At 33.4% G+C, this 119,727-nt stretch overlaps 13 protein-coding genes and 1 long non-coding RNA gene across 23 annotated transcripts; 8 read left to right on the top strand and 6 right to left on the bottom strand.

Annotated features, from left to right (window-relative positions):
• Positions 1 to 29,234: 29,234 nt before the first annotated feature.
• Positions 29,235 to 32,231, bottom strand: LOC132804524 (uncharacterized). Its single transcript, XR_009639713.1, has 2 exons — positions 31,907 to 32,231; positions 29,235 to 29,765 (listed from the first exon to the last, which is right to left on the bottom strand). It is a non-coding gene; the product is annotated as an uncharacterized LOC132804524 (long non-coding RNA).
• A 632-nt stretch (positions 32,232 to 32,863) lies between these two features.
• On the bottom strand, positions 32,864 to 35,866 carry LOC107423635 (uncharacterized). The gene is made up of 2 exons (XM_016033220.4): positions 35,047 to 35,866; positions 32,864 to 33,589 (listed from the first exon to the last, which is right to left on the bottom strand). Exons 1-2 carry the CDS (start codon positions 35,755 to 35,757, stop codon positions 33,428 to 33,430), a joined length of 873 nt encoding a protein of 290 aa, XP_015888706.2. The 5' UTR covers positions 35,758 to 35,866; the 3' UTR covers positions 32,864 to 33,427.
• A 2,118-nt stretch (positions 35,867 to 37,984) lies between these two features.
• Positions 37,985 to 44,037, top strand: LOC107423639 (phragmoplastin DRP1B). Its single transcript, XM_016033225.4, has 16 exons — positions 37,985 to 38,264; positions 38,917 to 38,980; positions 39,091 to 39,195; positions 39,411 to 39,515; positions 39,631 to 39,681; positions 39,781 to 39,842; positions 40,147 to 40,237; positions 40,823 to 40,887; positions 41,364 to 41,558; positions 41,735 to 41,854; positions 41,975 to 42,045; positions 42,137 to 42,362; positions 42,559 to 42,609; positions 42,949 to 43,177; positions 43,391 to 43,530; positions 43,640 to 44,037. Exons 1-16 carry the CDS (start codon positions 38,136 to 38,138, stop codon positions 43,769 to 43,771), a joined length of 1,836 nt encoding a protein of 611 aa, XP_015888711.2. The 5' UTR covers positions 37,985 to 38,135; the 3' UTR covers positions 43,772 to 44,037.
• A 575-nt stretch (positions 44,038 to 44,612) lies between these two features.
• Positions 44,613 to 47,184, top strand: LOC107423618 (wax ester synthase/diacylglycerol acyltransferase 11). 2 transcript variants are annotated; one of them, XM_025076801.3, is made up of 7 exons: positions 44,625 to 44,954; positions 45,025 to 45,612; positions 45,915 to 45,981; positions 46,066 to 46,178; positions 46,275 to 46,490; positions 46,588 to 46,725; positions 46,800 to 47,184. In XM_025076801.3, the coding sequence occupies exons 1-7, from the start codon at positions 44,661 to 44,663 to the stop codon at positions 46,944 to 46,946; spliced, it is 1,563 nt and encodes a 520-aa protein (XP_024932569.3). In that variant the 5' UTR covers positions 44,625 to 44,660; the 3' UTR covers positions 46,947 to 47,184. The 2 variants fall into 2 exon arrangements, with proteins under 2 accessions (XP_048335645.2, XP_024932569.3); XM_048479688.2 differs by lacking the exon at positions 46,275 to 46,490 and having other exon boundaries at positions 44,613 to 44,954.
• A 955-nt stretch (positions 47,185 to 48,139) lies between these two features.
• On the top strand, positions 48,140 to 49,772 carry LOC107423617 (uncharacterized). The gene is made up of 2 exons (XM_016033200.4): positions 48,140 to 48,417; positions 48,540 to 49,772. Exons 1-2 carry the CDS (start codon positions 48,346 to 48,348, stop codon positions 49,230 to 49,232), a joined length of 765 nt encoding a protein of 254 aa, XP_015888686.3. The 5' UTR covers positions 48,140 to 48,345; the 3' UTR covers positions 49,233 to 49,772.
• A 1,789-nt stretch (positions 49,773 to 51,561) lies between these two features.
• Positions 51,562 to 54,569, top strand: LOC107423627 (cytochrome b561 and DOMON domain-containing protein At3g61750). Its single transcript, XM_016033211.4, has 5 exons — positions 51,562 to 51,990; positions 52,597 to 52,996; positions 53,212 to 53,513; positions 53,703 to 54,007; positions 54,099 to 54,569. Exons 1-4 carry the CDS (start codon positions 51,748 to 51,750, stop codon positions 53,982 to 53,984), a joined length of 1,227 nt encoding a protein of 408 aa, XP_015888697.2. The 5' UTR covers positions 51,562 to 51,747; the 3' UTR covers positions 53,985 to 54,007; positions 54,099 to 54,569.
• Positions 54,570 to 55,417: 848 nt separating this feature from the next.
• On the bottom strand, positions 55,418 to 66,281 carry LOC107423660 (protein REDUCED CHLOROPLAST COVERAGE 1). 2 transcript variants are annotated; one of them, XM_060819107.1, is made up of 25 exons: positions 65,889 to 66,281; positions 65,464 to 65,581; positions 65,271 to 65,332; positions 64,610 to 64,702; positions 63,977 to 64,049; positions 63,524 to 63,841; positions 63,292 to 63,359; positions 63,025 to 63,156; positions 62,852 to 62,893; positions 62,221 to 62,745; positions 61,910 to 62,067; positions 61,293 to 61,821; positions 61,115 to 61,177; positions 60,922 to 61,023; positions 60,449 to 60,766; positions 60,142 to 60,234; positions 59,937 to 60,038; positions 59,761 to 59,865; positions 59,459 to 59,592; positions 59,195 to 59,378; positions 58,954 to 59,085; positions 58,700 to 58,812; positions 58,515 to 58,602; positions 55,842 to 58,199; positions 55,418 to 55,717 (listed from the first exon to the last, which is right to left on the bottom strand). In XM_060819107.1, exons 2-24 carry the CDS (start codon positions 65,522 to 65,524, stop codon positions 56,010 to 56,012), a joined length of 5,685 nt encoding a protein of 1,894 aa, XP_060675090.1. In that variant the 5' UTR covers positions 65,525 to 65,581; positions 65,889 to 66,281; the 3' UTR covers positions 55,418 to 55,717; positions 55,842 to 56,009. The 2 variants fall into 2 exon arrangements, with proteins under 2 accessions (XP_060675090.1, XP_060675089.1); XM_060819106.1 differs by having other exon boundaries at positions 65,798 to 66,281.
• Positions 66,282 to 73,995: 7,714 nt separating this feature from the next.
• On the top strand, positions 73,996 to 82,102 carry LOC107423676 (histone-lysine N-methyltransferase ATX3). Of its 3 annotated transcripts, none has more exons than XM_025076802.3 (23): positions 73,998 to 75,376; positions 75,445 to 75,500; positions 75,593 to 75,791; positions 76,676 to 76,798; positions 76,898 to 76,966; positions 77,062 to 77,130; positions 77,224 to 77,327; positions 77,440 to 77,547; positions 77,670 to 77,808; positions 78,079 to 78,151; positions 78,262 to 78,361; positions 78,511 to 78,635; positions 78,854 to 78,999; positions 79,205 to 79,309; positions 79,547 to 79,611; positions 79,748 to 79,958; positions 80,134 to 80,220; positions 80,355 to 80,411; positions 80,523 to 80,612; positions 80,806 to 80,892; positions 81,382 to 81,456; positions 81,551 to 81,651; positions 81,801 to 82,102. In XM_025076802.3, the coding sequence occupies exons 1-23, from the start codon at positions 74,498 to 74,500 to the stop codon at positions 81,889 to 81,891; spliced, it is 3,159 nt and encodes a 1,052-aa protein (XP_024932570.2). In that variant the 5' UTR covers positions 73,998 to 74,497; the 3' UTR covers positions 81,892 to 82,102. The 3 variants fall into 3 exon arrangements, with proteins under 3 accessions (XP_024932571.2, XP_024932570.2, XP_015888771.2); XM_016033285.4 differs by having other exon boundaries at positions 73,999 to 75,376; positions 77,224 to 77,315; XM_025076803.3 differs by lacking the exons at positions 80,806 to 80,892; positions 81,382 to 81,456; positions 81,551 to 81,651; positions 81,801 to 82,102 and having other exon boundaries at positions 73,996 to 75,376; positions 80,134 to 80,215; positions 80,523 to 80,617.
• A 382-nt stretch (positions 82,103 to 82,484) lies between these two features.
• Positions 82,485 to 86,203, top strand: LOC107423678 (probable F-box protein At3g61730). Its single transcript, XM_016033286.4, has 8 exons — positions 82,485 to 82,901; positions 83,697 to 83,896; positions 84,013 to 84,057; positions 84,257 to 84,421; positions 84,560 to 84,607; positions 84,916 to 85,086; positions 85,554 to 85,661; positions 85,875 to 86,203. The coding sequence occupies exons 1-8, from the start codon at positions 82,765 to 82,767 to the stop codon at positions 85,955 to 85,957; spliced, it is 957 nt and encodes a 318-aa protein (XP_015888772.1). The 5' UTR covers positions 82,485 to 82,764; the 3' UTR covers positions 85,958 to 86,203.
• A 262-nt stretch (positions 86,204 to 86,465) lies between these two features.
• Positions 86,466 to 89,246, top strand: LOC107423675 (putative RING-H2 finger protein ATL21A). The gene is made up of 2 exons (XM_016033284.4): positions 86,466 to 87,332; positions 88,272 to 89,246. Exons 1-2 carry the CDS (start codon positions 86,645 to 86,647, stop codon positions 88,706 to 88,708), a joined length of 1,125 nt encoding a protein of 374 aa, XP_015888770.1. The 5' UTR covers positions 86,466 to 86,644; the 3' UTR covers positions 88,709 to 89,246.
• On the bottom strand, positions 89,066 to 91,358 carry LOC107423674 (uncharacterized). The gene is made up of 3 exons (XM_016033283.4): positions 90,624 to 91,358; positions 89,768 to 90,368; positions 89,066 to 89,290 (listed from the first exon to the last, which is right to left on the bottom strand). Exons 1-3 carry the CDS (start codon positions 91,268 to 91,270, stop codon positions 89,144 to 89,146), a joined length of 1,395 nt encoding a protein of 464 aa, XP_015888769.2. The 5' UTR covers positions 91,271 to 91,358; the 3' UTR covers positions 89,066 to 89,143.
• Positions 91,359 to 91,853: 495 nt separating this feature from the next.
• Positions 91,854 to 96,693, top strand: LOC107423622 (beclin-1-like protein). Its single transcript, XM_016033206.4, has 10 exons — positions 91,854 to 92,201; positions 93,093 to 93,436; positions 93,562 to 93,732; positions 94,201 to 94,325; positions 94,498 to 94,546; positions 94,861 to 95,019; positions 95,308 to 95,393; positions 95,485 to 95,556; positions 95,831 to 95,980; positions 96,219 to 96,693. The coding sequence occupies exons 1-10, from the start codon at positions 92,066 to 92,068 to the stop codon at positions 96,457 to 96,459; spliced, it is 1,533 nt and encodes a 510-aa protein (XP_015888692.1). The 5' UTR covers positions 91,854 to 92,065; the 3' UTR covers positions 96,460 to 96,693.
• A 1,402-nt stretch (positions 96,694 to 98,095) lies between these two features.
• LOC107423657 (cyclic nucleotide-gated ion channel 1) lies at positions 98,096 to 102,662 on the bottom strand. 4 transcript variants are annotated; one of them, XM_016033251.4, is made up of 10 exons: positions 102,247 to 102,662; positions 101,750 to 101,800; positions 101,500 to 101,556; positions 100,801 to 101,386; positions 100,480 to 100,692; positions 100,051 to 100,358; positions 99,724 to 99,835; positions 99,232 to 99,468; positions 98,739 to 99,133; positions 98,096 to 98,545 (listed from the first exon to the last, which is right to left on the bottom strand). In XM_016033251.4, the coding sequence occupies exons 3-10, from the start codon at positions 101,526 to 101,528 to the stop codon at positions 98,242 to 98,244; spliced, it is 2,184 nt and encodes a 727-aa protein (XP_015888737.3). In that variant the 5' UTR covers positions 101,529 to 101,556; positions 101,750 to 101,800; positions 102,247 to 102,662; the 3' UTR covers positions 98,096 to 98,241. The 4 variants fall into 4 exon arrangements, with proteins under 4 accessions (XP_015888737.3, XP_015888739.3, XP_015888738.3 ...); XM_016033253.4 differs by having other exon boundaries at positions 101,746 to 101,800; XM_016033252.4 differs by lacking the exon at positions 101,750 to 101,800 and having other exon boundaries at positions 102,247 to 102,661.
• Positions 102,663 to 105,267: 2,605 nt separating this feature from the next.
• Positions 105,268 to 110,931, bottom strand: LOC107423658 (uncharacterized). Of its 3 annotated transcripts, XM_016033255.4 has the most exons (10): positions 110,819 to 110,931; positions 110,391 to 110,642; positions 109,374 to 109,504; positions 108,762 to 108,917; positions 108,531 to 108,636; positions 108,026 to 108,208; positions 107,129 to 107,294; positions 106,528 to 106,853; positions 105,991 to 106,080; positions 105,268 to 105,617 (listed from the first exon to the last, which is right to left on the bottom strand). In XM_016033255.4, the coding sequence occupies exons 3-10, from the start codon at positions 109,380 to 109,382 to the stop codon at positions 105,550 to 105,552; spliced, it is 1,104 nt and encodes a 367-aa protein (XP_015888741.2). In that variant the 5' UTR covers positions 109,383 to 109,504; positions 110,391 to 110,642; positions 110,819 to 110,931; the 3' UTR covers positions 105,268 to 105,549. The 3 variants fall into 3 exon arrangements, with proteins under 3 accessions (XP_015888741.2, XP_015888743.2, XP_015888742.2); XM_016033257.4 differs by lacking the exon at positions 110,819 to 110,931 and having other exon boundaries at positions 106,528 to 106,835; positions 110,391 to 110,812; XM_016033256.4 differs by lacking the exon at positions 110,819 to 110,931 and having other exon boundaries at positions 105,268 to 105,614; positions 110,391 to 110,812.
• Between the last annotated feature and the right edge of the window lie 8,796 nt (positions 110,932 to 119,727).

Genomic DNA, 119,727 nt, shown 5'->3' on the forward strand with positions numbered 1-119,727 from the left:
TTTGACCCCCTTCGGTCAACGATCAACGGTCAACCTCGGTCAACGTGCACGGATTCCGATGCGATTTGGGACGGGGTGTTACAGCACATACGTGGAACTCTTTTTTCCCTTTTCAAGAAAAAAAATAATATTAATAAAGTCTCTAGATTTGAAAGCGTTTTACAGATCTTTTAAATTAATAAACCAAATTTCAGGCTTATTTTGTATATCCCATCCCTTTTAAATAACGTCCTAATCAAATTTCTAATAAGAACAATATTCGAAACTGTAATTATCAGGACTAGCTGATAAAAAAACTTTAATTAGTTGAATCGTTCCAAAAATAAAAGTAATTAAAAAAACAAAAAAGTCAAATTGGACTGTTAGAATCCACCCTCTCATTTTTTACCACAATTATTACCGCAAGCATCATCGTACGTATAAATTTAACCGCAGGGAATGGGGCGAATTCATCAGAGATGGGGGTCTCCAAGTTGGGAACAAGATACTTTTTTGGAAACACGTGACGAATGGAAAATTCTACATTCAAGTTGTTGATCCCATTCCAGTTTATATATAGAAGCCTAATTCAGGCTAGAGGGAGTTATAGTATATATTTCTAATTTCGTTATTGCATGCGCCACATGCATGCACAATAAAACTGTATAATAAAGTTGTATTATTTTAACATTTAATATATTTCTAATGATATTTATATACATTTTCTAATCAATAATATTGTTGTCATAAGCAACATATATAAATGTTGCAACAATCGTGCGGAACAAACTGACATGATCAAGCTTGATTTTTCCAGTGCACATACATGGAACTTTTTTTCCCCTTTTCTACAAAAAAAAATAATATTAATAAAGTCTCTAGATTTGAAAGCGTTTTACGGATCTTTTAAATTAATAAACCAAATTTCAGGCTAATTTTGTATATCCCATCCCCTTTAAATAACGTCCTAATCAAATTTCTAATAAAAACAATATTCGAAACTGTAATTATCAGGACTAGCTGATAAAAAAACTTTAATTAGTTGAATCGTTCCAATAAAAGTAATGAAAAAAACAAAAAGGTCAAATTGGACTGTTAGAATCTACATCTCATTTTTTACCACAATCATTATCGCAAGCATCATCTTACGTATAAATTTAACTGCAGGGAATGGGGCGAATTCATCAGGGATGAGGGTCTCCAAGCTGGGAACAAGATACTTTTTTGGAAACACGCGAGGAATGAAAAATTCTACATTCAAGTTGTTGATCCCATTCCAGTTAATATATAGCAGCCTAATTCAGGCTAGGGGGAGTTATAATATATATTTCTAATTTCGTTATTGCATGCGCGACATGCATGCACAATAAAACTTTCTAATAAAGTTGTAGTATTTTAACGTTTCATATATTTCTAATGATATTTATATACATTTTCTAATCGTTAATATTGTTGTGATAAGCAACATATATAAATGTTGCAACAATCGTGCGGTACAAACTGACATCATCAAGCTTGATTATTCCAGCGCACATACTTGAAACTCTTTTTTCCCTTTTCTAGAAAATAATAATAATAATAATAATAAAGTCTCTAGATTTGAAAGCGTTTTGCGGATTTTTTAAATTAATAAACTAAATTTCATACCTATTTTGTATATCCCATCCCCTTTGAATATCGTCGTAATCAAATTTCTCAAAAGAGCAATATTTGAAACTGTAATTATCAGGATTAGCTGATAAAAAAACTTTAATTAGTTGAATCGTTCCAAATATAAAAGAAATGAAAAAAACAAAAAAGTCAAATTGGACATTTAGAAACCACCCTCTTATTTTTTTACCACAATCATTACCTCAAGTATCATCTTACGTACAAATTTAACCGCAGGGAATGGGGCGAATTCGTCAGGGACAAGGGTCTACAAGTTGGGAACAGGATACTTTTTTTGAAACACGCGAGAAATGGAAAATTCTATATTCAAGTTGTTGATCCCATTCCAGTTTATATATAGCAGCCTAATTCAGGATAGAGGGAGTTATAACATATATTTGTAATTTCGTTATTGCATGCGCCACATGCATGCATCATGCAACTTTCTAATAAAGTTGTAGTATTTTAACATTTTATATATTTCAAATGATATTTATTATATATTTATATACATTTTCTAATCGATAATATTGTTATGATAAGTAACATGTAGAAATGTTGCAGCAATCGTGCAGCACAAACTGACATGATCAAGCTTGATTATTCCAGCGTACATAGTTGGAACTCTGTTTTTCCTTTTCTAGAAAAAAAATAATAACAATAAAGTCTCTAGATTTGAAAGCGTTTTGCGGATCTTTGAAATTAATAAACCAAATTTCAGACTTATTTTGTATATCCCATCCCCTTTGAATAACGTCCTAATCAAATTTCTAATAAGAACAATATTCGAAACTGTAATTATCAGGACTAGCTGATAAAAAAACTTTAATTAGTTGAATCGTTCCAAAAATAAAAGTAATTAAAAAAACAAAAAAGTCAAATTGGACTGTTAGAATCCACCCTCTCATTTTTTACCACAATTATTACCGCAAGCATCATCGTACGTATAAATTTAACCGCAGGGAATGGGGCGAATTCATCAGAGATGGGGGTCTCCAAGTTGGGAACAAGATACTTTTTTGGAAACACGTGACGAATGGAAAATTCTACATTCAAGTTGTTGATCCCATTCCAGTTTATATATAGAAGCCTAATTCAGGCTAGAGGGAGTTATAGTATATATTTCTAATTTCGTTATTGCATGCGCCACATGCATGCACAATAAAACTGTATAATAAAGTTGTATTATTTTAACATTTAATATATTTCTAATGATATTTATATACATTTTCTAATCAATAATATTGTTGTCATAAGCAACATATATAAATGTTGCAACAATCGTGCGGAACAAACTGACATGATCAAGCTTGATTTTTCCAGTGCACATACATGGAACTTTTTTTCCCCTTTTCTACAAAAAAAAATAATATTAATAAAGTCTCTAGATTTGAAAGCGTTTTACGGATCTTTTAAATTAATAAACCAAATTTCAGGCTAATTTTGTATATCCCATCCCCTTTAAATAACGTCCTAATCAAATTTCTAATAAAAACAATATTCGAAACTGTAATTATCAGGACTAGCTGATAAAAAAACTTTAATTAGTTGAATCGTTCCAATAAAAGTAATGAAAAAAACAAAAAGGTCAAATTGGACTGTTAGAATCTACATCTCATTTTTTACCACAATCATTATCGCAAGCATCATCTTACGTATAAATTTAACTGCAGGGAATGGGGCGAATTCATCAGGGATGAGGGTCTCCAAGCTGGGAACAAGATACTTTTTTGGAAACACGCGAGGAATGAAAAATTCTACATTCAAGTTGTTGATCCCATTCCAGTTAATATATAGCAGCCTAATTCAGGCTAGGGGGAGTTATAATATATATTTCTAATTTCGTTATTGCATGCGCGACATGCATGCACAATAAAACTTTCTAATAAAGTTGTAGTATTTTAACGTTTCATATATTTCTAATGATATTTATATACATTTTCTAATCGTTAATATTGTTGTGATAAGCAACATATATAAATGTTGCAACAATCGTGCGGTACAAACTGACATCATCAAGCTTGATTATTCCAGCGCACATACTTGAAACTCTTTTTTCCCTTTTCTAGAAAATAATAATAATAATAATAATAAAGTCTCTAGATTTGAAAGCGTTTTGCGGATTTTTTAAATTAATAAACTAAATTTCATACCTATTTTGTATATCCCATCCCCTTTGAATATCGTCGTAATCAAATTTCTCAAAAGAGCAATATTTGAAACTGTAATTATCAGGATTAGCTGATAAAAAAACTTTAATTAGTTGAATCGTTCCAAATATAAAAGAAATGAAAAAAACAAAAAAGTCAAATTGGACATTTAGAAACCACCCTCTTATTTTTTTACCACAATCATTACCTCAAGTATCATCTTACGTACAAATTTAACCGCAGGGAATGGGGCGAATTCGTCAGGGACAAGGGTCTACAAGTTGGGAACAGGATACTTTTTTTGAAACACGCGAGAAATGGAAAATTCTATATTCAAGTTGTTGATCCCATTCCAGTTTATATATAGCAGCCTAATTCAGGATAGAGGGAGTTATAACATATATTTGTAATTTCGTTATTGCATGCGCCACATGCATGCATCATGCAACTTTCTAATAAAGTTGTAGTATTTTAACATTTTATATATTTCAAATGATATTTATTATATATTTATATACATTTTCTAATCGATAATATTGTTATGATAAGTAACATGTAGAAATGTTGCAGCAATCGTGCAGCACAAACTGACATGATCAAGCTTGATTATTCCAGCGTACATAGTTGGAACTCTGTTTTTCCTTTTCTAGAAAAAAAATAATAACAATAAAGTCTCTAGATTTGAAAGCGTTTTGCGGATCTTTGAAATTAATAAACCAAATTTCAGACTTATTTTGTATATCCCATCCCCTTTGAATAACGTCCTAATCAAATTTCTAATAAGAACAATATTCGAAACTGTAATTATCAGGACTAGCTGATAAAAAAACTTTAATTAGTTGAATCGTTCCAAAAATAAAAGTAATTAAAAAAACAAAAAAGTCAAATTGGACTGTTAGAATCCACCCTCTCATTTTTTACCACAATTATTACCGCAAGCATCATCGTACGTATAAATTTAACCGCAGGGAATGGGGCGAATTCATCAGAGATGGGGGTCTCCAAGTTGGGAACAAGATACTTTTTTGGAAACACGTGACGAATGGAAAATTCTACATTCAAGTTGTTGATCCCATTCCAGTTTATATATAGAAGCCTAATTCAGGCTAGAGGGAGTTATAGTATATATTTCTAATTTCGTTATTGCATGCGCCACATGCATGCACAATAAAACTGTATAATAAAGTTGTATTATTTTAACATTTAATATATTTCTAATGATATTTATATACATTTTCTAATCAATAATATTGTTGTCATAAGCAACATATATAAATGTTGCAACAATCGTGCGGAACAAACTGACATGATCAAGCTTGATTTTTCCAGTGCACATACATGGAACTTTTTTTCCCCTTTTCTACAAAAAAAAATAATATTAATAAAGTCTCTAGATTTGAAAGCGTTTTACGGATCTTTTAAATTAATAAACCAAATTTCAGGCTAATTTTGTATATCCCATCCCCTTTAAATAACGTCCTAATCAAATTTCTAATAAAAACAATATTCGAAACTGTAATTATCAGGACTAGCTGATAAAAAAACTTTAATTAGTTGAATCGTTCCAATAAAAGTAATGAAAAAAACAAAAAGGTCAAATTGGACTGTTAGAATCTACATCTCATTTTTTACCACAATCATTATCGCAAGCATCATCTTACGTATAAATTTAACTGCAGGGAATGGGGCGAATTCATCAGGGATGAGGGTCTCCAAGCTGGGAACAAGATACTTTTTTGGAAACACGCGAGGAATGAAAAATTCTACATTCAAGTTGTTGATCCCATTCCAGTTAATATATAGCAGCCTAATTCAGGCTAGGGGGAGTTATAATATATATTTCTAATTTCGTTATTGCATGCGCGACATGCATGCACAATAAAACTTTCTAATAAAGTTGTAGTATTTTAACGTTTCATATATTTCTAATGATATTTATATACATTTTCTAATCGTTAATATTGTTGTGATAAGCAACATATATAAATGTTGCAACAATCGTGCGGTACAAACTGACATCATCAAGCTTGATTATTCCAGCGCACATACTTGAAACTCTTTTTTCCCTTTTCTAGAAAATAATAATAATAATAATAATAAAGTCTCTAGATTTGAAAGCGTTTTGCGGATTTTTTAAATTAATAAACTAAATTTCATACCTATTTTGTATATCCCATCCCCTTTGAATATCGTCGTAATCAAATTTCTCAAAAGAGCAATATTTGAAACTGTAATTATCAGGATTAGCTGATAAAAAAACTTTAATTAGTTGAATCGTTCCAAATATAAAAGAAATGAAAAAAACAAAAAAGTCAAATTGGACATTTAGAAACCACCCTCTTATTTTTTTACCACAATCATTACCTCAAGTATCATCTTACGTACAAATTTAACCGCAGGGAATGGGGCGAATTCGTCAGGGACAAGGGTCTACAAGTTGGGAACAGGATACTTTTTTTGAAACACGCGAGAAATGGAAAATTCTATATTCAAGTTGTTGATCCCATTCCAGTTTATATATAGCAGCCTAATTCAGGATAGAGGGAGTTATAACATATATTTGTAATTTCGTTATTGCATGCGCCACATGCATGCATCATGCAACTTTCTAATAAAGTTGTAGTATTTTAACATTTTATATATTTCAAATGATATTTATTATATATTTATATACATTTTCTAATCGATAATATTGTTATGATAAGTAACATGTAGAAATGTTGCAGCAATCGTGCAGCACAAACTGACATGATCAAGCTTGATTATTCCAGCGTACATAGTTGGAACTCTGTTTTTCCTTTTCTAGAAAAAAAATAATAACAATAAAGTCTCTAGATTTGAAAGCGTTTTGCGGATCTTTGAAATTAATAAACCAAATTTCAGACTTATTTTGTATATCCCATCCCCTTTGAATAACGTCCTAATCAAATTTCTAATAAGAACAATATTCGAAACTGTAATTATCAGGACTAGCTGATAAAAAAACTTTAATTAGTTGAATCGTTCCAAAAATAAAAGTAATTAAAAAAACAAAAAAGTCAAATTGGACTGTTAGAATCCACCCTCTCATTTTTTACCACAATTATTACCGCAAGCATCATCGTACGTATAAATTTAACCGCAGGGAATGGGGCGAATTCATCAGAGATGGGGGTCTCCAAGTTGGGAACAAGATACTTTTTTGGAAACACGTGACGAATGGAAAATTCTACATTCAAGTTGTTGATCCCATTCCAGTTTATATATAGAAGCCTAATTCAGGCTAGAGGGAGTTATAGTATATATTTCTAATTTCGTTATTGCATGCGCCACATGCATGCACAATAAAACTGTATAATAAAGTTGTATTATTTTAACATTTAATATATTTCTAATGATATTTATATACATTTTCTAATCAATAATATTGTTGTCATAAGCAACATATATAAATGTTGCAACAATCGTGCGGAACAAACTGACATGATCAAGCTTGATTTTTCCAGTGCACATACATGGAACTTTTTTTCCCCTTTTCTACAAAAAAAAATAATATTAATAAAGTCTCTAGATTTGAAAGCGTTTTACGGATCTTTTAAATTAATAAACCAAATTTCAGGCTAATTTTGTATATCCCATCCCCTTTAAATAACGTCCTAATCAAATTTCTAATAAAAACAATATTCGAAACTGTAATTATCAGGACTAGCTGATAAAAAAACTTTAATTAGTTGAATCGTTCCAATAAAAGTAATGAAAAAAACAAAAAGGTCAAATTGGACTGTTAGAATCTACATCTCATTTTTTACCACAATCATTATCGCAAGCATCATCTTACGTATAAATTTAACTGCAGGGAATGGGGCGAATTCATCAGGGATGAGGGTCTCCAAGCTGGGAACAAGATACTTTTTTGGAAACACGCGAGGAATGAAAAATTCTACATTCAAGTTGTTGATCCCATTCCAGTTAATATATAGCAGCCTAATTCAGGCTAGGGGGAGTTATAATATATATTTCTAATTTCGTTATTGCATGCGCGACATGCATGCACAATAAAACTTTCTAATAAAGTTGTAGTATTTTAACGTTTCATATATTTCTAATGATATTTATATACATTTTCTAATCGTTAATATTGTTGTGATAAGCAACATATATAAATGTTGCAACAATCGTGCGGTACAAACTGACATCATCAAGCTTGATTATTCCAGCGCACATACTTGAAACTCTTTTTTCCCTTTTCTAGAAAATAATAATAATAATAATAATAAAGTCTCTAGATTTGAAAGCGTTTTGCGGATTTTTTAAATTAATAAACTAAATTTCATACCTATTTTGTATATCCCATCCCCTTTGAATATCGTCGTAATCAAATTTCTCAAAAGAGCAATATTTGAAACTGTAATTATCAGGATTAGCTGATAAAAAAACTTTAATTAGTTGAATCGTTCCAAATATAAAAGAAATGAAAAAAACAAAAAAGTCAAATTGGACATTTAGAAACCACCCTCTTATTTTTTTACCACAATCATTACCTCAAGTATCATCTTACGTACAAATTTAACCGCAGGGAATGGGGCGAATTCGTCAGGGACAAGGGTCTACAAGTTGGGAACAGGATACTTTTTTTGAAACACGCGAGAAATGGAAAATTCTATATTCAAGTTGTTGATCCCATTCCAGTTTATATATAGCAGCCTAATTCAGGATAGAGGGAGTTATAACATATATTTGTAATTTCGTTATTGCATGCGCCACATGCATGCATCATGCAACTTTCTAATAAAGTTGTAGTATTTTAACATTTTATATATTTCAAATGATATTTATTATATATTTATATACATTTTCTAATCGATAATATTGTTATGATAAGTAACATGTAGAAATGTTGCAGCAATCGTGCAGCACAAACTGACATGATCAAGCTTGATTATTCCAGCGTACATAGTTGGAACTCTGTTTTTCCTTTTCTAGAAAAAAAATAATAACAATAAAGTCTCTAGATTTGAAAGCGTTTTGCGGATCTTTGAAATTAATAAACCAAATTTCAGACTTATTTTGTATATCCCATCCCCTTTGAATAACGTCCTAATCAAATTTCTAATAAGAACAATATTCGAAACTGTAATTATCAGGACTAGCTGATAAAAAAACTTTAATTAGTTGAATCGTTCCAAAAATAAAAGTAATTAAAAAAACAAAAAAGTCAAATTGGACTGTTAGAATCCACCCTCTCATTTTTTACCACAATTATTACCGCAAGCATCATCGTACGTATAAATTTAACCGCAGGGAATGGGGCGAATTCATCAGAGATGGGGGTCTCCAAGTTGGGAACAAGATACTTTTTTGGAAACACGTGACGAATGGAAAATTCTACATTCAAGTTGTTGATCCCATTCCAGTTTATATATAGAAGCCTAATTCAGGCTAGAGGGAGTTATAGTATATATTTCTAATTTCGTTATTGCATGCGCCACATGCATGCACAATAAAACTGTATAATAAAGTTGTATTATTTTAACATTTAATATATTTCTAATGATATTTATATACATTTTCTAATCAATAATATTGTTGTCATAAGCAACATATATAAATGTTGCAACAATCGTGCGGAACAAACTGACATGATCAAGCTTGATTTTTCCAGTGCACATACATGGAACTTTTTTTCCCCTTTTCTACAAAAAAAAATAATATTAATAAAGTCTCTAGATTTGAAAGCGTTTTACGGATCTTTTAAATTAATAAACCAAATTTCAGGCTAATTTTGTATATCCCATCCCCTTTAAATAACGTCCTAATCAAATTTCTAATAAAAACAATATTCGAAACTGTAATTATCAGGACTAGCTGATAAAAAAACTTTAATTAGTTGAATCGTTCCAATAAAAGTAATGAAAAAAACAAAAAGGTCAAATTGGACTGTTAGAATCTACATCTCATTTTTTACCACAATCATTATCGCAAGCATCATCTTACGTATAAATTTAACTGCAGGGAATGGGGCGAATTCATCAGGGATGAGGGTCTCCAAGCTGGGAACAAGATACTTTTTTGGAAACACGCGAGGAATGAAAAATTCTACATTCAAGTTGTTGATCCCATTCCAGTTAATATATAGCAGCCTAATTCAGGCTAGGGGGAGTTATAATATATATTTCTAATTTCGTTATTGCATGCGCGACATGCATGCACAATAAAACTTTCTAATAAAGTTGTAGTATTTTAACGTTTCATATATTTCTAATGATATTTATATACATTTTCTAATCGTTAATATTGTTGTGATAAGCAACATATATAAATGTTGCAACAATCGTGCGGTACAAACTGACATCATCAAGCTTGATTATTCCAGCGCACATACTTGAAACTCTTTTTTCCCTTTTCTAGAAAATAATAATAATAATAATAATAAAGTCTCTAGATTTGAAAGCGTTTTGCGGATTTTTTAAATTAATAAACTAAATTTCATACCTATTTTGTATATCCCATCCCCTTTGAATATCGTCGTAATCAAATTTCTCAAAAGAGCAATATTTGAAACTGTAATTATCAGGATTAGCTGATAAAAAAACTTTAATTAGTTGAATCGTTCCAAATATAAAAGAAATGAAAAAAACAAAAAAGTCAAATTGGACATTTAGAAACCACCCTCTTATTTTTTTACCACAATCATTACCTCAAGTATCATCTTACGTACAAATTTAACCGCAGGGAATGGGGCGAATTCGTCAGGGACAAGGGTCTACAAGTTGGGAACAGGATACTTTTTTTGAAACACGCGAGAAATGGAAAATTCTATATTCAAGTTGTTGATCCCATTCCAGTTTATATATAGCAGCCTAATTCAGGATAGAGGGAGTTATAACATATATTTGTAATTTCGTTATTGCATGCGCCACATGCATGCATCATGCAACTTTCTAATAAAGTTGTAGTATTTTAACATTTTATATATTTCAAATGATATTTATTATATATTTATATACATTTTCTAATCGATAATATTGTTATGATAAGTAACATGTAGAAATGTTGCAGCAATCGTGCAGCACAAACTGACATGATCAAGCTTGATTATTCCAGCGTACATAGTTGGAACTCTGTTTTTCCTTTTCTAGAAAAAAAATAATAACAATAAAGTCTCTAGATTTGAAAGCGTTTTGCGGATCTTTGAAATTAATAAACCAAATTTCAGACTTATTTTGTATATCCCATCCCCTTTGAATAACGTCCTAATCAAATTTCTAATAAGAACAATATTCGAAACTGTAATTATCAGGACTAGCTGATAAAAAAACTTTAATTAGTTGAATCGTTCCAAAAATAAAAGTAATTAAAAAAACAAAAAAGTCAAATTGGACTGTTAGAATCCACCCTCTCATTTTTTACCACAATTATTACCGCAAGCATCATCGTACGTATAAATTTAACCGCAGGGAATGGGGCGAATTCATCAGAGATGGGGGTCTCCAAGTTGGGAACAAGATACTTTTTTGGAAACACGTGACGAATGGAAAATTCTACATTCAAGTTGTTGATCCCATTCCAGTTTATATATAGAAGCCTAATTCAGGCTAGAGGGAGTTATAGTATATATTTCTAATTTCGTTATTGCATGCGCCACATGCATGCACAATAAAACTGTATAATAAAGTTGTATTATTTTAACATTTAATATATTTCTAATGATATTTATATACATTTTCTAATCAATAATATTGTTGTCATAAGCAACATATATAAATGTTGCAACAATCGTGCGGAACAAACTGACATGATCAAGCTTGATTTTTCCAGTGCACATACATGGAACTTTTTTTCCCCTTTTCTACAAAAAAAAATAATATTAATAAAGTCTCTAGATTTGAAAGCGTTTTACGGATCTTTTAAATTAATAAACCAAATTTCAGGCTAATTTTGTATATCCCATCCCCTTTAAATAACGTCCTAATCAAATTTCTAATAAAAACAATATTCGAAACTGTAATTATCAGGACTAGCTGATAAAAAAACTTTAATTAGTTGAATCGTTCCAATAAAAGTAATGAAAAAAACAAAAAGGTCAAATTGGACTGTTAGAATCTACATCTCATTTTTTACCACAATCATTATCGCAAGCATCATCTTACGTATAAATTTAACTGCAGGGAATGGGGCGAATTCATCAGGGATGAGGGTCTCCAAGCTGGGAACAAGATACTTTTTTGGAAACACGCGAGGAATGAAAAATTCTACATTCAAGTTGTTGATCCCATTCCAGTTAATATATAGCAGCCTAATTCAGGCTAGGGGGAGTTATAATATATATTTCTAATTTCGTTATTGCATGCGCGACATGCATGCACAATAAAACTTTCTAATAAAGTTGTAGTATTTTAACGTTTCATATATTTCTAATGATATTTATATACATTTTCTAATCGTTAATATTGTTGTGATAAGCAACATATATAAATGTTGCAACAATCGTGCGGTACAAACTGACATCATCAAGCTTGATTATTCCAGCGCACATACTTGAAACTCTTTTTTCCCTTTTCTAGAAAATAATAATAATAATAATAATAAAGTCTCTAGATTTGAAAGCGTTTTGCGGATTTTTTAAATTAATAAACTAAATTTCATACCTATTTTGTATATCCCATCCCCTTTGAATATCGTCGTAATCAAATTTCTCAAAAGAGCAATATTTGAAACTGTAATTATCAGGATTAGCTGATAAAAAAACTTTAATTAGTTGAATCGTTCCAAATATAAAAGAAATGAAAAAAACAAAAAAGTCAAATTGGACATTTAGAAACCACCCTCTTATTTTTTTACCACAATCATTACCTCAAGTATCATCTTACGTACAAATTTAACCGCAGGGAATGGGGCGAATTCGTCAGGGACAAGGGTCTACAAGTTGGGAACAGGATACTTTTTTTGAAACACGCGAGAAATGGAAAATTCTATATTCAAGTTGTTGATCCCATTCCAGTTTATATATAGCAGCCTAATTCAGGATAGAGGGAGTTATAACATATATTTGTAATTTCGTTATTGCATGCGCCACATGCATGCATCATGCAACTTTCTAATAAAGTTGTAGTATTTTAACATTTTATATATTTCAAATGATATTTATTATATATTTATATACATTTTCTAATCGATAATATTGTTATGATAAGTAACATGTAGAAATGTTGCAGCAATCGTGCAGCACAAACTGACATGATCAAGCTTGATTATTCCAGCGTACATAGTTGGAACTCTGTTTTTCCTTTTCTAGAAAAAAAATAATAACAATAAAGTCTCTAGATTTGAAAGCGTTTTGCGGATCTTTGAAATTAATAAACCAAATTTCAGACTTATTTTGTATATCCCATCCCCTTTGAATAACGTCCTAATCAAATTTCTAATAAGAACAATATTCGAAACTGTAATTATCAGGACTAGCTGATAAAAAAACTTTAATTAGTTGAATCGTTCCAAAAATAAAAGTAATTAAAAAAACAAAAAAGTCAAATTGGACTGTTAGAATCCACCCTCTCATTTTTTACCACAATTATTACCGCAAGCATCATCGTACGTATAAATTTAACCGCAGGGAATGGGGCGAATTCATCAGAGATGGGGGTCTCCAAGTTGGGAACAAGATACTTTTTTGGAAACACGTGACGAATGGAAAATTCTACATTCAAGTTGTTGATCCCATTCCAGTTTATATATAGAAGCCTAATTCAGGCTAGAGGGAGTTATAGTATATATTTCTAATTTCGTTATTGCATGCGCCACATGCATGCACAATAAAACTGTATAATAAAGTTGTATTATTTTAACATTTAATATATTTCTAATGATATTTATATACATTTTCTAATCAATAATATTGTTGTCATAAGCAACATATATAAATGTTGCAACAATCGTGCGGAACAAACTGACATGATCAAGCTTGATTTTTCCAGTGCACATACATGGAACTTTTTTTCCCCTTTTCTACAAAAAAAAATAATATTAATAAAGTCTCTAGATTTGAAAGCGTTTTACGGATCTTTTAAATTAATAAACCAAATTTCAGGCTAATTTTGTATATCCCATCCCCTTTAAATAACGTCCTAATCAAATTTCTAATAAAAACAATATTCGAAACTGTAATTATCAGGACTAGCTGATAAAAAAACTTTAATTAGTTGAATCGTTCCAATAAAAGTAATGAAAAAAACAAAAAGGTCAAATTGGACTGTTAGAATCTACATCTCATTTTTTACCACAATCATTATCGCAAGCATCATCTTACGTATAAATTTAACTGCAGGGAATGGGGCGAATTCATCAGGGATGAGGGTCTCCAAGCTGGGAACAAGATACTTTTTTGGAAACACGCGAGGAATGAAAAATTCTACATTCAAGTTGTTGATCCCATTCCAGTTAATATATAGCAGCCTAATTCAGGCTAGGGGGAGTTATAATATATATTTCTAATTTCGTTATTGCATGCGCGACATGCATGCACAATAAAACTTTCTAATAAAGTTGTAGTATTTTAACGTTTCATATATTTCTAATGATATTTATATACATTTTCTAATCGTTAATATTGTTGTGATAAGCAACATATATAAATGTTGCAACAATCGTGCGGTACAAACTGACATCATCAAGCTTGATTATTCCAGCGCACATACTTGAAACTCTTTTTTCCCTTTTCTAGAAAATAATAATAATAATAATAATAAAGTCTCTAGATTTGAAAGCGTTTTGCGGATTTTTTAAATTAATAAACTAAATTTCATACCTATTTTGTATATCCCATCCCCTTTGAATATCGTCGTAATCAAATTTCTCAAAAGAGCAATATTTGAAACTGTAATTATCAGGATTAGCTGATAAAAAAACTTTAATTAGTTGAATCGTTCCAAATATAAAAGAAATGAAAAAAACAAAAAAGTCAAATTGGACATTTAGAAACCACCCTCTTATTTTTTTACCACAATCATTACCTCAAGTATCATCTTACGTACAAATTTAACCGCAGGGAATGGGGCGAATTCGTCAGGGACAAGGGTCTACAAGTTGGGAACAGGATACTTTTTTTGAAACACGCGAGAAATGGAAAATTCTATATTCAAGTTGTTGATCCCATTCCAGTTTATATATAGCAGCCTAATTCAGGATAGAGGGAGTTATAACATATATTTGTAATTTCGTTATTGCATGCGCCACATGCATGCATCATGCAACTTTCTAATAAAGTTGTAGTATTTTAACATTTTATATATTTCAAATGATATTTATTATATATTTATATACATTTTCTAATCGATAATATTGTTATGATAAGTAACATGTAGAAATGTTGCAGCAATCGTGCAGCACAAACTGACATGATCAAGCTTGATTATTCCAGCGTACATAGTTGGAACTCTGTTTTTCCTTTTCTAGAAAAAAAATAATAACAATAAAGTCTCTAGATTTGAAAGCGTTTTGCGGATCTTTGAAATTAATAAACCAAATTTCAGACTTATTTTGTATATCCCATCCCCTTTGAATAACGTCCTAATCAAATTTCTAATAAGAACAATATTCGAAACTGTAATTATCAGGACTAGCTGATAAAAAAACTTTAATTAGTTGAATCGTTCCAAAAATAAAAGTAATTAAAAAAACAAAAAAGTCAAATTGGACTGTTAGAATCCACCCTCTCATTTTTTACCACAATTATTACCGCAAGCATCATCGTACGTATAAATTTAACCGCAGGGAATGGGGCGAATTCATCAGAGATGGGGGTCTCCAAGTTGGGAACAAGATACTTTTTTGGAAACACGTGACGAATGGAAAATTCTACATTCAAGTTGTTGATCCCATTCCAGTTTATATATAGAAGCCTAATTCAGGCTAGAGGGAGTTATAGTATATATTTCTAATTTCGTTATTGCATGCGCCACATGCATGCACAATAAAACTGTATAATAAAGTTGTATTATTTTAACATTTAATATATTTCTAATGATATTTATATACATTTTCTAATCAATAATATTGTTGTCATAAGCAACATATATAAATGTTGCAACAATCGTGCGGAACAAACTGACATGATCAAGCTTGATTTTTCCAGTGCACATACATGGAACTTTTTTTCCCCTTTTCTACAAAAAAAAATAATATTAATAAAGTCTCTAGATTTGAAAGCGTTTTACGGATCTTTTAAATTAATAAACCAAATTTCAGGCTAATTTTGTATATCCCATCCCCTTTAAATAACGTCCTAATCAAATTTCTAATAAAAACAATATTCGAAACTGTAATTATCAGGACTAGCTGATAAAAAAACTTTAATTAGTTGAATCGTTCCAATAAAAGTAATGAAAAAAACAAAAAGGTCAAATTGGACTGTTAGAATCTACATCTCATTTTTTACCACAATCATTATCGCAAGCATCATCTTACGTATAAATTTAACTGCAGGGAATGGGGCGAATTCATCAGGGATGAGGGTCTCCAAGCTGGGAACAAGATACTTTTTTGGAAACACGCGAGGAATGAAAAATTCTACATTCAAGTTGTTGATCCCATTCCAGTTAATATATAGCAGCCTAATTCAGGCTAGGGGGAGTTATAATATATATTTCTAATTTCGTTATTGCATGCGCGACATGCATGCACAATAAAACTTTCTAATAAAGTTGTAGTATTTTAACGTTTCATATATTTCTAATGATATTTATATACATTTTCTAATCGTTAATATTGTTGTGATAAGCAACATATATAAATGTTGCAACAATCGTGCGGTACAAACTGACATCATCAAGCTTGATTATTCCAGCGCACATACTTGAAACTCTTTTTTCCCTTTTCTAGAAAATAATAATAATAATAATAATAAAGTCTCTAGATTTGAAAGCGTTTTGCGGATTTTTTAAATTAATAAACTAAATTTCATACCTATTTTGTATATCCCATCCCCTTTGAATATCGTCGTAATCAAATTTCTCAAAAGAGCAATATTTGAAACTGTAATTATCAGGATTAGCTGATAAAAAAACTTTAATTAGTTGAATCGTTCCAAATATAAAAGAAATGAAAAAAACAAAAAAGTCAAATTGGACATTTAGAAACCACCCTCTTATTTTTTTACCACAATCATTACCTCAAGTATCATCTTACGTACAAATTTAACCGCAGGGAATGGGGCGAATTCGTCAGGGACAAGGGTCTACAAGTTGGGAACAGGATACTTTTTTTGAAACACGCGAGAAATGGAAAATTCTATATTCAAGTTGTTGATCCCATTCCAGTTTATATATAGCAGCCTAATTCAGGATAGAGGGAGTTATAACATATATTTGTAATTTCGTTATTGCATGCGCCACATGCATGCATCATGCAACTTTCTAATAAAGTTGTAGTATTTTAACATTTTATATATTTCAAATGATATTTATTATATATTTATATACATTTTCTAATCGATAATATTGTTATGATAAGTAACATGTAGAAATGTTGCAGCAATCGTGCAGCACAAACTGACATGATCAAGCTTGATTATTCCAGCGTACATAGTTGGAACTCTGTTTTTCCTTTTCTAGAAAAAAAATAATAACAATAAAGTCTCTAGATTTGAAAGCGTTTTGCGGATCTTTGAAATTAATAAACCAAATTTCAGACTTATTTTGTATATCCCATCCCCTTTGAATAACGTCCTAATCAAATTTCTAATAAGAACAATATTCGAAACTGTAATTATCAGGACTAGCTGATAAAAAAACTTTAATTAGTTGAATCGTTCCAAAAATAAAAGTAATTAAAAAAACAAAAAAGTCAAATTGGACTGTTAGAATCCACCCTCTCATTTTTTACCACAATTATTACCGCAAGCATCATCGTACGTATAAATTTAACCGCAGGGAATGGGGCGAATTCATCAGAGATGGGGGTCTCCAAGTTGGGAACAAGATACTTTTTTGGAAACACGTGACGAATGGAAAATTCTACATTCAAGTTGTTGATCCCATTCCAGTTTATATATAGAAGCCTAATTCAGGCTAGAGGGAGTTATAGTATATATTTCTAATTTCGTTATTGCATGCGCCACATGCATGCACAATAAAACTGTATAATAAAGTTGTATTATTTTAACATTTAATATATTTCTAATGATATTTATATACATTTTCTAATCAATAATATTGTTGTCATAAGCAACATATATAAATGTTGCAACAATCGTGCGGAACAAACTGACATGATCAAGCTTGATTTTTCCAGTGCACATACATGGAACTTTTTTTCCCCTTTTCTACAAAAAAAAATAATATTAATAAAGTCTCTAGATTTGAAAGCGTTTTACGGATCTTTTAAATTAATAAACCAAATTTCAGGCTAATTTTGTATATCCCATCCCCTTTAAATAACGTCCTAATCAAATTTCTAATAAAAACAATATTCGAAACTGTAATTATCAGGACTAGCTGATAAAAAAACTTTAATTAGTTGAATCGTTCCAATAAAAGTAATGAAAAAAACAAAAAGGTCAAATTGGACTGTTAGAATCTACATCTCATTTTTTACCACAATCATTATCGCAAGCATCATCTTACGTATAAATTTAACTGCAGGGAATGGGGCGAATTCATCAGGGATGAGGGTCTCCAAGCTGGGAACAAGATACTTTTTTGGAAACACGCGAGGAATGAAAAATTCTACATTCAAGTTGTTGATCCCATTCCAGTTAATATATAGCAGCCTAATTCAGGCTAGGGGGAGTTATAATATATATTTCTAATTTCGTTATTGCATGCGCGACATGCATGCACAATAAAACTTTCTAATAAAGTTGTAGTATTTTAACGTTTCATATATTTCTAATGATATTTATATACATTTTCTAATCGTTAATATTGTTGTGATAAGCAACATATATAAATGTTGCAACAATCGTGCGGTACAAACTGACATCATCAAGCTTGATTATTCCAGCGCACATACTTGAAACTCTTTTTTCCCTTTTCTAGAAAATAATAATAATAATAATAATAAAGTCTCTAGATTTGAAAGCGTTTTGCGGATTTTTTAAATTAATAAACTAAATTTCATACCTATTTTGTATATCCCATCCCCTTTGAATATCGTCGTAATCAAATTTCTCAAAAGAGCAATATTTGAAACTGTAATTATCAGGATTAGCTGATAAAAAAACTTTAATTAGTTGAATCGTTCCAAATATAAAAGAAATGAAAAAAACAAAAAAGTCAAATTGGACATTTAGAAACCACCCTCTTATTTTTTTACCACAATCATTACCTCAAGTATCATCTTACGTACAAATTTAACCGCAGGGAATGGGGCGAATTCGTCAGGGACAAGGGTCTACAAGTTGGGAACAGGATACTTTTTTTGAAACACGCGAGAAATGGAAAATTCTATATTCAAGTTGTTGATCCCATTCCAGTTTATATATAGCAGCCTAATTCAGGATAGAGGGAGTTATAACATATATTTGTAATTTCGTTATTGCATGCGCCACATGCATGCATCATGCAACTTTCTAATAAAGTTGTAGTATTTTAACATTTTATATATTTCAAATGATATTTATTATATATTTATATACATTTTCTAATCGATAATATTGTTATGATAAGTAACATGTAGAAATGTTGCAGCAATCGTGCAGCACAAACTGACATGATCAAGCTTGATTATTCCAGCGTACATAGTTGGAACTCTGTTTTTCCTTTTCTAGAAAAAAAATAATAACAATAAAGTCTCTAGATTTGAAAGCGTTTTGCGGATCTTTGAAATTAATAAACCAAATTTCAGACTTATTTTGTATATCCCATCCCCTTTGAATAACGTCCTAATCAAATTTCTAATAAGAACAATATTCGAAACTGTAATTATCAGGACTAGCTGATAAAAAAACTTTAATTAGTTGAATCGTTCCAAAAATAAAAGTAATTAAAAAAACAAAAAAGTCAAATTGGACTGTTAGAATCCACCCTCTCATTTTTTACCACAATTATTACCGCAAGCATCATCGTACGTATAAATTTAACCGCAGGGAATGGGGCGAATTCATCAGAGATGGGGGTCTCCAAGTTGGGAACAAGATACTTTTTTGGAAACACGTGACGAATGGAAAATTCTACATTCAAGTTGTTGATCCCATTCCAGTTTATATATAGAAGCCTAATTCAGGCTAGAGGGAGTTATAGTATATATTTCTAATTTCGTTATTGCATGCGCCACATGCATGCACAATAAAACTGTATAATAAAGTTGTATTATTTTAACATTTAATATATTTCTAATGATATTTATATACATTTTCTAATCAATAATATTGTTGTCATAAGCAACATATATAAATGTTGCAACAATCGTGCGGAACAAACTGACATGATCAAGCTTGATTTTTCCAGTGCACATACATGGAACTTTTTTTCCCCTTTTCTACAAAAAAAAATAATATTAATAAAGTCTCTAGATTTGAAAGCGTTTTACGGATCTTTTAAATTAATAAACCAAATTTCAGGCTAATTTTGTATATCCCATCCCCTTTAAATAACGTCCTAATCAAATTTCTAATAAAAACAATATTCGAAACTGTAATTATCAGGACTAGCTGATAAAAAAACTTTAATTAGTTGAATCGTTCCAATAAAAGTAATGAAAAAAACAAAAAGGTCAAATTGGACTGTTAGAATCTACATCTCATTTTTTACCACAATCATTATCGCAAGCATCATCTTACGTATAAATTTAACTGCAGGGAATGGGGCGAATTCATCAGGGATGAGGGTCTCCAAGCTGGGAACAAGATACTTTTTTGGAAACACGCGAGGAATGAAAAATTCTACATTCAAGTTGTTGATCCCATTCCAGTTAATATATAGCAGCCTAATTCAGGCTAGGGGGAGTTATAATATATATTTCTAATTTCGTTATTGCATGCGCGACATGCATGCACAATAAAACTTTCTAATAAAGTTGTAGTATTTTAACGTTTCATATATTTCTAATGATATTTATATACATTTTCTAATCGTTAATATTGTTGTGATAAGCAACATATATAAATGTTGCAACAATCGTGCGGTACAAACTGACATCATCAAGCTTGATTATTCCAGCGCACATACTTGAAACTCTTTTTTCCCTTTTCTAGAAAATAATAATAATAATAATAATAAAGTCTCTAGATTTGAAAGCGTTTTGCGGATTTTTTAAATTAATAAACTAAATTTCATACCTATTTTGTATATCCCATCCCCTTTGAATATCGTCGTAATCAAATTTCTCAAAAGAGCAATATTTGAAACTGTAATTATCAGGATTAGCTGATAAAAAAACTTTAATTAGTTGAATCGTTCCAAATATAAAAGAAATGAAAAAAACAAAAAAGTCAAATTGGACATTTAGAAACCACCCTCTTATTTTTTTACCACAATCATTACCTCAAGTATCATCTTACGTACAAATTTAACCGCAGGGAATGGGGCGAATTCGTCAGGGACAAGGGTCTACAAGTTGGGAACAGGATACTTTTTTTGAAACACGCGAGAAATGGAAAATTCTATATTCAAGTTGTTGATCCCATTCCAGTTTATATATAGCAGCCTAATTCAGGATAGAGGGAGTTATAACATATATTTGTAATTTCGTTATTGCATGCGCCACATGCATGCATCATGCAACTTTCTAATAAAGTTGTAGTATTTTAACATTTTATATATTTCAAATGATATTTATTATATATTTATATACATTTTCTAATCGATAATATTGTTATGATAAGTAACATGTAGAAATGTTGCAGCAATCGTGCAGCACAAACTGACATGATCAAGCTTGATTATTCCAGCGTACATAGTTGGAACTCTGTTTTTCCTTTTCTAGAAAAAAAATAATAACAATAAAGTCTCTAGATTTGAAAGCGTTTTGCGGATCTTTGAAATTAATAAACCAAATTTCAGACTTATTTTGTATATCCCATCCCCTTTGAATAACGTCCTAATCAAATTTCTAATAAGAACAATATTCGAAACTGTAATTATCAGGACTAGCTGATAAAAAAACTTTAATTAGTTGAATCGTTCCAAAAATAAAAGTAATTAAAAAAACAAAAAAGTCAAATTGGACTGTTAGAATCCACCCTCTCATTTTTTACCACAATTATTACCGCAAGCATCATCGTACGTATAAATTTAACCGCAGGGAATGGGGCGAATTCATCAGAGATGGGGGTCTCCAAGTTGGGAACAAGATACTTTTTTGGAAACACGTGACGAATGGAAAATTCTACATTCAAGTTGTTGATCCCATTCCAGTTTATATATAGAAGCCTAATTCAGGCTAGAGGGAGTTATAGTATATATTTCTAATTTCGTTATTGCATGCGCCACATGCATGCACAATAAAACTGTATAATAAAGTTGTATTATTTTAACATTTAATATATTTCTAATGATATTTATATACATTTTCTAATCAATAATATTGTTGTCATAAGCAACATATATAAATGTTGCAACAATCGTGCGGAACAAACTGACATGATCAAGCTTGATTTTTCCAGTGCACATACATGGAACTTTTTTTCCCCTTTTCTACAAAAAAAAATAATATTAATAAAGTCTCTAGATTTGAAAGCGTTTTACGGATCTTTTAAATTAATAAACCAAATTTCAGGCTAATTTTGTATATCCCATCCCCTTTAAATAACGTCCTAATCAAATTTCTAATAAAAACAATATTCGAAACTGTAATTATCAGGACTAGCTGATAAAAAAACTTTAATTAGTTGAATCGTTCCAATAAAAGTAATGAAAAAAACAAAAAGGTCAAATTGGACTGTTAGAATCTACATCTCATTTTTTACCACAATCATTATCGCAAGCATCATCTTACGTATAAATTTAACTGCAGGGAATGGGGCGAATTCATCAGGGATGAGGGTCTCCAAGCTGGGAACAAGATACTTTTTTGGAAACACGCGAGGAATGAAAAATTCTACATTCAAGTTGTTGATCCCATTCCAGTTAATATATAGCAGCCTAATTCAGGCTAGGGGGAGTTATAATATATATTTCTAATTTCGTTATTGCATGCGCGACATGCATGCACAATAAAACTTTCTAATAAAGTTGTAGTATTTTAACGTTTCATATATTTCTAATGATATTTATATACATTTTCTAATCGTTAATATTGTTGTGATAAGCAACATATATAAATGTTGCAACAATCGTGCGGTACAAACTGACATCATCAAGCTTGATTATTCCAGCGCACATACTTGAAACTCTTTTTTCCCTTTTCTAGAAAATAATAATAATAATAATAATAAAGTCTCTAGATTTGAAAGCGTTTTGCGGATTTTTTAAATTAATAAACTAAATTTCATACCTATTTTGTATATCCCATCCCCTTTGAATATCGTCGTAATCAAATTTCTCAAAAGAGCAATATTTGAAACTGTAATTATCAGGATTAGCTGATAAAAAAACTTTAATTAGTTGAATCGTTCCAAATATAAAAGAAATGAAAAAAACAAAAAAGTCAAATTGGACATTTAGAAACCACCCTCTTATTTTTTTACCACAATCATTACCTCAAGTATCATCTTACGTACAAATTTAACCGCAGGGAATGGGGCGAATTCGTCAGGGACAAGGGTCTACAAGTTGGGAACAGGATACTTTTTTTGAAACACGCGAGAAATGGAAAATTCTATATTCAAGTTGTTGATCCCATTCCAGTTTATATATAGCAGCCTAATTCAGGATAGAGGGAGTTATAACATATATTTGTAATTTCGTTATTGCATGCGCCACATGCATGCATCATGCAACTTTCTAATAAAGTTGTAGTATTTTAACATTTTATATATTTCAAATGATATTTATTATATATTTATATACATTTTCTAATCGATAATATTGTTATGATAAGTAACATGTAGAAATGTTGCAGCAATCGTGCAGCACAAACTGACATGATCAAGCTTGATTATTCCAGCGTACATAGTTGGAACTCTGTTTTTCCTTTTCTAGAAAAAAAATAATAACAATAAAGTCTCTAGATTTGAAAGCGTTTTGCGGATCTTTGAAATTAATAAACCAAATTTCAGACTTATTTTGTATATCCCATCCCCTTTGAATAACGTCCTAATCAAATTTCTAATAAGAACAATATTCGAAACTGTAATTATCAGGACTAGCTGATAAAAAAACTTTAATTAGTTGAATCGTTCAAAAAATAAAAGAAATAAAAAAAAAAAAACAAAAACCTCTCTTTTATTTACCACAATCATTACCTCAAGCATCATCTTACGTTCAAAGGTAACTACAAGGAATGTGGCGAATTAGTCAGGGACAGGGGTCTCCAAGCTGGAAACAAGATACTTTTTGGGAAATACACGAGGAATGGAAAATTCTACATTCAAGTTGTTGATCCCATTCCAGTTTATATATGGCAGCTTAATTCAGGCTGGAGGGAGTTATAATATATATTTCTGATTTCGTTATTGCATGCGCCACATGCATGCACAATAAAACTTTCTAATAATGTTGTAGTATTTTCACATTTTATATATTTCTAATGATATTTATTATATATTTATATACATTTTCTAATCGATAATATTGTCGTGATAAGCAACATATATAAATGTTGCAACAATTGTGCGGCATAAACTGACATCATCAAGCTTGATTACTCCAGCGCACATACTTAGAACTCTTTTTTCCGTTTTCTAGAAAAAAAAAATAATAATAAGTCTCTAGATTTGAAAGCGTTTTGCCGATCTTTTAAATTAATAAACCAAATTTCAGACCTATTGTGTATATCCCATCCCCTTTGAATAACGTCCTAATCAAATTTCTAATAAGAACAATATTCGAAACTGTAATTATCAGGGTTTAATTATTTGAATCGTTCCAAAAATGAAAAAAAAAACAAAAAAACAAAAAAGTCAAATTGGACTGTTAGAAACCACCCTCTCATTTTTTTACCACAATCATTACCTCAAGCATCATCTTATGTACAAATTTAACCGCAGGGAATGGGGCGAATTCGTCAGGGACAGGGGTCTCTAAGCTGGGAACAAGATACTTTTTTGGAAACACGCGAGGAATGAAAAATTCTACATTGAAGTTGTTGATCCCATTCCAGTTTCTATATAGCAGCCTAATTCAGACTAGAGGGAGTTATAATATGTATTTCTAATTTCGTTATTGCATGCACCACATGCATGCACAATAAAACTTCCTAATAAAGTTGTAGTATTTTTACATTTTATATATTTCTAATGATATTTATTATGTATTTATATACATTTTCTAATCGATAATATTGTTATGGTAAACAACATATATAAATGTTTCAACAATAGTGTGGAACAAACTGACATGATCAGGCTTGATTTTTCCAGTGCACATACATGGAACTCTTTTTTCCCTTTTCTAGAAAAAAAATAATATTAATAAAGTCTCAAGATTTGAAAGCGTTTTATGGATCTTTGAAATTAATAAACCAAATTTCTGGCTTATTTTGTATATCTCATTCCCTTTAAATAACGTTCTAATTAAATTTCTAATAAGAACAATATTCGAAATTGTAATTATCAGGACTAGCTGATAAAAAAACTTTAATTAGTGGCATCATTCCAAAAATTAAAAAAAAAAAAACAGAAAAGTCAAATTGGATTGTTAGAAACCACCCTCTCATTTTTTTTACCACACTCATTATCTCAAGCATCTTCTTTCGTACAAATGGCTTCGAACCGTATATACACATACATACGACTCACGCATATATTTCCAGTTTGAACTCATACGGTCGAAAATACAATTTTTATAATTTATTAGTTCACAAATTACATGGTCATGATCTTGTAATATTTGATACGAAAGTGAAAGAAAATGAATTATTCTCTGATTTCTTTGTTTGCGAAATCTTGATTATAGTGACCTGTAACTTCTCTCTAATTACATATATATAATTACATATATATATATATATATATATATAGAGAGAGAGAGAGAGAGAGAGAGAGAGAGGGTACGGTAATTGTAGAGCTTTTGCTGATGCAGTTTCAACTAAACTAACAGCTGTACGACGTAACACAACTGGAAATAACTATATGCAGCTGGCATTTCTATGCTGATGTGGCGGTTATATAGCTCCAACCGTGTTTTAATTCAAAGTTCAAATAGAATTAAAAAAAAAAAAAAAAAAAAGCTTTTGCTATCATTATATTTGATAGCTCTATAACCGAGAATTCAAGATTTTCTTATAAATAATTTAAAAAAAAAATGTAACAAACAAAAGCTTATGTTTGAATTCAATCTATTAAACAGCCTGTAAAAAAATAATAATTATAAAAATAATAAAAAAAATAAAAATTTGAATCAAGAAAGATAACAAAAGTTAAAAGTTTGATACATTTTATAAGCTTTCTATTAATGTTTAATTTAGGTTTCTTAATTAGTTCATAAAACTTACAATTGAAACTCTTAATGACCTACACATTTAGTGATCAATTTAAGTCATTAAGAATACTCATATGTTATCATTTGACCATCTTGTTTTTGTTTTTATGTTTTCAGCGCTTTTTTTTTTTTTTTTTTTTCACTTGACCTCTTTCTTTTTCCGTGGATGTGGATCTTTCTTATTGTACTTGTTGCAATACATTTTGTATGGTGGTGGGTTCACGAAACAGCCAAACCCTCCCTTGCTGGATTTTTGTCAACTGAATTTCACATTAATGCTCATAGTTTTTATTAGAACATTCACACCATCAACATTATCGATAATATCTAATTTGTTTGTCTGCCAAAATAATTGGTTGATTGTCTGATGAATAAGATGTTTAGGTGTGTTAGGTTGCCGCTGTCCAAAAAGACTTATAGGAAACAAATCCAACGACGTATATAAAATATATTTTCAAACACATCCTCTAAAAGGGTCCATTAAAACAAGAAAAAATTCCCAATTACGTGTCAAACAATGTAAACAACATTTCAAATAAAATAAAAATAAAATAATTTGAAATGCTTTAGGAAAAAAATAATTAAGGAAAAAGGTTTCAGGACGATAGTTAACTTTCTAAAATTATTTGAATTGTAACTTATAGACATTGTTTGATTATAACTTACAGGCATAGTTTAGCTTAATTATACTTAATCTTCTATGAGGAACAATGATGGCATCATTATTTTTTTCTTCTCTGATAATAATCATTATTTTTTTCATATAAAATAATAATTTTTTTTCATTATTTCTTCGTATAAAGGATTATTAGGTCAAATAAATATTTAATATTGTTAATTTCGTACTAAAAGTAAAATATGTGGAAAATTGTAATTAATCACATTGGTAATTTGATCTCATAAGTTTACCACTGTTTTTCTTCCTTGAAACATAAGTTTGCTACTAATCAATAATCAATGTTAAAATAGTTTTATATAGTTTGAAGTGAATAATTTTTTTTTTTTCGATGTGAATATAAGTTGTAAATATCATGATTTTTAATTTAATTATATTAAGTTCAGGTTTCATGAAAATAGTAATTAAGGAAAAGATTTTACTAATGCCTATTCTAAAATCGATGCAAGCGCCTTCATTACCTACTGTTTATTCAATCATTCATTTATTATTCAAATTTTTTTTTAAAAAATTATTTTTTTCTAAGAATAAAAAACTAATAAATATATAATTAATTAATTGTCAATAAAAATCATTACTATGATTTTTTTTTTTTATAATGACATTGGGAAACAATTTTTTATTTGATTATGCTTTTGTACAATCTACATATCAATATTGTTAATTTTTCTGTTACATATATAATAATCTAAATTGATCATTGGAAGTGGTTAGAATTAAACCAAATCGTTTTACTCAAAAAAAAAAAAAAAAACAATTCTAATAACTTTTAGTGAGATTAATTTTCTTTTATTTTTTAAAAAGTTATTATTAAAAATATGCATAATATTATTGAACACTTTTCCAAATCTAAATAGTTGTGACTATTATGAAATTTAAGTTAATTTTTTTAAAAAAAGTAATGCAAATAAATTAAACATTATAGAAAAAATAAATAAAAAGAAATTTATATAACTAATATTATTGCTAGCTATTAAAGTTGAAACAATATGAACTATAGCAATCAAAAATTGATGATTTATCAACTAAATAATAAGAGAACTCCATAATTGTTTTTTAATTATTATTATTCTTTTTTCAAAATCATCATCAAAATATTTTGATTTCTATTTTTTTTTCTATATTTGAAATTTATCCATATATATAAAAAAAAAATTTGTATTTTATATTTGTTTTATATTAATCCATAGCACTAAAAGAAAAAAATATATAAATATAGAAAATCCAATATAAGTCTTATTTCCTAAAGCGTTTAACTTATCAATTTATGATTATGATTTATTTTAGACAAGTAAAAAGATGTAATGGTTTAAATTTGTTCAAAAGTCTCCTCTATTTCCATACAAATGGTGAGGATACTTTTCCCAACTACTAAATTAATTTTCGCATAAAATTTTGAATCAATAAGAAAATTTCAAATTTTTTTTTTTTTGTTTTTGAGAAAAAAATTTCAAAGTTTAAAAAATAAAAACTGGAAAAAGAATACGAGAAAATAATATAGACGTTTTATTTTTTGGACGTTAAAAATATAGACGTTTGAAAATTCCAAAATCAACCAACCGACCTATTCTCATTTCCCGGTTCATTCGCCAACCTCTTTTTTCTCTGATTCACCACTCTTCCTTCCCTCCACCTCTCTCTCTCTCTCTCTCTCTCCCCCCTCCTGAATCGCTTAGAGTCAACTCACTAACCATAACTACAAACACCGAGTCGACTCGCCGATTGGAACCGGGCCTCCGCGTAGATGGAGAACCTGATAACGCTGGTGAACAAACTACCTAGGGCTTGCACAGCCCTAGGTGATCATGGCAAGGAGAGCGCATTGCCTACTTTCTGGGACGCCTTGCCTTCAATTGCTGTCGTAGGAGGCCAGGTCCCACCCTCGATCGTCATTTCTCTCTCTTTATCTCAATTTTTTAATCTCTTTCATTTATATCGTATCTTATTTCTCTTTTCTTCCACCTCATCTTTCTCTGAACCATGTTTTTGCCATTTTTTGGATTGTCTTTCTTTGAGTTTGATCGTATCTTTTTTGTTTCATATGTCTGATTCACTGTCTCCCTGTGTTTTTTCCTCTCTTTATTTTATTTATTTATTTTTATTTCCATTTGTTTTTTCTTTTGGACTGCTTTCCATTTGTTTGGATTCTGCTTTCCATTTCACACAGGTTCACAACCTGGTTGTGAACAAAACCTACAAACACAAGTGGCTTTCCATGCTTGACAAACGCAAATTTCTATTCTCTAATCAATTCAGTAACTTGGAGTTTGTCATGCTGCATAACAATTGAAAAGGTCAATAGCCTTATTCACCAAAGAAAGAAAGAAAAAGTCAGAGCCTTACAAGCTAACCCTTTCTTCTTCCCCATCTTTGTCCTCTTGATGTTTAAGCAAAAGCACAAACCAAAAATACAATATATCCACCGGGCGAACTTGAACTTCAATATACCCTCAAGGAATCCCTTCCTTTCCTCTTTTTTGCAAAAGAAAAAAACAAAAGCCCCTTAACACTAATCAATATGAGTAGGCAATTAATCCCTTTCAAATCGGGAAACTTGAACAAAAAAGGCAGAGAGACAAACATTCTACTTAGAACCAATCATAGACTAGGTTCCATAATGGAGAATGTTGAAGATACCCACTTATACACATCGCTTGCTGCTTGCTTGATATATGGATGCTGATTGCTGAGAAATCTCAGGTTGTCACAGTGAAAACTGGGCTGTTTTCGATCTTGTCAGCTTCAATAAAAGTATGCATTATACACTGGTATACTACGTGGCCTATCATCTGTGTGTAGGATCCATCTTCTCTGGCACTGTTCATCACAAATTAAACTAGGAAATTATGCAAGACATGGCAAAAGGTAGAAATTTTTATCAAACACAAGAAAAGAATGATTAGTGTCATGCGACAATGCAAGGAAGGCTAGGGAAAGTAGACTTGGGACATATATTAACTAGGAAGAGTCATTTTTTTCAGTAAAGAAAGATTCTTTGCTAGGTATAGATTCTTTGCTAGGTATTCTTCCCACTCTTCAGAGTCAATCCTGCCATCTCCTTTTGTATCTGCTTCCGTGAATGTCTGTATAACATACAAGGAAGCACCAGCATGTGAAAATCAGAACACTGAAAATGTTTTGGATCCAAGGGTATAGAGCCATTTCTGTACCTACCATGTCTACAATCATTCCTACAACATCATCAGATCATATTCTAGCAAAAGAGCCAGCACCATCTCCTTCAACTGCTTACAGTTGCAGAAAGGAAAGTTTTATTGTGATTACCAGGATAGTTATGATTTTCATGTGTAATTCTAATAAACTAAAACAGGATAGTTCTTTTAATCATTGCTTTACCAGTACCAGCAAGCTATAAGCCAATTACTGAGAAGGTGGTTTCCTCTTTATTTTACAAATTTGATCACATGGAAGACTTAAAAGGTGATCAACTGGTAGAGCAGATATATACCATAAACTGAAAGATATTTAAGTCATTGAAGAACCAATTGATAAAAGAACAGTCACAGGGGAAATTTACCTCCTCACCCTCAATGTAACCGGTCTGCCTTTGATCATATAATTTTAAATGCATCTGCCTCAGATCATATATACCGTTTTTAGTGACTAGATGTATCTGAAAACTTGCCTTAAAAAAATACACTTCATATGTACCATTTGGAAATCAAAATTCTCCCACATGGAAAAGAGAACAAAAGAAGTGGTCAATGTAGATATTAGTACTACAACCAAGACACAAATTTCTTAGATGTAAATTTAATTGCTTAAGGAGTTTTTGAGTAACAACACTCAAGTATTGAACAAATTATCCAAACTAAATGTGCCCATCGATATGAAACATCTGCAAAATTTAGTAGAACAAAAGGTTGTGAAAGTGTATAGATTAATGAGTAGCATAAGGAACAGCAGATCACAGAAGTTTCTTCTTTAAATCCTAAAAGTGAATATTATGGAATCATGACTCTACAAAATCAGTGTAGCATATACTTTCTAAAAAGAGATTTCGCTCATTGCTATTTTGGAAAAGTGCAAGCTGTAGTTTTCCTATCAATTAAACAGAGCAAAATTAGCCCAACAACAATTAGATCACATAATTCAGAACAAAAAATAATCCTTATAATGGTTTCGTCGGCAGTAAACTACAGTCTACTAATTTGGAGAATATCTATGATGCCTATCTTTGACAACAGAACTGCTTTGTCTCTTAACAGCTCATACAAGTACTCAATCTTACTCACAGAAACTGCAAATCAGATAGGGATTGTCAGATTCCACCCACTTTAACAAATGTGGTTTTTTTTTTTTTTTAAACAGCAGTTTTGAAAATGCAAGTAAACGTACAATCATATTACTAAAAAAATAAGTTTGATATACATTGTTTGATTGTTGGACTTGTTTTTTATCAGCTTAAACTTTTGTAGTATATGACAATTTAAAAAGATATCTTGATATCCTATTTATATTTGTATTTGTGTTGAGTTATTATTGGGTTGATTGAAATGTTGTTTACATTGTTTGGTACGTAATTGGGAATTTCTTCTCTTTTTAATGGACCCTTTTAGAGGATGTGTTAAAAAATATATTTTATATACGTTGTAGGATTTGTTTCCTATAAGTCTTTTTGGACAGCGGCAACTTAACACACCTAAACATCTTATTCATCAGACAATCAACCAATTATTTTTGGCAGACAAACAAATTAGATATTATAGATAATGTTGATGGTGTGAATGATCTAATAAAAATATAAGTATTAATGTCAAATTCGGCTGAGGAAAATCCAGCAAGGGAGGGTTTGGCTGTTTCGTGAACCCACCACCATACAAAATGCATTGCAACAAGTACAATCAGAAAGACACACATCCACAGAAAAAGAGAGAGGTCAAGTGAGAAACAAAGAAAAAAAATGTAATAGGAAAAAGATGGTTTCTAAAGCTCACATGATCATAGGAGTTTTAGAAGCAAGAACAACATGATCCTCCAACAAGCCAGATTTTAATACTTGGGTTCTTTCTTTGAGGTACGGCAACCCATTTCATAAGAATTTTGAATTAATCCGTCAAACTAATGGGATGTTGAATTAATCCATCAACCTATGTATCAGTCACCAGACTTCACTTCCCCAGGATTTGTTTGCGTCTTGAATCTTCTTCCTATGCAACTTTCACAAAGTTTGATGTTAAGTCTTTGCTCTGTTTAGCTGATAAGCTCTGAGTGGCCCGAACCAAGAAGGAAAATAGAGTTTACATACTGTTGGAAGTTGGAGGTCACCACTTTCAAATGAAAACAACTTCGACAACAGTCCAACCTAACATTAAATAAGCGTCCTTTGACCAGGAACAAATTTTTTTCTGTTTAAAGGATAAGGCACCACCTATCTCTTACTTTCTTGTTTCATAATATGTTCTTTTACTATTAATTAGAAAATAGAAGTTTTATTTTTAATTAAAAACAAGAATAAATAGAAATCTTGATAAGGTCTTCTTTATTTCAAGCGGTAACAAAATTTGTTATAATTTGAAAAAGAAAACCGGCACAACTGGTTTTTAATAAAAATTTAAAATTAATTTTGAAAGCAAAAATTTATAAAACATTTTTTTTTTTGGGTCCTAAATTATGAATCATTTTAGTTTCTTTTTTTTCTTTAAAAAAAATGTTTATTGAAATAAAATTTGATTAGACCTCGGTTAAGATTTTATGTTGAGAAACATTCTATTTTTCGACCATTGGCCTTGGACTTGGATACTGAAACGGCAGCCCACTCGTAACGGCATTTCTGTTGTGAGAAACGGACGACCTGTTGGTCAAGCATAATTCCTCCTTGGCTCTGAGTCTCACTCAATTAACTATTTCTTAGCCAAAAGATAAGGAGAGAAAAAAAGAAAAAAAGAAAAAGGGGCATTGAAGTTGTTCCGATTGAGTGTATTAAAATAAGAATCCAACAAAGAGAAAAATAATATGATGGAATTACAATGTTCAAAAGGATACAACCCCACCCTACTGTTCTCTTCCCATGAAACATAACCCCCCCCCAAAACAAAAAAAAAATGCAGACATCATCTTCTGCCCCACTTGAAAGAGCATGACAGGAGTTTACAACCACCTAATGACATCAATACTAGCTTTCAACAACTGTTTATTGTTCCTTGAATATAAAAATGGCAGCAAATTAGAGGGTGACGAAGAACTAGCGGTATCTCCCCCGTGCAGACTACAGTTAGGAACGAGTGCAAATTGGTGCCTCATAGGGGCTCTGAATCAGTTTTGAGGTGCTGAGAAGAAAACGGCAAAAAGAAGTTTCCCCCAAAATAAATTAGCATTTTGATTCTCAATCTCAATATTCCAATTTCTCTGTGTCATATTGATGACCAATAAAACATAATAACTCCACAGGGCCTTGTAATTTACAGGAACTGCACATCGGTAAAATCTGACCAAAAATTGCCCCGCCAAAAGCAGTTTTATATTGCAATGAATCCACCTTGACAGCAGAAATAAGCAACCACAATGCCAAGAACAGCTCCAGCAAGGACCTGTGATGGAGTGTGGCCAAGGAGTACTTTCAGCTTTCTTTGGCTGATAGGATGCCCTTGAAACAAGTCCGCAACTATCATATTAAGAACCTGTTGCAAGGCAGTAACAAGATGATGAAACCAAAAGAAAATCATTATAAAGTCATATACAATATAGAGAGAGAACGAATCCAATTATCTCTGGTTTACAATATATAATGTCCAAAAGCAAAACTGATTCTCCTCCCCGATTTCAGTTTCACAATAGCATTACATTATTCAATGCAGTTAAGTGAATTCAGAATTTCAAAATAACCTGAACCTCCAATAAACTGTTTAACTATAACTGATTGCATAAAAGCTATAAGGTTTGTTTCTTCGACAACTGAAACATTTAATTTCTGCATATCTCAGATCTTACATGCCAATAAAAGATAATAAAGAAAAGTTTAAACTAAGGTGCCTCTAAATTGACAAAATAGTTAGGACTTAACAAAATGAACAAGCTGGTGCATACATTGTGGCCTGACAATTGCATCACATTCCTTAGCATAGGGATTTATTCAGAGGACACCATTGGATGAGCATATAGTAAGGGTATTTAACTCTTAAGTCGTATTTTACGCCATAATGGTAGCAAAACACAACCATAGTAACAACAGGTATAAATACTAAATTGTAGGTTGACATCATCCTGAACTACATGCTATGGTTCGATTAGCTCGCCTATCAAAGGACTTTGATCTCATATTATAACCTCAGCCAGTGAACACTTCAAACACCAAGCAACATATATCACCGTCTAGGATTTGGCTCTAGCAACATATTGTGGTAAAATTCCAATAATTTAATTGCATTAATTGCTGTTTGTGAGGATAATCTTACCAAAGCTTCATTAAGCCTGAATTTTCATGATCTAGTCTCCACCTTAGCAATTACATGATTTATAGTTGTTAATTATATTGACTCAAAGCCATATCCCACCCATCCAACATCTGTCTCCTACCTAAGTACGTAGGACTTTGGTCTCAAAAGTTGCACGACTCCTATGGCATTAAAAGATCCATCAACCATTTTACCTTCCTACATTTATTCAGTGTTTAACCTTACTCTAGCTAGTCAAGAAAAGCAAAGCATAGCCAACTAAAACATAGCCTCCACCATACATCGAGATTGTACAAAGTCATAGAACTTTGAAACCACAACCCTCTCTTAAGGAAATATATGATACTTTAAGTAACTTCTTTCAAACCACAACCCTACCTTAAGAAAGTATATGATACTTTTAAGTACCGGAGCATTCAAATATCCCTAACGCAATCCATAACAGTAAAATCTATTTTCAAGGATTAAACAATGAGTAATCTAGGAAATTTAAACTTGGACATAAAAAAATCCTCATAGATAAGAAAAAAGTGTAACAATGAACTTAAATTGTTCGCCCAGGACCTATTAGAGGCATAAAATTCTTTAATCCAAAAAGACAAATTCTTTTCAACCAAACAAGCAAACTGGATACCAATTAAAAAAAAAAAAAAAAGAAAAAAAATAGCATAATCAATTCATACCTCAGCTTGCATCCCAGCATGTCGACGAACACCGATAGCATCATACATAACAATGAGACTGAACCCCAAACATACCGGAAAAAGGGAATCCGATACACCATGACAGAGCGCCACCGAGGTCGACAGAGCCGTGCACAATGCCGAATGCGACGAGGGCATTCCTCCCGATGAAAATAAAATTCTCAAATCCCATTTTCTCTCCACGAAAAAATTCAAAACCACCTTGATCGACTGCGCTGTAGCCCAAGCAAACAACCCGGAAACAAACGTCGGGTTCGCTGCCAATTGAGCAACAAAAGGACTAATCTTCAACTTGGCATTCGAAGTCACGCTTAATAAAGCTATTCCAAGCCCGCTGTTCTGCAAGTATTTAACACTACCATCGTCTACAACCTTTTCCCATTCTCTATGAGCTTGTAAAACCGAAACCCATTTCTCGCTTTGGGAAAATACTAGACCTTTGACGCTTTGAAGTACCGGGACCAAAACCAACAGAGGGTTCAAGGGAAGACCCAAAGTATCACGTTTTGGTTTTGGGTCTTCTGAATTTGATGGAGTTCTACAAGAGAATGAGATGGATGAAGTCCTGAGCTTTGTGAAGTGGGTGAACCTGAAGAAGGAAATGTGCGAACAACATAAAGGTTTGATCTGAGGGTTTGAGAAGCTGAAGTTAAAGGAACCAAACGTGGGTTTTATTATTAAAGAGTCCATGGGTTGAGCTTCTCTCCAGAGTATCAGGCCGCATTTCAGAGAGGAAGAGAGAGAGAAACAGAGAGAAGCTTGGAGAAGAGCTCCGAAACAGAGCGTTCAAGTAACCAATTATATATATGGGATAAGAAGAATATATTGGTTATTGTGAACAATATAAGTCTTTATATTAACCAAAATGCCATTTGAGAAGTAAAACTTGACAAGGAGCCAAGGAATATGCTACTGGTATTTTTCCAATTTTCAATTTTCCAATTTTGTGTTTTTTTTTTTTTAAATTTATTTTTGTTTTTATGTTATTTGAGGATTAGCATATGCTATGGTAGCTTTGACATACCATGTGGACCAATCTTATGTCCCTTCCGTTTAGGATGCCCTCGTGGATGATAGTTGATGTAAGTCCATTTCAGTTATTGTGCTTCAATTTCGTTTTTGCTTAATTTGCAGTTTGACATTTGATTGGTGGGAACTAAGCCCATTTGTCAATTTAATTGCACCTACCAATACCAGAAACGAGACATCTCTATTTTATTTTTCTAATAAAAAATAATAATAAAATAGTTTGAAATGCTTTGGGAAAAAAATAATTAAGGAAAAAGATTTCAGGACGATACTTAAAATTTTCAAAATTATTTGAATTATAACTTGTAGGTATAGTTTGATTATAACTTACAGGTATGGTTTGGCTTAATTATGCTTAATCTTCGACAAGGAGGAATGATGGCCGTCATTCTTTTTTTCTTCTTTGATAATAATCGTTATTTTTCATATAAAATAATAATTTTTTTTTTATAAATATTTCTTCATATAAAAGATTATCAGATCAAATAAATATTTTTTTATTGCAAATTTTGTACTAAAAGTAAAATATGCCGGAAATTGTAATTAATCACGTTGGTAATTTGATCTCATAAGTTTACCACTGTTTTTCTTCTTTGAAACATAAGTTTGCTACTAATCAATAATGGATGTTAAAATGAGTTTTATGTAGTTTGAAGTGAATAATTTATATTTTTTCTATGTGAATATAAGTTGTAAATATCATGATTTTTAATTTAATTATGTTAAGTTCAGGTTTCATGAAAATAATAATTAAGGAAAGATTTTATTAAAGCCTATTTTAAAATCGCTGCAAGCCCCCTTCATTGCCTACTATTTATTCAATCATTCATTTATTGTTCAATTTTTTTCTAAAAATAAAAAAGTAATAAATATATAAATAATTAATTGTCAATAAAAATCTTTAATAGGATTTTTTTTTATAATGATATTGCAAACAATTTTTTATTTGATTGTGCTTTTTTACAATCTCAATATCAATATTGTTAATTTTTTTGTCACATATACAATAATCTAAAATTGATCATTGGAGGTGCTCTAGTTGTTAGAATTAAACCAAGTCATTTTACTCAAAGAAAACAATTCTAATAACTTTTAGTGAGATTAATTTTCTTTAATGTTTTTTAAATATTTATTATTAAAAAGATGCATAATATTATTGAACACTTTTCCAAATCTAAATAGTTGTGACTATTATGAAATTTTAGTTAATTTTTTAAGAAAAGAAATGCAAATAAATTAAACATTATAGAAAAAATAAAATAAAAAGAAATTTATATAACTAATATTATTGCTGGCCATTAAAGTTAAAACAATATGAACTATAGCAATCAAAAATTGATGCTTTATCAACTAAATAATAAGATAACTCCATAATTGTTTGTTAATTTTTTTTTTTTCAAAATCATCATCAAAATATTTTTGAAATTTATCCATATATATAAAAAAATCATTTTGTATTTTATATTTGTTTTATATTAATCCATAGCACCAAAGAAAAAATATATATAAATATAGAAAATCTCAATATAAGTCTTATTTCCTAAAGCATTTAAATTATTAATTTATGATCATGATTTATTTTAGACAAGTAAAAAAATGTAATGATTTAAATTTGTTCAAAAGTCTCCTCCATTTCCATACAAATGGTGAGGATACTTTTCCCAACTAGTGAATTAATTTTCGCATAAAATTTTGAAACAATAACAAAATTTCAAATTCTTTGTTTTTGAGAAAAAAATTTCAAAGTTTAAAAAATAAAAACTGGAAAAAGAATACGAGAAAATAATACAGACGTTTTATTTTTTGGACGTTAAAAATATAGACGTTTGAAAATTCCAAAATCAACCAACCGACCTATTCTCATTTCCCGGTTCATTCGCCAACCTCTTTTTCTCTGATTCGCCACACTGTTCCTTCCCTCCACCTCTCTCTCTCTCTCTCTCTCTCTCTCTCCCCTCCTGAATCGCGTAGAGTCAACTCACTTACCATAACTACAAACACCGAGTCGACTCGCCGATCGGAACCAGGCCTCCGCGTAGATGGAGAACCTGATAACGCTGGTGAACAAACTACAGAGGGCGTGCACAGCCCTTGGTGATCATGGCGAGGAGAGCGCATTGCCTACTCTCTGGGACGCCTTGCCTTCAATTGCTGTCGTAGGAGGCCAGGTCCCACCCTCGATCGTCATTTCTCTCTCTTTATCTCAATCTTTTAATCTCTTTCATTTATATCGTATCTTATTTCTCTTTTCTTCCACCTCATCTTTCTCTGATCCATGTTTTTGGCATTTTTTGGATCGTCTTTCTTTGAGTTTGATCTTATCTTTTTTGTTTCATATACCGGATTCACTGTCTCCCTGTGTTTTTTCCTCTCTTTATTTTATTTATTTATTTTTATTTCCATTTGTTTTTTCTTTTGGACTGCTTTCCATTTGTTTGAATTCTCTTTTTGTATAATTATGATTTGAATTTCACTTTTCGGCTGAATACATGTTTTAATACGTTATGTTTCTTCCATTTCAGTTTTCTTTCAATGCGCTTTTGTTTTTCTTCTTCTTCTTCTTCTTTTTAATTTTTTTAATTTTTATTTTTTAAATATAAATGCTTGATTTTCCTTTTATTGTTTTAGGCCTTGATTTTTTTTTTTTTTAACTTCTTTTTTCCCGGAAATTGTCTGTCTGTCATATAAAAAAGAAATAGAAATTCTCGAGCGAACAAGATTTTTTTTTTTTTTTCCCCCTCTCAAATGATATGATTATATTAATTATTCCTCCACATTGAAATAATTGTCTTAATTATCAATTAAATTACTGGCTTGTAGAGCTCTGGAAAGTCTTCGGTCTTGGAGAGTGTTGTTGGGAAAGACTTTTTACCTCGTGGAGCAGGTAATTATTTTGTTATTTATCTTTATCGTTTGTCCCATACAGGTTCAGAGTTTTACTTGCACGTAGTATCACATTCACTCCTAGATGTGATGCTAACTCATGATATGCAGGGATTGTTACTCGGCGTCCTCTTGTCTTGCAGCTTCATAGGATTGATGAGGGAAAAGAATATGCTGAGTTTATGCACCAACCAAGAAAGAGATTCACAGATTTCGGTATAATTCTTAGTAGAAAATTTACTTTCTGGAATGTTTTTGGTTGTTTTTTTTTTTTTTTTTTTTTTTTTTAACGATATATTACCTCCCAGCCTTAAAAAAAAAAAAAAAAAAAAAGAGGCTGGTATGTTTTTATGATTGTTGGCTGCTTTAGTTTTTGTCAATTGTTGCTTGTCTATTTCTTTTTCCTTTGATACTTGTTGTATATTGTATAGCTGCTGTGAGGAAGGAAATCTCTGATGAGACAGATCGGGAGACAGGCCGAAGTAGTAAAGTGATTTCTACTGTGCCAATTCATCTTAGTATCTACTCCCCTAATGGTATGTCATTATATTCTTGTGTAGTGTATATCTTGCACATTATCTGTACTAAATACATATTATCTTGCACATTAGAACTTTTATATATATTCTTGTGGTTGCTTGATCCTGGCAGTTGTGAACTTGACGTTGATTGATCTTCCTGGACTGACAAAAGTTGCTGTTGGTAAGTCTAACGTCTGTAATTTGCTGTATTCTAGAATAATATAGCCCTACCTAGACATGATATAAACCAATTCATTGACTTTAATATATGGTCTTTTAGATGGTCAACCGGAGAGCATTGTGCAGGACATTGAGGCTATGGTCCGGTCCTACATTGAGAAGGTAACTTTTTTCATAACATTTAATATATTTATTAGCTGTTTGGAAAAGAAACCTGTTCTCATGGAGAACGACGTCACTTGGGCTTCCTATAAGCTAGTTTGGCATTTTATATATCAGATAAAAATATGATAATGGGAATAAGTGAAACATGGCAGTGAGTGAATTCAAATTTGTTCAGATTACTAACGTTTTCATAGATGTTTTTGGTATATAATCAAAGTTAGTGCCTGTAAGACATGTTTCAGGTTCTTGTTCTTTATCATTCTGTTTATAGTGTTTGATGTTTTACATCTTTTATTTGCAGCCAAATTGTATTATTCTTGCAATTTCCCCTGCCAACCAGGACCTTGCTACATCTGATGCAATTAAAATCTCCCGTGAAGTGGACCCAAGAGGTAAATCATAAATGATTTTTCATAGACCATACGTACTTGACTGTACTTAATGGATTGATTAATCTACCTGCCGATTGGTTTGGATTAAGTTAACCAGTTGAACATCAGTAAACGGTAAAGGAAAAAGAAAAAGTGTGAACAAAGGATATGGAAATATGAGTTTTCACTTTCTCCACAAACATGGAAGATTAAATTCTAGTTTTCTAGTATTTTTCTAAATTTTTGGTTGGTAGTTGATCTTACCTGTTACACATTATAGCTTCAACATTTGAACTTTTTCTTTTTATGATTTATAAAAACACTTGCATATGTGTTTACATATGCCCTTTTTTTATTTTTTATTTTTTTTCATATCAAAAAATTATTTTGCTTTGTTATTTATGGATTCATTTGGGATGGTTTGGACTACAAAACTAAGGCATTTCAAGTGACTGTGTCCTTTAATTGATCCTTGCTAAAGTTAGTTGCCTTTTGTTTAGGAACTGTCACATGTCTGTCATTTGATGATTCAACTTGCAACATTAATTTATCTGTCTTCCTTTAATGCATTGATTTTACAGTTATCTTTGTTATTCTATTATTCAGGGGAGAGGACGTTTGGAGTTTTGACAAAAATTGACCTTATGGACCAGGGTACTAATGCAGTTGATGTAAGTTTGTCTCTGAATTAATCTTGTAAAAACAAAAAGTTAAATGAAAAGAAATACTTTTATATTATACGAATCTAGTCATTCAGTGACAATCCAGCATGTCATTTGTTGTAGCTTGTTTTAAAACTGTGTTATTGATCAGAATACAAGCATGATGATGAATGTAGTTTTCTAAAGTTGTCATGTTTATTTCTGGAATGAATCAAAGTTTTCCTATAACCTTGTTTTTCTCATGCAAAGCTACAGTTTTGTTGCTTGTATTGAACTTGAATGTCAGGTAAAATTTTGTTAAACTTAAATATGAGTTGCTTTCCAGTGTTTGCTAGGATGTATTTTACTAAGTTTTGTTCATTAAATACATTCTGTCTGAGGGATGCATCTAGGCATTTCATTTGTCATTTTTTGGTGTTCAAGTTTCACTCTGGTGATTGTCCAAAAAAAAAAAAAAAAGTTTCACTCTAGTGACTCTCTCTCAGATATTGGAAGGAAGGTCATATAAACTACAATTTCCTTGGATTGGTGTTGTTAATCGCTCCCAAGCTGATATCAACAAGAGTGTTGATATGATTGCTGCCCGGCGTAGAGAGCGCGAGTACTTTTCTAGTAGCCCAGAGTACAAGCATCTTAGTCAGAGAATGGGATCTGAGCATTTAGGAAAGGTTCTTTCAAAGGTAAGCTTAGGGTTTTTTAGCAAATGAGGTTTCACACTCTTTTATCTTCGATGAGGCTGGAACTACCAGCATCATAAGATGTATGTTCTATTTTTAATATTCTGATTAAATCAGTATCGAGTTTTCTTGTTCTGCTGACTTAATTCCTTATGTGGCATAAAATATGATCATTTCAGCATTTGGAAACTGTGATAAAATCTCGCATCCCAGGCCTTCAGTCTCTTATTAGCAAAACTATTGCTGACCTAGAGGCAGAATTAAGCCGTCTTGGGAGGCCCATTGCCACTGATACTGGAGTAAGAAATGCAATCAACTAATATTTTTCTTTAAATAAAAAAAAAAAAATCCTTTTCTTTCTCATACCTAATTTGTGTATACGCATCGCTTAAGAAAGTTAACTTGCCTTCCAAATGCAGGGAAAACTATATATGATAATGGAAATCTGTCGTACTTTTGATCAGATATTTAAAGAACATCTTGATGGAACGTATGTGCCCATTACAATTTTCCCTCATGTTTCATGTTGGTTTCACTTTACAGTTCAATCCATTAGAATTTATGGTAATTGATTTCTCCAGGCGGGCTGGTGGTGATAAAGTCTATGGTGTGTTTGATAATCAATTTCCAGCAGCTTTGAAGAGGTTGCAATTTGACAAAAATCTTTCAATAGATAATGTTCGAAAGCTAATTACTGAAGCAGATGGATATCAACCTCATCTAATTGCTCCTGAGCAGGGATACCGTCGCCTCATTGAAGCTTCCTTAGTATGTATTAGAGGTCCTGCTGAGGCAGCTGTTGATGCGGTATGCATTCATATTAAAGAGAAATCTCCTTAAAACATTTATTCCTTGTGGCAATAGACGATCATAACTGCGGTGTGGTATATTCTTAGCTTGTTCTTACTGCTTCCATGGTTGACATTGTTGTTGTTTCTGCTTCATTTTTTTTTTTTTTTTGGTGATATGTTACTTTGCTTAATATAATGTTTTCATGATTTAGGTGCATGGCATACTGAAGGATCTGGTTAACAAGTCTATCAGTGAGACCGTGGTAAGTTCTTAAACATGTTAAACTCAACATTCTCATAATTTGTATCGACAATTTTTCCTATATGTGGGCATTTATGTATTAGCTAAAAAGAGATTTATGCTTTAAGTTCCTGAAATTCAAATTATCTTCAGTGAGTTGAATCCTATAATTATAAACTAGATATATGTGTTGAGAAAAAGTTCTAGTGGAAAACTAGAAAAAAGAAATATTGGGAGATGGAAAAAAGGAAAACGGAAAAGAAAAGGGTTTATCTTCACTTTGCCTAATAAGCACAGAATTATCATTTCCTGCAGTTTCTTAATGAACTCTGACTGGATTCTTCTTCTATTGCATATATAGGAACTAAAGCAGTATCCAAGTTTAAGAGTAGAAGTCGGTAGTGCAGCTATTGAATCCTTGGAAAGGATGAGGGAAGAAAGCAAGAGAGCAACTCTTCAGCTGGTCGATATGGAATGTGGTTACCTGACTGTAGAATTCTTCCGTAAGCTTCCTCAAGATATTGAAAAGGGTGGGAATCCAACGCACTCAATTTTTGATAGATACAATGATGCGTATCTCCGGCGTGTTGGTAAGTTTTCCAGAAGAATTCACGGACCAATCAAAGATAGAATTTTGACATTAATATATGTTCTATAATTGTTCATGTCTGACACTGGCATAAGCTAGATCACTTGGTGGTTTCTACTTTCTAACAATTTTAATTGTGGAAAAAATTCGTATTTGGTGTGTTAGTGAAGGTTTCTAGTTTTAATTAAGCCTTATCTTTCTTGAATGCAAACAGGAAGCACTGTATTATCCTATGTCAACATGGTTTGTGCAACTTTAAGGAACTCTATTCCAAAGTCCATAGTCTACTGTCAAGTAAGAGAGGCAAAGCGCTGCTTGCTTGATTTCTTCTTTACAGAGTTGGGTAAGAAGGAGGTAAGAATTCCTGTTTTAAAATTAATCAAAGACAAATATAGAAAAAGAAAAAAAAAATGCTGTAGCATTGATAATTAATTTACCTCAAGACGTTACAAATATTTTGCAGTCAAAACAGTTGGGTAAGTTGTTGGATGAAGATCCAGCAGTGATGCAGCGCCGTACCTCGCTCGCAAAGAGACTGGAGTTGTACAGAACTGCTCAGGAAGATATCGAGGCTGTTGCTTGGTCCTCCAAGTAAAGTCTAGGCCATTGATTCTTTCCCACGGTGCATTGCCAGCTGAGGCCGAAGCCACTGGGGCTTTTTGCCTATAGCTCCCTACTAAGCCAATATAAAAAATGTTATTGTTTTTTATTTTTTTTATTTATCATTAACAAATTAATTTTTTTCCCTAAAGTTAAAATTTTTAGGGTGTATTTAGTCATGTTGTATAGTTTATTTTTTTTAATTTTATCTTCTAAATTAAAGATACACATTAATTACATTATAAGAATAATTTGGAAAAAGGAGAGAATTTGTATTGTATCTAGGAATATAGCAATAGGAGCCAAAACTGCATGCAGAGAAACACCAATGATCGGAGACCGTGTATCTAGGAAAAATGGCCACGTAATTCACAAAAAAGGCGATCGACTTTACTGTTTTCTAACTGCTAACTGTTTCCTTCCTTCCAATTCCAATTCCAAACAAAAATAAAAATAAAACAATTCAACAACAAGATCAAGACCTGCCGAGAACACCAACTTTATTGCTTTCTTGTATATATTGCATCATAAGTTGCGTGATCATTTGGTAAATATTTCCATGTCTTCTTTACTATTATTATTAGCCCGACCTCAAAATGATATATATATATATATATATACTGATATACTTATCATTTTGAGAAATCGTTTGGCAGAAAACTAACTTTGGTAAAGCTGGTCTCAACAATTATTGATTTTGAAACTGAATGCAAGCACTTGTTGAATATTTACAAAGAGAAGTAAATGAAATATTGACTTGTTTTGAATAAAGTCAAAGATCGACCGCCTGAACTGTCTACCATCAACCATTAATTTCTTCGTTGTCTATAAATTTCATACTCCACCAACAAGGCCTACTCAGAAATCCCATCAGTAATTTTCAAATGGATCACGAAGAAGGTATCAGATTGAGAAAGCGAGCTCTCAAACCAATAGAGACAAAAAGAGAGAAAATTCACAAATTAGGAGCAGAAGAAGAAGAAGAAATTTGTTGGTGTGAGAAGGAAATCAATAACGAAGAAGAGCCACTGAGTCCATCAGCGCGTCTGTTCCATGAACCAAACTTCAACGTGCATATCATTGCAATCATGGGATGTGTTACCAGAATTAACCCGGATGTTATTAAGCCCAGATTGTTCCACACTTTGCTTAATCACCCTCGCTTCTCAAGTTTGCTGGTAAGAAATTACAAAAATTCAAACATCTTACTATGTATATATGTATTTATTACCCTTTTATTAATCACAGGTTGTGGACGAGAAAAACGGTGGGAAAATGAAATGGGTTAGAACAGAAGTTGATTTGGACAAGCATGTCATAGTTCCTGATGTGAACCACGCTGACATGGAATCACCCGACCATTTTGTAGAAGACTACATCTTCGAGCTGAGCAAAACCAGCATGGACAAATCAAGGCCTCCTTGGGATCTCCATCTCCTGAATGTGAAAACATCTCAGTCTGAAGCCGTGGGCATTTTCAGGGTCCATCACTCTCTCGGCGACGGCACATCTCTCATTTCTCTTTTATTGGCTTGTACTCACCAAGTCTCTGATCCTGAGGCTTTGCCCACAATTCCAATGAAGAAGGAGAAGCAAGATTCTCGTAAGGGTGAGTTTGGAGGGTTTTGGGGGTGGTTGTTTAGGTTTTGGTTGGTTTTGCAATTTGTTTGGAATACCATTGTGGATGTTTTCATGTTTATGGCAACGGCGGTGTTCTTGAAAGATTCCAATAGTCCTCTCAAAGGTCCTCCAGGCATTGAGCACAATCCTCGCCGATTTGTTTTTCGGACTGTCAGTTTGGATGATATGAAGTTCATCAAGAATGCAATGAATATGGTAACTATATATATATATATATATATATAAATTAAAGTTTGAATGGAGATTTTGTTATTTTATATATATATATATATATATATACACTCTTAATTAGTATAAAACTATTTGATGGCTTATAATTAATCAATAAGGCGATGGGGTAAGTAAAATCTAACTAAAACTACTTGATTAATGAAATCGACTTTATTTTTCAAAATAATAATAATAATAACAAAACAAAACTAAAGCTACTTGATTATACCATAGAGTTATGAAAATGTTCCTTATAATCATGACCATACATCGTCTGGCCCTTGCAGACTGTAAACGACGTCGCTTTGGGAATGACACAGGCAGGTTTATCTCGGTATCTCAATAGAAGATATGGTGAGCTGAGCTTCCCATTTTAATTTTGAGATTAATTTTTATTCAGCACTTAGACATTGGATATGTATATTAATGTATATGTAGGTGAGAATAAGAAGGACGAGGAAGGGTCAACTCAGAAGAAAAACAATATTCCAAACAAAATTCGGCTCAGATCAACTTTGCTAGTTAACATCAGACCTTCGGCAGGAATTCAGGTTTATATAATATAAGAATAAATATTTTCCATATGGATATTATATAGTCTCATACGTTTTTATATATATAAGTATGGGCAATATATATAATTGTAGAGTTTAGCTGATATGATGGAGAAGAAGAAAGGTAGTGAAGCAAAATGGGGTAACTGGATTGGTTATATCCTCCTTCCATTCACAATCGGCTTAAAGGATGATCCATTAGACTATATTCGCAAAGCTAAATCTACCATTGACCGCAAGAAGAATTCTTTTGAAGCTATTTACACTTTCTTCATTGCCGAAATTGTTCTCAAGCTTTTCGGCATCAAAGTAATTAATTAGTTTTTATTAATTATTTATTTTTAGTTTATATATATCTATATATATATCTCATAATTATCATATCTTGTTAATCTAATAATTACAGGTAGCAAGTGCTTTATCCCACAGAATTATCTCCCACACGACAATGTGCTTCTCCAATTTGGTTGGACCGCTTGAAGAAATTGGTTTCTACGGCCATCAGATAGCTTACCTGGCTCCAAGTTCCTACGGCCAACCACATGTAATATTAATTTTATACGATTATCAACATTTTAATGGTGGTGAATATTTATTTTTAATTTAAAAATTTTGCAGGCATTGATGATTAATTTCCAAAGTTACGTAAACAAGATGACGATTGTACTGTCGGTTGATGAAGACACAATTCCTGATCCTCACCAGCTGTGTGATGATATTGTCGAATCCCTCAGGCTTATCAAGGATGCTCTTTTGCACAACTAAGCAATTAATTAAATGTAAAAGAATGTTCCTCAAATTACTAATAACTATCAAATAAGAGATACTGTTCTTTATAAAAATTCTCACATTGTCTTTTTTACTTAGTAAAATAAATGCTTTGTATTATATAATTTTCCACTTACTAATTATTACCATTTTAACCAGTTAATCAGCTTTCACAAAATTGCTTTCCATGTATATACATATTAATGAAGCTTAACAAAATATTTGGGGACTGAAACATGCGCGCTTGATCCCTGATTATTACTAGTTTTTTTTTTTTTTTTTTTTTTTTTTTTGTGGGGGGGGGGGGGGGGGGGGGGGAGGAATCTGAATATTAATAGGTTGAAGAACTTTTTTTTTTTTTTTTAAATAAGTAAAGATCTTGAAATACTTATTTCTTTTCAGCCAAAATAATAATAACAATAATAAAAGGGGAAAAATTCTACCGGGCCAAATCCAGCCCATTAGCTCAGATCGGGTTAGAAATTACATGGGAACTTAACGGGGACAGCATCATTACTCGTGGGCCATTTACTTCGGCCTATTTTCAAAACACTGGACCCCAACTTTGTGGTCTCTGAACAATTGACCCAGTTCGTGTCCCGCTCTTCGTTTAGAAATTTCATCTTCTTTTTTTTTTTTTTTTTTTTTTTTTTTTTTTTGGGTAATTGAAATTTCATCTTCTTTATCTGCAAATAAACTCGTCTTTTTATATATTCAATGTCAAAGAATTCAAATATCTTAATAATTACATCTCCTAAAAGAAAAGGAATTAATTCTTAATTCCTGTTTAGAATTATGTTTAAAAACAATTATGACTTTTTTTTTAAAAAAAAAAATTGCTTTCTGAAAATCTTTTTCAACACTCAGACGACATATATTATATATGGATACTCAAGGAAGCTTGACTACAAAATTGACATTTTTCCTTTCAATACTTATACGACAAAAAATAGTAAAACTTGAACAGAATTTTGCTTTAAAAGGAAAAAGAAATCCAGAGAGAGATTTTGTTAGAACGGTTAAGAATTTTTTTCATCTACCTTATTGGGCTAGAAATTCCCGGAGGTAGTTTTCACTAAATTTGGAAAATGGTTTAACAATTTTCAAACACACACGTTTTTCTCAATGGGATTCATTGTCATAATCCACCAGCTCTACTTTAACATAACAGATTGACGTTAAAAGAACAAAGATATATAAAGCCTTTTACATTAAAAAGAAAAAGAAAAAAAATAGAAAACACAAACCAGGACTACGCTTAACGTTTATCTAATTCTTGTCCTAGTTTGAGTTTCATTGTTTTCTCTTGCATTCACTATTGTGATCATATTCTTTGTAATACAATTTCAAAGTTATCCCTACTATAACTATTTATATTTAACTCATTTTCATACGTATGACTAGTTTGAGAATGGATTATTGGTCTGCATCATATGCAACAAAAGCCTATCTAGATACCCTTGAGCTGGTCAGCTTCTTCTTCTTGATATGTGTGTGTGTGTTTTTTTTCTTTTTTCTTTTCTTTAAATCTATGATTTTTTTTTTAGCTGATAATATGTAATTAACAATGTTAATTAATTTTGTTGAAAGTGTGGAAATCAGAGGAGACATTATCGAAATGAGACATGGAAAACACAGGAACCAGGAAGTAACGAATTCGTATCGGCATTAGCAGCAGGGATGAAAGCAAAGCTAATAGTAGAGGTAACCACAAGCGCTTCGCCATCAACGATAGCATTAGCGGCTGCAGCAAGACAGACAGGAGGAAGATTGGTTTGTATCCTCCCAGAACCAGTACTAGATGAATCAAAAAGAGTAATCAAAGATGCGGGTTTGAAAGACTTGGTTGAATTCAAAACTGGGGAGCCTTCAGAGCTGCTTTCGGATTACGAAAACATCGATTTCTCTCTGGTTGATTGCAAGAACGACGATTACACAAGGTTGCTGAACATGCTAGATGTTAATCCAAGGAGATCAGTGGTTGTGGCAAATAACTTGGTGGGTGAGAGAAAAGGGTGGGAAGGAAATGTAAGAAGAAAGAATAACAAAGAGAAAGTTGCTGTTAGATCTTTGAAGAATCCAATAGGGAAAGGAATGGAAGTGACAGTGATTGGGAGGAAGAGAAATGAGAATGAGAAGAGAGATTGGGGTGGTGGTGGTGGTGGTGGAGGGATATCAACATCATTTCCTCCTTCAAGATCTGTGAAGAAGACTAAAAGCAAATGGCTTGTTAAGGTTGATAAGGAAAGTGGTGAGGAACATTTCTTCAGGGTGCCTAAATAGACTGCCTAATTTGAGCAGCAACAGAGCTGGTGGTATTTTGCCCCTATATATATCTTTGGGGTATGATTTAAATTTGCAGAACTAGCAGTGGAGGAAGATTTTATTTTTGTTGTGGTGAAAATTAAGTGATGTGCAACGGAGAGAGATATGATGGAAAATTTTGGGTGAATATGCAAATCTCTCATTGCTTTCTTAGATTGGATATCCTTCACACATACTATGAAGGGGCTTTAATTATTAGTTCTGATTATTTGCTGCTTGATGGTTAAATACTCAGAGAAGGAACACTACTATGGGAGTCTGCTGAAAGCTGCTGTATATGCATGGCTTGGTGGTTTTTTATAAGATCCTCTTGGTATAGAGAAATATTGTTGGGTTAATTTGCAAACCAAATTAATGCCGACTGAACTTCATCCAGATAACATGAAACTTAAATTAAAAATGTTGCATATTTATTCTCACAATAACATGTATATAATAAGCTAGATGTTTTTTTGTATGGAAACCTCTACTTATTTATTATTATAGAGATATTATTTATGTTTATGAGGCTAATTAATTTGGCTTCTATTTTCTCATTGATATTTTTCCTTTTTCTTTATTTATTTTTTATTTTTTATTTTTTTTTATTTTTTAATAACTGGCCAGGATATTTATATGTATATATATACTGTTATGAGAATCAGTACTGTTGGTATGGATATGGTCATCATTTATATAAACCAAATTCAAACCATTTCAGAAGAATAAATTAGTCAATAATTAGTTGAAGGAGTCCTGTCATAAGGACTTAAAATATATTAATTCATTTTTGGTTTTAGTTTCATCAAATTAACCAAAATTTGAGAGGGATAATATATATATATATTTTGCGTGAAGGGATAATTTATATATTTTTGTTTGATAAGAAATATCACCGGATCATTTGACAAGACAATAAGCCTGCAAGAGCAGATGTTAGTTGCTGATAGGAGATAAAGCAACAGGGAAATTTAACATGTTGCTCTGGAAATTTGTATACGAAGGAAATAACTTTTTTTTTATAGGATAAAAAGTTAAAAACCTTTATGGTATCTTACAATACAATCCAAAAAATTAATACTGCACAATGTAAAAGCTTCGTTCTCAGCAGGCAATTTTCCGTTAGAATTATTATAATCTTGAGCTTTTCTTATTCAAAATTATATTTTTTCCCATTTCTTTTAAATACAACGGATATTTGAAATTTCTACGTACGTTCCTTCAACACCCCCCCCCCCCCCCCCCCACAAAAAAAAAATTAAAAAGAAAAGAAAAAAAGGAAAGAAATGCATGAATTAGAAAGGTTGTTGTACAATCAATTATTTTGGACTAGTGCTAATTAAGCTATACAATCATTGTCAAAAAAATGATTGCTATATCATCATATAGTGTAAGGTTCACCAAGTATTTTTTTTGCCAAAAAAAAAAAAAAAAAAGATTCACCAAGTATTTTAAGTACATGAATTGTTTCATGCAGATTAATTAATTACATGTTACTAATTAGGTTTTTTTGTATGACCCCTGTTTGTCAAATGTGTCTTCTGCAAATTAATTTATTTATTTTCTTAATCTTTGGTTGTTAAACAATTAACTATTCTTCTATTTGAATTATAAAAGTAATTTTGCAAAACATATATATATATATATATATATATATTGTTAGCTAGTTTAGACATGATAGACAGCCGTAGAATCTAGAATATGAGCAGATTCTTTTTTATTATTATTATTATTTAAAAATACTGTTATTATTTAGCATTATTAATTATCTTTTAAAACTTTATTAATATTTTGAATTTTTAAAAAGATTTGAAAGTTTATAATTTTGATGAATATATTTGTCAACTTATCCACACAGAAATGAGGAATTCAATGGAAATATCTGGATTTCGAAGAAATTAAAAAAACAAATGGCATCAAATTTTTCTATTTGAAACTTCATGTATAACTATAATTATTAAACGTGTAATTATTATTATCGTTACAGTATATAAATAGAAATTCTATTTTTATTCGGCTGAAAAAATAGAATTTAACATGTTTAGTCAAGAATCAAGATAGGCAGACTATTTTTTCTTTTTTTCTTTTTTTGGAAAGGAGATAGACAGATTATTTTGAAAAAAAAAAAAAAAAGAAATTTTTTTTTTCTAACACCACATTTCTTTATTACTTTCTAAAACACCGATTTTTTTTTTTTAAATTATACGTCATTTATTTTTTGAATTTGTTTTTTTAAAAATTGAATAATCAGTTTCAAAATTGACTATATATTTGTCGGTATTTGTATCTGTAAATTTAAAAGCTCGAATTGACATTGATTTTTCGTTGTTGCTTCAGAACAAAGATTGACAACGGCCTCCCAACAGCCATAATATTGCCTTCCTTTCCACTCAATTAACGCTTTCATGTTCTTCTTCATCTTCTTCGCGAACCACATTATTCTCTGAGCCGTTCTCAGGTCTCGATTCGCCCTTTGTTTGGGTCCCCTCGAAAGATGGCGAATTGGGAATCTTGGGTTTCGGTTTTCAGGTTCGTTATTGGGTTTTGGGTCGTGGTTGCGATCTTGGAAGGCAATATCTTTGTGGTCGCTGACGATATTAGCAGCGTTGGGAGAGCTGAAAATAATGCTGAAGTGTCACAGATTTGCAATACTGATATGAGTAGTTTTCTGCCACCGCCGTTTACTAACCTATCTGGTATGACCTGCACGACCTTGTGGAATACTTTCGTAATGAAGGTCAGTGTTTTTTATATGAATTTCTTAAGCAATTTGTTAAGTTTGTTCATGGGTTTGGTTGGTTATTTTGTTCTTTTTAGATGCGGCCAAATTTTCTTTTTTTTTTTTTTAAAGGTTGGTCGTGTTTGTATTAAGGGTTAGCATAATTGTTTATTTCTATTGCTTGGCTAAGAAATTATAGTAAATTTTTAAATAACTATATTTCGATGAATTGCTTTTGCTTAATAAATGTGTTTTAAGTTACTGCTTTATATGCATCTATATCCCTGTTTAGAAGTCAGTTTCTTAAGATAGATTTAAGAGTGGAAATCAGAAACTGGTGAAAAGAACGAGGGAAAGATCATGTAGTTGAATTTAGGATTTCATGTTATGACCGTGCTCATTACATTCAAAGAACCATCCCTCTCTAAGAAACGAAGAGATGTGTTAATATACTATTAGATTAACGATTTAATTGTTGACAACTTACTGGTTCTGTTAGTTAACGTTTGGATTTTTGTTGAGGATTTGGCATATATTCTTGAAACTTAAACCGGTGCATAATAAAATGAAGTGGTTTTTGTCTCAGTTATCCTTACTGAAATTTTGGATACTTTCTTATCGCAGTATTCACAGGATAAAGAGAATGTTGTGAACATTATATTATCGGCTGTATACACCACTGGATGGGTAGGAATGGGGTTTTCCAAAGATGGTAATATGGTTGGCTCCAGTGCCATGGTTGGATGGATTAATAAAAGGGGTGAAGCAAGAATTAGGCAATACTATTTGCAGGGTTATGAGTCATCAAAAGTCATTCCTGACAAAGGTGAATTGCCACTCACTGGTATTCCTTCTTCTGTTGTTCTCCATGGCGCCAGAATTTACTTGGCATTTCAGTTGAAATTTCCAACTCGTCTTGCTCAGCAACCTCTTATCCTTGCTCTTGGATCGGCACACCCAAATGCTCACTTCCACCTACCCATACATGAGGACAAAAAAGTAGTCAAATTCGATTTCTCTGCAGGTATCACTCCCCATTTGTTTTCACAAGTTTGCCATTCAGAATACTTTCGGTAGCACCTTTTTTTTTTTTTTTTTTTTCTTCTTTGACTTGCCAGTTGTAATTAGTATTATTAGCTTGAGTTGCATGGTGGTGAAGGGACATGATGATGCAACCAATCGTATGTAATGGTTCTTTTCCTTGTGAAGAACAAATAGAATAACTTTACTCTTTCACAGGTTCTGCTGCTTCTGCATCTTCATCTGGTTCAGGCAGCAATATTGGCCAGAAGAAGAAGAACCATGGGATATTGGGTATAATTGGTTGGGGTCTATTCCTTCCCATAGGGGCAATTATCCCCAGATACTTTAAGCACAAAGATCCTCTTTGGTATTATCTTCACATAGTCATTCAATTTGTGGGATTTATTTTTGGGCTTGCTACAGTGGTACTAGGAAAACAACTATATGATGATATGGGAGCTGACCAACCAACACATAGAGGCATTGGAATCTTCGTTTTATTTCTTAGCATCCTTCAGGTTTGTGATTTGGACAATTTAATCTGGTAGTCATTTAGTTTTACGGTTTTACTTCTCCATGAATAAGTCAATCACATGCAAGTGTGCAGCTTTGATTACAAAGCCTTTTCAAGGGTACTAACTATTCTTTAACAAGAACTCGAACAATTCAATTATTTGGAAATCTAAATGAGTTTTGAACCTGTTTAGGTACTGGCATTCTTTCTGCGGCCTAACAAGGATGCCAAGATTCGCATGTACTGGAATTGGTACCACCATTGGTGTGGAAGGGTGGCCCTCTTCTTTGCAGCTTTGAACATAACGATAGGAATTAATATTGGACACGCAGGGAATGATTGGAAGATAGGCTATGGATTTCTTCTAGCTGTAGTTCTTCTCTCAGTCATTATTCTGGAAGCTTTGAAATGTATGAAAAGAAGATCAGATAGTGATACCATGCCCTCATCTTTCCAAATGAACCCAATCCAGTGAGCTATGTTGACGTACAATCAAGAGTATGTTGATTTATCGTTTACGTGCAGATAATTGCAGTTATTCCTTTTTGATTAATTATATAATAAAACTGCAATCATTTTGACGAAACAGAACACAAATGGATGCTAGAGTTTGCATATCTTAGACAAATTGTGAGAGATATCTGGGCTTGCAATGGATCATGGTTTTGAAAAAGGCCAAGCTGTTTGAATGTCAGACCAATATATCGTATTGAAGATGGTCTAGACTTGTGTCCTAATCCTTTGTTCAATGTGAGGATGTCTCGGTGTGGAGATGGTGTAAAAAATTATGAGATATCACGATTTTTTTTGGTCAAGTTGATAATTTCAATGTCCTTTCCCCGCTAGGCCAGAGCTAACAGAGTGACTGACTACCCTTTTACAATGTCATGAATGAATATGTTTACTGCTATGTCGCGTGTAAATCCAAATTCCTGGCGAGATTTGTGGAGCTTTTTTCTGCTTTTGAATTTTGGGTTTGTATTACATTAAGCACATTCTCTATTTCTTCATTCGTGGATGTTCAATTTTTCTCAATATAAAAGTTTTTTCTCACTATAAAGTTCTTTGCCAGTTCAATTTTTCTCAATCCACTGCTATTTCTTGCTTGCAACTCAAACTGTAAAAGATTTTGCATTGCTCCTTTACGATGACTGATGAATGAGATTGAATATAAGGGTTTTTGAAATTTTGAGCCACACTCTTACTCAAGAGAGTATATATCATCTGGGAAACGTTGCTGTCAAAAAGGCCACTTCGATGATCTTGCAAGAAGCCATCCAAAAAGAGATCTTATAAGAGAAGAAAGAAAAATCATAGTGATGATAAAAGGCCACCTTAAGAGAAGTAGTGTTCCGCAACAAGCGTTGAAACTGGCTATATTTGGAACTCAAGTGCTCCACATCTTCTTTTTTTGTGGGTTCTATTTTTCTGAATATTTTCCACTTAGGCCCCGAGCATAACACTTATTTCCCTAGTTGTTCTTTCTAACGCACATGTTTATCTTTTACTTATTGCAAGACAAGCATTTGAATTTGGCGTCAAGATCAATTTTTTAACATATATAGCACCACCCATCTACTGCAATTCTGTCATTACTAAACGCTCCAAATGTAAAAGCTAAACCATGAAATCTATTCCATTTTTATGTTAAATTAGGTAGGATAAAAGAGGAAAAAAAGTATGGTAGCCAGAGAGACTTCCCATTTAAAATTATTACTTTCTTCAAATTATCATACTACGCTGCATAAAATCAGTCTGAGAACGTGAGACTCAAATATTACTTGTATGTATTGACCAAAAACTAATATATATATATATATATATATATGTGACTTGTGTGTATGTTTATAGATTCCTATATCAACTTGAATAAGTTTTGCGTTGGATAAAGGGATTGAAAAGAATGTGTGAGCTTAAGCTAATATGTATTTGTCAACTTGATCAAAAAAAAAAAAAAAAAATGTTTGATTCCCAGTCAAAATGGGAAAAAGTTAAAAAAGAGTAGGACCAAAATTGAGGTCATATACAATTGAAGCAAATTATTAACCAAAATTACTGTGCTATTGGGAACTAAATGAACTAATATCAATATCAAATGCTGTGGTCCAGAATATCAAAATTTTCCTACCATATGATGAACCAAAATTGTCACGTGAAAAAAAGTGCCGGTACGAGCCCAATTCCTCATGTGAATCTTCAATTTTAAACCTGCTTATCAGAAGAGAGCTTTTGATCATTTTCTCATCGCAAAGAATTCATGATCAATTTTTAATGATGATAATACAGCAAAATATCATAACACAATAAGAACAGTGTGATTATAGATACTAACCTGCATGCCTTTCGAATGAAGTGTAACTGGAAACTAAAAAGATTCTGAATATGAATATCAAAGGAGATCCAATCCTTTTTGTGCTGTTTATGTATGATAGAAGATAAGGTTTGTATCTCACTTCTTCTCTTGATAAGTCATAATTCACCGCATGGCAATAAAGAGGAATTAAGTAGCAGTGGCGGTCAAATCCTCAGTTGAAGAGAAGTTAGTAGAATTGGGAGCATCATTTCCCCTAACTACTCTGTTGCATATAACTTTGAAGGACTGGGAACCATATGGTCGACTGAGCAAACTTATAGGCATCCTCAGAGTCTGTTTTCGGTTTCTTCTACCCCTTATCAAAATGCTGAAGGTTTTTTCACCATCAGTCTTCCTTTCTCCACTGCTTCCAGCATTTTCATGTGGACTGTTATTTGGTCCATTCTCAGCATTTTCAGTCCCATCCAGATTTGAAAGACCGTTTTCCTTTACATTCTGTGGTCCAGCACCAACTTCATTCGCATTACCAATTGCCACTGATGCTGGAGGTTTCACTTCTTTATTCATTTCCTCCACATTTTCAATGTCTGCTGGAAGAATTGGTGCAGAATCATCAGACTGAACTCTTGGCTCTAGCCCAGGTTCAGCAATTGGATTAACAACAGGTGGTGGAACAGTGAATTCCACTGGATGGCAACCAGGCCACACTGTGCCAGGAACAAACTCTGGTACATTAGGATTCACATTGCACTGCCATGTGAAATTATTGAGATGAAATGCACTGCTTGTTACAGGAAAGGTACTGGTTGGAACTGCTTGGGGCTGAGTATAAGGTGGGTACATAAAGGGCAATGGCTGTATCATGTTTGGCGTTGTTGGAGGAGATGGGTATGGATGATGAGGGGATGAGCACATTGGATTAACTGTGGATAGTACAGCAGCAGGTCCTGCATGAATATTCATGTTTACAGGCCAAGGTGCAATAGTTGGGACAGCAGGACCAGCAGGAAGAGTAATGTTCATGGAAACTGGTGCAGCACGAGCAATGCCTGGTGAGGGATTAAAAGGAGCTGCAGATGCAGACAACTTCTTATTGGTAAGTGCACGACTATCAATTGGATTTACAATGAAGGATTTGTCCTTCAAGTCCTCTGCTCCTTGTGAGGCATTGTTGGAATTGACATGCAGTTCGAAACTGCCAGATGAATCCTTCTCCTGGAGTCCCTCCTTGGGAGAATCATAAGAATTTTGTACCCCATCTATCAATGTGTTATCTTCTACCACATCAGGAACACTTATGCTACCGGATCCAAGTCCATCCATGCTCTCAGACACCATCAGAGAAGGTTTTTCATCTGATGCATTAGTTGAATGGGTCTCTTCTTTCTTCTCATCCGATGCATTAGTTGAATGGGTCTCTTCTTTCTTCTCATCAACTCCGGTTTCCTCTTTTGATTGATCCGTATGATTCAATATAGAATTCTTATCCTCCTCTTCAATTATATCCTCTACCCCTGTTATGACTGGTTCATCATTTCTGCTTCCTTCTTTTTTTGGTTCATCATTTCCTCTTCCTTCATTTGTTTCCTCTTCATGTTTATCAAAACCATGCTCCAAGTTGTCCGGAACATCATTTTGGGATACCCCAGCTGGCATCTTAGCAATACTACCTGGTGGCGCCAATGCTACTTCCTTGTATGAAGGAGATTTTCCAAGACCAACAATAGGATTTTTCAGTGGACCAATCTCGTTCAACAAAGCAGGTCGTCCAGGTTCTATTGTGGAACTGGAAACCTGATTACCATTTTGAGAGGTCTCTGTTGTAGCAGTTTTGGTAGATGAAGGCATTGACTTGACCCTGTAGGTTACAGCTTTAACTATTCTCCGTCCAAATTTAGTACCTTGGGAGGGATTTGTAGTGTGGTGATCAGAATAACTTCCATGAGATGCTGTCCTTTTCTTTAAAAGGTAATACCTACTATTCTGATGATTATTCTTCGCAGAAGGATAGTCACTATCAGCATCAACTTGTTTCTTCTGGTAACCATAGACTTTGCCAATAGTTGCCCGCCGTTGCTTTAGACGTCGCCCATAAGAGCCAGCTGATCTAGGCCTTTGAACCGGTTGCCATCCATCTTCTCCTTCGGCAAGTGCTTCAGAAAGTATCTCATTGGCAATACTTGGTTTATCACCTGTAGTTCCTTGTACAAGAGTCTCCTGGAGCTGAACAGATGGAGAGCTAATCTCCTGGATGGCATCTGTGCTGTCTGTTGATTCAGGAATTTGCATCTCTTCATCTGAAGCCTCCTTTGGTGTTTCTTTTTGAGACTCATCAGAACTTGCCGAGCTTACTGCTTGGTAGGATTTTCCCTTGAGCTGGAGATGGAGATTGAAATAGTATAATGAGAATCATTAATACATATGTCACCAGATGAAAATACTGTAGCAAGTACATGCAAGAAACAGAAGTTTTCAGCTTATGGTAAAATATTCCAAAGTAAATGAGTTTCTCTGTTTCTAAAAGAGAATCTACTTATGGAGAAAATACCACTTGATATTAACTTATACATAATAAAGAACATGGTTTCATTCTAATTTGAGACGAGGATGATCATGATATTTCCTCATCAAATGTTTCCTTTAGCTTGCAAAATAATAATATTAAAGAAAATGATTGATGCTCCAAAATACCTTGGCAATGTTGCTTTTCCTTCTAACTGCTACATCTCTCCCTTTAGCATCATGACTTGGATTAATATAATCAAGTAAATCTGATACACTGTGAAGTTTTGTTTGGAAGGAAAGATATTAGAGGAAACTGCATTCTATTAACACTTATCATAAATGTCCATATTATCAGGTCTGATGAAACTTGCCTTAAGTGGCCTTTGCTGGCTATAGACGCATCAGGCTTCCGAGTACCGTTTCGTGCAGCTTCTTGCTGTTCAAAAGCCTTGGATTCAAAATACTCAAGCCAAGCAGCAGCATCCTGCATCATTTTATCACAAATTTCAATTTTCAAATTAATTAGATAACAAAAATAATTGAACTCGTATTCAATTTGGAAAAAGAAGGGTCCAATTAATTAGTAAAGGCCAAAATTAAACTTTAGACATGAAAAGGAGGATACCTGTGTACGCAGGTCATCAGGGCCGAGCTTTGCTCGGAGAATTTGCAAGGTTGTTTGTTCATGCTGAACGCTCAAAGGGTATGCTTCCATCAATGAGAGTGCAATTGCAATAGCATGGTAGCTTGCTGCTGTCTGGAAGGATTAACATTATAATTGATCAAATTTAGAATACACGAAGAAATTTTAGCTATTTTTAAAATATGAAATAAAGTTTACAGAGAAACAGGGAAGGAACACAAACCTGAATATGGTCTGGGCCAAGCAACCTCTGATTACACTTGAGAGCCTTATGAAGATATCTAAGGGCAACATGAACATTCCCTAGGCCTTCTTCCATCATGGCCACGTTGATGTATGTTGCAGCAGTGTTGGGATGAGATGGACCACATGTCAGATGCAAAAGATACAGAGCACGCTTTACATACCTGATCAACAACAAGGTTAAGATGTTGAACCAAGAAACAGACTTTATATAAATATCAGTTTACACAAGGATATTGCATACTTGAGAGCCAACTCTGTATGTTGAAGTCTATAATAGAACACAGCAAGGTCTCCATAACTCTTCATTGTATCTGGATGATCAAGTCCTAATTCTCTTTCATTGATATCTAGTGCCTTTTGCTGGTAAATTGTAGCCTGAAATTTGGATAAACAGTTTTGACTTAGAAACTTGTACCGTAATGGGAAATTGCAGACATCTTATATTTTGTTTAGAAGCTCAGGCATTAATTAGAAGGGAGAATAAACTTGGTTTCTACAATGATAAGTCAGAATAGCATCAAACCAAAAGGATAAGTAGTAGACCTGATTGAAGTCTCCAGTGTGATATAAAACTACTGCAAGGAGGCTATAAGCTCCTGCTGTCATTCGATGGTACGGACCACAAACTGCTACAAGCTTTGCAAGAGCCTGCAAGAACCAAATAAATAAATTAGGCAATCTATTATAATATTGGAAAAAGTTGTTGAAGCTCCAAATACCTTTGTCCCATAGGCAACTGCATCTTCAAGTTTTCCCTTATCTAAAGCTGTTTTTGATGATTCCAGTAGCTGCCTCCCATCTGCAGAAGAGCATGCAGCTTGCTGCAAAAAAGCAGAAATTGCAATGAATAAATTGTATTAAGTAAATCAATTCAGAGACAATTGATAAAGACACTTGTCAGTATTGTTATGTTAAATTAATCACCTTGTGCACCGGGACCAGGCTGACAACATCTGATTTTCGGAATGGATTTGGAGAATCCAGGTCAAAATCCCTTGGAACCAACTCAATTCCAACCTAAATACATGGAGTAAGAGAACAAAGTAAAAGGAAAAAGAAGTGTTAAAAATCCTTTGATAGCTAAATATTTTACATGTAAGCTTCTCTGCAATTGAAAATCTAAGGTTTGCCATAATGGCTGCTGGTAGCATCCAACCGTCATACATCTATTTTTGAATTTTTTCCGTACCCCTTCAGAAAGAGTTTTCAAAGAATATAAAATGCAAAATACCTTATGGCATAGTCCACGTAGAATTGCAAATTTCCTTACATCTCTGTAGTTGAAGTTATTAAGATCCCATTCATATCGCTTTCTCAAGAATACCTCCAGCCATCTCCACACAAGAGAATGGACATCGCAAGACTTATTTAATTTATCGCTCTCAGGAATCCCAAGCATTAGGTTTAATGCAGCAGCTATTGATACAGCCATTTTCTCAGCATCTTCAACAGCTGAAATTACTGCCTGAAGGATGTGCTTAAAAGCTCGTACTATCATCTCATGAATGCAAAGTGACTGCACATGGGATAACTTCTCTGAAAGCTTGACCTGGTAAAAAAATCAAAATATTAACATCATTTAAGACCCAAAGAACCCCATATAAGCAGAATTTTATTCCTTATGATTAATAATTTCTTCACTATCTTAAGGATTTAAAATCTTCAGAAAGTGATCATAATTGAGAGGTACAACATGGCACTTACAACATGTCCCAGTGAACGCATCTGAAGACCTCTAGTGTGCATGAAATCGGTCAAAGTCCGACCATCAACTGGTGACAATTCTAATGAACCAAAATCTGCTACCTGTATGGGTCCGTAAATACTATAATTAGGAAACACTAAAACCATATTTACATACAGAAAACTTGTAAAAAACAAAAAAAGCAGTAATTACCAGTTTTGGAAGAGCAACATCCAAGTAATACTTCTGGGATAAGTCAATTAGTTCTTGAAGAGACTGTCAAGAGATAAATCAATTAGTACTTAAAGAGACTGTCAAGCATGGTAGTTTAGTTCACACTATATGGTGGAGATATATAGATGCTCCTCTCATGATGCCAACAAAATATTACCTTGCAATGAAGTCCAGTTTCAGATTCCTTTAGTCGAGCAAATGCTGCATCGGACAACAAACTCTTCAGTACAAGCTCATTTTCCTTGGCATTGATTTCATGCTGATGTTCTGTGCAAGGTGATATGGCATTTTCAGCTTCCCCAGTAACAGCATGAATGGAGGTCTTTGAGTTCTCGGATTGTGTTTTTGCATTGCTTCCATCAGATTTTTTCTTGTTCTTCAGGGACCTAAGAGGTGTCCCAAGTCCCTCAACCTTCATCTCATTTTTAGTCTTCTCACTGGATGGTTTTTTATCTTTTTCTGTATTTTTTTGGTCTTGCAAGTGTTGTATCCAGCAGGCTCCAAGTTCCCATCTTACAAATTGGTCTGCTTTGAGGTCCTCTTTCTCAAGTTTAGCAAGACTTTCTTCTAACAATCTTTCAACAAAAGTAGAGGCTTCAGAAAGCTCTTCACGTTCCACAATTTGTACATCCGGTAAAGGCTTGTTGTGCTCTGAAGTTGGAGTTTTGTGAAGTAGTAATCTCAAACTGTAAGGAACAGGGCATTAGTCAGGCTCCGTCTGTCTCATACAGCTCCATGACCCCACACCACATATTAAAAGTATACAAGTAATACCTGTTAATATTTAGGGCATTTGCACCACCTTCAGGCTGATCAAAAAGTTCCATTCTTTGGGATAGAGATTTGACCTCCTTATTTTCTTTATCCTCAACTTTCACAACTGCAATGTAACCACAATATCTTACATTGACAACACCTAGAGTTGCAACATCCTGCAGCCACATAAAATGTACAAACTTTTTCAACCATTTTTGGGGAAAAAAATAATAATAATAACCTCAACCAACCACATTTAAAATAAAGAAAAAATATCAGATACAAAAGACAATCATTAGCCTATAAAACTACTTCAGGAACTATCTTACATGGGCAGCGGTATTTTCATCAGCAGTGATCCCTTTCAGAAGATTTCTTTCTACTAGATTCTTCTGCTCCACTCCAATTGCTTGAACTCCATCAATTTTAGTATCTATCTTAGAACTTGCATTGGATGCATCTTTCATGACTGTGATGCTCAAGTCACCCACTCTTTCGGTATGAAGAATTTTACTGCTCGATACTGAACCGGTTAACTCTGGTTTGTCCATTACATGCTGGATGACTCTGATAGCTTTGAAAATGGAGACGTCAACAAATAGGCTGTGAAGAAGGAATGCCTTTCGATCACGAATTTGCCTTTCCTCAGCAGTCTTACAAGGCATGGATGCAATGTGAAAAAACTCACTAGACCAGGGTATTAGGTCGCATTTTCCATCTCTTCCTAGACCACCTCCATTTCCTCCCCAAGTACCATCCTCTACTGGGAGAGAAGGGAAGATTGACGGCGATTGGGCTGCAATATGTGGGACAAGCCAGGTGTTGGACCTGAAGCCATAAGGAAGATTGCCAAACTGCAAGAGGTGGTAACAAAATGTTAATTTACAAAACAGAGAACAAAAAAATAACTGATGCGAAAGGAAAGGCATATATATATATATATATAATACAATTATCTACCTTGTTACGCTCTGAGAATGCTTTCATGAGATCCTCAAAAGCCTGAATATACCAAACAAACTTTAATAAATAAATAACAAAATAACAACGTAGAAATAAATAAAGCACAAAATCTATAATTATAGAGAGCTTTTTCAAGCATTCAAAGCTTTTAGCGAGTTAATAAAACTAACATTATCAAAAGCTCTACTAAGCTGGCGTAACAAATCAACGAGGTTGTGACACAGAATTCGCTGCTTCCCAACGCTATAGAATCCCTTCCTGCAAGCTTCCACATGAACTACCTTCCCATTGCAAAGTTTCACCTTATCATTACCCAAAAAAAAAAAAAAAAAAAAGAAACTCGTTAACACATCTCCATAATTAATTTACAAAGACACGCTTATTGCATATTCAAATTTTGAACTGTGCGTTTGTGAGTCATAAGAAAGAGGTTTTACTTCGAGAGAAAAAAGATGATCATCCGCCGAAATCTCATTGACTGCCCGTTTCGCCACCTTCTTTATAACTGCAACATTCATAGCATTTTCCAGTGTCTTCAATTATAGCCTAAAATTATACGTCGAAAATCTAAAATACATGCTTTCGCAAATGCGCTATGTTATATATGATATATGAAACACATATATACACAGAGTGAGAGTGTGTGTGTGTGTGAGAAAGTGTACGTACACTGAATTGGGGGAGTGAGATGTGAGAGTGAAAAGAACTCATAGAAGGAACCGAGCTTAGGTAACGAGTGGCTCATTTCGGCCACAGTATCCACCTCCGTATTGGCTCCGGAAAGGCCTTGAGACTTGGTGGTAGAAGATTTCTTAGCGTTCTTATCCTGCACACCCAGCGCATTCTTAGCGCCGGCGGCTGAATTAGGAGGATCGGGCTTAGAGTTTTGATCCTTGCTCGACGACGATGGGCCGAAGCTCGTCGTGCAGGCGACGAGGTCCAGTACACGTCTAACGTGCGCCGTGGCGCGATCGTCATCGTATTCCTCTGCGGAAAACAGAACACAGAGCAAATGTGAGGAAATAGACATTCGATCGAAGAAAGGGATGAGTGACGGGAATACGACGTCGTGTCAACTTGAAAGGTTTAAGTGGCCAACGACGACGTCTAATTTAACGGTACCTTCAACCAACGTCAGGATGCATGGTTTTAGTGCGGACACGTCCACCGTATCTTTTAAGCGTGGCCCTCTCACCTGAAATAATTGGCTTTTGTCAACGTTATTTAGTGTCTAATTTACCCTTAAAATATGCCATTATTTCTGGCGTTTGCCATATTAGTTTGCATTAAATTAAGAAAATAATGAACTATAAGAAAAGATTGGATAGTTGAATCCAATTAAATATAAATAAATGAGTCAAATGTTATCCTTTATTGCTTTAAATCTTTCTAGAGCATGTATCTTTGTAAATTTTAACGGGCAATGTAGTCATTTTACTTGCTTTAGCTCCCTTCATGTTTTACTCGTTTCATCATCTCATTCGGCCACTACTAGGAACTAATTAAGTCACATATCACATGGAATATCCCAAATTGAGCTTTACTTTGTGCACGACTTTTTGATCTTCATGTATGGATACCAATGGCCATACTTTCTGGAATAAGATTTCTAAAGCATTCAAATTCATCTCTGTGTTGCACATGTATTAGTTAACAGAGTAATATGAAGCTTTATTCTTCCATTTTTTCTTCTAAATTATCCATAATTGTGGAATAAGAAAAATATAACAACAAAAAATGAGACATAAAAATTACCTCATGGGATAGTGAAAAATTAGTAATGCTGCAAGTTTCTGTGTTCACGGATAACAATCGGCGAACATCGATTATCCTGTCCGTTGATATTCCCTGCTTAAGATTTTCATTATTATTCCCCCAAACTAAACACCATATATAGATGCTTTCACCAGCAATATAACATAGTTTTATTTATTCAAACAAATAAAAGATTCCCAACTATAGCATTGATAGAGACAAGTTTTAAGGGCAAAACTAATTTATTTTAGAAGCAAAATGACTGGTCATTTCAGATGCCAGTAGATTCTAGCCCCTATATTATGAAAGTGGTAGCTAATAGCATCTGGTTTTTGGAGCTTCTTGCAGAGAAGATTCGATATTGACCAATTAAGAATTCTCTATCTATACGTATAAAACGGTGCTTAAAATATTCAAAACTATATAGAATTGAACTTTGTTTGCAGTGCAGAGACAAGCAAAAGATGCCTATTTGTTCTTATGTAATACAAGCAAAACAAGCACACAAGTAGAGACAGAGTTATGAGTGGAAGGGAATTTTGATTAATCAGTGACTTGCGACTAGTAAGTCAAATAATAAACAATATGAGACTTATGCCACAACTTGATAATGGTTCCGGTAGAAAAGACGTTAAAATTTGTAAAGCATATTTATATTTACCTTTAAAATAACATGGGTTTCATCGGGAAGGTTCACAGTGATGTCCATAACAACAGGAAGAACTGCAAGTCGCAAAAACAAAACTATGAATCTTTTTCTTCTTCTTTTTTTTTTTTCAGAAAAGAATATAAAATTAAGTGGATGGAGTAATTGCGGATAACAATAAGTTGGTAGTCAATATTATGGTATATACTCTTTTCTTCTTTCTTCTTCTTCTCTCCTCTGGCTTTTCCGCGACTGTTCCTGGGTGCCATTTTCGACCTTTGGTGGATTGAACGAAATGAAACTTGAAGAAATTAGCCGCAACTCACCTGTTTGAAATGTTCAAATTAGGATTGTACAATACGTACCAAGGATAATATCAGGCATATATGGCTAATAATTGTTGACAATTCTAGCAGACATAAACGAGGTTTATAGCAAACATATATCAAAGTAATAATTGGTATCCTTGGAGGAAAGCAGTTCTGAGGATAAAATTCAACACCGACCAAAAATATCAATCTAAAAAATGGAAAGTTCATTACAAATTAAAAGTTGAGAAGACGAAGGAAGCGTTTTGTGTCGTAGAAAGAAAGTCCACTTGGATATCACTATTTCAGCCTCAGAAATAATTACCCAAGTAGCAGAACAGAACACTTTGTTGTATTGAAATTTGAAGAAGAAAGAACAAAGCGTCTTTCATGCACTAGAATTTTTTTTTTTCCTTTATTTTTCTGTAGAAACTAAATGGAGAAAGAAAACTGGAGACTAGTGAGGGAAGCCAACTGCGTTAAAAACCATATATAAGGGGAATTATGCAGAAGCAGGTGAGTGTCTCTGATGTGGGTTTCAGAGATTGGATAATGAAGCGAGAAGGACTAACAATGAAGAAGATATCGAATTGGAGAAGAATTTGTGAGAAAGAAAATAAAAAAATAAAATAATAAGAGAAAGAGATATAGAGAGAGGTGGGGTGTGATAAGGAAGGAAGGGCGGAGATTTAACAGTCAGAATGACATGTTGGCCTCTTATGCCAGTCCCTCTGCCTTATACGCGCAGAGATTATCATATTGCTTGATTATTTTATTTTAATTCCATAAAAAAACTTCAATAAAATAAAGTTTTATTATTTTAAAAATTTTTATTATATTATTCTTGGAGTAAAAATGCAGGTTGCTGGTTGCACTTTATTGGGTGAAAATTGGAACAGGCTGGGGGGACCAAGGGGCCTAAAGGGTCCATTCAAACTAGGACGTTCTGTATCTAATCAGAAAATCACAGACGTTCAAAATTTTCTTAATGGAAATAAGTTTCAAATGGTAGAAACGAAATAATGTGCACTATTTTTGGTTTTTTTCTCGAACTCTACAAGAAATCTTAATGGTAGAAATTTTGTGGTTCTGTATAATTCTCCTCCGTTAATTGAAAGCGAATAAAAAGTCCAATTGTCTTCCAAATTCTTTTATTATTATTTTTTTTTTTTTTCTGTTAATTAGCAGGAGCTTGAGATTGGTAGGTAGTAGAACCACGACGGCCCTATATCCATTTCAAACTAGCTCCAAGATTTTTAATACACGATCTAGTTTTTAATCAATCGAGAACTGACTTCTACAGAAGAGATCAAATTCAAACATAAAATGTATATTACTATATATTTCGCGTTAATTTTTATATTAAATTTACTATAAGGGACAAAAATGTGAGACACACATTTTGTAAGTCGGATGAGGATCACGTTGTTCGCACGAGAGCGCTAGTCAAAGCTGAAATATTCAGCATTTCTAGCATATAACGACGCAAAGACAAAAAACACGACTGTGTTGGAATATTATTCCAGCACAAGATTAACTACTACTTAATTTTATGAGAAATTTTAAAACTTCTGAAAAATTAGAAAATTATGCTTATTATTTTTCATCTGTATCTGATCAGAGAATTTGTCATAGCAATAGCGTGACAGTTAAAATTGAACAGTCTACAGGAAAGCATGTATAGGTTTGTATGCATGGTTGTGAAGCATGTGGGTCGATAACCAGCCACCGTATGAATTCATGATATATCCCCGAGAATGATGTCTAAAGGATAACTTGACACGGACCATTAGATTTTTTTAGCTCCTTAAAATCAAATATTATATTTGTACGCTTTGTCTTTCTTGCTCTGTATTTTATATATATTCCGATCGATTGATTAACTTATACAGAAAAAAAAAAAATGGTTATTATATTTTTAAACTGAAAATGATAAAATTTGTATTTTCTGCGTAAATTTGAATAAAACAAAGTTCGGTGAGACGGGGATGAATTTTGTTGTTGCGTGACAACCTACTCCACCTATTTCCTTAAACCAATTTTTTTCTTCTTATTTTATATGGTTCGTAATTTTCGGCAATATTTGCAATATTAAGAAATCTGTGATTAATTACGGTGGCAGACTTTTCTTTGATTCTTAATTTTTTTTTTTTTTTGGGTCATCATTTTTCCAACACAGTTTAACGACCCATTGTTTTTTAATTACCAGTCAGCATATAAGCATGCTGTGCACGGATCATGTATGGTTATGATGGTTATTGATACGCATGCACGAACATGATGTAGTTAGAATGTTTGTATAGATGAACAATACCGACAAGACCTTTTAGTCAACAAGCCCGAATCAAAAGGATTATTTTGTTGTGAGATAGAGCTTCAGAACTTCATGAATTTGAGCTGCGATTTTGAAAAATGAGTGGCAATGTGACTGTGAAACTAACAAGATCGAAATTTACTTCACCCGCTTTGATTTATAGAAATTGTTTTTCAATGAAGTAAAACTTACAAAATTTACAACCGTTACCTATCAGGAAAGACCAAAAAATGACTATAGAAGTAAAATAAGAAGCTTCCTTGAACAAATATACATTTCTGTTATTGATTTTTTTTTTTTTTTTTTTTTTGCTCTTATATATTTCTGTTATAGATTACATCCCGAGTTTTACAACTTTGCTACGTAATTTTTGACACCTAATCATTTTTAGTAGTTTAAAATTGTACTGCACACACCAAATAAAAGTTCCGAAAAAGTGAAAAAGATAAGAAAGAAGTAAATTTTAGTTACACATAGATTATAATCCTTCATACCAAACATTTATAACGTATTGGGTAAGGGGAAAAGAGTTGGCGACAACAGAAGGGTCAAGCTCAAAAAAGATATAGATTAAGAAGCAAAGATCTTTGACAGGAATTCATGTTTATATATATATATATATATATATTGAAAAGGGAAAATATTATATATTGAGTGAGTGCTACAACTAGCTGTTAATTTACTTCAATTTAATCAGAGATTTTACTATTATTTTATACTCCTCTAGTACTATTAGTGAGGATCAGGAGTGGTCAAATTACTGTCCATAGATTAACAATAAAACCAAATTTTTGGTGTACTATTTATTAGGATATTATATTCAAAGATTAGGGATATGATAAAAATTAAAAATTAAAAAAATAATTAAAAAAAAAAAAAAACAAAAGAAGGGTGATGAAAAATGATCTATTATGAAGCGCTTTCATCACGAGCACTAATTTATCCTCTCATAGACTACTTTTCTCCATTATATCTCAAACGTGCATGAAAACAACGGCATATTTTTTCAAAATTATGTATAAAATATATATATATATATATTTTTAACGCTCCTATTTGGTATTTTTGCAATGCATTAAATTGATAATGTTATCATGCCTCAGGTTGGTGTATTGCAGCCATAGTTAGAGAAATATTACATGAAAACCCACTAAGAAAGCTTACCATTAAGTCAAATAGTGGCCACACTGAACATTACAGGTTTCTAGGACTAACTTAGCCACTCAACGAAATAAGTGGGGCGGTAATAGCTAGATTGTGTTCATTTGTTTATATGATACCATAAAAAACTTTTAGATTAAAGGAACCTTTAGATTAAAAAAATAGTTCTTTTTAGGCCTTTTGTGTACGTCAGCCACAATCAGATTGTCCATAATCCATTGTTGTGCCAAATTACTCACTGATTGGGGAAAAAAAACATAAAACTATGACATTGGAAGAACATGATTGGTCAAACCACTCCAATCCATTCACAGTATTTGTTGGAAAACCCAATAGAAGTGCCCCAAACGCTAAGCCAACCAAAGATTCCTTCATGCTGGAATATGGGAGTGGCAATTCACGATCCTGATTGGAACCAACCACACTCAAAATTCTTTTTTCAGTGAGGTTTATTATGCATTGTATGTCTCTCTGTGTTTCATATTATCAGCAGCATTTCCCCAGGTTGTCTACTCTAAGCCAATTGCACAGACATCAAATCAACTAAAACAGTAAAACATGAAAAAACTCCCGTTTCCCACAACTTCACCCCCATTAAGAAAAGAAACAAAGACAGAATTAACAATCAAGCACTTAGAAGTCATAGTCTTTGGTAAATCACAAAGTCATAGTTACTCTTTTCGTCCAATGGCTATTGGAATGAAATGCAATTACTGTCACCTATTGAAGCAGGCAAAGAGACTAATTGATGAAACGCCATGTTTCTTAAGCCACTGTTAGTGAGAAACATTCAGCATTTTCGCTCCCCAATTTCATGGGCAAGAATAAGATTGGGGAGGCAGGATTTCATAGCCCTTCTTTATTTACCCAAAATAAAAAGATAGGGGGGGCCAACTTATCTTACCCTCCATTTTAGATGTGGCCGAAATGTATAATATCTTGGACTTTCACCTATATTAAACAAAACAATAACCCAAAAAATAAGCATATAAAGTACATTGTCATTATGTTTTATATTACTGATACGATACAATAGAATGTGCTAGACATATTCTTGGAGAGTAATGCAAAGGGACCCCTGCTTTTGACATATTAAAGAACTTTTCTTTTATTTCACCAAAACAGAAAGAACTTCTCTTTTTCCCCACATCTAGTTTCAGTTCGTCAAACACATTCAAGCGCAAACCGTTATCAGAAGAGGACTCTGCTGTGGATTTACCAGCTTTTATATTTCCAAAGTCACATTATTGCTGTTGTAGTGAGTTGTTCAATTCTGATAGTTTCTTTCTTGAATAACATGAGTCTTTGCGATTTTAGTCTTTCTTCTGACCAAAGGCATGTAATGCTGCAACAGCAAATTTTATGTTATTTTATATATATATATATATATTTTTTTTTTTTTTGGTGAAACTGAAACAGCAAGGAGGTAACACACAATCTGAAAATTTTTCTTTTGGCTTTCCATATATAATATCTAATTTTCTGATCACCATTTTTTCCCTGTACAGAATTTAAATCTTTGTGGTCATACAAATCTAGCACCTTAAAACACGGGAAGCACAAAAATAGTGAACTCAAGCAATTATCTTACCCTCCATTTTAGATGTGGCATAAAAGTATACCATGGTCTCTTTTACCTATAGTAAACTAAACAATAACCCGAAAAATAAACAAATACGTGCAAATAAACAAAAAAGTACATTGTCATTATCTTTTAAATAACTGAAACGATACAGCACAATGTGCTAGACATATTCCTGGAGAATAATGCAAATGGACTCCTGCTTTGACAGAAGAAAGAACTTTTCTTTTATTTTCACCATAAGGGAAAGAACCCTTCTTTTTCCCTACATCTATTTCCAGTTTGTCAAAAATAATACAGTGACTACCCTTCTCAGAAGAGATCTCTGACTCCTGCTTTGACATAGGAAAGAACTTTACTTTTTCCCCACATCTATTTTCAGTTTGTCCAACATCTTCACAGTGCAAACCCTTCTCAGAAGAGAACTCTGCCGTGGATTTACCAGCTTTTATATTTCCAGAGTAGCACTATTGCCGTTGCAATAGTAGTTGATGGTTGCTTTCTTAAAGAACATGAGTTTTAGTATTTCTTCTGACCAAAGGCAAGGAATGCTGGCAACAGCAAAGTATAACATACAGTCTGAAAATCTTTATTTTGGCTTTGTGTTATATAATATCTAATTTTCTGATTACCCTTTTTTTCCCTGCATAGTGCATAGAATCTTAAACTTTGTGGTCATACAAATCCGACACCTTGAAAGAGGGGAAGGACAAAAATAGTGAAATGAAATATCTCAAGCAACCATATACAATACAAGCTTCCAGAAATTTAAAACTAGATAATTGCAAACATAGCATAATACAAAAAAGTATGTTGGAAAACAATATTACATAGTCAGGAAGACAGAAGCAACTCAACCAGTAAATTCTAAGCGTTATCAACTTATGGGGAAGGCTGGGATCAAAACCAACTTGCATAACAATTAGGCAAATGGCACATAAATTGCAACAAACTACACAAAGTAAAATCAAAATTTCGCAGCATGTTTATGACAGAGACTACCATACACATAAAATCTACTTTACCTAGAATATAGTGAAGCAAAAATACTTGAACAAAATCATAACAAGAAAAAAGGACAAATAAAGACCCAAAAATTGAAATTTGCAATAAAGAAGGATCAGTAAGGAGGTTTTGATCAGTGCAGGAAGGAACATGGAGGGAGGTGATGATTTATGTTGGGCGAAGTCTAGGTAAGCATTCAATATTAGAATGCAACCCACGCCTTTTGTTACGACCCATGGCCTCCTAACGAGGCTAATATTTGTTGTAGAAGAGGTTGCGACAGTCACTATGCAATAGCTTTAACATGGACTAGGGCCCTCTTCCTTTTTCCGTTTCGAAACCATCTCTACCACCCACCATTTTCTTCCTGCTCAAACCTTTTACTGTTTTTCACCATCATATCCAATCTCAACAGCTATTACAACCCATTAAATAAATAAATAAGTGTGTATATATATATATAGTAAATACATCAAAATTTGTAGGAATGGAAAATCAGAATGGAAAATCAGAATGGAATTTTGGAAATATCGCAAAAGGTTTCGGGGTTTTTCTGGTTTGCACTCTCAATCTGAGATGTGGCTTTTAGAATTTTCAGACGGTAATGTCAGCTGACGAGGATCTATATTTGGGCGGCGCTTTATTTTGAAGGACTGCTCTGGCGCTCTCTAGGGTTCGGTTGGGCCATGAAAGCTTGCTACACGACGACGACGTTTTTGCTGCCTCTTCCGTCAGGGAAACGCACCGTTTTGGTAAGCAAGAACATGGTACATCTGGCTTCTGACAGCCCAACCGCTTCGTGTTTTTGCTTAAATTCCTTTACTCCGTGGACCATGCATGTCCATTACGAAAGGCAAAAACAGAATGGTTCGTCCCCACTGCACCACCGGATTAGTGTGGGTGCGGGGCATTTCTGAATGCACCCAAAGCAATTAATATACACACATTTTCATTTTTCCTTGAAATCGGACATTGTTTTTTTTTTTTTTTTTTTTTTAATAAAAGGTAATATTGGTTAATGGCTGTGGGTTTCTATTTTCTATTTTTTTTTTTTTTGGTTGTAAGTTATAAACCTTTCAAATGATCACAACTTTATTTTAATCCGGTTAACAAATCAAAACTTTATTTGAGTCCATATAGAAGTCTTTAGATCTTATTGACCATTGTCTATGAGTAGTTTAAAAAACATCATAATATGTAATAAACTCATCTAATTTCCAAATTTTTTTTCAAGTTTTATCAAAATAACAAGTTTCATTATTTGCTTTTGAATATTTGTGTTTATGTAGTTGCTAAAACTACGAAGAAAGTTGAGAAATACATGATAAACTAGAACTACAACTAACTATGTAATATGTAAAGAATACTATTCCCAACGTGAAACAAAAGATGAACAACCCAACAAATATGAATAGGCAAAAACTAATTTCGTATTTTCAAGACACAATATAATGTGTCTTGCAAAAAAATAGAAAAAAAATGAGAGAATGATTATGTTTTTCTTTCTTTTTTATTTATTTTTTGGTAACCATGATTATGTTTTCCTTTATGCCAATAGAAGTTGACGATTTCCTATTCCGCTCTACTATTATCTAATTTGAAACGACTATGAAAAAGATGTGCCAAAAAAAAAAAAAAAAAATAGTTGACACAAAAAATTAGATGAAAACAACGAAGATAACTTTAGAAAAAACTCAACAGTTACAAGTATGTGGTCCCATCGCCAATTTTAGTTTTACCTTATCACGCGCCAAAATTTGGGAGGCTACGACAGCTCAAACCTTTCCATCATTCGGTGGTGCCACCATTTTAGGAAATCAAAAGTTCAAGCTGCGCGTTAGACTGCAGCACACTTCTCAGGGAAGAGAAAGTGATATACACGCGGCGACACAGCGACTCCACCTGACAGAAAAGACAAGTGACTGAGAAGATCCTCCTGCTATTCTTTTACCATCACATATATTTGGGAGTCGGAGCCCAAGTCTTGCCACCGTCATTTATTCATTCGTTCAGAAAAAAAAAAAAAAAAAACGCATAATAATAATAATAAAAAATTAAATAAATAATAATAAAAATGGTCTTGCCAACGTAACCATTCGAGGAGGAGGTAGCACAGAAACTCCATGCTCGCTCCAAAATTTTCAATTCGCGCCCTTGGCTTCGCGAAGCAAAATTTCCATCATCTCCCTCCTTTATGGGTTCTCAATATTTGGAGCCAAAATCCCAAAAAGACAAAAAAGAGACACGTTCTAGACACAAGCTCAATATTTTAAATATTATTTTATTTTTTTATTAAAAAAGCTGAAATAAAAAAATAATAATAATAACGTTGTATGCTTACAATATATATATATATATATATTTAAATATTATAATCAGGTGTATTTAGCCTATTCCTATTCGTCGTGTCGTGTATGTTAAACAAAACGGATCCTTTGTGTGAGTAACAGCTCGAGTTTCCTCCCTGCGATTTCGATTTTCTCGGAATATAATTTTTCTTAATTTTCCTGAGAAAATTGATTTCGGCTTCTTATATCTCCAGTTCTAAGATCGTAAATTTGAGATTTATTTGATATTTTCTTTTGTTTTGGGATCCTTGAACAGAAAGTTAGGAACAAAACGTTAAAGTCTCATTGCCTGCATATTTCATACCGTTGGTTAGGGTTTGGCATTGAATTCAGGGTTTTATATAAGGATTACGGTAACATACTGAATCTGCAAAACTTTCGATTCGAAATTCGCTGTTTGAAATTGCTGCGGCGTTTGGATAATATAGTTTTCGAAATTTTTTGAGTTCTGATTTGGGTTTCCAAGTGAAATTAGGGTTCGCTCGAATTTTGAAGCAGAATTTGTCGAATTGAATGTTAGGAAGATGATAATCAAACGGACAATGAAATTCGAGATGCCAAAACTTAAACGGTGTAAGCTTGAAGAGTCTAATGGCGAAGATTACTCGTATTCCGTGAGTGCAAAGAAGCGCCGGACGAATGGGTATTATTCATGCGGTAATGGTGAGGGTGAAGATTTCAGCAGTGCGTCAGGTTGTTCCTGGTTCAACGATGAGTCATGTTGGGCCGGTGAGGTCGAATCGAACTTGAAGCGGTCCAGCGGTAAACGAGCATTGAATGGAAGTTCAAAAGGGTTTCGGAAATCGTCGCGAGGACGCGTACAGGTACTTCCTTCGCGGTTCAATGATTCAGTTCTTAACATTTGGAAGAATGAAGAATCCAAATTTGATGAAATGAATACGAGCTTAGAGGAGGAGGAAATAGATGAATTCGTAAAAGAAGATAGGGAGAGAGTTGATGAATTGAGATTTTTAAGGCAATACGAAGAGGAAAAGTATAGGTTCATGAATTCGAAGTTGCCTCGATATGGTGTGAAGGAAGAGGATGTAGAAGTAGATTGTCTAGAATTAAAAAATCTTGATCGTAGAAAGCTCGTCGTGGATCCAAAATGCCATGGAGACTTATCTCCAAGGATAGGACCTAAAGAATATACCAATGGGTTTACTTTTCCAGGCCTGGAGAGTGTAAGGAAAGCGAATACTGGAAAGAAAAAAGAAATCTATAGGCCTGAGGACTTTGCTTTGGGTGATATAGTCTGGGCCAAGTGTGGAAGGAGTTATCCGGCTTGGCCAGCTGTGGTGATTGATCCCATATTGCAAGCACCCGAAGCGGTTCTGAGTTGCTGCATTCCTGGTGCTATATGTGTGATGTTTTTTGGGTTTTCAAAGAATGGAAAACAAAGGGTAAATCTCTGTCTCTCTTTCAGGGCATGATATATTTGTTTGGAATCTAACGGAACGTTATTTGCCAGGACTATGGATGGGTGAAGCAAGGAACAATATTCCCCTTTTTGAAATTCATGGACAGGTGCGTGGCTAAGCAGTTCTCGGTGAGATTTCAATTCTTATAATAAATTTTGTTAGATGTAGTTGGAGTTTATAGAAAGTTTCTTTGTTCAGATTTCGCGGGCAGACCCAATTGTACAAGAGCACACCCAGTGAATTTCAGATGGCAATTGAGGAGGCGTTGTTAGCTGAAAATGGCGTTTTGGACACGAGTTTTGGTACTAGTCAAACCACTAATTCAGAAGCATATGCCAAGGAAATCCAAGAGGTCACTGCTTTAGATCGGGATCAGGAATATTACTCTCAAAACCAGGTAGTTTGTTTGAATACATTTGTTGACCATTATCCTATCTTTGTCTCTGAGGATGATATACTGGTAGTGGCAGCATCTGTATCATGTTGTGCAAATCACTCATAGCAGTCTTTAGTCAGTTTTCTAAGGTGAAGTGCTTGGGAATGTCATATACGAGTATCTAAATAGAATGATTATTTTGAAGCTTGTTTGTTTTCCTTCTAAACTTGAACATAGGTTTTCTTGATTTTAAGCTACAGCTTTGAAAAAAAACTGTTAGTGTTCTGAGATTTGGTTAGATTAACCCCAAAAAACTGAATAAACCACCAATCGAATTGAATAAATAGTGCTTTATACTGAGGACCTATAGAAATCAGCAAGCCTTCTATTTATCTTTTATATGAGGATTAAACTCTTTTCCCCCTCCTGATAAACTCTGTATCATGTTGCGCAAATCATGTTGTGCAAATCACTTAGCAGTCTTTACTCAGTTTTCTAAGGTGAAGTGCTTGGGAATGTCATATACGAGTATCTAAATAGCATGATTAGTTTAAAGCTTGTTTGTTTTCCTTCTAAATTTGAACATAGGTTTTCTTGATTTTAAGCTGCAGCTTTGAAAAAAACTGTTAGTGCTCTGAGATTTGGTTAGATTAACCCCAAAAAACTGAATAAACCACCAATCGAATTGAATAAATAGTGCTTTATACTGAGGACCCATAGAAATCAGCAAGCCTTCTATTTATCTTTTATATTAGGATTAAACTCTTTTCCCCCTCCTGATTAACTTTCAGGTCGCTGATTTTTGTTTTCCTATTTTTCTCATCAAACAAATTTTGTTTACCTTTTAAATTGTTACATAAGGGTAGCTCTACCATAAGAGTTCATCTTATGAAATTATTATGCAGGAAGCATATCATAATCACAGGGACACAAGACCTTGTGATGGCTGTGGCCTGACACTGCCCTGCAAGGCATTGAAGAAAATAAGGGGTCGTGAAACTCAGTTTTTATGTAAACATTGCGCTAAGGTTCAGAATTTTTATCTTAGAGTTCTATTTGTTTGTTTGTTTGTTTATATAAAAACTCAACAATTAGTTTCTAAAACTGTTATTTTTGTTACTCTGTAGTTAAAAAAATCAAAACAATATTGTGGCATATGCAAGAAGATATGGCACCACTCAGATGGGGGGAATTGGGTTAGTCACACTTTTGAGTTATTTTCTTTTTGCCTCTTGACTTTTTAATTAATTGAATGATTTGAGAGTTTGTTGGCCTTGACTATTTCTTTTAGGTTTGCTGTGATGGTTGTAATGTTTGGGTACACGCTGAATGTGACAAAATTTCTGGCAAACTTCTCAAGGTATGCATCTCATACTTGATCCATGAATCTGTTTCCCTTTCTCATGTGCTTACTTTATATCAAAGTTTGTGAAACTGACTTGCCATGGTTTAGGACCTGGAGCACGTTGATTACTATTGCCCTGATTGCAAAGCAAAGTCCAATTGTGAATCATCAGATTTAGATAAATGTCAGCCTAAAGAAAAGTATGTTGAACGGTATAGGTTTTTTTAATTCAATTTTGAGGCAACATTTATTACATCAGACTTTATAAAAACGTTTGGATATCACCAAGTCTAAAAGCTTATGTTGTGGAAATTTTTGATACAGTTATAGAAGAAATGATTCTATGGGAAAAATCAAAGAAACTGTAGTGCCTGAGAAAATAACTGTGGTGTGCAATGGCATGGAAGGAACATATATTCCAAAACTTCATTTGTAAGCACTGGCATTTCTTACATGGTTTTGTAGTCTAAGGAAAAAACATGAATTAAGAATTGTATTTGGATTTAGATCTTGAATGGAGGTATTCACAAGTTTTGTCTTTATCTTGTGTCTAGGGTTGTGTGCAATTGTAGCTCATGTGGGCCAAAAAAGCAGACACTCAGTGAATGGGAACGACATACAGGTTGTAGAGCTAAAAAATGGAAGTACAGTGTAAAAGTGAAGGGTAGTTCAATGATGCCACTGGAAAAATGGGTGTGTACCATTATTTGGTATTTTGAGAGCTTGACTATATTCTTACTTATAATGTATTTATTTTGTTTATAATATGCTTATTGTAAAAAAGAAAAATACTTCTTTTACTGCTGATTAGAACTAGCTTTTTTACCTTGTCCTTGTCATCCAATCACCATAAAGTTGCAACTGAAAGTTTAGGTGGTGTCTTCAGGATAGCAAAATTTCATACCAAAGCTAGTTATTAAATGGTTTCTATCAGATTGCCTATTAACATCTAATATGCTTCAGATTGCAGAGTATAATGCAGAAGGTGCAGATGATGTCAAGCTTGATAAACAGCAGTTACTCACTTTTTTGCAAGGTAAATAGGAACTGAAATATTTGTTTGTATGTTGTTGTGGTTATCATCTATGATGCAAGATCTTTCATATAGTAAGGAAACTAATTTTCTTTTTATCTCTATTGCAACAGAAAACTATGAGCCAGTCAATGCAAAATGGACAACAGAAAGATGTGCAATTTGTAGATGGGTCGAAGATTGGGATGATAACAAAATGATTATCTGCAACAGGTGTTTCTTTTATCCATTGGATTTGTTTGGCAGCAATGTATTTTTTGATTTGTTAATTCACCATTTTTCCAGGTGTTACATTAAATTAAATTTGTAAACTTAACAAAACACTGAAAAATTCTATTATCATTACCTTGTGCTCTGGGCAGGTGCCAAATAGCTGTCCATCAAGAATGCTATGGGGCAAACGATGTCCAGGATTTTACTTCATGGGTTTGTAGAGCATGTGAAACTCCTAATGTAAACAGAGAATGTTGTCTTTGTCCTGTAAAAGGTATGCAATCAAGCATGTTAAGAAGCCCAAACAAAAGTACATCAAGCTAGCACAAAAGCATGCTGACATTTGAATGGCACTCCAATGATAAAAGTTATGCTTGTTTAGCTTTGCCTTTGGGATTTTCTAATTTGTTGTGTCCTTTTATTATTCAAGTATGATGACTGTGATGATTTTGAATGCTCTGTTCCCTTGTATTTAAAAATCTGTTCCTTTAGGCGGTGCTTTGAAGCCTTCAGAAGTTGAGGGACTTTGGGTTCATGTCACATGTGCTTGGTTTCGGCCTGAAGTTGGTTTCGTGAATCATGAGAAAATGGAACCTGCTACTGGAATCCTTAGAATTCCAGCAAAATCTTTGTTGAAGGTAAATTCTAATTTGAATGATTGACATGTAATATTTGTTTTTCTGGTTCAATTAGACAATTTTTGCAGTTTTTTTTTTTTTTTTTTTTTGGTTAACTGCAATGTAATATTTCTTCAGAATCGTTTAGCCTTGAAAAGGTTAGGGCCTGGAGTTTTTCATCTTCTATATAATAATTTACTGTTTGCCATGTATGCATTGAGTACAGACTTGCGTAATATGTAAGCAGACTCATGGTTCCTGTACCCAGTGTTGCAAATGTGCTACCCATTTTCATGCAATGTGTGCATCAAGGGCAGGGTATTCCATGGAGGTAAGTTTTTCTAGTCCTTTTTACTGGTGAACAAATCTTTTGAACGGCAAGTTTCCTTAAATATTTCAAATGAAGTGGTCATGTTGATTTATGGAGTTGCCATTTTCTTGTGAAAAGGATTATTATGTACACGTGTTTTTATTTACTCATGTTTGCATGCTTGTTCTTATTGTTAAATTGTTGGACATGTGGGAGCAATTTTAGTAATCAGTTTAAAATTGTTTATTGAACTTTCAGTTGCACTGCTTTGAGAAGAGTGGGAGGCAAATAACAAGAAAGTCAATATATTGTGCAGTTCACAGGTTTGAGCTCTGCCCTATACATCATATGTTTTGTAATTTTAATTTACACTGAACCTACCAATGGAAGAGGGGCGTTGTTTTGTTAGATTTAATTATTTTCCGAATTCATGATTTATTTGATTTGTTTTTGGTAAAGGACCCCAAACCCAGATGCTGTTTTAGTTGTTCATACTCCTTCAGGGGTTTTTGCTGCCAGAAGCTTGCTTCAAAATCAGAAAGGGTGTTTCAGGGGTTCTAGGTTGGCTTCATCAAATAGAGCAGAAATTCATGAATCAACCTTAGATATTAATGAGTTTGAACCACTCTCTGCTGCTAGATGCCGCATTCTTGAAAGATCAAATTTTAAGGTATTGTAGGAGTTATATATTTTGGTAATATTTACCTTTTCACTCCTTTTCCCCCTTGGAAAATCTCGTCATTTGATTAGTTTCCGTGCATCTGGCTAAAGTTATATTCTTTGAACTATATGGTCTAAATATTGATGTCTTGGTTTGCATTTTAATCTTTATGGTCTGCCACCAGAGGGCTGAACGGCAGCCAATATTCCACCGTCCAATGGGGCCAACACGTCATTCTTTAGAGGCAGTTAATGGCCTGAGCATCTGTAAAGTATTATTCTTGGCTTATTCTTATTTAGATTGTTTTGTTAACTTTATATATTTAACTCTGTTATTGGAATGGAACAACCTTGTATTTAACATAACATATCGATTTACAATCTGTTTCCTGTTGCTTTTAACCAGGTGGTAGAAGATCCTAAAGTTTTCTCTTCATTTAAGGACCGACTTTACCACTTACAGGTAAATTACTCTAGACCCATATGCAATAAATTTTGCTTACCTTATAAAATTCTCACTTTGTTACACATATTCTTCATGCTAGATTTTTATTTATGTTTATCTATGCTTCAGAGAACTGAAAATCGTCGCATTTGTTTCGGTAAATCTCGCATACATGGATGGGGCCTATTTGCACGTATAAATATTCAAGAAGGAGAAATGGTACTTGAGCTCATAAGGGATTTTGTAGCCTTTCTTATTTGTCTCTGCACATACACAGGATTTTTTTAATTTTTTTTTTTTTCCTTTTGTTATTTGTTATTGCCCAGTTCTTTATTTTTCTTCTAAAATATGTTTTATTCATTCATCTTTTAGTTGTCTTGAAGTTTATATAATTCTGTTGTTTATTCTCCAGGTTGTTGAATATCGTGGAGAACAAGTAAGGCGGAGTGTTGCAGATCTGAGGGAAGCACGGTACCGGTTACAAGGCAAAGATTGCTATGTGAGTTCAATTTAAGAAACATTTTTATGTATCCGTATTTACAGGTGTTGCTTTATCTCGACAGTGTATAATTAGCCTACGTCAACAAATATTTGTGTTGTCCTTTGCAAGTTTTTTGATCTGTCAATTACATGGAATTTTAGAGAATTTAGTTCAAAATGAGTTGGTCTAGCATGGGTTATTGTTTAATTTTCAAGATTGACAAGCACCGAGAAATAGAAGATTGGCAGTTAGCTGATGTGAAATTAATGAATCAACAGTAATTTGCACTAAGCACCTTATGTTCTCATATTGATTTTAAATCAGGTAGACGGGTTCTATCTGACTGAAGTCCATTTCTGTTATATGTCTTGAGAGTATAGATTAGCTATTGTTGGGGTCAGATTCCCAAACCCTCTCATTCTTTTAGTCGATACACTAGTGATTTCCATTGAAGTTTATTCTGTGTGTGGATTGTAATTTCAAAAGTTGATGGATTATTTACTGCAGCTCTTCAAGATCAGTGAGGAAGTAGTTATTGATGCTACCAATAAGGGGAATATGGCACGTTTGATTAATCACTCGGTAAGTTTTTTATTGCTGGCGAGACCTTCATTCCAGTATTCTTTAGAATCTTTACATATTGTGATGCTAAAAGTTTATCTGGATTTTGCTGCAGTGCATGCCCAACTGCTATGCAAGGATCATGAGTGTGGGTGATGGAGAGAGCAGGATAGTCCTCATCGCTAAAACCAATGTTGCGGCCGGTGAAGAACTAACGTACGAAATGGTTTCGAATCCCTCTTTCATATGCACACCTACACCGGCTTGCTTTAATGTTTTACCTTATTTTAATTTATTGTTTTTGTTAAGTTGAATTGATTTGGCGAGAACTAAAAAACGTTTCTTATGAACTTGCTTTTCAACAGGTATGACTACTTGTTTGATCCCGACGAGCATGATGATCTCAAAGTACCCTGCCTATGTAAAGCTCCCAACTGTAGAAAATTCATGAATTAGTGTACTTATTTTTATTTTTTTTCCCTTCCCTTTAATCTTTTGCACAAGCTCTATAGTCTAACCCATTCCCTAACAAGTGAGCAACACTTTTATCATATTTTTTTTCTTTTTTTTTTTTTTTTTTTTGGCGGCCCTCATTTGTATTTTAACAATTCAATTACAATAAAATACGAATCACCAGCTCTCTTGGCTTGGTGGCATTTTTGTAAAAGTTGCTAAATTAATGTCTTTTTATTTTTATTTTTAATATATATATAATTTTGGTCCGATCCCGTTACAGTGTCACCTATTTGGGGATGGGAAATCTATACATTCGAAAGCTTCGTCGCGTTGAGTAGTCAAAAGTGTTTTACCCCAAAAAAAAAAAAAAAAAAGAAAAGTGAATGTGGTCAAAAGTGAATGAGGCTGAGGCATAAAACAGGAGCTAACACATTCACATCCAAAGAAATGAGTTTGATATGCGTTCATTGAAAAGCATTTTCACATAGTTTTCCAAACTCAATTTTTCTCTCTCTTCTTTTTTTTTTTTTTTTTTTTTTTTTTTCGTTTGACATAAAATATTTATAATGATACCGTAATACTCATAGCTCGAAGGTCAAATATTTATTTTTAAAAAATAAAAAATAATTAAATTAGTGGACCAAACAAGTACTAGGCCAACCCGAAATGACAGAGACCCAAATCTATATAACAGTAGCGTTGAGGCCCATAAAATTATCCTCGTTTAAGACTCCGAGTCTTTTTTTTTTTTTGAATGTGGGGATTTCGCGCGCCTATAAATAGCGGAGTCCGGGATGTTGAGCTATTGAACATACAGAACCAGGTAGATACAAAGGGAAGGCGTTTTAGAATCGAAGCTTCAGAGCAACCGAAATGCCGAAGCGAAAGCGAAATCTTTCTTCTGAACCACAGAGACCGCAGACTCGGAGGAGATTAAGAAGAACTAAGACGATTTGCTCCTGCAACTCTCCTAGCTCTACATTCCTCAACGCTCACTCTAACTTCTTCTGGTTTCTCTCTCTCTGAATCTTTTCCTGGAATATCAGCTCTGATTATTTTGGAGTTTTTGATTTCTATCGAATTTCTTACAAAATAAGAACTGCATTGTGTTTGCGCGGCTGAATGCACTTTCGTTGAGATTGAATGAATTCAGATCCAAACCGGAGTTCGATTTTGATTTTTTATATTCTAGTTTGAAATTTAATGTGTTTCGTATGCTTTAATTTCTTCGGTTTGATCTTGATTTTGTAAAAGTTGCACTGAATTAAATTTACACGAAATCTTGGTGCGATTCCGAAGCTAACCGCGCTTTAAAATTTAAATTTTCTTGAAGAAGTAAATATTATTTTTGCTCATTCAGACCAGCTGTTTCATAATCTGTATATGAGTTTGAACACAAATCTATTCCCAAAATTCAAAGTTGTAGGAGTTTTTGTGTTGAAAGAACTTCGTCTGCAAGTTTATTGAAGCTTAGGACGATAATTTTTCTGTGCATATACTGAACTCTTTTTCAGTTTTAGTTCGTAAGGTCGGTATCGTGAAGGTAAATTTTAATCTCTTTCTAATTCTGTATGGTCTGTTTTGGTTTTGTAGAAAATAGAAGGAACAGTTAAGTTGATGGAAGATTTTTAAGTTTCGAAAATTTCATTGCGTTTTATTTGTGATCCGAGTTGTCTCGTAGATATATTTTCACATCCACATTCCATTTGGTTTCAGAGAATTTCACAAAGGAAATTTCTCTGCAACCAACCAAAACGTGAGCAATTTTCCTTTCGTGTCTTCTAATCAATTTTGTGCATCAATAGGTACGAAATAGACGTATGGACGGAGATCACCAAGTTTTTAGACGGAAGGTCATTGGTGATGCTCGCAGCCACGAGTCGTTGGTTCCACGGTCTTATCATGGAAGAGAGTATATGGAAGTACGTGTGCCTGCGTGATCTTCAGGTCCCTGCTCCTCGCAGTGTGGCCTTCAATTGGATCAACCTCTACGCTTCAGCTTTCGGTAGGGAGCAGAGCCCCTAGATCTTCTTCAATGCGTAAATTAGATCAAAGATATATTGACTTGTAAGGCATAATCACACTCTGATGGAGTGTTGTTCATGAATGATCTATTTTCAGATGGGAGTCACTCTTATATGTTCCGTCAGCCGGAAAAACATATTGGTGAGTGCCTTTACACAACTTGGACTTCACTCTTTGAATGTTAAAGCTAGAAACTATAGGCCGTTGAGCATCCCATTTCTTATTAGTTATTGTCTTGAGCTATCTAAGTACGTTACAAACGAGTCTTCGAAAGTGCATGAGCATTGGCTAATGTGTGTTTTGTCCTTCACTGTAAAATGTTTATTATGAGAAAAACCAGATTGGATGCGAATTGGTGCATTTTCCATCGACTCTTCTGTAGCACTACTGACAGAAAAACTAACAGCTCCTGTGAAGATTTCATATGAAGATAACATTGAGAACATGTTGCAGTCCCATGGTTATTGCTTGTTAAACAACGTTAAGAATGGGATATGGATTGCAGGTATTAACTTGATTAACCCACCTATTATTTGTTTGTGAGAGTATTGATATCTATTTATGAAGCTTCAAAACCAGTATTGTAATTTGATCCTTTATGCTTTTGTTTAACCTTGCACTTACTCTGAGCTGATGTTTACAGATCTTCAACTTGTTCGATGCCCGGTTTGTGACCTTAACACATGTGATGGTAAGAGAAAATCGAAAGGCGCAGATCTGCCACAATAATATCAAGGCTGCGTTTAATTTCCATTCAGCTTGGTCAATGATGTTATTGGCTTTAAAATATGATTTAAAAAAAAAAAAAAAAAAAAAAACTAAGTCTAAGAGGCTATAGGAGGAATTGCCGACATAATCCTTTTAGGTGGTACTGATAGTGCCTCACAGGCAAGGAGTTTAGTTAAGGGCTTATCTAGTATTCTGTTGCCAGTATTCTGATGAATTAAGTGGCTCAAATTTGAATACAATAGCACCAAAATGCGTTGCTTGTTTATGCAGGAACAATGCAGACATTAGATGCAAGGCACATAGAACTTTTCCTGAGTGAGGGTTACCTGGACGGCAGCTGGGAATATGAACTCATAGGCTCTCATGATATCAAAAAGCATGCAGATGGAGCCTCGGGGGCTATTTTCGATGTCAACTACTTAAAGGCCACTTCAACATCTGGTATATCTCAAAAAACAGATGTCACTCTCATACTTTTAACTTGAAAGGCGTAGACAAGGTTTAGCAATAAGGAATCTAGTTTCATTACATAAGGAAAATAGAATACCCACAGATCAAAGAGTGATTGTTTAGGCAAAGATAGCAGTGTCGAGCCACATATCTTGAACAAGTCAACCAACATGATGCAAAAAGAATTGTGTTTTATGTTTAAGCAAGTGATAAAATTATCATTTATAAAAAATACATGAAGGAGGTGAAAGAATCACTTACCCTGCCATATGATTGGTCACTGGCTTTCTTTGTATGTACTGGTGCTTGTGACACCGGAATCTTATATTACAGTGACTTGTCACACATTACAACTAGATTGCATGAGTCCAGTGGCGATCAATGCAAGCAAGGGTATCTGTTATTTCCTTTCCCGTAACATAATTGACTCTGACCATTTTCTTAATGAATTATGGCAGCCGTTTTCAATCTCTCATCATGGATAGGAAAACAGACAGACTGGCAACCAAAGGCTGTGATCACTCTCCATGCTGTTGCGGTTAACACCAATTTACAAAAGAATGAAGGTAGGAGTCTTCTTCGAACTTCATACATGAATTAAATAAAAATACCTTAACATTTATGTACATCTAACTGATTGCTCCAGATTGTCTTGAATTAATTACTGTGCTTTTTACTGAAATTAATTTCACTCTCCACAACAGAACTCTGTTTTTTTAAATACTGTGCTCAATCTGAGAATTCGATTTCCTTATACTTTTCTACTCTCTTCGTACCAGGACTTCATGTCAAATACCACGCCATGAGAGCTGGAGATGACGGAGAAGTTGTTTCTATTAGAGTCTCTCAGCAGCTTCTGTAATTCTTGTAAAACTCCAGTTTTCTTGCCTTCCCTTGCCCTCTCGCCCCAGATAAGAAAAAACGTAATAACTAATAATATACTTCTTCCTAAGGCAATTTATAGGTTGGTGCCTTTTCAATATTCTGAGACAGGCATTCTTCACCAAGAAATTCAGTTAGTATAGTAGCTTTTCCTGTTGCTTCCACAAATGGAAAAGAGAATTGAGATATAGTTGGAGTATCATCTGTGTGATGATGATGATAATAACAATAATAAAATTAAGGCCTACAGCTAAGCTGGCCAACATGAATTTTCCAAGTTCATTTGAAAAAAAAAAATGTAATTTCTCATCTGCAACTGAATAAGCCGATTAAGCTCATAATAGATGTAGTCTACAAGGATTATTTTAGGTAATGACTCACAATATACAGGGATGGATATCGAAATATGGATTTTATAGTAACATCATTTTATTCTTTTACCCTTTTATCCCTTTGGTATATTTATGTTATACCTACTAGTTGGTGATGACATATATACACCATTGACCACTACCCAAAATCTATCAGGTTTCTATTGTAAAGACCTCAACAACAATATTTTATAAATTTTGACTTCTTTACTATTCAATAAATTAATAGCATTTAATATAAACTAACACGGTTATGCGCTCAGCCTCCCCTTTCTTGGATTCAGTCTTTCAAAAATATGGGTACCATAGATGTCCTCTTTCTCTTCCTCTTCTTCTTCTTCATTTCCACTATGTACGCAGCAGAAGAATGCCTAATTTCCATTTGTGGCCGTGGCAACAAAAGCATCCCGATCAGATTTCCTTTCCGGCTACAAGGCCAGCAACCCCAACATTGTGGTTATCCAGGTTTCAACCTGACTTGCTATAGCCAGAGTATAACAGTTCTAGAAGTACCTTATTCTGGAGACTTCTTTGTTCGACAAATCAACTATGACACACAAGAGATATTACTCTATGATCCTGACAATTGCCTTCCCAGACGGCTTCTTAACTTCAACCTTTCAGGGACTCCTTTTGTTTCAGCTTTCTATCAGAATTACACCTTCCTTAGCTGCCCACCTTCCCTTACAAAGTCTCGGTTCACTTCCATCGATTGTCTAAGCAATTCAACAAGCTCGGTTTTAGCCACCTCTTCCAGCGGTCTTGCAAATTCAATGTTTAGCTCATGTGAGATCATTTCTACATTGGAAATCCCAGTTTCAGGGCCAGTCCAGTATGATGAAGGATTCCCAAACAACCTTGATAAGGATATCCATTTGACATGGTTTTTACCTGATTGTAGTATCTGCGAAGCACAAGGCGGTAAGTGTGGATTAAAGAGCAACACTAGCAGAGAAATTGATTGCTACTATGCCCCTGGAAAAGGTAAGAAACCTTTTTTAATTCCTTGTTTTTTATCTGGCTGATTTCCATATTTGCATATTACAACCCAGTGACCAACCAACATAAGAATACTCGAAGAAGATAATAGTCCATGGCTGTTCCTGACCAGGTCAAGAAATTCTTTGGGGATAAGAAATTCTTGGGAATGGGGTAGGGTCAATATTATCAATTAAAAGTATAAAATGACATATGAATCTTGTAGTGCTTCATGCTTATTGCATTTAGTAAAACCAATAGACTTGAATATTACAGCATTGGATGGGAGTATTTTAATTAGACAAATTGTATTTGACTTAACAAAAGCAATGTCAACTTGATCGAGGCGTAAGATCTAGCTATACAAAAACGTAGTTTCTCCGTTGTTACACGGCTCTCATGAAGCTTCTTATCAATAAAATATACAAAAGCTTACACCCTCCAATCCATTCCTTATCGAACCAAAAAGTCAAAAGTATAATTTAATCTCAAATCCTCGATCTAAGATGCCACCTAATAAGCCACAGAATTCGCAACCTTAAATCTCCACCAATAATCAATATAAAAATTAGGTCTCAACGATGTTTCGAGTTGGGTGTAACTATTAGTTGTTGAGTCAAGCTTATTGGTTTAAGATGTAGCAAGTGGCCATTAAGTCACCCTCTCATATTTTGTTCAAGTGATCTAACAAGTTAGTTGGGGTTAAAAAGTGGTGCTCAAAATTCATCCTACCTTTTAAGTAAAGTCCAAGAGACCAATTAAAAGATTTGACAGAAAGTGGTATAATCATTTTAGGGGTGTGTAATGATGTAATGGTTGAACTAATGTGGGGTGAATCAATTAGTATCTGTTTTAAGAAAATCCAAATCCCTCAAGCGGGTAAGCAAAAAAGCTAAGTAGAATTTCAAAAGTACTGAACTGAACTTGATAAGCTTCAAATTTCAGGCAGTTCAAATGATGGTCTCCAAGTGTTCAGGATCATTTGCTTGTCCATTGTCGTACCAGCCATAACATGTGCCGTTTGCATAGCCTGTTTTGCTTGCTTCAGAGACAGGAATCGTCATGGCAATACACAACGAGGTTCCATTGCAGTTGCAGCAGCTCCAGAACCTGCCATTGTTGCGATGGGTCTGGATGAGACCACCATTGAATCCTATCAGAAAGTTGTTCTTGGAGAGAGTCGGAGGCTACCAGGACCAAACGACACCACTTGCCCCATATGCTTGGCAGAGTATTGCAGTAAAGAGACACTCAGATGCATACCAGAGTGCAAACACTGCTTCCATGCTGACTGCATCGACGAGTGGCTCCGACTCAATGGTACTTGTCCAGTTTGCCGGAACACACCATCACCTGCTCAAGCTAACTTAGATAGTGTTTAATTTGCAATTGCTTCCTTACATCACATATGCTTTTGCTGTGTTGAAACCCCTATGTAAATTTTGGCTGATTTCTTTGGTGTCAAATTTCTTGTCTCGTGGATTTTTAGAATAGAGGTCTGTACAAATACAAGTCGCTTATACCAAATATACAAAACGTTTCTTTTTTCGATTATATAATTTTTTTGCTTTCAAGAAACACAGAATAGGTCTCCAACAAAGTAGATCAACATGCACACAATCTGTTTCAAGTCGGAAGAATCTCCCGATTAGTCTAATTTAGAAGTTGAAGATATTGCACGTTAAGGAAAGATTTGATTCGCAGTTCTATCCACAAGCGAAGGGCACTAACATTACGAGGAGGAGAAAGTTGCTTCGTTATATTACAAAAACAAACATTACAGACTTACATCAAAACATAAAACACTACATAGATTATCATTTCTTAGCAAGCAGTTTTTTCGGAAGCTTCTCCACAGGGGTAGATTTTAGCAAGAAAAGCCTGGCAGCACGCTCCTGCAGAGTCCCACCACATTTTAACCCACGAGCTTGCAGTTCAGACTTCAATCTTTCCATGCCAAGAGCCTATCAGGAAGGTGGAGAAAAGAAAAAATTTACTGCTTATTAATGCTATCGAACATATGGAGGTTTCTTCCCAAAAAAAAAAAAAAGACATAAAGACGAGATGATGCTGATAACTGTGATTATTATACTAAAAAGAAAGGCGGATACAGAACTCAAGATTGAATATATGATTCCCAACAAGCAAATGTGAAGACTTTCTATGTTTAGCTTTGTTTAATTATTTGGTTTGTTGGCAGGTCAACAAATGCTGAGAACTTATAACTAAAGACAAGCTATGCAAATATAGTTAAAGAGTCCAAAAACAAGTAAACAACATCATCATCAATGAGATTAACAACATGCTATATCACCCAAAGAAGGACTGCATGAAAATTCATTTAAAAAAAAAATGGTAAACAGTAAATAAAACATACAAGATGCAATGTATGCATAAACATACTGAAAATACAAATCTAAGAAACTAATTTCAAGGCATACCTCCATTTCAGCTGCTGAATTGTATTCATCAAAATTCAGTGGCTTGTCTGTTTCTGTTACATTTGTACTAGCTGCTGTTTCTTCACGAACTTCTTTATTTGACTCCAAAGAAGGACTGACTTCAGGAACAATTGATGTGCTCTCGACACCTTCTCCACAACCTGAACACGAAGCTTTTGGGGATTGACCAACTGCTTCATCGACATTACCTATTACTGGATCGTTATAATCCATCTTCTCATCCGGCTCCAACTCCATTGAAGATAGAGTCAAACTCGGAACTATCTTCTCGTCTTGAGTCACTGGTCCAGCCACATGGTTTTGCTCCTTGGGAGGAGAATCTTCAGCTGATAACTCGTCAGATTCCAATCTTCCCTGCATAGCAATCTCTTTTTCTTCCTCAGAGCCACTCTCACATGATCCTCCACCAGAAGACCCTCCAACCTGTTTCCCACCAGTAACAGAACCTGAACTCCTCTCAGCTTCCTTACTCGAATCCGAATTGTTGCCATTATGTAACACAATGGATTTCTCATTCTCCTCTTCATCATCTGTGTCGTCAATATCACTATCACTTTCACCCAATTTTCGTTTTCCCATCCTGATAATTAAAACAAATGCAGATATGAACACCAAAAAGAAATCAAATCTCACTTAATTAGAATGAGACAACAGAACCATTTAGTTGTCAAAAAGTCTATCAAATTTAAAAATATCTACCATTATCCAAACTAAGATTTTCCAAGAAAATAAAAAAAGTTTTCATTGTTAAAGATCTTAAAATACCATTCTATTTCAAGGCTGGTAAATAACGAAGTACATATATATATACAAGAAATAAAAAATTAACACTTACCATATCTTCAATTTCTTGGACTCTGAGGCCTTTACTGCAGAACCGCCTTTACGCTTCCCATTAACGGCGTCCCTGACCGAGTCCAGGACCTCGGAAACGCAGCGTTCAGACTCCTGCCGGTACTTGGCCACGTACTTCTCGGCCTCACCATCCCCAGCCCCCTTCTTCCCCTTCTTCGCCATCTTCTTCAGGAACTCTTCGGCATTCTTTTCCAGCCTCCTCTCCTCCTCCTCAGCCTTCCACTCCTCCAGCCTCTTCTCCGCGTTCACGTGCCGAAGCCTTCGTCCACTCATATCCCGACAAGCATCGAAATTGCTCGTCTTCTTCTGCCCGGCTTTCGTCGCCGCGCCACGCAACAGCGAACCGAACCCTCCCTTCCCGCCGCGTAGCCGCAGCGTCAGCCACACGGTTGGGAATCGAAGCTCGCCGCCGGAGCATGAGACTACGGAGTCGTCCTCAAGCTGTTGCGTGCCGGTTACAAGGCGCTGGCGAACCGGGGGTATTTTGGTGATTTCGTAGAGCCGGCGCTTGATGTCGTTGGTGCAGACGTGCGGTGTGGTGTATCTCAATATTGCAGTTTTGCTCCCTAACAGCGTCACCAAAAGCTGGTAGATCCTCTCCTCGCCAGCTCCGTTTATGACCTCCATGATTCAAGATCGCAAGAGCTCGCTAGGGTTCGAATTCCGTCTGAGAATGGAATGGAATTGGTATCGAAATCGAATAAAGAGAGAAAAACGGTTAGCGTAGATCATTAATTTACTTATATAGCAAGTGTGCCTCGCAATGGGCCAGGAGGCTTCCTAGCGATTTTCATGGGCCGTTCCCCGAATTGGGCTTGACGTGGAGGCCTTTTTTTTTTTTTATAGTTAAAGCAAATATTTAATATTTATAAATGAGCGAAATCAAATTTTTATAAAATAATAAAACCCACTTATGTCAAATTATTTATCTTTGTAATAAAAAAATTTGATTTTAGCCAACAAAAAAAAAATTGACACTAGATGAAATTTCAAACGAAGCGTGACAAGTAATGCTCTAATTATTTTAATTTCATTTTGTTTTCGTTGAATATAAGTTTAAATTTCAGAATAATTAAACGGGATGGATCAGGCCCTTTAGGAGTGGGCTTGAATAGGAAATATGTCAAGTCGAGCTTTACTATTGGGCTTGGGTAAGAAAAGAGGTCCATTCAAAGGACCTACCCAGAAACCTTGTCCACCACCCCACTTCACAAACAAAAAAAAAAAAAAAAAGAAAGAAAGAAAGGTGTTTTCACAGTGAAGCGTGAAGAAATTAAAGTCAGAAGCAAACAAAATCCCAAAAAACTGTTATGATTTGGTCATGAGCTTCCGGCGAGAGAAAGAGTTACTAAGAGAAAATATTAGATGAATCTGAGTTTCATATAAGCGTAAGTAAAAAGCTTGAATTTTGTGGAGGAAGATATGGGAGGAAAGGATCGGAGCTTCCCGGTGGATCCGAATGTCCCCAAATGGAACTGCCAGAATTGCCGCCACCCACTCTATATCGTCGGCGTTGATTCGTACGCCGAAAAGTTCTTGAACGATTCCACTCGTTCAGGTCAGGGTTTCTTTTTCCTCCCTCATCTTTCCCCTTTCACTTTTTTTTTTTTTTCTTTCCCCTGCTTTTTACCACTGAATTTTGGATATCCCAATTCTTTCCTGAATCAATAATTAAAGAAAGCTTACAGGTTTCAATTTGATTTTCAATGGATGAAATTGTAATTTCATTTTGATATTTTGAGAAAATTTACAGAGTTTAAACCCCATTGGGGTCTACGCGCGATCCCCTCCCCCCCTCTCTCTTTTTGTGGTTGTGGTTTGAAAATAATGATTTTGTTGCTCCTTTTCAAATTGTTATGATGTTTGCCATTTAAAAACTACGACTTTGCTTCTTTTCTATTGTTTTCTAGTCGTGTTTTCCCATTAAACCTAAACATTTTGATGAAAAACTTTTGAGTTAGAACTTAGAATTGCAGCCTTTTGTAGCTAATTTACATTTTCAATTAAAGATGCGTTGAAATATAATTCTTTTTTTTTTCTTTGTGGTTTAGGTGTGTACATTTTTTATTTTTTATTTTTTTTTGGTATGCGCAACTAATGAATCCAAGTTGGCACCTTTTCTTTTCTTCTCTCTCTCACTCTTTCTTCTTCCTTTTTTTTTTTTTTCTCCCCCCCTTGTATGTGTGTATATGTTGGGGGGGGGGGGGGGGGGGGGGGGGGAGGAGAAGGGGAAGAGACAGAAAGTTAAAACGTTGTTTTGATTACATGGTAGTTTTCACCAAATATGACATTTTACTGAGTTGACCATTTGTCGCCTACGTTTGGATTCAATCCAGTGCATGTGGACTGTTAACTCTTGTAACATTTGGATATGAATAATGCTGGAGAAATTCTTTGTTGGTTGCATTTTGTTTTTAATTAATATTGTGGTTTGAATAAACATATGCAGGCATGCAGGGCTCGATAATACATGGGGCAAATAGTGTGTTAGCTTCCACGCGGATGGACAATTCTTTTGTTGTGTTACAGAAGCGCAGACCACCCCAGGGACAAGAAGCCCCTCCTCGTCCTCGTGGTGGTGCTGCCCAGCCTGACGCAAGCCACTCTGGAAAATCAATGGATGAGTCCTTTGTGGTTGTATATAAACCTGAGTCCTCCTTGGATGGAGGTGGGGCTCATTTACCATCATCCGATGGAGGATCCAATGGTCACTTGCAGCCAAACAATTCTGGGTTTCATACAACTATAACTGTCCTCAAACGTGCATTTGAAATTGCAACCACTCAGACACAGGTATGCATAGAAATTTAAAGAAAGTTAATGTGAAGTTCTATAGTTTGTTTCATTACACTGGAGTGTTGGTTGGTAACATTATTCCGGAGCAATGAGATCACAATATGTTCTCATAATGTTTTCAGGTTGAACAACCTTTATGTCTTGAATGCATGAGGGTATTGTCTGATAAACTTGATAAAGAGGTTGAAGATGTTAATAGGGACATTGAAGCATATGAAGCTTGTCTTAAACGCTTGGAGGGGGAGGCTCGAGATGTTCTTAGTGAGCCTGATTTTCTCAAGGAGAAACTAAAGGTGCGTCCTTGGCGATTATCCTTAATGCATGAATATCTCTGTGTAAGTCTTGATATGTTATAGTGATGCAGGATGGGTGGTAATATCCATTTTGAGATGCATTCCAGCTTTAGGTGGTAAAAATGGATTGTCGTAATTCTAAAATTTCCTTTTACAATGGATAATGAGATTTTATTACCAGCAGGAATGTCCTATCGTTGGTCCAATAAATAAGACGTTTACACTCTTTATCTTACCATGACTACCTAATTTTAGGGTACCAGTCCAAATGTGTGGTATCCTGGGTATTTGAAAATTTAATTTTATGGATTTTATTTATAAAGTTCTTTTATCTCACATATGCAGCCTTTGATATGATTAATGGCAATCAATTTTTTTTTTTAAATATGTTTTTTAATAAATACCAGCTTAGTAAATGTTTTAAAGGGAGGTCCAAATGTTGATAAAATCATCTCTTTGCTATTTAAGATTGAAGAAGAAGAGAGAAAACTTGAAGCAGCAATTCAAGAAATAGAGAAACAGAATGCTGAAGTAAATGCTGAACTGAAGGAACTTGAGTTGAAATCTAGCAGATTTAAGGAATTGGAGGAACGGTAAATTTCTTTTCCTGGTAATTTTGGTTAAACTAACTTTCTCTCATTTGGATGGGCATTTCCTAATAAAATAATAAGTGATCTTATATCTTTCATGGTATGGAAAATGAACTATGTATTTTATGTTTGAGATCCTTAGTTTTTAATTTTGCTTTCACTTTATATTTAACAGGTATTGGCACGAGTTCAATAATTTTCAGTTTCAATTAATTTCGCATCAGGTGAGTATGTGTATTCTTGGTTTGCTATGGTTTTTGCTTTCCTACTTTGAAACTTAGTAGTTGCATCACTATCTTCCGGAATGTACCATACCTCGGATTTTTCATGTTAGAGTTGGTTTCCAGTACGGTAATCCTATTTTGGTATCCTTTTGAGTCATCTGTCATCCTATCTTTCTGTGCCATCTTTGGTTTTATATCTTTGTTAAAATGAAGGTTAAGCAAGGTGGAAGGTCCTATGCTGTCGTTTGTGTGTGTTTTTTGGTGTCTTGTTAATATGGTATCTTTGAACATAGCAGTTTTATTTTGGTTAACAGGAAGAGAGAGATGCAATCCTGGCCAAGATAGAAGTTTCACAAGCACATTTGGAGTTACTGAAACGAACTAATGTGCTTAGTGATGCCTTTCCCATCTGGCATGATGGAGAATTTGGAACAATCAACAATTTTCGACTTGGACGGTTACCTAAAATTCTGGTCAGAACTAAACAAATTTATTTTTCCCAAAAGTTATCTTTGAACTAGTCATTTGGTTCTGTCTTTTATTTACCTTAGTTTTTCACACTCCACAATTACAGTATAAGTTAGTTCACATAAGTTTATACTTAACTTATCGAGCTAGAAAGTGATATTCTGAATGCCCTCTATATCATTTTCGTTGATATATTGCTCATAAGATTATTTCTTTATGCTGTTTCTAAATAATATGAAAATAAGGCTCTGATGTCAGTAGATGGTTTTAACCATGTTTGTCCAACCATTTAGGTTGAGTGGGATGAAATAAATGCTGCCTGGGGCCAAGCTTGCCTTCTCCTCCATACTATGTGTCAATATTTCCGGCCAAAGTTTCAGTATCCTTTTTCATTGTCCTCAATGTATTTGTCTTCTAATGCTGTGGTTATATCTATTATCAATGTTTTTTCTTAATTCATTAACTTTTAGATATCGAATAAAGATACTTCCTATGGGGAGCTACCCTCGAATTATGGACAGCAACAACAATACTTATGAGCTGTAAGTTATATACATCGTATATTTTTCTGTGATTTTGATTGGATTACTCTTATTTAAGTTTCAGCATGAAGGTGGGATATGATTTTCCATATGTTGGTACAAAATGTAAGTTTATTAATGTGGTTAGATATTCATGAACAATGTCTACTTAATTCATTTGAACAAATAGCTGGTTTACGGAGCAAATCTGCTGACAACTGAACGTTGGAATTTCAATTTTGACGACCTTTTACTACTTGCTCAATGTTTTTAACTGATGTTAGTACTTTATTAGGTTTGGTCCTGTGAACTTGTTTTGGAGCACTCGCTATGACAAAGCAATGACTTTGTACTTGACATGCCTTAAGGACTTTGCCGAGTTTGCAAATTCTAAGGATCAAGAAAACAATATACCACCAGAGAAATGGTTTAAGTTGCCTTACAAGTAAGTTCCATTGTCTGCATTGAAGGTTATTTACATGTAGTTCAAAATACATCTTGTTTGTTTTCTTTTAACATTGTTTTTTTAATAGACGATACAGGCTTTTCATATGCAAAGTAATAGAGCTTTATTTCTTGATTGTTTTAATACATATGAGAAGTTGTTCTTTTGAAATTTGAAGATTTGTTTTTATGCTTGCCTAACTTTTTCATGATGCTCTACTATTGGACCGGTTTTGCAGGATAGAGAATGACAAAGTGGAAAACTACTCTATCACGCAAAGCTTTAACAAGCAGGAGAATTGGACCAAAGCCCTCAAGTATACACTCTGCAACTTGAAATGGGCTCTCTATTGGTTTGTAGGGAGTACAAATTTCCAGCCTCTTTCTGCAATGGTATCTTCACATGCTGAGGTACCTGCTGTAGGTTCTTTATACACAAAGCGCAGCTCGGACTCAAAGTTGGAGTTTCGCAACTCATAAACCCATGATTTAAACACACAATGTACATATTACAAAGTCAATATTTGTGCATTTAATGGTACACTTCTTATTTTGCGAGGAGCATGAAGAACTGGAAAGAAAATTTGTCCTTTTAATCTGTAATACTGAGTATGAGATATCTGTGATTATTGGGTGATCTCAGCTAATAATCACACCTTCCTACAATGTACATATAATTTTCAAAGAGCCATCGATATATGTCTTGGATCGTAATATGGTGGATTTCCATTTCCAATCAATTTTTTTATATTTAAGGGCTTGATGTTAGCTTGAAAAGGTACTCTAGAAAAGAAATAAAGTTTAGGGCATAAAAAGTGTGAGTTTAATCAATCACTTGCCGATACGTATAAAGAACCTTTACCTCTAAAAACTAACTGTTCCTGTGCTATTTAGCAGAGGCACGGGTTTAAAAGCCAATATTGGTCAGCAAAATGCATTGAGCTTAAAGTTGCTTATTGTAGTCGATCACGGAAATGAAATAAATTAGTTGAATCTCAAAACTCATGAAAATTGCATGGCAACAACAACTACCAGAAGACCTCAAGCTGCTGTATATGTATATATAAATCCTATCCATCCGGGCTTATTAGGGATCACAATTTTCAAGTTGTCATTTAGGCTTGGAAATTTTCTCATCAATCAGAGATTTTCCTTCCGGCAGCCATGCATATTCAAGTAGCACTGTTAATGTTGGCCATTCTCCTACTGTTATCAAGTTCCACAGTTGTATGTGAAACTTCTGCGCCTACGTGCACTGTGGTCGCACAGGAGCTGGCACCGTGTCTGAGTTTCCTGAAAGGTAGCGGTGATGAGCAGCGGCTGAAGGAAGGAGATAATAAGCCCTCCAAGGAGTGTTGCCAAGGTGTAAAAGACCTTAGTTCAAAAGCAAAAACCAAACTAGACAGGCAAAGAATATGCCAATGCACTAAGATTGCACTGTCTCAGATTGGAACCTATGACCCTTCTCGTATCCCTCTTATTTCTAAGGACTGTGGCCTTTCCTTTACTCTCCCTCTTATTGATAAGAACACCGACTGCTCTAAGTATTAATACGCATACAATTTTTTCTTTTCTCTTTTATTCTTCTCTATGAAACATAAAAATATATATTCAAAGGGAATTACAAAATAAATAGCAAAAGAAGTACTTAAGTTGTACTAAGTCATCCCCATTTCCCATTTAAATAATATTACTTGAATTTACTGTGCTTGTGATTTGTTTATCATTATTAATCGTTTATCTGTGTTTTTAAAATTTTGTTTTATTTTTCATTTTTATCTTTCCCAGCAATTTGCCAAAAACATTTAGAAAGAGAAAAAGAAAAAATACGGCGGAGAAAATGTGTAACAAATTGGAACAGTAAAAAGCCATTATTCTCGGAGTTATAGAAGGATTTTGTTATTAAATTGACCGTACGTAACCTACAAGCTGAGCCGTCTATGCTCGTTTAGATTGAGCACAGTCTGCACAGAGCATAAAACTGCTGCGTTTTGTATAAAAAAAAATAAAAAATAAAAAAATAGCATGCTAATCAGTTTGGTGTGCATCTAAAGGGGGATGAATGAGAATTTTCTGGTACAACCCCTTAAATCGATAAAAGAGGATTATTGCTGACTAAAAGAGAACAGAAAATTTGGTATATTTGGTTTTTATTTTTTTATTTTTATACATCTTATGCGCAGAAATCTGAAGCCACACATACTTGCATACGAAAACAAAACTTAGATCATTGTGAAGTCACTATGATGAAGCACAGCACCACTAACGACCTTCTGCAGTGAAATCAGGCTCAGCTGGTTTTTGAGGCAGCAATGGTAGCAATCTCTGTGGTGGTCTGGCACTTACAGCACCATTTTTTCGCATGGTTCGCAGTGCATTGGCAGCAAACCTTGATGCATAAATAGTAGCACCAAGACTTGGTGTGCTCCCAACTTCGTTTGCCAAAGCATTTTGCAGCCTGTCTTCTGCTTCACGTAAAGACTTGTCAAGCTTCCTCTTGCAATGTCGCCGCCATGCCACTTGTATAAAACAGGCAGCCCATGTCCTCCATTGCAGGGAGTAGAATCTGTAAATATATACGTCAAGGCATTGGTTACTTCATGATGGAGAAACTTGCTTTGACATAAAAGCAAGATGCAACACATGCAGTCACGCACAAAAAGGCAACAGACTAGGTAATGTATCATTTTGCTTGTATGTGATAGTTTATCTTCAAGAAATTAACTAGATGAAATAGTGACATGGTTTTAAAGCCTTGCCTGAAATCGTGCCGGAGTTGTTTACTGTGAAGCCTCCTGAATTGGGAGGCAACGAACTTCAAATCATCAGCCATGAGAGCAAAAGCCTCTACTTCTGTTAGAGCTTCCACTGTCCTGGTGGATGTAGGGAGACTGGTGGCAGAGTTGGGATCCAAGGCCCATGTAAGTAGCTCTTCTCCACAGAAGTCACCAGCCTTAAGATCAACTGAGTTGAAAAAGCCAGTTCTTCCACCATTGGTAGTCATTGTTGCTAGATTTCCTCTCATTATAAAGACCATTTCATCAACAGGATCACCCTCCCGGAGAACGAAACTTTTCTCTGTGTACAAAACTGGTTTGAGACGATCACACAAAGCATCCAAGAGTTGTTCATCCATTTTTTCAAACATTGGTACCTAAAAGGATCAAATTTAGCTGATCAAATACTGCATAGCTAAAAGAAGAGCCGGACATCAAATGCACTGAAAATGTTAAGCTAAATCACTTCACTTACTCTAGTGAGAAGAGAAAGACAAAGGTGACGCTTTATGTCCCTCCTAAGGTCCTTTGGAAGGTTACGAATTAGATTATCTTCGTCAGCACCTCTTGTTTCTTGCCATTTGTACTGTTCATATCTTTTAATGCGTTCCTTCAAGTTTGGAGGAAGCATGCGGTGAGTCATCCACTGCTCTGCATCTCGTCTTCTCACTCTCATTTCTTCAACTCTCACAGTTGTGGATTGCAGATATTTCTATAACAGCACAACAGACCAGATACATTAAATTCAGAAGCAAAGAAGAGTAAAAAGAAGTCTTTCCTAACCAGGTTCAAGTTGGAGTAATAGGAAAGAATGGGAGACAAACAAAGATAAATACATACTTTACATGCATCAGAAAGTTAGCAACCATTATTTAGAAGGTCTAAAGATGACAAGCAAAAGTTATGAAGTTAGCCCAGCAATAATTTAATCATCTCATAATCCTGTCAAGAAAAGATATAATCTTACCTGCATATTCCCAATGAGTAATGAAAATAGAACCAATCCAAAGACAGCGATGCAGACTGCAAAAATTATTTCTCCCACGAAAGTGCTTGTTTTTAAGTTCTGGCCAAGAGAACTGCAAAAGTCAAAGGGAAAAAATTATATATATATATATAATAAGTTAATAGCTTGATTCTATGCAAACCAAATTACGTCAATGAGAACTTAATATTGGTTTTCTTCAGCCAAAATAAAAAAAAAGTCATACAAATACTCCTAATTTAAGAATCTTGAAAGATAGCTTGTGAAATAAGTAAGAACATAGTTAAAGGTTTATAGGTTTTGACAAACCTAAGATTGCGCAGTCCCCACCAAAAACAGTAGAAAATCTTGGTAGAAAAATCATCGTAGTCAACAATGCCAGATGTCAAAGCATCAGCAAATATTCCAAAGTTAAAGATGCCAGAATTTTTAATCTCATCAGGATCAATGAAAGGGCAAGAAGTATTTAGTGCTAAACTAATGTCTGCAATCGGTAAGTCTTTTCTGTCTTCACCGCAGTATAAATAACTGTGGTCCCAAGGCTTGTTCTTAAATTGATCATGCCAACACCTATCTGCTCGCTCAATGGCGAGCAAGTACCAAACTGCTCCAGCCACCTGATATAAAGATATATACATATATATATATATATATATATAAATGGATTGGTGATCAGAAATAAGTGGAAGCGGTATTCTTCATAAGCATAATTGAAAAACTACCAAAATCCCAACTTACATGACTAGCAAGCATATAGAGAAAGAGATTGAAAGCAGCTCCAGCCCATGCTGTCTCAGTGAAAAGGCCAGAAGTTCTAGTTACTTCTCTGTATAGTGGAATAATCCTTATAAGTCTTGGCACATACTGACAGAAAATTACATACTCCAAAATGTCCTTTGTGACCAGTGCAACTGGACCTTTAATCTGAGGTATGACAATCAAAACTACCACCTGAAATGAAATCATGCACAAAATCTCAATTTCAGTAACTTGCATCTTAAGTAACAGTTTCTTTTGAGTGTTTAAAAGCTCCACCAACTAGTTCGAAGTTCTACGTACTTGTGGCAGTGGGAGAATTGCTAGAACATCGATGATGAAATAGGTGGATAAGTATCTTTTTGCTATAGCCACAGGATCATCAATTAACTCACCCCTTCCGAATACTCTAGAAGAAGGGGCAATAAACCCGGTTCTGAATTGAAAGATAATATGAACAACATAAAAGATATCGGTAAATGTTCGAAGAACACAGGCAGTGATCTCCAACGGTGTGTCCAGACTGAGGCATTGCTGGTTGGTATCAATGGTGGGAATGTACAAAAACAACGGGTCCAACGATATTGCTATAACACAAGAGAGCACAAATATCTTGTTCCATTGCTGAAGAAAAGCTCCTTGCGGGTCGAAAATTTTTTTCTTAGATGCCGCATCTTTTTCCGGCCGCTTAGTCGCATAAGTAGTACGAGAGCTTAATGTTTTTGTTCTCAGGCTTCTAATGCTCTCATAACATCTCTTAAAACCTCTCCCAATATTTCTCAAAACTCCTTTCACATGTTCTCTGGCTTTTCCTGGATATGACCCATCATTACTTGTGGGTGATTCCCTTTCATAACTTACAGAGATTTCTGATTTCCAATCTTCAAACCTGGATATATAAGACATTAGTGTCAAAAATCAGCATGGAAAAAAATAAGAAAACAGATATATAATTTTTCTTTATTGATTTATTTATTTATTTAAATGTTACTAGAAGCTAACCTTACAAATTTAGGTCCCTTGGAATTCATTTCTTTGAAGCTAATTAACTTCCAGGTCCTGCAGCGCAAGAGACCAATTTCAATTACGAAAATCTATATTCAATCAAAAAACTTAGGACATACATTCTTATAATAATGAAAGTAAGAAATGGTCACTCTATCTCAGGCGACGTCGTTTAGTCCTAGGCCTAAGTCGATGAGATAACTCAGTTCATAACCTATGATCACTGTGTAGTACTGCACGCACCTACCTTACCCACCCTATTCAATTTTCACGGTCTACCTTCAAAACTTTCAAGTCTCAGATAAAAATAAAAAAATAAAAATAAAAAACTTTTTTAATTAAAAAGAAATAAAATGATCGTTGATAATCTACATAGACAAAGTGGAAGGAGAAGGGTGAGGAATTTAAATAAATAATAGATATTGAACGCATCAATAAAGTGAAGATTCATTGAATTGTAGAGGGAATTAATTGATAGAAGCAATGTATGAAGGAAACATACCAAACAAACTGATAAAAACCATGAAAAAAAGAAGAAGAAGAAGTTAGACAGAGTACCATAATCAAACAATGAATTAAGGCGAGGGAATCAGTTGGGGTATTATGCATCAAACCAATTGATTATGAAATAAAAACGTACTTCAAAATTAAACCAAAAAAAAAAAAAAAAAAAAGGAAATCACTATTTGATTACAGAGAAAAGGGAAGAAAGTGGTAAATGCTGATATGTTAAGAAAAACCAACCTAAAGAAAGGCAGTTGTTTTGCATGAAATTTGATGGAAGTTTTTTCTTACAACTTTGCAAAAACAGTGGATGCAAAGGGCAGAGCCAGAGCAGAGGATGAGAAACTTGGTAGTTGAATATTTTGCATGGAAGTCTGGTTAGTTTTCTGAGAAAGAAAGATGAAGGTTGAGGCAGAGAGACTCCCAACAATAGCAGTTATGGAGTGCGTTTCAGAATTCAAAGAGAGAGAGAGAGTTACAAAGGCAAAAGGCAAGAAATGAGACCAAGTCTCCGGAGTCTAAAGTCAGCCCTCCTCCAAATCGTCTTTCTCCTCCTAATACAAATTTGTTAGTTCCTGGAAACTACAGTCGCTCTGCTAACGACCATGCATTTCCTCGGCCCCACTTTTTATCAGACTCGTATTTTATTTATTTGATTATGACTGACTTTTTCCTCGTTTTCTTTACCTGTTTTTTCTAACCCAAAATACAAGAATAAGAGATGGAGGTTAATAATTAATATAGGAAATATGCTCTGCTTTCTTTGCAGTTCTAGCCTTTTTCCCACTTGTACAATTTGACTTGCATGGTCATTCATTTATACAAATCTTTTTCTTCCAATTACTTTATTTTATCTAACGTGTTAGTTTAGTTTGGATACCTGTTGCAATTTCATTTTACCTTTTTGTGCTTCGTATATCATAGAAACCACCTTCACTTAAAATAATTACACTAAATGTAGATGGTTCTTGTAGTGATTATTCAAGGAAAGTAACACCGAGTTTTGTAGCTAGCGACTCTTGTGGAATGATGGTGAAACGTCGTTTTTGAAGAAAATTTCCAAGGAGTTTACACGCCATTTTACTTTGAAAGATGCTTGTTTAAGAAAATGATTGATCAATTTGATTCTATCTAATTTCTTAATGTTCTGAGAGAAATTGATTAACACGGAAAATTAGCGAGGAATAAAATTCTTTTTCCCTAATTGAAATTTTAGTCTATCTTTTGTTTTTCTTAATATTCTGAACAATAATTATATTTGAGGTATTGATATTTATCCACTTATAACATTCTCATTTGTGACCAAAAAATGCAAAAGATAATAAACTTTTTTTTTTTTGGGTATAAATAATATACGTATACGATTCTTTTTTTTTTTTTTTTTTTTTAAAGATAAACAGCTCAGGCTATTTTATATATTTTTTCTTTTTTATTTTTAAGTTTTTATACAAGACAGATAACAGACCTTTATTATTTTTCTTCGCAGAAAAATAAACGTGCATGTTTATGTAGAACTATTGAAGAAACCCATATCTCGATTTCTCAAACAATTTCGTAATCTTCACGATGTTAATCCTCAATCATAATGTTAGTGTTATTCAATTTTACTTTTAACTGAAAGAATATAATTTTTTATATTATGGGGGGTGACTTCTCTAACCTCTGAATAAGAAAAAAATAAAAAATAAAAATTGAAGACTCAAAACAAGAAAAATTGATCTCTGACTTTTCAAAACTGTGGGACTACCTGAGTTGCTTATTTAATGGAAACATAAAAGTTTAGATTCCATTTGGTACCTTTTTATCACGGGTTTTAGATGATTTGACTTGGTAAATCTTGGTCTTTGGCTTGCATTTGTGTAATTCGTATTTGACTAGGTATATGATATTTGTACTTCATAAAATGTTGTTTTATAATTATATTTTTTTTAGTCTTTCTGATTTATAATCTTTTCAAAAAGCAAATACAGAAATATTATAAACCACCAAATTATATGATATTCCAATTTTATATCCAGAATTTATTAAATTATTGAAAAAAAAAAAAAGCACATAATATGGGTACTCCTGTAAGATGCATAAAAATGTACCTTTTTTATAAAATAAAAATAATATATAAAATACTACACAATGTTTTTCCATAACAGAAGGAGAATTATTATGCTTCTTTTCTCCATCTTTATTCTGTACATATGATTGAAAAGCTTACTTTAACCACTACAATTCTCGACACCTTCAACTCGTATTGGTGACAAATTGAAAGTAAAGTTTGAATAGACATCTCAAAGGTAAGCATGATAAGTCATAATAATCTCACATTATTAAAACATAGATTTTTATTTGGGGTTTATTAATGCCTATTGCCTATTGGATGAAGAAGAGCTAGTGACCTGCGGGATGTTCTGTTTCCATTCTTGAAGATAATTAAGCACTCTATAGAAACAAGTAGAAACTGGGTCATTCATGACAGTCTGAAGAGGTAGGTTAACCATCAAAACTCATAATAATAGTGAAATGGTATATTTTAAGAATTCATTAAGTCTACCAAATAAATAAGATATTAATAATTCCCTGCCTTAGCATTTGTATTAGTACTCTCTAATATGGTTTATACTTTTCTTTCTCGCAATTTTATAAGCATAGATTTCAAATAAACACTTTTGCTAAGGGTCTGATTATCCTTTAAAAATAAAGAAATTGTGTGTGTTTTAATTTGTGCTTATTTAATCAGACAGACTTATAACACCCAACTGGAAGCACTTAATAAATACAGTTTGCACAAAATAAATAAATAAATAATATAGAATATTTGAAGCCGGACGGACCATGACCTTGAGCAAGTTTACCCATTTTGAATAAAGTATAAGATTTTGATCACAAAAATACAAATTGAATAAAGTAGAAGATGAAAATGTGATTCACTTTTTCTGTACTATCAATGTCTATCATGCATTGATAGTTCAGGTCAAATCTTTTTTCGTTTTTTCTTTTTTTTCCTTTTTCCACGTGAAGTACTGAAACTATTCTTTAGAAAAAAATAAAATAAAATAAAATAAAATAAATATTTATAAAGTGAATCAAAATTTGTATCACCTTTAGAACATCAGATTTTCTGAATGAGGGGTGGAAAACCCTTGGCAATCATTAATATTTTGCTGAAAGATCAAAAACCAGACTAGCAAATCATCATGGAATTAAAATTAGTCAATTTTGAGAATAGAACGTCAGTGGTTTACCCAGTTGGCAATGACCCCAATAAAATATCCGAGGACTAGAAACTGAACTAAATACTCATATTTTCCAGACATATTAAGTTTCTCTAGCAAACAAAAATAAAGTTGCAAGAAATTTCAACTACTGAGGTCACTACTTTCTTTTGCGTACAGAACAAACTAGCTAAAAACTACAATTGTTCAAATTCGTTAATAATGAAAAACCCAATTTGCCTATCAAACTAACGACAAATTTCTTATTCATTGTTCTAAATTTTTTTGTCCTACTCTAACAGTTACAGTGAGGAAGGAGCATTGCCTCGCCGTTCGTCTAGGATTTCTCTTCATCTGATTGAGAGCATGGCGGTCCAGGGACAGAATCAACAAAGAATTCCTCTACTGAAACGAAACAAAGTTATTTTAGGACATCACAAACACTAAACAGAAAAGTGTAGAAAACCAAATTTAATTGTAGAAATTAATGAAAAACTATTCTATCCGATGTATATTTGAACTTCCTATGCCCCTATTGAATGTCCCTTCTAGGGGTTGAAATATGTTCATAGTATCACACATAACCCAACTGGATTGTAAACTATATTCTATCAGATTAACCTTTGGCAAAAGTGGGGTTATCCATGGTTAAAAATCAAGTCGATTTAATGATGGAAGAAATAGTACTTTCTTCAACCTATAGACAGAGTGGATAAGATATTTGCCTATTATTGATCATGAAAATAATCAAGTAAATCGGTTATGCTATTAGAATTACCTATATCCTCTTGCTCTGGAGAATCTAGCAAGATTTCAGAATCAGATGGCAGAAAGGGCGAACCAGGATAGTTTCCCAAGGCTCCTAAATCTGCAAAAGAAATTAGTCAATATCTGAATAAGAACTTAATATTTTGAATCGATTACCAAAAAAAAAAAAAAAGCACTATGCATAGTGGTTCCATATATTGCTAGATCTGTCCATGTATTTAGGATTGAGGTGATTTAAGCCTTCATAACAGCATTAAACATATTGGAAATTTTGTGGTTACAGAATCTTAAGGGATTTAAGTGGTTAGGAAGCTAATAGCAAAGCAATGTTCAAGTTGTAGAAGGTATGGTTTCTATCTTCGTTTCCAGATAGGCCTTGTATATTCTGGCTTTCAACAGTTTTTCTTCCCGTCCTTCCCCATTTTTATACATCTAAAAGAGGACGTTCTCAAACTCATTGTTGCAAAAGCAATGCTGTTATTTCCAGTACTTAAAGTAACGTAACTAGAGATGGATGAATGATTTAGACTTTTAAACTATACATTACCTCCTAAGTTTGACAAATCTGCTGTAAGATCTGACAAGCTGAAATTCCATGGAATCTGATCCAAAGATCTGAGAGAATCTCGAGAGTTTCCAGCCCCACCATCAGGTGCAAGTTGCAAGCCAACTGAACTTGCAACATCAGATGTAAAAGCTGTATCTAAAGCTGATGCATCCACTCCCATTCCTGATATGTCTGATGCAGCGAAAGGGAAATGACCACTGGATGCCACTGACGTAGGACTCACAGGCATCTCAGACATGGATGACATGGCACTATTTGGTGGAATCACAGGAGCCACATCCGCACCACTGCTGTCCATCACCATACTTCAAGGAGTCAAGGACAAAAGCAGCTGCCATTAGCAGAACTTCTATCAAGCAAAAGGAAGATATGTACACAAAAGCATGTTCAAGTGTACATATATAATTTATTTGGTGGGAAAAGGGGGAGAACAAATAAGGAAAGAGAAAGGTGCAGATAATGCACTTCTAGCAGGAGAAAGCATGAGAAAAAGAATTCCTTTACAGTTTTGAAAATTAAGAGCGATAACGCTGATAGATAATTAAAGAAAAAAAAGAGTGGAAGAGAAGATAATGCTCACTCATTGCCAGAATTCATACGTATAGGATGGAAATTGCTTGGCGCAGGGACTCCATTAACCACATGACAATTTGAAATTCCGCAGCCCATGGAGTCAAGTTGAGGTTGACCAGCTGTAGCCATTGCTGGTTGCTGTAGGACAGGGTATCCCATAGGCAAGTTGTTAACTGCACTGCAAACAAGAGACAGTAAATAAAAATGACGACAAATATCATTTAAGAACCCACTGTGATGTAAAAGCATCAAGTCAGACATTCAAAAACTTCAGCCACCAGGGAATTTTCAGCATAGATGCATTAATTAAAGATAGCAAAAGAATCACATCTTCAGGTTCATTAAAGAATATTTTTAGCTAAATCAAATGAAGTAGTATTCAAATCCAATTATCATCATGCAGTAACTAAAGTTTTCTTCCCCAGGGAAATTAGCTGAGCACAACAAAGTTTCCTTAAAAAGGGTAGTCAAAAATAGCTCCTAACTGGTTACTTGAGAAACAAGCACACAAACAAAATATTTTCTAAATATCCAACACAAAATGTTGAGATGAAAAATCCGGTCAATTTGAATTTCACATTTGATTATTATTTTGATGAGTTCACATAAATCAGCAAAGTGTATGAATACCATACTAGCAACATCACCATCTAATCAAGGAGCATTGCCTTACCTGTTTTAAGTTTAATTAAGGGAATTAATAATACTTGCCAGCTTCATCCAAGAACATGTAAAATAGTTGACAGTGAAAGGAAAAGGTTTTTAGATCCTGCCTAATTGATACATACAGAATCATTATGATCCTCTCTCCTATTTTATTGTTCATTTTATTTTATTCTTCTCTTCTTATTTACTTTGGTACTCATAACATTAGACCATCATATCAGGTAGGATGAGAGCTTACCAGGCATGGGATGAATTCCGTTCTGTATAGGGGCTAAAGGAACCTTTGGTGGCATGGGATATTTCATGAGATGATACTGGTGCTCAAGCAAATGATTGAACAGGAGGATTTGTCTTTTCAATTTTAGCCTTATATAATATGCCCTGAAAAAATCAGCATTTTCTTCTTCCAACTTCTGCCATACTGAAATAACCAAAAAAATAAAAAAAATAAAGAGAAACATCAGACTGTGATACCCACTTACTGATAATTCAAAAGGTGAAAAGAAAGATTGACAATTGCTGATTGAGATTGAAATTTTCATATGTCAACTTTCTATCTTAAAAGAAAAAAATACTTGTTATAAGAACAGTATTATAGCAGTAATTGTTAATGATATGGAAAATGGTGACATGAGCTTTTTTTTTTTCCGTATGTAAACAAATTTCAGAATTCAAATAAATTACATAAAAAGAACATATAAATGTCAATACAATGACTCGTACATATGTTTCAAGATACTTACCCAGGGTTGTAAATCCAGGATCAATCCTTGCACGAGTCAAGAGGGTTTTAACTACCTCATCTCTGTTCATGTACAACTGTAAACACCGTTCAATTAAATTCTGAACCTGTAATATCCATTTTGTAGAATAAATCAAGACAAACGTAAGAAATATTTAAGTTAAGCTCATTTTCAAATATCATTACTGAAAGATAAGACATTGAAATTATATGAGGAAATCAGTTCTCTTACAAGTTCAATATCTTCGCGTGAAACCTTTTTACCATCGTTGCTTGAGGTGGATATTGAAGCAGAATCTGTTACAGGAGCCTCTGTTGTGTGGTTTTTAGGTTGATCAGTTTGGGAATCATGTGAAACTTGGGTTGCCGATTGTATTTCTTGTTTGGCCTGAGGATACCATATAAAAGTCACATCATTCAAGCGAAAAACCATTACAAGCACTAAACAAGATACTGTAAACTCTGTATCAGAATTCATTTAGAAGCTTAATTGATAGAAACTTCATCTAATAGCAAGTTGAGCATAATGCATGTCCATCACAACATTGTAACTTGCAGTAACTGCAATGATTTTTCATAGTTTTGATGGTAGTGGGAAATGATGCAAATGCAGATGTAGGACGCTAGCACTGGCCATACAATGGAAGAACAAATTTATGAAGATCTTTTAAAGCCAAAAAGAAAAATGGCAATTCATAAGAGTAGGATTGAGGGGAAGATCCATTAGAGAATGTAACAGCATCATTGTAGCATAAATCACTGACAGGTAAAATGTCAATAAAAATTGGAAACTAAGTATGAGTATACACAGTAGTGTTAAAAATTCTAACAAATGAGCCAATACCGTCTTCATTTCAACTGAATGCAGGCTGACCACATCTCTCTATACAGCTTAATTTTCCCTCCAGCCAAAGCTATGAGTGCCAGAGTCCACGTTTTTACGCATATGATGCTCAAGTTGAGGCGGTACTTTACCTAGAAAGTGAAGATTATTAAAGAGAAACTCATCAGTTAAACCAAAACCCTGCAATACTTATTGACATTCTTAAATTTTAGATAATCAAAACAAAAAAGTTGTGTAATTATTCTACACATAATTGATACTTCAATAATTTGTTGATCATTAACTTCCTGCACATTGCACGGGGTGAGAAGTCAATCGTTATTGATAAAATGGACTTGGGAAGCACCATATCTCGACCAGGCAATTCATGTTAAGAGGAAAAGGAGACTCCTCACATAAGATTGTGATGGATTTTTATTCAAAATGTTACAGTTTATTATTATCCCACTGTAGTTTATTTTCTAATACAGTAAACATCAAATGCAGAGTGACGTTTAGATAAAGAACATCAAATTCCGACAAATTTTATTCTCAAAAGCTTGGAACTTTATAGTGGAACAAACAGAAGAAAATCCAAACTCAATTGGAAGATCGTTCCTCCTCATGCTTATCCTATAAAAGAAAACCAGCTAAGCCACCATAAGTAGTATCACGTGTTTGGTATTATGTGAGAATGGTTCAAACCCTGAATAGCTAAGCTATATACGGCATTTACAAATAATAAATATCATATGGTGCGACTTCAACCTCTCAGTAAATGCAAGGAATTAAAAATTAACTTGAATACTCAACCAGATCCCAAACAAGTTCATAGGTTTTAGAATTAAAGACATTCTACACTTCTTTAACACATATATTAATAATTAGATTTATCTAGGAAAGAGCTTCGAGTATAGGTAAATTCAAAATAATTACTGAAAAAAAAAATTGATATCCTACTACAGAAAACAGATTTATAAAACTACAATAGCAGGAAAACGAAAAGGAAGAAGAAGAATAAGATCTAGTAAATGTTACCTCAAACCCAGTTTCTAAATCTCCAAAACAATGGAAATTAACGCACTTTATTTCGACGAATTGAGAAAACCCGAGCTACTCTTTCAAGCAGAAGATTCAGAAAGAAAAAAAATATCAAACAGACACCAATCTCTGCCACAAAATAGTCCCCAAAAATTACAGCAAGAATCAGGAACTCGGAAGATAGAATCTGGCAGCTGAAAGAACAGCCTCCATTGAAGCTTAATGTTTCGTGGTAAATTGGATGAGCACCTGGAAGATATTTACATTAAAAAAAGAAAAAAAATACAGAGGAAATAAAATGGGGAAATTTGAGGTTTATAGTGCAAGTATTGCGAGGTTTTTGCAATGACAGATTAAAAAGCATTAAGTAAAAAAGAGCGAGAAGCTGACAAGAAAGTAGTAAAACAAAATTAAAAAAATCTCACCGAACCGAACTGAGAGTCTAGGACGGTGTTTGGTTTTTATACTCCCTATTTTCCTTGAAAATGAATTATGCGAGAAAGTGAAACTTTCTCGAAAGGGAAATTTCTTTTCAGTTATTTACAATATTTATATATATATATATATTTAATAATTTATAGAATTATTTTTAATAAAAATTTTATTCAATAATAAGATATTCAGACACAACTTCACCAGCTTGAGATGCGGCTTCCGTTCCTTACGGCGCTTGTTCCGAACCGTACGGCATCACTTTATTATAGCAATCTCCGTTCACGGCTCACTTTTCGCTGGCCTTACATGACATCAGCTCAAGCCAAACTCAATATCCTTTTTCTTAATTTTTTTTAATTTTTTTTCAATTTCAGTTGATGAACTTTTCACGATATTCAATGTTCACAAAATTAATATCGTTTGGAGAATGATGTGGTAGGTCTCGCTTCTCTCTCTTCTAATTCTAAGTAGTGTTTTGCGAGATTTATATAAAGAAAAAAAAAAGTGATTTATGAGGAATTATCTAATTGATTTTTTTTAATCATTTAATAAGTGATTTTTTAAAATAAAATCACTACAAAATTTTTTTTGTCAAATATTGTAAAAAGTGTTTTTAGCCTTGTTGCAGTGGTTTTATAGTTTTAGTTATCAGTGTCAAATGCATTCGTAAGAGTATATATTGAAAATACACATGTATAAATATATATTAGAAAAAGAGCCTTAGAAAGTATGAAATTGTGAGTCGTGAAATGATTTTGAAAAAAAAAAAAAAAATCTACTTTTCTTTTAAGAAAAAAGTGGCTCACCTTTGCATTCAAAGGGCATATAGAAAATTTTGTCTCCACGGTATTTAAAATTTTTTATAACAATTTTTGTCATTTTAAAGAAAAACAAAATTTAAATAAGAAAATTATTCTGTTAGGTCATGGAGCCGCAAGGCCATTACATGTTTCTTTTTTTCTTTTTTTTTGGAATAACTTTCTCTATCTCATGAATCCATAAACCCCGATCACATAATTACATGGTCAAACCCATTACATATTGGACAATATTATTATTATTTTTAAATATTGGACAATATTGTATTATATAATATATATATATATATATATATGTGTGGTGAAACATTGATTTTGATTTTATATATCCTATAACATATTGTAAGATGTGCTTATTTAGCATATTCTAGACTCTATTATTCATGTAAATGAGATTAATTCAAATAATATGTTTTATTATTATTGTCTATGAATACTATATGATAGAAAGTTTAACTATTTTTAAACTAAAATTCATTATTGCTTTTGATACGAAACATAGTTTTGGATTTTCAAAATCATATACAATTTTTTACTTTTGGATGCAATACAGACCTATTTTTATATATCAAAGCAAAAAAAAATTTAACAATGTGAATAACTATAAGCATGCAAATTTTTTACCAACCATTGTGTTAAAAATCTTTTACTGGCGTTGTAATTCAACTTTTTGTAAACATTATTAATATTTTTCCCCAGGAAAGTTTGAGCCCTAACGAATATCCAAATTTGTTTTATATAGCATTAATACTATTCTTTCACCCAAAAAAATAAAAAAGAAAAAAGAAAAGCATAGCATAAATACGATTCATGTTCTCACCATGAGATAAATATTTTAAAAAAGGAACTTTTTTCTTTTGGGATTTAATTTTGCATTTGCACAAGTTTTCAATTATTAGCTGTCAAGCTTTGTTGTTTCCTTGTAAAGTAGATTGAAATACCAGAGAAACACCAACTAAATAAAGAAGTGGCTCAGAACACAGCTTAACTACTTAATAAAAAGTTATGTCTCCAAATATTTTTTTAGCTTTTGAACATTTTAAAGGTTAAGAGAGAAAATAAATCAAAATATATAGGTTGTGTGGTGCGTAGGCTTTCTTAATTAGATGGTCTTAGAAAATGACAAGAAACGCGGTGTAATGCAATCCAAGTTGTTCATTGTTGTTTTTACTCATATTCCTGACCTACACAGCATGGTGCATAATAATTATCATAATTTTTTATATATATGTTTGCTGGGCCCCATCAATCAGTGTGGTCCAACCATTGAAAATCTCATCGCCCATCATGCCGATTCTTCATTGTGAAATTTAGATATTATTCATATTATTCTTCATTAGACTAAGCAGGACAGGACCACTTTCAACAATCACACATGAAATACCGTATTTACCCTTACCCACTCTTTTGGTAAAAAAGAAACCTCTATGAAGAAGTTGTTCTCACTGTTAATAATATATATATTTTTTATTAATTCCTTTTATTGCAAGTCATTATTAAATGATTAACATTGTTTTTTATTTGTCATTTTTTCAATATATTTGTATGCTGTTTATGATCATAAAAAGCAGTGTTAGAAATTGATTGCATCAACTCCTGTATTTCAGTTTTTTTTTTTTTTAATTGGTTTTATATAAAAATAAATAAATTTCAAGCCAATTTTTTAAGAAAAAATTGAAAGGACAAAAAAAAACAGTCCGGTGGCTTTAAAGTTTAGCTTTACGGAAGAGGCAATACAACATAAGGCTTAGGGGAGAGCTGGCTCGTGAGCCGTCACGAGCCAAACATGAACTGACACGTGATAAAATTTAAGACACTCATTTAACCCTGTTTAACAAAACATAAGTCAAATTAAATAATTAAAACACATGACATTAGCAACCAAAAAAGGGCACATTGAATAAAAAGAAAGATCAACCAATGAATGAGCCTCACGTGTAATGCTATTGTTTCCCTGCTACACAACTACCAATGAGAGCTATGCACACACATAATCCTGACAGTCACGTCATAGCGACGACTAGTCGTATTCGCCACAGAGGTGTACACGTGTCCCATGCTAAGCGGCGGATCGTGGCCTGCATTGTGGCCGTTCATGGCATTGGGATTTGGGGTCCAAATAAAATGTTTTTTATTTTTTATTTTGATTTTTGAGGGAAAGGAACGGTTTTCAAAATTCCCGCTAAGGTTGTCGTTGTTGACTTCTTTGTTGTTATCTCTCTCCATTCTTGGCGCGTTTTCTTCAGTACAAATCTTTCTTAATCCAAACCCATTTGGTCCCATCACGTGGGACCCATGTATCTTTCTTCTTTGATATTTTTATTTCTCTATTTGGTATTAAAAAAAAAAAAATCGTTTATAATTAATGGTCGCACTTCATAAATTAATTTATTTGGGGTAGTTTAATAAATGATGAGCCATGTAATAAATAATAACCAGGATAAAAATTATAATTATTACATCACAAAATTATCATTTCAAGAATTTTTTCATCACGATTTTGTTCCTCCAAAATCAGTACCGTTCATCTTTCATCAAGGAACTTGATAGACACGTAAGTGGTGGTGATGAATCATGATGATTGATGAATGGTGACGATTTCAACATTCCAAAGAACCCCTTTGTTAAAGAAAAGCCAACATTTTCATGCACTCGATCATGGCCGACCAACTAATTGGAACACCATTTACCTACCAATTTTAGACCACAAAAAGGCAAAGAGGGGCTATTTTCCCAGTCCTCAGTCCTTCAGACTGCGAAACCCTCTACGATACAAATCTTTTTTATTTTATTTTATTTTATTTTTTTTATTTCCCCATAAATTCATTCGCAACTAATCAGCCCCTTTGACTTTTATCCTTGCAATTCAATGAAACTGCCTCAATGTCAATAAATAATTACTATTTTCAATATATAAGAAGAGTATTATGCTATCTTTCCAGACATTGCACATTTGCACTCCATCTTGTTGTAATTCATGAAAGAGCAGAATCAGTGCAAAAGAAAATTTATTATTAAAAAGAGCATTGACGTACGATTCACTCAAGGACAATATATACTTTTTTTTGGCCCCCTTATTTCTCGCTTAAAACTGCCATGAAAACCTGTTATGCTCATGCCAAACATTTGATTAAATGCCAAAAAACACTCTCATTTTTTTCTTTTTTTCTTTTTTAAAAAAAAGGAAGAAGAATCTAATGCAGCCCCACAGTGAGTGAGAAAAATGGTCTCGTGACAGACAAAGTGACAGAGTTGAATTGGAGATTTGAAGATGAAAGATAATCAGAGAGAAGAGGGGGCCGGGGCAAGACAAAATGTCCAGACTTTCACTCTAATTTCTTAGTATGAAACAATTTCGAAACCCCTTTCAATAATTATGTAAAATAAAAATAAAACATTTTGTAAGCAATTGAGGGCCCCAAATGTAATGGTTGAACTTAGTAGGGAAAATTGATTATTGGAATACCCAAAGACAAGGCAAGGACCACTTCCTTATATCACCACCACCTTTCTTGTTCACATATTTTGTCTGCACCCTTTTTTGGGCGACTTCAACACCCCCAAACTTCTTTAATAACCTAATTAATAATTAATATGCTCGCTTTTCTAAGGCCCATATTGTAGTGGCCCGGTTTATCAATTAACCGGTCCAATTCGAATGAATCAGCCCAAGCCAGGCGTCCCACTGGAAATGGCCCGACTGATGCATGTCTGGCCTAGCAAAAGCACTACTGTCTACTGGCTCGTTAGTAGTTTGGAATTAGGACTCGGGATCTTGTTGTCAGTGGATTTTTATTTATTTATTTTGCTGGATAAAATTATAAAATAAAAAAAATAAAAAATCTAATAATAGGTGACAGGGATTATAAAAATAAACAATTTCGTTTATACATATATATATATATATATATATATATTTTATAATTTTTTTTTTAACTGATTATATCATTCCAAGCATCTTTTGTCTTCCAATAGATTCGAATCCAGCATAAAAAATATAGATAAGATTGCTTTTATCAACTAAGCTACTACACTCGTCTATATATTTATATTATAATTGCACTTTGAATAAAAGCAACAGCTATATAAAGTTGTCCATTATTTCTCTAAAATCCCCTCCTCATCGGTAAAGTAATCAACATGATGTTTTCATATACAGTTGAGATTTGAGAAGTTGACAGACCGTACTTGTTCATATGTTATTTGTTTCTTCTTTCCTAAGAAATGCTTTCCAGCACCATATAGCATTTTCCTCTCTTTTTCTTCTTAAATTCCACTCTCTCTCAATTATAGCAATAAAAAAGTTTCACCGTCCAACAATTGTGATATTGGCGACAAAACCGACACCTTCTAACCTATTGTTGCAAACCCTATAGCACGAGAACAACAACATTTCTCTTCTGCAATACGATCAATCATCCCGTTTCTACCAAATCTAACTCAAAAGCATGAATATGTATCAAAATTTTCTGAAGCTGTATACCAACTTGCTTGTTCCACCTCTTTTCATGATTTCGAACTTCATGATCATGAACGAGTTTTCAAAAATTCAAAAACTATGACCCAAAAACTGCACCCATTATAGGAAGCTAAGGTACAATATATATATATTTTTTTTCCTTTTTTTTTTTTTGTTTTCGGGTTAAAGCTTGAAAATGACTTCTACATAATTAAATTAGGTCATTGTGGAGGATTCAGTTCCACCACAAATCATCAACTATATATACCAACAAGGTGCAACAAACAATATGAATATAAATATAAATAGCTTTTTAGAGTACATGAAAAAGTAATATTTCCTATGCTGCACTTTATAATTAATAATAGAACATGTATATATCTAAGGCGAACATCGACCGACGGATATTATAAATTACCTTAATGTTCGTTTGAATAATCAAACCAACATGTAAAAGGTTGCGAAAAGGGTTCGTGGGGTCTGTCCACTTAAAACCCATCATATGCCCACTTAAATCACAAAGAAGAAACAAGCTTACGAAGCCAGGAGCAAACAATCTACGAGTACACCGAATGAGATGCTAATTCAGCGATATGAAGGGTATATAAATGTATATATAAAAATAATATGGTAAGTAATTTAAGGAGAATGACTATGGAATATATCGTTTGCAGCTATGAGATTTGTATAATTTTTGTAATCCAACAACTATGGATGGTTATACTTTACAATATCTTTTCATAAATTTTTATTATATCAAAGCTATATATATATATATATATAAATTTTATGGTATGAATATCCATATCATATAAACTTGTAAATACAATTGAAAATATAAACTGTTACTATAATAAATTCTAAAAACTATTATTGATGATAGTCACACTCATACTAAAAAAAAATCTATATAATATGCAAGTGTCAATTGACTTTTCATGTGTTTTAAAACTTGTTTACTTTGTACTTTTTAAAAAATATTTATGGAAAGATTTGGGAAAGATTTAAGTGTTGAGAGCACTATATGGTAATGGGTTTGATACAATGTATATGTAGCCTGTCATTCTCTCAATTGAATCCCCCGTTTATTTGAAAAAGTATGTTTAATAGACTAGTTTGGACAGCAATGTTATATATATATATATATATATGTATATATTGGCTCTAATCTTGAAGGTTGTGAAGTATATAGCTTGGACAAGATCGAGCAAACATTGGGTTCGGTAACTCCTAAAAAGATCTGGTAATGGTTTTGTAATATTCATGGCTTGCATGGTAGAGATATGCAGAGTAACAGCTTGTATGAGCCGAATTCGCTCTTATGGCCGCTTCCCTTCCTCAATCATTATTTAAGGTAATTAAACTCTTTTTTCCCTTCAAAAATTATACTAATTAATATTCCTGTTATTTATATTTATGAACGATGCATTAATATTTATTAGCTACTTGCGTCCCCCCATACCAAGAAGATTGGAATTATAAACAAAGCTGGGTAATTGGGTCATAGTTTTGTTTTTTTGTTTTTTTTTTTTTTTTTTTTGTCTTGTTTTGTTTTTGTTTTTTTTTTTAGATACTATGCTAGGGTTTCTCTATAATAGAACTAATTTTTGTTCCAGTTTAATTCCAAAGTTAAAGAACCGAGCAGTCACTGCCAAGTGTATGGATATCTTCGTGTTGGAATATATATATATATATATATATATTTTATATACTGGAATTTCTATATATATATATATATATATATGTTTCTTACCTTCTGATATATTCTTGTAAACTTTTCGCCAAAAGAAATAACTCATGAAATTAAAGACAGCAGACGGCTCTTCATTTTAAAACCAATTCTTCAAAATTGATTAAAAAAATATATAGGAGTTTTCCATCGAAATCCTTATTTATATGATATTTTTATTTTAAATAACTTCTCTCCTTTGTATTATTATTGTTGTATATCAAGTTCATTTTATAGTTTAACAAATTAATATACATTACAATTTTTTCAACAAATCTGTATTCCCATGTAAAAATATATCATATGAAAATATTAAACAAAGCTTTATGATCAGCAAAATGATATGCTCTTAGCATAAAATGTTAGAATTTACGGATCTAAAATATATATAATAAATTTTATTAAAACATAAAATTACTAATTTCTAAATGCAGTTATTGATAAATTAAATATTTTAATCCTGCAACATAGAAAACAATGTAATAATAGTGTCTATGGATACATTACTCTCAAATCACTTTCAAAACTAATTTTTAAAAATCTAATAACAGAATACGGTATGTATTTGTTTGCTTGTTCTAAATTTTTTATAGTTTCTGTAAGTCGGATTTACCCATTAATTTTAACGCATACCAAAAATAATAATAATTTAATAATAATATAATAATAAATAAAAATATGGATAAGTCAAAATGGACTTTTAAAGAGAGTTGTTCTTCCAGTCCAATAGACCAAACAGAGTACTACAGAGAGTGTGTGATCAAGGATCTTACTACTAAAAAATAAACAAAACAATCACACTAATAGTATAAATAAATCATGTAAATGAGTAATTGATTATGCTAAATCCAAAATTGTTTATTTATTTAACATATATATGTATCTTTATTCACAAATGGGGAATCAAATATAGTAGGCTTTCATTGGATTATTATATCAAAAGCTGATTTTGAAGATGTTCAAATTCATTACTTCAATCTCTTTTTCAAAGCCATCACTATCGCTCTTTCAGTAAGATAGGCACCATGTTTTAATTTAATTGCTTATATTATCAATACATTCATTATTGAATTTTTAGCCATCCATGTGCTATATAAATGCCTTATTCCACACATTAAATGCATATTTTTATCCTTTATGTTTTTTTATGATTTAAATTTATTTTGACTTTTCCTGCTCGCATTCAAATTAACCAATTAAAAGACCAATAAAGATTCTTATAGAAACAAGAAAAATGACAAAGCATGTTTGGATATACTTTTGGAGTTTTAATAAGCGCTTTCAAGAGCCAAAAAATATTTACGATTATGTTTGACAAAAAATTAAGAAGTATTTTTTTTTTTTGGGCAAAAAAATCACTAAATTTAGAAAAACATCGTAGGTGCTTTTCTAAATAAGTGTTTCAGCATCTAAAATAATAGATATTAAATATATTAATTAAAATATAAAAATATCAAAAATAAATTTAAAAGTGATTTTCATCCTGCATAATCAAATATTTTACCATTTATTTTATGAATCACACATTAACAAAAATGCTTTGAAAAAATTAATAAATCAAGCATCGTATTACCCAAAAAAAAAAAATGACAACACACCGGAAGCGGCCGTGATTTTGAAAATAACCATGTACGACTAACCATACCGGCCGATCTGATTTTATCAATGTGGCCAAACTGTCCCTTATTTCTTTTTTGTTGTTGAATATGGCCAAAGTGTCCTTTAACTCAAAACTATACTTCCAAGTTAAAATATATAATTACAAATTGTACGGAATGAAGATTTTTAGTCAGATTAAGATTTAAATGCTGCTCTCAAAATGTGTTTTGGCTTTATCATCGGTCAAACCTAGATGTACTAGTTAATAAATTTTTAGGAAGAATTAATTCGTAT

The sequence above is a fragment of the Ziziphus jujuba genome, chromosome 7 (genome assembly GCF_031755915.1).
Source record: "Ziziphus jujuba cultivar Dongzao chromosome 7, ASM3175591v1".
Lineage (NCBI taxonomy): Eukaryota > Viridiplantae > Streptophyta > Magnoliopsida > Rosales > Rhamnaceae > Ziziphus > Ziziphus jujuba.

Bases quoted from the DNA above. Each gene is read 5' to 3' on its own strand.
- LOC107423635 (XM_016033220.4), bottom strand. From the start codon at position 35,757: ATGGACTCTTTAATAATAAAACCCACGTTTGGTTCCTTTAACTTCAGC. The intron at 33,590-35,046 runs GTATGAATTGAT...GCCTTGCAACAG, and splicing joins ATGCTGGGATGCAAGCTGAG to GTTCTTAATATGATAGTTGC.
- LOC107423639 (XM_016033225.4), top strand. From the start codon at position 38,136: ATGGAGAACCTGATAACGCTGGTGAACAAACTACAGAGGGCGTGCACA. The intron at 39,843-40,146 runs GTAACTTTTTTC...TTTTATTTGCAG, and splicing joins TCCGGTCCTACATTGAGAAG to CCAAATTGTATTATTCTTGC. The intron at 41,855-41,974 runs GTAAGAAATGCA...TTCCAAATGCAG, and splicing joins CCATTGCCACTGATACTGGA to GGAAAACTATATATGATAAT.
- LOC107423618 (XM_025076801.3), top strand. From the start codon at position 44,661: ATGGATCACGAAGAAGGTATCAGATTGAGAAAGCGAGCTCTCAAACCA. The intron at 46,179-46,274 runs GTTTATATAATA...ATATAATTGTAG, and splicing joins GACCTTCGGCAGGAATTCAG to AGTTTAGCTGATATGATGGA. The intron at 46,491-46,587 runs GTAATTAATTAG...TAATAATTACAG, and splicing joins TCAAGCTTTTCGGCATCAAA to GTAGCAAGTGCTTTATCCCA.
- LOC107423617 (XM_016033200.4), top strand. From the start codon at position 48,346: ATGACTAGTTTGAGAATGGATTATTGGTCTGCATCATATGCAACAAAA. The intron at 48,418-48,539 runs GTCAGCTTCTTC...TTTTGTTGAAAG, and splicing joins ATCTAGATACCCTTGAGCTG to TGTGGAAATCAGAGGAGACA.
- LOC107423627 (XM_016033211.4), top strand. From the start codon at position 51,748: ATGGCGAATTGGGAATCTTGGGTTTCGGTTTTCAGGTTCGTTATTGGG. The intron at 52,997-53,211 runs GTATCACTCCCC...ACTCTTTCACAG, and splicing joins CAAATTCGATTTCTCTGCAG to GTTCTGCTGCTTCTGCATCT. The intron at 53,514-53,702 runs GTTTGTGATTTG...GAACCTGTTTAG, and splicing joins TATTTCTTAGCATCCTTCAG to GTACTGGCATTCTTTCTGCG.
- LOC107423660 (XM_060819107.1), bottom strand. From the start codon at position 65,524: ATGGCACCCAGGAACAGTCGCGGAAAAGCCAGAGGAGAGAAGAAGAAG. The intron at 65,333-65,463 runs GTATATACCATA...TGCGACTTGCAG, and splicing joins GAAGAAGAAAGAAGAAAAGA to TTCTTCCTGTTGTTATGGAC. The intron at 62,068-62,220 runs GTAAGATAGTTC...ATGTGGCTGCAG, and splicing joins ATGAAAATACCGCTGCCCAT to GATGTTGCAACTCTAGGTGT.
- LOC107423676 (XM_025076802.3), top strand. From the start codon at position 74,498: ATGATAATCAAACGGACAATGAAATTCGAGATGCCAAAACTTAAACGG. The intron at 77,809-78,078 runs GTGTGTACCATT...AATATGCTTCAG, and splicing joins TGATGCCACTGGAAAAATGG to ATTGCAGAGTATAATGCAGA. The intron at 80,613-80,805 runs GTACTTGAGCTC...TTTATTCTCCAG, and splicing joins ATATTCAAGAAGGAGAAATG to GTTGTTGAATATCGTGGAGA.
- LOC107423678 (XM_016033286.4), top strand. From the start codon at position 82,765: ATGCCGAAGCGAAAGCGAAATCTTTCTTCTGAACCACAGAGACCGCAG. The intron at 83,897-84,012 runs GTAGGGAGCAGA...ATCTATTTTCAG, and splicing joins CCTCTACGCTTCAGCTTTCG to ATGGGAGTCACTCTTATATG. The intron at 84,608-84,915 runs GTAAGAGAAAAT...TTGTTTATGCAG, and splicing joins TGACCTTAACACATGTGATG to GAACAATGCAGACATTAGAT.
- LOC107423675 (XM_016033284.4), top strand. From the start codon at position 86,645: ATGGGTACCATAGATGTCCTCTTTCTCTTCCTCTTCTTCTTCTTCATT. The intron at 87,333-88,271 runs GTAAGAAACCTT...TTCAAATTTCAG, and splicing joins CTACTATGCCCCTGGAAAAG to GCAGTTCAAATGATGGTCTC.
- LOC107423674 (XM_016033283.4), bottom strand. From the start codon at position 91,270: ATGGAGGTCATAAACGGAGCTGGCGAGGAGAGGATCTACCAGCTTTTG. The intron at 90,369-90,623 runs GTAAGTGTTAAT...TTTAATTATCAG, and splicing joins TCCAAGAAATTGAAGATATG to GATGGGAAAACGAAAATTGG. The intron at 89,291-89,767 runs GTATGCCTTGAA...CCTTCCTGATAG, and splicing joins ATTCAGCAGCTGAAATGGAG to GCTCTTGGCATGGAAAGATT.
- LOC107423622 (XM_016033206.4), top strand. From the start codon at position 92,066: ATGGGAGGAAAGGATCGGAGCTTCCCGGTGGATCCGAATGTCCCCAAA. The intron at 93,733-94,200 runs GTGCGTCCTTGG...TTGCTATTTAAG, and splicing joins TTCTCAAGGAGAAACTAAAG to ATTGAAGAAGAAGAGAGAAA. The intron at 95,981-96,218 runs GTAAGTTCCATT...CCGGTTTTGCAG, and splicing joins TGGTTTAAGTTGCCTTACAA to GATAGAGAATGACAAAGTGG.
- LOC107423657 (XM_016033251.4), bottom strand. From the start codon at position 101,528: ATGAATTCCAAGGGACCTAAATTTGTAAG. The intron at 100,359-100,479 runs GTAAGTTGGGAT...TCTTTATATCAG, and splicing joins TCTATATGCTTGCTAGTCAT to GTGGCTGGAGCAGTTTGGTA. The intron at 98,546-98,738 runs GCAAGGCTTTAA...ATATATTTACAG, and splicing joins CAACTCCGGCACGATTTCAG to ATTCTACTCCCTGCAATGGA.
- LOC107423658 (XM_016033255.4), bottom strand. The intron at 107,295-108,025 runs GTAAGCTCTCAT...TTTGCAGTGCAG, and splicing joins CGGAATTCATCCCATGCCTG to TTAACAACTTGCCTATGGGA. The intron at 106,854-107,128 runs GTGAGCATTATC...GACTCCTTGAAG, and splicing joins CGTATGAATTCTGGCAATGA to TATGGTGATGGACAGCAGTG.